Here is a 143,048-nt window from a genome sequence, read left to right on the forward strand (position 1 = left end):
GCGCAAAATTTAGTTTAATGACAACAGCCCAAAGATATCCAGGTCCTATTTTGCTTGCATGGCCTAGCCTGAACAGCAATTCCACAGCCAAAAGAGTATTCACAAAGCAGTGGCCGCCAGGTTCCGAAATGTATCATAAAACATGCTGTTGGTCCACTAATGAGTGTATGTAGAGTAATTAAATGCGATACAAACTACAGTTATAGGTGCATTAGTGCCCCCACATATATTTTCAGAATTAACAATTAGCTGCAGAAGTATGGACATTCTGGTGTAGGGTTGATGCGTTGCGAAAGGGACTGGGAGCCCCCAAACCACCGTGTATCCAAAGTGAATTACTGCAAATAAATTTGGGGACACTGGTGCACCTTTAACTGGATCATGTGGGATCTCTTTGGGATTACTCTGAATCCCCTAATCAAATGTGTAACCCCCACAAGCTTCACTCACCCTTTTAAGAAGCGGAAACCATGAGTGCAGACAAGGACGTTTCCATTGGAGTCAACTTTGAGCAGGGTCCCTCTGCTGCTGTCAAACACCAGGCCTCTGCCAAAGACAAAGAACAAAGTAACACCAACTATAAATAATGTGGTATGTTAATTTACACGGGACATATTGTTATACCGCATGCCCATCAAACACAGCAAGATATATTCAGTGCTATACAAAGAAAAGCATGACATGTATGTAATATAAAACTCCAAGACCTAGAGATCAAAGTGCACACAACATTATAACATGATAGACACACGCAACGTATCAGGGCATGCCACAGCAATTCATCTATTGTATTTAAAATCACTATAGCATTCCTATAACAGGCTCATGGCTGTAATTATGTAATATGTGTCCCACTTTCACCCATACGTTGCATTCATATTCCACGGCGGGAAATCTGATACATTTTATTGGATAAACAAATGATGCATTCTTTTTGGATTGATCACATTCAATATGTGAAACTCTACAGCAATGACTCTCAGAAGAGTTTTTTTCAGTTGCCACAAACGTAGCAGCAACCAAGTTCTGGTGGCCAGCTAAGTGGTCGCATGGCTTTACTGGTAGCTGTGCGTACTCAGCCTGTGAGAGGATACTGAGGTCTTCTCCCGTGACACCACATGGTCCAACAATGAGACTGCACAGGCTGGTGGCCAAACTTGAGAAATGCTGCTCTGTTATAATATTCCAGCATTACTGAACTTTTACATCTTTTGTTACAGCGAGTGAACACTGTTTTTTCATATTTGCCCCAGAAATGATAATAGTCTTAAGACGGTTTCCAACCTGAGACTCATGTGTCTCCACATAGTATAAATGCCGGCCTGCTAAAAACAAACTTATTTACCATAAGTGCTGATTATTTTGTATAGAAAAAAGTCAAGTGCCCTTTTCAGATGGTTTCCTCATCATGATGTAGAACACCCCAGAACTACTATCTCGCACGTGATCTATCAACAATGCATTCCTGATTCCCGGAGGTAACTGCGTGGGCCACATGAGGCACAATCCAACAAAGCCATAACTACTTTTAACTAGCACAGAGACAGAGCGACCTGACAGTAGCTTCTAGAAGTTACTACCCTGCATTCCAGGGTTCTCTTAGAGCCCATATTCCCACACACGATTGTGAAGTTAGTGAATTTTGCACTAATGCCTTATTCTGTCGATAACAGATCCACAACACAAACAAACTGCGTCATGTGCACGTACACAGCACACAAAACGTCATTATCTATACATTGCACACATACCGCTATCATATGCATCCAGGACAAACTAACACACGTCCCATCTGTGCTCACGATAACATGGTAACAACTGTACTCAGGGTTCCATTGATTCCATCTGAAGACCTTTTGTGGTCCCGAAAGCGTGTGTGACTCTATATATTTTTCTATATCTTCTCATTACTGTACTCGGTATAGAATTTTATTTCATTTAATTTGTGCAATTTATAGCAGTCCCCATTATTGTCTCTTACAATGCCATACAATTATCAATCCATAAGACAGAATGCCATAGTGTGATTACTAACCAGCATAGACCAACAATGCACCCAGTACTGATCAGTGCAGTATAATTTATCCATGGGATATAATATAATGAGGTACTCCATTCGCAAGACAAAACATTACTACATGGCATAAAATACCACAATCTACTATCTTTTAATTTGTACACAGTAGAGAAAACCACACTTTTGTCTGTACAAGGAGCTGGATATCGCCGTATAATCCATGGCAATCGCAGAATACTGTTTAATAATTTGAACCCAGACTGGAATGTCACAATGTTACCTGTACGCATGATAAGATGTGACTTATTTAATATTGGTTTCTGGATACAATATCACTGTTTGTCTTACACACAGGACACGATACCATAATACAAACTGTACATCAACCAGCAAAGATAATCAAACCTTAATCACAAGTTAGAATAGAATGATAAAGCATAATCTGTTAATAATATAATGAAATGGGACGAGCTATACGAGCAGAGACCCCAACACAAGAAGATGATTCTAACATCTGCACGCAGGATGGTGCACAGCTTGCTATACAGCAACAGCATCTCGTTCACATATCCATAGTGAGTCAGGAGCAGGTGCAAAACATGCCGCGCAGATCCCTTTCATTCTGTGTAATTAACACTCAGGGAAGTCTGAAGTCTGAATAAACCCACACACACACTCTCTACATGTCTGACATAAAGCATGCCTCATTCTTTACAAAAAGCTTCACTTGATAATAAGGTAAAATAACGGAAACCAACATATGAATTAATGTCTTTATTTGGGGTGATTGATCTCAGTTGTCTCTCTAGTAATTGCATAGGCACGCTCTGACTGTTCATATGACATCGTAAATGTTATGAGATGGTTTGCCTTTTCCCATAGGTAAAGGCATATGTACCCCAGACAGGGATTATTACACACTGCCTTGTGGTATAAGTGAAGGCAGCATTTGTATTATATTGATACACAATGACATAGCGTGTGAGGTTTACTATGGTGAGATAATAACTGATTTCCATGGGGGAAACTTCTATACCTCATTGTAAACTCTTTAACTCATCATGAACACATTGAGCTTTTTCTGCTGCAGATAGAAGAAGAAAGAAACGTTTACATTTAGAGAGACACAAAAAGAGATATACCTGGTAAGGGACGTCACTTTTAGTGATGAGATCAACAAATATAAACATCTCATTGCCGCTTTAGAATTTAATCTGATTTTATGAAACAATTGTGTAACATCATTTCTATTTATTGGCTGTGGATCATCCTAATTAAAGATAATTCCTGACTTCCAATATATGTTAAGCCAAAGATGGATTCCTGTGCATTTTAGACTTGTCATCATCATCCATTTGTGCCATTATCTCTCTTTTACAACTTTTATTTCTCCTTTCATATATGCATTACTAATACAACCATGTTTCCTGCGGTTACTTTCTCCTGTTTTTGGTTTTGAGTCTCGGTTTGTCTGCAAAGGTCTGCTACTTCAAAAAAAAAATGTCAAAATGTGTTCCTTTATTTAATTTAATTTATGCCAGTAGTAAAGGCAGGCTTAACCAGCTTTAGAAGGCATATTGATATTAATCTGTCAGAATCTCATCTCCTGCTGCCTAAACTATTTTTAAATCCCTGATCCTTTATCTGCCTGCTCTGATCTTGTATTAAAAGGTAGCCAGCGATGAGTACTGAACAGGAGCGTACCCAGAGTATTTTGGCACCTGGAACCTGTATGTGGCACCCACAAAAAATAAACTGTATGTCAACTGGAAAAATAGAAATCTGGCGAAATAAATTATTAAATTATAAATAAATTAAATACGTTAAAATAAATAACATTTACTGAAAAGATATGGTACAGCATAACTCCTATCACTATACACTGAGCCAGACATTGATGGTAGTACAGCATAACCCTCATCATTATATACTAAATAAAACAGCATTCAGACATTTGGATCATTATAATAGATGTTTGAATACACAAACCTTGTTGGGAAAGTGGAGTCATATTTATACTCCAAGATCTCATGGGGATACCCGATGGATACCAATCTGTCCAACAGCAACTCGAAGCCAAGTTCTTCATAATCAGGGGACCGGTACACTACAGAGGGCGATGAGGATAACATGGAAAGAAAAAATATGAGTGGCAAGTTGTTTTGAAGTTGATCTGCAACGTACATGACTTCTGACTTGATACCACAAAGGGTAAAAGTAAGTTTGGCAACATCTAATCCATTTTACGAGGTTCTAAGGGTTATACTACACCAACCACCCTTACCAAGTTCCCAGCTGTACCCCAGCTGTCCTCATTTGACATGATGACATGCCAGAGCATGAGTTACCAAAGGCTGAGAGAAGGCATGATGGGGAATATATTGGGAGATTAAATGTTCTCTAAAGCTTTACCAAGTTTAGTGGATCCATTAAGGATCCATAAATATGAAGGGCGTTCTAAACTATGTCTTTTGTTTACAGAAACCAATATTTGAGTGGATTATACATATTTAAGATGTATTATACATAAAGACCCATTCCACTGCCTTTACGGTAATGATGACATTGTATCTGAATAAATTACCGAAAGAATGAACTCACGGCCCAAATTTTATATTAATTTCACAGATTGACAGTGAAGCAATCGCCAGTATTTATAAAAAAAAAAAGCTAAACCATTAAACTAAATTAATCTAATAGTTGGCCTTCTCCTTCTGGACCAAGGGTTCTCTATGTGCATCAATGCTATTACAACACGCTTTCTTAGTACTTATTTTAGTTATTGTAATAGCTCTCCTTAATCTGCTGGCGTTTTATAAGTATATGTAATAAAACACATTTTAAACGCTAGCTCCTGAACATTTGTCAAACTCAAAATGTTAGCCCTCAGCCTCAGGACTTCCAAGGAAGGTCTCTACTCAGAATACCTTCGCAGGTGCACAGGTGACTTCTCCACCGGTATGGCTCCACGATTAGAAAACAGATAAATCATATGGTCTTTTTTGATGCCTTATTGCGTTCACTTCCTCCATATTTCTTACACGCTTTTCATATTGTCCATCATATAATCATTTAACAACTCGCTTTAATATTAGACGATTACTCACTGGCCAGTGTATAATCCATATCAAAACCAAAACATTTTATCTTCTCCAACGCCAAGCTGCGATTCACAAATACCCTGCGTAGGGAAAGGAGGATGATTAGATTTTTCTCAAAGCCGGCATGATTTATTAAACTATGTCATTTTATAGTGCTCCGATAACTAGCTATTGTTCCCAAAAGTGGCTCGACAACTTATCCTATACTCCTTGGCCACGTTCCTTACCACAGCCCAGTAAGGTATAGGATAGAACTCTATGTTCCCCATGTCACCATTTATTACAGGGATGTAAAACCTCATTCTCAAGCACTGCATACATATAAGGTCTTTATGTATTGTGAACAATACCGCTCAGTGAAGACCCATGTCAATAATTTGATAACATTATTTAGAAAAACCCTATAATCCTATAATTATATCCTATCATCATATAACAGGTGTGCAGTCATCCGTCACATATGTATTATGAGTTAACGGCTTTCTGCTGTGGTGAACGAATGTAGGTTAGATTGTCGATGCACGTTCCCTTTATACAGTCTATTAGATCTTTTTCTAGGAAGTACCTATTCACCCATACATGGGTTTCTTTAGTCATTGTCCTCTTGGAGATAGAGGTAGAGTAAGTTGAAGGGATGGACAGACAGCGTTAAAGATGCATTAAAGAATCTTTTGGTCTTCAAGGATACTTCTAATGAAGAATAAGTTGATGTATCATTTGGATTAAAGCCACCATGTTTTGACAAAATGGAAAGCGCAGAACTGTGGGTCTTAACTGTTTCAGGAATGGACAACGTGACTGTTCAGTGTTGAGGACCTCAAGATGTATCAGAATTCTAAATAGGAGAAACTCAATACTTTTCTGGATGGGACATTCTCAAAAAACAAATAAAAAATGAAAGAACCTTAGTTACATGGGATTGTGAAGAATGACGGTATAAAGTATGTCGGCTCACTAATAAGCATTGCAAACTTTTTTTTAAAAAAAGCTCTACTCTTTCTAAGGCCTCATGGAGAAGAGGTCACGGAGGTCGTGAGCGCTAATGTGACTACGCATCTTATTCTAGGAATTTGTTGGCACGCTAAAAGTTTAAAAACGAAAAAACACATATTTACAAAGCGATAGTAACAATGAACTTGTCCACATACAGGGTGAGGAAAAAGTGAGAACAAAAGGTGGGCAAATAAAAGGAATCATTAGTCCACAGTGCAAGTTGACTAAAGATCAAGAGCAGTCACACAGACAGCATAAACCAAATCCTTTTTTTTAGCTGAAAATGGTTTAAATTCACGGATACTCAGTTATTCTGATATGAATGATGATAATTTTGACATCACCGTCTACATGCTGCCAACACTGACAGGCGGTGACACCCAAGATGTGATTTGCTGCAGTGCTTGCAGTTACAGGTAGGGATGGGTTGTGCGATGGGTTGTTTCGTTAAGTAAAGCTGTAGTGTCAGCCCGTGTCACACTCACCTGTGATGGTAGTCCCTCTTCAGGGTCCTGTAGTCAATAACAATGGGTTCTTTGGAGCTGAGGCGGCGTTCCTGAAGCTGGCGGCTATCAGTGGCAACACCGTGCTCTTTGCTGATGCTACCCATAGTCAGAACGCTATCCTGTGCCAGCAGTGTGCACAGTGCTACTCTCTGACTGTTCTGAGTCCCATGTCCCTGAAGCTCACCATTTACAGGTCCAAGGGTCTATGTTATTCTGCAGATTATGTTATCTGAAAGAGACAGCCGCTGCCCCATTCCTCCCTCCCTCCTGCTCCATCAGCCCCCTCCTCTCCGTGTCCTGTTCCTAATTCTTTTCCTGACACTCACTGGGTTCTAAGAACTGGATTTGCGGTTATGCGTGCTTCCTATTTCACTTGCTATCTTTTTTCTATCCCTGTTGTTCTCTATCTATTCCAGATATTGTGTTCCCCATTTCTTTCTGTTTTCTCTTCCCCTCACCCCCTCTTCCTCTTGCATTTCTCTTACCCCCTCATCTATCCTTCTGTTCCGCTGGTACCTTTCTCCTACATTGCCATTTCTTTCCACATCTTCCTTTTTCTGTCTATCTTCTGTCTCTCTTGTACCTAGCTCATATCCCATCTTTCTTTTCTGATTGCCTGATAGCCCCTGTATGTCATATTCATGATAAGGTTTTTAGATTGTAAGCTCAGAAGTCCATCATTCTTGCCAGCCACTTCGTATAAAAGTGCCATAAGGCTAGATTGGAAGCCCAAGCGCAGAGTCCTATATAACCTATATAGATATAGATAACCTATATTTATTATGTATTGGTTATCCATACAATTTTTAAATAATACGGCACTGTGAAATATGTTATAGCTTAATATAAAATAATTAATCAAATATTAATAATAAAAATAATAGAAATAAGGTACTTGGATTTCACATTGTCCCTTGTTTTAGTTTCCTGGCTCTTCTTCATTCAGATGATCATTAACCAATGTAAGAAATGTAACAAGTTTCGCAAGTAGTTCTGAATAACATGAGCTTTAGGGGCTTCTACTGAATAATACCGGGGGCATCGTGGGGAGGGGGTTTTCTTTTTGAATGGAACGTAGCTTGTTGTTGACTTTTTTTTTTTGCTTTTTGGCTTGCGAGATTGTGTATTTTAGAACGCATACATGATCGCTTCCGCAGGCAACGGGAGCCAATTGCACTTCTTGATTTCCACAGATGGTCTGTACAATTGGGACTGCTACACAGAGCGAATTTCAAGGGGTAGCGCTGGAGAGCATGAAGGGGTTAATACAGGGGTAATAAGGGGGTTTGTGATAGAGAATATCGTGGCAGCGTGACTAGGTGCAGTGAAAGTGTTTAAAATCAGTATAGGATAAATCGACTGCCTTATGGTGGGGAGATTATTGTGGCTATCAAGGCAGGAAATTAATCGATATGCTAACTTTGCCATCGTTTGCCGCGTATCGCAGCATTCGTAAGGTCAAATAGTCCTTTATATTTAAATTATATATCCTCATAGCAATTACATTGATTAACAAAAAATAACAACGCAAGCCACAGCTAATTTTATTAAAATATTTTAGTTAAGCCAAGAAGGTGGAAAGCGTATGGAGGGTAGAACAGCAACAATGGCGGCCGGGTAATGTAGTACAACACTACCACTACTTATTGCGGTGCCTGTTGTTGCTCTACTACCCTCTTTACGCTAAAAGGGGAGCTTCTACCGTCTTGGCTTAACTAAATAAACGAATGACGTTAGCTGTGGTTGTGTTGTTACTTCTTGCGAGACGATGGAGTACAGGAATATTGGGCTTGTGTGAGACGGATAAATGCCGAGCTAACCCTGGAGATGGGTGCCAACTGTCTGATGCAAGGCGTTTAGGAATGGGGGTTGACGTAGGGGAAGGATAGCGCTGCGCAATATTTGCTTTGTCAGAAATGCTGATCTGGCGGACGGGCTGCTTATACCAGCGAAAGGTCGCCTTGGATGTCCACCTCTTCTGAGTCACACAGTTAACACCCAGGACACATAAATAGTCATAGGGCATAAGGGCAATAAGACACCGGGGGGGGGGGGCGTACTAGGTATTATCAACCTCTTGGTTTAGCAGTTAAACAGTCGCATGCAAATATACATTGAGTTCTACGTTTGGCTAGCCAATTTGGCCAGCACAGTGTATAGACTAAACAGTTTGCACTTTAAAGTGCACCCATGGGATTATTGCTTGAAGGGTGCCCTTTAACCCTTTAACTCCGTGTCCTCAGCTCCGTTGAGTCTGTTTGCAAACACCTAGAGATAAATAGAAAATGACATTATCAAAATTTTAAGCAACTTGTAAAGATACAAAAAAAAACACTCCTATTTTTTTCTCCTAACTGCAGTAAAGCGACTATAGATAAAGATGTATTCACTGCAGCTGTAGAGATAAGAATTGTAAACTCAGCCACATAGAAATCATTATTCCACGAATGCAGCAGGTAGAAGCAGAGAATCGCAGAGAATCGCACTTCCCGGGACCTCACAACGTAATCCTACACCTAAGTATATGATTAACTAATTGCTTTATGACAATAACATACAGAAAACATTCTTACCAATTTATGAAAATCTCAGGTTAACCTTTTCAGTGCAGTGGAATGTTTATTATCTATTTTCAAAACTAATAGACACTTAAGATTGGATTCTCGTTGGTTTAGCCTTAAAGTAACAGCCATACCCTTTCCACGGACAGTTTATGAAGCCTCTCCATGTTCTATGGCAAGTGTCTATGTGAAACACTCTGCAGAGTCGCCTGGTCCCTTCTCCACCCATGATGTGGCCCTCAAGCCTGTTCAGAAGGCTAATGTTCCAGAGGCACGGACAGATCACAAAGTGGCTCAATTCCAAACCCTGTCATTAGGGAGTCATTAATTGGGGACGGTGTCAATGAAGGTAAAACGCAGCTTTCAGGCACACAATCAGTCCTTGGTCTCCTATTAGAAAGTGCAGAGCATTCCTAGGTATGAACGTGGCACGATGCAATGAATCCCTATATGTGGAAACTGGTTACTATACAACAATACTGTCCACTCCAGTACTGGAAGAATGGGAAGACATGCTCATTTTTGGAAGAGGAGACGCTCTCTCGCATATTATCTCTTGGATGTGTTAAGTTGCTGATTGTTGCAGTTGGCTCCGGTTGGGTTGACGAGAAGAGAGAACACCAGGATGGGGAGTTGTGCCACATTTGGACATAAATCCCCTACTAGTATCTTACTTTTCAACAGAATATTATCAAAACCCTTCAGTGTGGGGGACATCAGGGCAAAGAGGGACTGTCCCTCCTAAAGAGGGGCACTGGGGAGGTATATACTGTATGGCGTTTGTTCCATAATATAACCACAAATAACTGAGTACTGAGTTCAGGGCACAGTAATATATACTCACACTATACTCAAAATACAGACACTTTGATCCTAAACAGGATAGATTTGTGGAGAGGGGTCCCCGGCATTTCATATCATACCAATGCCATGCAGTAGCGTGCCAATACGTAACTCATAAACTCATATTCTAGTACTGATGAATGATCAGGGTGTTTCTACACCATGGTATAGGTAGAACAGAATACAAACTCAGGATCTGGGTTTCTCTAATTCTGTATATTATGCTCTGTTGGTGGTTTATTTACTGGTCGGTGATGGTTGAAAAGAATTCACCAGAACACCCGGTTCCATGGAATAGGCATATGGATACGCTGAATCTATAGACAATAGAAGATCACTTATGCCACACGGCAGCGAAAATGTTTGTCCGCCATAATTTATACTAAAATTGGACACGTTCTGGCCATTCTTTAGATGAATGTGAAATGTTTAATTTCTACCGAAACAGCTTTTGGATTAGGCAAGGTGAATGACTGTTAGAGAATTACAAATACCATGACGTCCCATGAGCTTTCTACTCAAGAAATCAGAATGTAGGTCCAATGTGCTATCTTTGCAGCAGTCCTTTCAAGCTCCCAAAACTCACTAACATTCATCACGGCGCGTGAGGTCGCCCATACTCAGCTGTCGGCCGTGCTTTCCAACATCAGGTGGCACAGGGCATTAAAGTGGGCAGCAGCGTCATTGCCTGTCTGGGTCCTGGCAGGAATACCTGGTATTTTTGTATAAACGGCATCTAGTATTCATTCTGTCTGATTCTATAGATAGGTCAAACACCAGGCTGGTCATAATGAGCTTCCTCCTAAGCCTCTGGTGCAGACCTGGCTGGGCATATTCTCAGCATCATCCAGGGTTGGTTGTAGCTGCGTTTCTACGACTTCCTTGGGCACATACAGCCTCCACGTAAGGTGCATACACAAGGAATATAATGTCAAATTCAAGCCACAAGCTATTGGACATCACTGTGTTACTGGTGAGTGGTGGATCGATGTCCCCCATGGGTGGTACTTACCTGGATCAGAGATAAAATCTCTCCCAATACCCTCAGGAAGTATTCAGGTGTTCTGTTGCCTCTGTATGCTTTGTGTAGGTTCCTGATTCATTTGTTTACGTCTTAATTTTTGGACTTTAATATACCCGGTTTACACTACCAGTCCTTGGTTTACAATGATCTTGGCTTGATCCTGTTTGCCTGTTTGGATCCTAATTTGTTGTGTTTGTCATCTGACCTACTGGTTTCGACCTTGGCTTGTTCATCAAGCTACTGATCCATCTTGGCAGTCATCGGATCTCTTGGTTTGACCTCAGTCTGTTCCTGGCTATTCTCCTGTTGTTCTCCTTTTTAACTAAGTTTCTTAGGTACAAACTTGGTCCCCCGGCTCCCCCCGGTACTATATTCCATATTTTAAACACCCCGATTGCATACACTGTGTGCATTGTGACAAAGGGATGGGTAAATTCAGGGTGCAACAAACCATGTTTTAATTAGGTGAGGCTAAACATTTGGATTTCCCCGCTTGTTTATTATGGGCCCTCAGAAAATTGTAGGTTTCGAAAACTGCCTAATCAAAGCTAGGGTCATGATGGAAGAATCCAGTTTACTTCACTTTATTTTTACCCCAAAGCTGACCACTTTCCAATTATTGGGTTCTGTTTGTGTCTCCTCCTAAGATTCTGCCATCTATTGTCCCATTGTCAACAGTCTTCAAGGTTTCCATGGTCAGCGCCATTTTGTACATTGATGCACACACTGGCAAATCTCGCCATATGTACTCAGCAATCTTTAAATACTTGATGCCATTCAGATTTAACCCCAAACGTCATCCTGTGTAAACAGGCAGTATCAACAAGTTTCACTTACAAAGCAATATTCTGTTGTTTCATACCTGAGCCAACATCGCCACCCAAATGTCTCGGCTATTTTTAATATACACAGAAAATCCCTCTGCATCCCACTTAGTAACAGTCTGAGTCTATTCTGGTCCATGGATTTCAGTTATATGCCCGTGCTTTTATCACAAAGCGGAGCGAGAAGGATCTCAAGAGTTTATATGTAACGACTGACTTGGAAAATCCATCGTATATACACTTTGTGAAGGTCTGCTGATAGATTTTCACATATACCTTGTATACTATTGTGTCTTTATCACTTCCAGAGCACATTCCTTTATATATGAAAAATATATAATGAGTACTGTGGCGTGGATATGTTAAAATAGTAATGAGATTGGGCTGTGTGAAATATTAAGGTAATTTACTCTACAAGGTAATTTGAGCTGAAGTATTTAAAGACAACTCCAAATCACGGAATTCAGGGAAATCAGAAAAATCTAAACAAAACTGACAGTTGCATACAGGATGTTCACATACAGCACATCCTGCTCACAAATATACAATAGGTGTTTATCAGGTGTGAGCATTGGCTAACACACACCACCATCTATACACTCACACTACCACACATATGTCTAGAACCTCATGCTAATACCCTCACACACACCCAGACACTCACACTACCACACATACATCTAGAACCTCATGCTAATACCAGCACACACACCCAGACACTCACACTACCACACATACATCTAGAACCTCATGCTAACACACATACATCTAGAACCTCATGCTAATACCCTCACACACACCCAGACACTCACACTACCACACATACATCTAGAACCTCATGCTAATACCCTCACACACACCCAGACACTCGCACTACCACACATACATCTAGAACCTCATGCTAATACCCTCACACACACCCAGACACTTACACTACCACACATACATCTAGAACCTCATGTTAATACCCTCACACACACCCAGACACTCACACTACCACACATACATCTAGAACCTCATGCTAATACCCTCACACACACCCAGACACTCACACTACCACACATACATCTAGAACCTCATGCTAATACCCTCACACACACCCAGACACTCACACTACCAAACATACATCTAGAACCTCATGCTAATACCCTCACACACACCCAGACACTCACACTACTACACATACATCTAGAACCTCATGCTAATACCCTCACACACACCCAGACACTCACACTAACACACATACATCTAGAACCTCATGCTAATACCCGCACACACACCCAGACACTCACACTACCACACATACATCTAGAACCTCATGCTAACACACATACATCTAGAACCTCATGCTAATACCCTCACACACACCCAGACACTCACACTACCACACATACATCTAGAACCTCATGCTAATACCCTCACACACACCCAGACACTCACACTACCACACATACATCTAGAACCTCATGCTAATACCCGCACACACACCCAGACACTCACACTACCACACATACATCTAGAACCTCTTGCTAATACCCGCACACACACCCAGACACTCGCACTAACACACATACATCTAGAACCTCATGCTAATACCCGCACACACACCCAGACACTCGCACTAACACACATACATCTAGAACCTCATGCTAATACCCGCACACACACCCAGACACTCGCACTACCACACATACATCTAGAACCTCATGCTAATACCCTCACACACACCCAGACACTCGCACTACCACACATACATCTAGAACTTCATGCTAATACCCTCACACACACCCAGACACTCACACTACTACACATACATCTAGAACTTCATGCTAATACCCTCACACACACCCAGACACTCGCACTACCACACATACATCTAGAACCTCATGCTAATAGCCGCACACACACCCAGACACTCGCACTACCACACATACATCTAGAACCTCATGCTAATACCCTCACACACACCCAGACACTCACACTAACACACATACATCTAGAACCTCATGCTAATACCCGCACACACACCCAGACACTCACACTACCACACATACATCTAGAACCTCATGCTAACACACATACATCTAGAACCTCATGCTAATACCCTCACACACACCCAGACACTCACACTACCACACATACATCTAGAACCTCATGCTAATACCCTCACACACACCCAGACACTCACACTACCACACATACATCTAGAACCTCATGCTAATACCCGCACACACACCCAGACACTCACACTACCACACATACATCTAGAACCTCTTGCTAATACCCGCACACACACCCAGACACTCGCACTAACACACATACATCTAGAACCTCATGCTAATACCCGCACACACACCCAGACACTCGCACTAACACACATACATCTAGAACCTCATGCTAATACCCGCACACACACCCAGACACTCGCACTACCACACATACATCTAGAACCTCATGCTAATACCCTCACACACACCCAGACACTCGCACTACCACACATACATCTAGAACTTCATGCTAATACCCTCACACACACCCAGACACTCACACTACTACACATACATCTAGAACTTCATGCTAATACCCTCACACACACCCAGACACTCGCACTACCACACATACATCTAGAACCTCATGCTAATAGCCGCACACACACCCAGACACTCGCACTACCACACATACATCTAGAACCTCATGCTAATACCCACACACACACCCAGACACTCACACTACCACACATACATCTAGAACCTCATGCTAATACCCACACACACCCAGACACTCGCACTACCACACATACATCTAGAACCTCATGCTAATACCCACACACACACCCAGACACTCACACTACCACACATACATCTAGAACCTCATGCTAATACCCGCACACACACCCAGATACTCACACTACCACACATACATCTAGAACCTCATGCTAATACCCTCACACACACCCAGACACTCACACTACCACACATACATCTAGAACCTCATGCTAATACCCACACACACCCAGACACTCACACTACCACACATACATCTAGAACCTCATGCTAATACCCTCACACACACCCAGACACTCGCACTACCACACATACATCTAGAACCTCATGCTAATACCCTCACACACACCCAGACACTCACACTACCACACATACATCTAGAACCTCATGCTAATACCCTCACACACACCCAGACACTCACACTAACACACATACATCTAGAACCTCATGCTAATACCCTCACACACACCCAGACACTCACACTACCACACATACATCTAGAACCTCATGCTAATACCCACACACACACCCAGACACTCACACTACCACACATACATCTAGAACCTCATGCTAATACCCACACACACTCACACTAACATACAACACACCCAGTTACACACAGTTGTACGAACAGGTACACGTTCAGTTACACACTAACGTACCCAGACACACATATACAATAACATCAACATAAACAAACACTTATATTAACAGACACACTCATACCCACACACTAATGCTACTCACCTACCCAGCAAAGCCTCATCCTCACTATTTAGTGCAGCCATGCTACTGATAAACCCTGCCTCCTCCATGAAATTAGGGAAATAAAGCAGTAAATCAAAGGGGAACTCCTAGTATCAGATTAAAATGAGATTTGCAAAATATTGAGCTGTTTCATTTTTTTAAACAGTTTTGTTTTTTGAATAACAATGTTTTCAGGCAGCTCCGTATCAGTCACGCGTTTGTTCTGGTTCTAGCTAATTGCTTCAGCACGGTCTACGAGACAAACGCCCTGACTTCTTATCATACTGCTTGCGGTAAACAATAGAACGGCTCAGTTCTAATCGCCCAGCTGGACACTCTGAGTAATGAAAGCTTATGGAGACAGAGACTTCATTAGTATCCCATTAAAGAATCAGCTCAGAGTGGTGTTTGAGCATAGAAAGTCATCCAAAATACAGTGTCACGTCACTAAAACCAATGCCGCCTCCAGTAAAAGATGTCACGATACATTACACATTATATGTTATATGTTATATATTTTTCTATGTTTGCCAATAACAGGCATCAACTTGTTCCAAAGACTCAGACTCTTAACACTAAGATTAAGAATAGAAGGTACTTTGCTGCCCCCCAGTGTTCAAAGAATACAGCTGCAGCTTTCCACATTTCATTCTACCAAAATGATCAATAATACAATAATATTAACAAAAGACAAAAGTTAAAGTCGAACATTTATATCCTTCAATTACTATCATAACTGAATATATATATACAAATAGATATACACACAGTAACTGAAGAGTATAAATGTTCCACTTTAACTTGTGTCTTTTGTTCATATTATTGATAGGTATATATATATATATATGTATATATATATATAGTGACTTTATCACCTATTTTGTTTCATGCAAGTACCATTTATGTTATTCTGTAGATTGCTGCAGTTAAATTCTATAAACTATATAGATTATACACTTGTTATCGAAACAGATCTAATCTGCCAATTTCATGCTGCTGTAAAAGCTTCACACCTTAGTTTGTCCTTGGTCTTGTCTTATGTTTAGGATACTTTTATGCCTCTCCCACGCGTGTTTAAATTCCTTCACGGTATGAGATTGTTAAAAAGTCAACATCTAATGGTATAACTACAGCGGAGTAATAATGAATACAATACTTTTCAAATGCAAGCGTAGGTAGGAAAAACAATTGTGTGAATATTTCTGGGATCAGTAACCTTTCTTAAAGGAACCCCTTCCCCCCATCATATATTGGGTGGGGTTTTAGAGTAAAGTGGGTGCGATGTGGCTGATATATAGGCAGACGTTTAAAGGTATATCTTGGAAGTCTTGGAGTGTATTTACTATGGGGAGCATTTCGGGAGCTTTTCGTTTCAGCTCTTTCACTTTACCATTGTCGGACCTATATAACGTATGGCTGATGTATAGCTTTCATTTCTGACAGTCCACTAATATGCATAATTGGGAACTCTCTGGGTTTGACTGCCATTGAAAATGTTGGGAGTTATGGCGTTAGCGCCGCTTGCACTGCTGTAATTCCCTGTACGTCAGCAGCATTGTGCACTGTCCACGAGCTGTCAAACCCGTCTTGTAACTCACACCCGGCCCTTCTTCCCATGTTTTCAAAGTTTCATGTCAGTCAGTGTCTGTCTCTCTTGCCAACGCCGCAGCGGCTGGCACCAAGTTCCCACACAGGACACCGAGAAGAGAGCGCTGGCTAGAAGCAGATCCCTGAAGACTGTTCTCTCCTCCTTCCTTTCTAGGATTCCCTTGCCACACTGTATTTGCAGGTAGATTGAATAAATAGCACCCCAGCCCTGCCTGGTATGTTTAGATCAACTGAAAAATCACATGCAAGCTCAGCATTGAAGGTATAGATCAAATAAATAATGCATTGAAACCCTAAATAACAGGCATAGATCAGAGGTCGCGCACCCCACAGGCCAGCCCTGCTACCCAGATTGCACATTTAGGACTTGACTAAAACACAGCTTGCATCCACAAGATTTGCCCCAGCACCCAGATTGCATCCACAGGATTTGCCCCAGCACCCAGATTACACACAGACACGGGATTTGCTCAGATTTAATTAACAAAATTTACCCAGCATCCACTATGCAACCACAGTGTCTCTTCTCAGTCTGGGCCAGGTGAACCCTTTATTCATTCTAACCCTTTAGGCCAGAAGTGGTAACAGTAATGGATACATTGCCAGAACACACACAAAAACCTACACTTACAAATGTCAGCCCACAGACACACATACATACAAACACAACCTCTCTCTCCCCTTTCTTATAATTTCCCGCCCATCTCATTATCACTTCTCTTTTTCATTATTTCTCTTCCTGTCCATCTGCTGGTTACCTCATTTTATCTCCTCTTTTATTTGATCCCTGTCTTATTATTTCTTCCATTTCTCTTCTTTCTCTTTATTTCTCCCTATCTCTCCTTTCTCATTATCTATCCCATCTCTCCCATTTCTCTCTCCCCTTCATTATATCTCCCCCATACTATCTATCCTATATCTATCTATCCTATACTATCTATCTCTCCCCTTTTTCCCAATCTCTTACGTTGTTCCTGTGGTGGGAACCTGACATCTGTTCTCCTCCTGCCTGCCACTAGAGGAGCATGAATCTCCTTCCATCCTACCAAAAAGGGAGTGTGAGATCTGTGCATTCAGATCTCAAGTTTCACTGCTCCCTACACTGTATATGTATTTGGTATTTGAGTAAAATTTGGGTGAAACCTGGGTGAAATATTCCTGCGCAGCCCAAACTGCACATAGAAGCATAGAATGTGAAGGTAGACAAGAACCATTTGGCCCGCCTAGTCTGCCAATTTTCTCCTGCTCTAAAAACCCAAACCTTAATCAGGCCTTGGGATCATCTTACATTCATCATGACCATATGCCTATACCATGCATGTTTGAATTCCCTTACTGTATTAACCTCTACCACTTCTTCTGAGAGGCTGTTCTACCTATCCACCACCCTCACGGCAAAGCATAGGAACCAAACACTTGTAACCAAACACTCATTTTTAAAAAGGGTCATTAGAAGAAAATTGGAAATCAGACTCTGCTGTCCACATTTGCCTTGCCAGTGAATGTTGCCAGACCTTTATAGTGTTTACTCTTAGTAACTAGCATGGTTTTATTAACCTAGAGGTGGATGTTGCCTTTTATTGCAGCAGTTTTAAAAAAAAAATGCTGGGTAAGGTTTATGTATTTGCAATAATAGAAACCTTTCCAAATATTATATAAATGTATTTCAGCCAGAATTTACTGTTATATAATATATTGTCTTTTTTCATATCCCAATATCTGTATTTACATTAAGGCACCCATAGGCAAAAAAACATACACGGTCTTGGGATTTAACAGAGACAGGTACAATCAGAGCCAGACTGGGATCGCAAGGTGGCCCTGGCACGAGCGGTGGGGGGCACCCTCCCTGCTCTCTCACCAAAAAACCATGGATGTTGGTCCCTTCTGCTTGGCCGCAGGGTGAGCTGAAGCGGCCACCGTGAGTGCATGTGTGTGTGTTTGTGTGTCAGTGTATGATGTTGGACTGTAAGGGGTAAACCTAGGGTTAGTGTAGCTGGGAGATGAAGAGAAGGAGGAGAAAGACTGAGTGTATATGCAAGTGTACAGTGTTAGAGTGAGTGGATGTTAGAACAAGTTTGCGTGTTAGTGTGTATGTGTGTTAATTATGGGGGTCACTCATGCTGTGTGCCGGGTGGCCAGTTTGGGCCTTGCCAGCATTGGTAATGCAGGATTGGGCACCATTTGATTGTTTAAAGGGGCAGTAACGCTCATTTTATTTCTTTACTGGGATCACAAACAAATGAAAAGAATATTCTATGATTTACATAGTATAATACCCCAAACTGGTATAATAATAGAATCTGTACGCATGGCTGGTGCAAGGATTTTTGCCACCCTAGGCAAAACATAATTTTGTCGCCCCTGGCTCCACCCCCACAAGCCCCTCCCCTTTTTCCACTTACTGAATGACTGCGGCCAGCGACTCGCGGCTGCAGCCTGCACTGCCTGTGCAGCTGCCTGCCTCCCATCAAGTGACCGCAAGCCGCGGCCGCGCTTCTGATGAATGACCGTGGCTGGGGGTTCGTAGCTGCAGGCTGCAAGGGGCGCCTGCTTTGCCTATAGGTGGCGCTGGCCCTGTCTGTACGGATAGTACTGGGCCCAGGTCCTAGCAATGAAGGACATGACACGTTCGAAGCAAATAACCCTTGGCAAATTTGTCATCTCAATCTTCCTCTCAAAGGTTAATGACATAAAAACAACACAGAAACCTTTAAGAAAAGTTCTTGCATTCCTATGGTAACAGTAACGGTGTATAAGTGACAAGTGCTCTCTGCAGATATAATGAATGTAGCAAATGCTCAGTGTTTAATAATTATATCTGAGAAGTGATTGGGCATTCAGCAGTACTAGGAAAGGTGTTTCGATTTAGCATTTAGTTACAAGAGTTAACGTCTGCGAAATAAGTGGAACAGCAGCATTAAGCATTTCTCTCTTTCCGATCCCTGCATCAGAAGGTCCTTCTTTCTCTTCTGTCAGAGCTGAAGTGGGTGACAGCATATAACCTCCTCCGGTGCTTGCACTAACTTGCCAGTGTGATTAGCAAATTCCAGGATTTAGAACCCTCCGCATCTGACTCTGTGAGACTCCAAATACTCGTAGGCTCTGACGCTGGAATGTTTTAGAATATTTTCTCGACCAATCCCAACACCATAGAAACATAGAATTAAAGGGCAGATAAGAAGCATTCAGCCGTCTAGGCTGCCCATTTTTCCTGATGTAAAGACTCAGACCTTAATCAGTCATAGATTCAGGATAGCTTTCTGAGATTCAATATACGGTACAAATTCTGTACCATCGAAGAACCATTTGTATGATCGCCTAATCAGGGCCATATAGGGGATTAAAACTGATAAATGATGAATGTGCCCCCGCTTGCTGGATACATATGACTGTTACATTGTTATACTCTCGCTGCATGCGGCCACTGGTATCCAGTCAGCGCCAACACACCAAACGATGAATCTGCTGAATCTACTAAAGCAAAGTATGCAGTGCCACTGGGCACTTGCCAGGTATCAACAAGTACCAGCCCGTAGTCCGTGGTTGTGTCTTTATTCTGATTTTGAATGTATCAGTTGTCGTTATCTGTTTCACTGTTAGGGAGCCTATTGGAGAATTGGTATCCAAATTCCTCAGATAATTAAATCTCAAGTAATAGAAGGGTGCCGTGTAAGTGAAGGGTGCAAAGCCCTTGTAAAATAATCTATATAGAGTTGAAGTTCAAGATCCTTAACCTACCTATTACTGAGATGCTCGATGCCCTTCCTTGATCTGCATTAGATACAGCACACACTTGGACCTCACAGTGATCTGAGATATCAGAAATGTTGAAACTGCCTTCATTCAATGTCTTGTTTAGCATTAAAGAGTTTAACACGTTTTCCTGTAGCATGGCTCCCAAGCGGCTACATAGTTCAGGTTCATGGACCATGCCGCCATCTTTGACATCAGTTCATTCAATGATATGCTTACTCATTAAAAGTCAACCCATCTGCAAAGTGCAACGTTCTCTGGAACCAGTGGGGTTGTAAATTACGTCCCCGATTCAAGAGATCCTAATTAGTATCATTAGATGTTATAAAGCCAAGTATAAACGCTGTGAGGTTGTATATGTATATGCTGTAAATAATCAAGTGTATTTTAACTTATTCCCTCTCCCAGGCAGATTTCCAGATATGTGAAGGAGTAACCTCTAAAGGAACGGATACAATTTGTAAATGATGCGTCTAATTATTTTTTTATTGTCAGATTATATGAGTGTAATTTCAGATAGGATGTAATTAACTGTTACTAAACTAAACTTTACTATATACTAAACTAAATATCTACAGCCTGGATAAGCTGCATCATGGATTTGCTTGGGTTTGGGGCATGCTTACAGTTTGCCATGAACTCTTGGCAGTCAGACCTGGTGGCCATCTGATGGAGAACACAGCTGTAGTTCAGAATTATGGTCATTGCGCAATCTATCTCAAATGAGAATGTTTGTTTGCTTGGCATTCGAAGACTACATTAAATCAAATTACGTCAATAAAAAACAGATAAAAGTACACAGGTGAATCTGAGAACGCAGATTGGGTCTCGGGTTTAAGAAAAAAAAGAAAATCAGATGAAAAATTACTATGTGTGACAAGGTTGTCCGTAGGTACTGGTGTTTAGAGACGGTCGGTTGACAAAACATTAAGGGCAAGGGCAGCCACATGAGTATAAGTTGGTAGCCCCTTTCCTTACTTGTAGAAGAAGTAGCTAGGAGAAACTGTAACTCCAACCCCATCAGCCAAATTCTCTTAATCATAATTGAAGTCAATCAAGAGAACAGCTAGAGAGCTAGAGAAAAGATAAGGCATTGATAAAGGCGATATAAGTCCATATTGTTGTAAACCAGACTTTCACTCAAAGCCAAATTGTGATGAACTGGTTCATATGTGCACATATCACAACATCATATGAAGGCGACATTGTTTTTACCTACAACAGCCCCTGTTCCCCATGGGGTTAGCCAATAGCCACGGAATACTTTGTGGCTAATGGAATCTTACTGATTTTTGCATCACATGCCAGAGGAGAATCGGGGACAGCTGAGAGCCAGCCGTCATATACAGCATAGATAATAGAGAAAGAAATATTCAAAATGTAGTCAAGGGTGTGCCAGGGTTTATTAATATTTAGACAGCATGGACCCAACCGTAGCCGAGTTGAACCAAGTATCATTCGGAACCCTGCAGTGCCCCTTGGGTTCTTTACAGTGCGGAAGATACTGTAGCTTGGATTTAAGGATGACTCTACATGTTAAAAGCGGACTGACAATGAGTTCCATACATAATCAATGGCCTGTAGTTCCACTCAGTATAATTACAGGAAGACTCGAGCTTTGGGGACTTTGGGGAATGTTTTTTTTCTGTATGTAGCAGCTACATATTGTGGGAGGCAGGTCCAAGGGGGTGTGCTACTGCTCAATGGGTCATCTACAAGGGCGATCTCTGATCTCCCCAACTAGCCCATTTATACTATGGAGGACTGTGCCAAGCAGGCACGGCTTTCTTAGTATGCAGCAAAATAATTACATCCTGTCCTTAAGACACTCAACGAGCCGAATGGCCCAAGTAAGTGCCTTGTCCTTCAATAAAATATATGGGGCTGGTTGCCAAATATTTCCAGGGCAGCTTTTCATTCCCTGTCCGGCCCTGAATATTTGGTCATATATATTGCCCTCCTTGCTTTAAGAGTTTCTCTTAAAGCAAGTGTCTCACAAACAATGTTTAAAGAGCCAATCCAATCAATTAAATGAATTTAGTTATGCTAAAAGCTGTGAAGATGACAGTTCCTCTTTAAGTGGAATTTACAAACACACGCATAACCATACCTGGGAACTCTGGGTGAAGCACCGCTTCTACTGCCCTCCAAGTCAACACCCGAATCCTATGGGTCACGGGGGTCTTGACACGCCCCTCCTCCTGCCCATCTCCCCTTTAAATGGGGGCATTTCCCGCGATGTGGGAACGCATCCAACGTCACCGGGAATGCCCCCACTGCCATCAGGAACGCCCGCTGAACTCAGCGGGATCACTGATGTCAGCGGGCAGTCCTGGCCACGTCCCACAAGGAAAGGCTCCCGGTAACCGGTGCTCAGAAGTTTCCTGGTATGCGCATATGGAAAGTAAACGGAAGGCTGCCTGTAACTGCTAAGGGAATTTTGACACTGTCATCCATCACTCAATCACAAAGGTATTACATGTGTGTTTGGGCGGTGTAGCAGATCAAAGCATTTCTGCTCTACAACATGTCAGCTCATGTATAATGACAGCGAAAACCACAAAGCATCTACTGTAACAGACGCAGGTCCCCTGCTACAGGAACATGACTGGGACTGCAGTTTTACATTGACTTGCAGAGGTTAAGTTGCGATATTTTGTGTTGTCGCCCTCTCGTTTCCATTTGTATGTATGTCTCATTATCTAGTCTGCATTTGGTTATGTGTTAACTTCATTAATCCATTTACCACTGTTTGTGTATTTAACGTTGTTTGTGCGATGAGAATAGTCTGGCGTCTGTGTTGTCTGTGTAATCCATCTGCTATTGTGTTATGTGTTAACTGTGTTAATATGTTCGTGTTGTATGTCAACTCCCCCTCCAAAGGTAATGATGCCGCTTCCCAAAAAAGTGTGTGTTCTTTAGCATTCTGACTGATGTACTACCAGCGTTGTAGCCATCATTCACTACCTGTCTTCTGCACACTGATCCTATGTAAGAAAGATAGCGCAAACACATTAATGCATAGAGAAATAGTACTTTGTGAATACGACAGACAGAGAAACTTTAGTAAAATGTGAGTCATTTGGAGTAAAAACAAGAAAGAGATCACAAGGTCACTGACTGATTCGTGGAATTTACCCTGTTATTAAATTGATCGCATTATCAACCGCATGGACTATCACGCAGTATCTGCAGATGGGACGTCATATCATGGTCAACAGAGATACTGCACGCTATTCCAAGGACAATGAGGGATAATCTCTTTCTTCTTTGTTTATGCTACAGTCTACATAACAAAAGCAGTGCCATGCATTCTTTTAAATGGATTTGTGTTAAAGTGCAGAGAATTTTCATGCTATGACATGGTAATGGCTTTACACGACTCAGCCTTTAATGACTAAGTAACACTTACAAGGAAAATGTCACCCGATCTTCTCCAAAGGCAGGTCGGGTGCTGCACCTGGATATTCCTGGCCGCATGGTGCATGAGCATTAAAACGTAACATGCGGCTGCTCTTATCCCACCGTCGGACGCACAGAAGTCATCAGGCGGCAGCTGGCCTTAAAGTGCCAGTGCTATCTTGTCACCTCTAGTCTGGCCCTGATGATTTGCCGAAAATACCTTCAAACTTTTCCAAGTAATCAGCCTACGGTATCAAAGCTCACAAGTGTCCATTTTTTTCCAGTACGAACCAGAGCTGGATAAATATAGCATTTAGAAGCCAGACGGAATATTTTAGGAGTCAGCGTAATTTTATCCGGCAACCAGAAAAGAATGCAGGGATCAATATAAAATAGCACACAAAGTAACACATAAACTGCAACATATATGGGATGGAAAAAAAGGTAATATTGTGAATTCTTTTGTTGAACTGCAGCAATAAAAACCTGCCAAATAGCCAATTAAAAAGGGAATGCATTCAGACGGCCATGTAAAATCAACGCATAATCATGACTTTAATTCTCATGTTTTTGGTGTATACATGAGTTGCAGGGATCGGCAAACCGTCCATACACAGATATTGCCACGGAAGCAGCAGGAAAGTGGGGTTAGGGTGTTTTGGAGGAATCCACTTTCTGGGGCCCCTATGCACATGGCTTTTGAGGCTGCCTTGTCACACACTTGCTCACACTTACCCACCAGGCGACTGGCTCCACGTGGTGTTGCCCCTTTGATACTATGAGCCTTCTAACTACAGAACCGTGGATGGCTACTACTGCAATGTGGCTGGATTTCTCTATGGCCTCCTGAGCTCAGGGGGCCTAAAGCATCTGCCCAGCATCCCTTATCATACAATGGCTGAAGAGATTTTGAGAAGAAAGGGATTGAGTTTATTAGAGGGAAGAGACTGGAAATGATGGAGAGGAAAAAATAGAGTAGAAGGTGAGGAGAAATAGGTACTGAGGGTACTAAGCCTGTATCTAGAAGGAATCAGAAATATTGCAAAATCTAAGTGTGTTATTAAATATGAAGCATGTAGATTGTAAGCTTGCGAGCCGGGCTCTCTCCTCCTAATGTATCGGTTTGTCTTAGTCTGTCAATTCTCGTCTTGTCAGACCCCTTGAATATATGTATTGTGTTAAGAGCTGCGTAGATTGTTAGCGCTATATACCGTAAATAAAATATATTAATAATAATAAGTATGTACACCCATATGACAACCTTTAAGATGTTAGCAATAAACAATTTTTCCAAAAAAATAAATGCTGTAAGGTGCTGGACACTGCAGGCACTCATCGAAAGCTCCACCAATACACGACCAACCAATGGGAAGGTCCATCCCTTGTACTATTATTATGATTACTATTAGTATCTGGGAATGAAAATGCTGCAGCGGGATGTGAATGAATGATATGCGTATAGCTCAGCCCAATCCCATCGGGAGTTATTTCTAAAGGGGATTCTGGTGCAGAGTTTGACAAGCAACTGTCTCAACATAGCAGCCGAAGGAATGTTCCTGCTGATTGGACCATTCCATTGGTAGCTATGGTGATAAGACCGCTTTGCGTCACTTTTTTAAATCACGGTTGCATTTTTGCTCTGTGTGACGTTGGGCATGCAATATATCCAGCTACCCAGGATATTTATAGTGGTAACGAAGAAATATTCTGCATAAAAATAGATTTCTTATTCCAAACTTTTTTTAGGGTTGTCGTTGCTTTCTGTTGGGTGCTTCGTTATACAACGCTGTTTGATAATCCCTATCATTTATTTATATCAGTCAGACTATCTCTTCCGTCGCTTCATTTACTATATCCACCTCTTATCTCGTTTTATTGCCCAGAATAACAATTCCACATCATTAATCTAATCCCTCCCTGTAACCCTGCTATTTTTGCCCTATAATCTCTTTTTTATAGCTTCCCTTTTTGCTCTATACAGCCCCTCCCTGTAAAAACCCTAATTTAGATAACAGGCATCAATAAAACTCACTTTTTCTTTATAACGCAGCTTCTATTAATTATTACCCAGTTTCAAGCAAAAACATAACACATATCATGTACGTTGAATACGTACATAGAATAACAATGCGCAACATTATATAGCTATAGGGTTATATATATATATATATATATATATATATATATATATAGTTATGTATATGGGGTGAAGAGAGGGATCCTGTGTCTTTCCTGTAGCATGGACATTAGAATTCTCACATTTCCGGATCTCCTGACCAATAAATTAGCATATCCGCTCCTCCGGTAGTCAATGCTGGTTGCTAGGTGATCAGTGGACATTGGCGTTATTTCAACATTCATTAATTACCGGAAGATCTTCACCATAATACCATCAATGCAGTTCAATGTCACCGAGAGCCGTCCAGAAGCTCGTGACTGTGTAGGTGTGTGGAGGAACCAGTCTAGCCACCCAGAGCTTCGATTACTGTCCCCTAAGGGAAAGTTAGGGCCAATGTTCTACCACGAGGAATGTTTCATGATTGAGTAGTTAAAAGATCCCTTTGGTAACAAGAACACATTTTGCAATTCTTTTTTTCTCATGTTGTCTTCCAAAACAGGAAGTCACAAGTGTTTTCGACATGTATACAAAATAATATTCAGTGCTAAAATAGCCGTAAACATACAGTTTTTCTGCAGAAATTATAGAAGACAAAGTCTTGTTTTTTTTAAAATGGTGACTCGGTGATGTCATTATGGATGTAAGAGTGGCAATAAAGTTACCTTTCGAGTTGCCCTAGGTATGACCCAGGGCAGTTCCCAACGCCACAGCCACCATCCTTATTGATTGAGTGTCAGGATGTGATGTCATACCCTGTAGCTCCACATCTTTAGAAGATGTGGCCCCTAGGAACAGGAGGCTATGCCAGCTACGCCCCTATACAAGAATCGACCCCTAATTATCCCCAATGGCAAGGGGAGTCGCTGCCAGAACACACGTCTGTGTAGAAGGGGAGACAGCGGCTAAAATCCCCTGGGTTCCAATAGTTCTGCCCTTCTTGGGACTCTGTCTCGGGTGGTCTAGCTGGAGGGGGCACAGTTTCATGGTCTGTCCAGGTAAAATGTAGCTCCTGAATAGGCCAGAGATGGAAACTTTCTTCTTGGGATATTCACTAAAGACTAAAGCCTCGCTGGGCTTCCTTGGGATGCCGGTGAATCCCTCAGCACTATTGTGAGATTTTCGACTCTCAGGCTCCCTGGGTTTCGGGGGTCAGCATGGTGGCCGTGCACAGATATTGGTGTCTGTCTCTGCCATTTGTGGTCATCCTGTCGATGGCCTCCAGAGGTGGACTGAACATTCTCTGCCACTGGAGCAGGGCTGGTGTTGGGAGAGCACTAATTTCCTTCTAACTGGCCCAACATGAAGGGAAGGCGAGGCCTGGCCCTACAGACCTCTGCTATAGTGCTCTGTCTGCCAGACGATATGATGTCATATCACGATAATCAGGCTGAAGAGTTTTGAAAACGTCTGTGTGAAGGAGAGTTTGTGTGGTAGGGTAAGTGTGTGTCGCTGTAAGGGCAACTAAGTGAGGCCACAGACTCCATTTTGCCTAAACATATGACTGCATCAGCTCTGTTCTTTATGAATACGGGCCGGAGCGGTAATCCATAGTAGCAACATTTTGTTAGCTTTCCTATCAAAAACTCCATAATTTGTATTTTGCCACATAACTGCTTATGTTTCTTATTATAGATTAACTGCAAATATTCATTATTTGGCCATACTGATACAAGGCAATTCTGGTGCAATCCTCTGGAAGGTTCACTTTGGTTGCCATGGCGATTGCTCCACATTTCGAACTTTTTACAAATACGATTCATTACATTCATAAACCTGCTTCACTGTAACCAGCCCTTCTGCCCTCCTGCTCAATACCCCATCTGCCTGCCACCCTCCCCCACGATTGCTCTATCTTCCGATTCCGGTATGTGATTTGCCCGCACTTTCCCCTTCCCAGCCTATCAGATCACGCTTTGCCATCTTTGTCTGACTTTCCTTCTACACCTCTCCTCTTTACATCATTCATTCTCTTCTTTTCCACTCGTCCCGGAGGCGGGGCTATGCATTGACGTAAGTGCCCTCATGTCCACCAATCAGCGCTCCTACAATACGGGTATCAAAGAGGGGCCGTGGCCTGTCACGCGGCTACAGCCGCGCCCCCACCCAAACTATAGTGGCCCCATTGGCCCTTAATAGACGAGTTCCACGTTTTGTGTGTTGCGGGTGGCAAGGAGCCGCGAGGGAGGGCATCCTTTGGCATATTTTTGCGCGACTAAGCCCTTATCTCAGGCATAATCAACACAAACCGTGTGAGGGGCGGGGTCTGCCAATGAATGGGAGAGGTGGGCGGGGTAGCTCCGCCTCTCTCTAGTGGGGCGCTAGCGGGTCTGATTGCCGGCTGTAGCGACTAGCGAGCAGTCAGCGGTTCGTTCGCGTACAGTCGGCTTATTCTCTTTGCAGCGGGCCCGCACACAGGCGCTAGCGGCACGATACAGGACACGCACACGGTGGTAAGTGAAGGGAGGGGGAAGTGTTTGTTGTACTGAGCGAGGCAGTCTCCTGTCACTCGGTGTGCGCCCCGTTAGGATGGCATTCTCCTCCCTGCTCCTTTGACAGTAAGCTGGGGGGTGACATTGCCTTTCCCTCTCCGGGGCCGGTTATACGGAGGGGTGTTACGGTATCCTTTGTGAATCATGTGGCATGTCCTGCCCTCTTTGTGGCCCACGTTAGTGATGGTGACATGTGGCCCGCTGTGGCCTGTGACTGTGGCCGGCTGCGGTACTGGGTGATGGGACCTGTCACTGGCTGTGGCCCGCGTTGGTGGCTTTTTAGCTCTTTGGTCACGTGAGGGAGTGTGAGCTCCTCTGCGTGTCCACATTGTGGCCCACGTTGGCTTCAAACACCGATCTCTATGGGGGTTTAGTTACACGAACGGGGAGCGCGCTGAGGTACCGGAGTCTGCGCGGTGACAGCCCGTTATTTATTGCCAACACACGGCTTGTGTGTGTTACCTTGACAGCACGCAGGCCCGAGTCGGCCCTGTACTCTGTGTGGAGCCTGCCGGGCCTTTCTGTAGCGGATAGTGTACACTCTTAACAGCTGGGCTCTGTAATCTGAGGCCTGCGCTCCGAACACGTGCTGCCTTCCCTGAGCTGGGATTAATCCCGGGCAGCCACGGTACCCTGTGATACAGAGGGAAGCCGCCGACAGTTTACACAGCGCTTCTTACAATACATACACTGTAAAGGTCTGGCTAAACTAGACGACAGGCTTTTACATTCCGGTAAAGAGTAAAGAGGACCCTGCTGCGGGGAACTGTAAACCCCCCCCCTCCCCCATATGTGTGATTCCTGCATGGCCGCTGTTGATGTGTTTGGTGATGAGCAGGGGAGCCGGGGGTTTACTCCACCATTAAATGGATTGTTGCTAGAACGTTGTCACGGAACGTCCGCACCGTTAAGACCGCATGGAAACGTGTGTGTGTGTGAGTGAGTGAGAAGCACATAACACGCATGTAGATCCCGGTACTGGCGGCGATCCCACGACACGTTGGGAAGTGAGTCATTGTTGCCGCATTTGTGCCACAATACAAAACAGGAATAGCGTGTATCCGGCGCTGCTTGTACAGCACCGTGGGCAGAGCGCCGTCGGCTTGAGCCACAGGCGCTAAAAATTAGTTTCCGCTCTTAATCCAAGAGTGGAATAATAAAGTTTCCCTGTATTAACCCTTTCCATTTGTCTGCCCGTGGAAGGGTAATATTGTAGCCGCTGTAGCGATGTGGTGGCCCGTTCATTGATGCACACAGCGGGGAAGTTACTTTGTAACCTGCGGAGACTGGAATTATTGGTAACGTTGTGAAACGGGTGACGGGCACGTTCACGAGGCTCTGTAACATTTCCTAATCCGAAGTTACTTGCCAGCGATGAATGCCACGGGCCAGGACATTGCGGTCAAAGGTTCTCCGGCTCAGGTACACGGAGTAAGTGAATCTCGCAAAGTCAAGTTCATTCCCAGCGCGCTGTAACTTGTGCAAATACAGTCTTCAAACAGCCGGCTTATCAGGCGCCGGGGGGGCTGTCACTGTCCGCTTATCTGTCGTGGGGGGCCACGGCGACCTATTCAAATGTCATTCTATTCTTCTCAGGGACGCGGCTTCATCTCCGCTCCAGAAGGAATGCGATTTAATTTGGATGGTAACACCCCCCCCCCCATTCCACAGTCATGTGACTCTGTCCTTGGGTTAGGAGCGGCACACCTACTGGGGGGGGGTCTGTGAGTAATGGGGCATCCAGATACAACCGGCTGCCTCTTTGTGTAATGGAGGAGGATTTGGAAATAGGGGAAATGTCGTCACCTTGAATGAGTCAGGCGCCACATGTCCCTTCCAGCCCTTAACCCCTTGTGTGCCGAGCTGCCGACCTTCACATTGAGAGTATTCACAGGGCTGTCCACAGATACTTTCAGGGCTTTTACATAAAAACACACACATGCCCTATTGCTGACCCCCTTTAAATAAGTTGCCTACTTCACTCTGCGCCGGCCCCTCGTCCCGTTGAGACTCTCACTAGGGATCAGACTACTTAAGATTACTTGCAAAGTCAGTTTAGTGAATAAATCCCTCTGCCTCAATGGTGATGTTATCGCCATGGTAACTGCGGTGGTACCGGATTTCTATATGGAGTAGATATGGTTGTGGTGTGTGGGCTGTACCGGGGGGTATGGAGCCCCCGCATTGAGTGTTAAGATAACACGTGACCTTACATATTCCTATCAGGGTTACTGGTCTTCTACGCGGAGTTTATCGTTCAGCGGGTCGCTTCGGGGACACAACCTGTCCCTGGATAATTGGTCTTATAATCGATGTATATTTGAGACATGCCCCGGAGACTGTCCCCGCGGTTTATTCCACCTGTCCTTGTGGTCTACAGTGTCAGATCGGGGTCAGCAGTGACACTTGTGAAACCCCCAGTGTTCTAGAAATAGCCCCCTGTATAGTGAGCGCGCGATATGGCGCTGCCGTGTATGGCGGGATTAGTGATCTTTTCCGTTTTCGGGAAAGGTCACCCCTCGTGGTTCTCCGGTGTGCGCCGTGCGTTCGTGGTAGAGAATGTAGGGAATTGTGGGGTCACAGGTGCGGATCACTACGGAATGTTCTGGACACTGTTGAGAGGTCCCTCTGAATACTGGGACTTGGTGTGTTATATGGATATAAAAGCAGACGGCGTCCTCTGCAACGGCACATGCGCAGACTTACGAGTATTATTATAGCGCCATCATATTCCGCAGCGATGTACAGCGGATACACAGAACGTAATAGCAGTGTGTCATGTAACGAGTTGGAGAGTCCCTGCCCCAGTGAGCTTACAATCTGTTAGGCGGTGGGGTATATTACACAGCTACCTCTGTGCGGTCGCTTAAACAGGAGAGAGAGGATATCGTGGGAGACGGCCTGCATATAAGGGGTCTATTCACTAAAGGGCTTCGCTATTTATTCTAAAGGTCTAGTCCCAGGGGGCTTGGCTGCCCTGCATAATGTATAGCTAAATCTGCGAGTTCTTCAGTCTCCTTGCATGTTGAATTATGCACTATACAGGGTCAGCTCAGCCCATGTTGCTATACAAGAACTGCCATTGTTGGTCCTTCATAGCAAACAGTGAAATGAGTTAAAACCGCAACGCTCCATTTAGTGAATAAACCCCAAGACGATGGCACGTGCTCTGTAGAAACAGCATGTCGTTTGGAAAGTGGATTTTTCACTCACGATTTGTTCTTGTTTTTTTTTTTTATAATTTGGCAAACTTTGGGTTCTTCTGTGAAAGAGGTTTTTGTCAAAGAAAAGTCTGACTCAGAACCTTCCAGAGAATAACGACTTAGTATTCCGCAAATACCGCGGAGGCCGGGAATGTGTATAGAATAATAGGAAAGCATTAAAGGGCGACTGTAAGCTCTTGGGCAGGACCCTTCTCATCCGTTTCTGTAAATCTTATGTTATCTATGTCCTGCCTACTCATTGTACAGCGCTACGGAATATGACGGCGCTATATAAGCTAGTAAATAGATATTTATATGAAATGCCGCTTTTCAGGAAGTGTGGGGTTAATCGCAATGTTAGCCATACACCGCCGCGGATCCCGGAACTAAACCGTCGAAGAAGTCTGGGCTCTCCCTCCCCTCCAGCCGGAGATAAATGGCGCCCGCGCTCTCGGGGCTTTGCAGCGCTTTATATACGGACACGCTTGTGTGTCAGCGGCCTGCACGCTGCCGACGGTTGCGGGCCGTGGCGGACGCTGCCACGCTTGCTGCCGTTGACCTTGGCTTCAATCACGCTCGGCCAGCTCTGTTGCGTGGCTTGGAATGATGGGAGTTGCATTGAGTGGCGGAGCGATGTCCCCGAGCCCGCCAGCTCCTGACAGGGTAACCGCGCTCAGTGCCGTCAGTGTGTTTTAACGATCTGTTCCATAGAAACGAGACTGGACCGGGGGGGGGGGGGTGTTGAGCGATTTCCGGACCCCCTTGCAGCTGAGGGTTAAAGGCTCGGTGATGGTGCACGATGCGGGGCCACGCGGTAGGGTAGGTGCGGGTCGCGCTGCCCCCGGGGCAGTTCCCTCCCTCGGCGGGCGGTGCTCCGTGTCATTTCCTTTCTTTGAACTCGGCTTTGGCGCCTTCTTTGTGCAGAAAGTAGCGGGAAGTGCTGCGGGACCGGACCGCGTTACCACCGAGCGAAGCGTATGGCGCGTGGTAAGGACAGCCGGGCTCTCCGTCACGGGACAATGGGCGCCATTTCTTCACCCGATTTAACCCCCCCCCCGCGCGTTTGACGGGTATTTATCAGCAGGTTCATGATATGGGCTTCCAGCCCCCCCGAGCCGCTGTGGTCCCTGAACATTCTTCCGTTATGTGAGGTGATTGCCCCGTGTATCCCTTGGCTCGGGCACCTGACACGCAGGGGGCTGCCACTGGCTGCTGCGGACACCATTGGGTTAATTCGGAGCTATTCTCTCCCCATTTACCTGACAGCTGGAAAGCCTGAGACCCCCAATAACGTGCGGCCTTGATGTATCCCGATACAAAGTAAACCCAGAGCACCTACAGTTACAATTACAGGTTGTCAGGACCTCACAGGTCTCTTCTTCAGTTTATTTAAATGTTGCACAATAAATGCTTTGATTAAACCCCGTCTGCGTGTTCTGCGCGTGGAGGTCTGCGTGTTTGGCTGCTGTCTCTTGTGATAAGAGGATCCCGTGATCTGTCTCTGGCAGAGTTTTCATAGAGGTTATTTGGAAGGGAATCGGCTGATCCGAGTGGCAGAGCAGTAAGAAAGTCTTTATAGTTTGTGTGTATAGCGCCATCATATTCCGTAGCGCTGCACAGTGGCAGGTAACCGTTTGGGCCGCGAGGCGGGGAGGTCCCGGCGATCTCACGCTCTATTGTAACCGCAGACTTCTATCTTAATCTATAGGTTACACTTTAACGATGTGTGTAATCTACGTTGGTTTGTCCCACCCTTTGGGCACAATGGCGAGAGACACTCGTGATTTCGTTATTCCGCCCCTGCATTGTTCACTTAATCTCTTAATTCCGTTGTATTATACACACCCCAGAGGTGTGCGTTTTGTATGAATAGACTCCATTGTGCACTCGATTCCTCGGCCCTTTGGTCACGTTAGTTGAGATCTGAAGACAAAGCTTATGAGACGGTATCTTAACTCTCCAAACGTACCCGGTGAGAGTTATCAGCGACTTTTTCCGGCCCAATCGCCCCACGCATTCTTCTTTATCCTTTGCAGCGATACATGTGATCTAATATCCCATAAAGACTCTTAGTGAATTTTAGTGCTATATATATATATATATATATATATATATATATATATATATATATATATATATATATATATAAGCATTTACATGTACACACGCGTGGTGTCTGTATACGCAGGCATGTACATACTGGTCCGGATTACAGATCTTTTCTTCTGGAACAATGTAATTGGGGCGAGATCCGTGTGAATGGCTTCTGATGGTGCCGTGTAAATGCTCTTAATCGCCTGGCAACAGTTGGAATTCATTTGGAAAAAAGTATTTATAGGATTAAGAGATTAAGTCACAAGTCCCAAAAGAAAGTGTATTTTTATAGTTTATATCGCGCTCTCATAACCGTAATCTCAGATATTCTGTAACTGACCCCCCCTCCCCCGCATATAATAAAGCTGGGGTGTCGGATGCTGGGCGCAGTTGGGTTAAGGTGGGCCGCGGGGCTGCTTTACGGTGACGTTTCCGAGGATTTAGGAGCCTGGCAGAAGTTTGCTCTTCTTAAAGGGACAGTTTTATTATATTACTTTACGAATACTTGAATAGGCGTTTTTAACGTTAAATCAGCGGGAAACGCTGCAAGTCCACAGCAGAATTGGAAAGCTCCTTCCGATCTGCTTAATTCCTGCCTGTTGTGTGGCCTGAAAAGCAGCCAATCACAGGCAGCAGAGCGCCCCCCGTTAATGTTGATTTAGAGAAAAATTGGTCAACGGCAGCTGAATTTGCGGAACGTGAATCCCTGACTGATGGAAATACTTGGATTTCTGGCTGAATGGGTTCCGTGGAGTGTAAACCCCGAGATGGCTTTTCTTCCGATTGATTGATTTATTAAGGATGATGACGTACGTTGCCGGTTGCTGGATTCGTCTGTCTCTCGGTTAGAAGGTGTTGTGACAATGTTTGGGATTACCTCCCTAACCGACACAATAACCCTAAACTTTTATGGCTTTATTGTTCGTGCGCGGGGGAGAGCCCATGGTGTAAAGTCTTACTGCTTTTTACAACAAGCGATCTTATTGGCTGGTGCTGTTGCGCAATCCCTCCTCTACATATAGCCGCTCGCTCCAGGGAACCTCATCATTAACTCTCTCTCTCTCTCTCTTTCTCTCTCTCTCTGTTCACAGAATGAAGAGTCTGACACTTCGTCGTTTTTGTGCAACATGGAAGTTTTTTCACATCTAATCCTCCAGAGCCAAAGGAACATTAGAAAACAAAGCCTGATACGTAGCAAATAGCAAAGACTTTAGACCGAGACTCTCGGCCCCTCTTCAGTTTACTGCCTATTTAATTTTATAGTAATTTATTGGAATATTTTCATACCTCATATCTTTTCCGTTTACATTTTAATTATTTTATTAGTGGTTTTTTTTGTTTTTTTTTTTTAATCAATTTTTTTTATCTTGAGCCAAAACAAAACATGGAATCCACAACAGCTTTTAGTGCCGTTACCAGTGCCCTTGGCATCCAGGGTGGTCCCATGGTAGAATACCTTTGGATGCTCGTGCTGGGCTTCATCATAGCGTTTGTGTTGGCGTTCTCGGTGGGCGCCAATGATGTCGCCAACTCCTTCGGCACAGCGGTTGGCTCCGGGGTGGTTACCCTGCGGCAGGCGTGCATCCTGGCATCTATCTTTGAGACGGTGGGATCTGTCCTGCTGGGGGCTAAAGTGAGCGAGACTATCCGCAAAGGCCTGATCGACGTCAACATGTACAACTCTTCTCAGCAGCTGCTAATGGCGGGTTCCATCAGCGCTATGTTTGGTAAGTGCTGCCTAAGATTCTATGCCGTTTACGGTTGAAGTATGCAGTAGTGCTTCTTTTCCACATTTATTTCCCGCAAGAAGGATCTTTGTATTGGAAATGTTTTGTGAATGACTGCATTGTAAGCGTTAGGCACGCGAGTTTCATAGTTTCCTTACATTCCCGGTTTGATACTTCAGGTTCCGCTGTATGGCAGCTTGCAGCTTCTTTCCTGAAACTCCCGATCTCCGGAACCCACTGCATCGTAGGGGCCACCATTGGCTTTTCTCTCGTCGCTAAAGGACCGCAGGGGGTCAAGTGGTCTGAACTTCTTCGCATTGGTAAGTTGCTCAGAAAATTCACGGCGTTAGAAGTAGCGACGGGCTTGCGGTATGTTTGACACCGGCTGTCTGTATATAAATGGAATATAAATGGCTGTTGTACAGAATTCTGAACTGCTTTATGAAAACCTGTAACGTTTGGCAGTTTAATGAGACGTTTTCTATAAATAGAGACGTGTGATGGCTTCAGCAGCGCTGTTGAAATACATCAAAGGGAGCTGTAAAATCGCATTAAAATGTGGCTTTTTTTATCTTATTTTATTACCCCTTGCTATACCAAGATTTCCCCGTTAGTGATGTTTTGTTAACAGACAGCGTTTCATTGCTTGTCTTTAAGCGTTGAGTAGTACTGCTGTGTACACTTGCATGTTCCTGAGACATGTTAACCTTCTAGCTAGCAGTAAAGCCAGAAGCGCCCCGGCTGTCACCGCCTGCTCCATTAAACTGTGGCGGCCGGGAGTGAGCGCCTCTGTGCGCCTTTATCAGATGTATAACAGACCTTACTAAATCTTACCAGATTCGTATTTGAAGCGTTACAAAGCTTGGGAAACACTGTGAAGGCAAAATCAAAAATGTGCTTCATGGTAACACTGCCTCCTCTCTCCATCTTCTCCAGTGCTTTCCTGGTTTATCTCACCGCTTCTCTCCGGCATCATGTCTGCTCTCCTGTTTTTCCTCGTCCGAATGTTCATCCTCCGCAAGGTAAGAATGAGTAAAGAACGCTGTAATCGCTCTGCACCGGCTGGACAGACGGACACATCTGTCTGCGTTAGAGAGCGCGTGATATATACTTCTAGTGCTCTAAGAGTTTGAAAAGGATAGCAGCAGAAATATCTTCTGTACTTATACCTTATTTCTGAGCGGAATATGCATTTTCTTATCTGCTTCCCCCCCCCCCCTGTGGTCTGAGGACTCTCTCAGCTGATTGGCTGCTGGAAGCTTAACTTTAAGGGGACCTCTCCGCTATCGAATGCATTAGTATGAGTGCCGTGTCCCTTTAAAGCAAGCCATAGCCCCTAATATGTCAGTGCAAAGCAAGCGAAGATTATAAACCAAAAAAGCAAACGGATAAATGCATTTCTGTTTGAAAGGAGTATTGACATACCCAATGTGGAAAAAATAATGTTAAACTCTGCTGTTTCTTCAACCCATGTGTTTATAAGTTTTAAACGTAGGAAACTCCAGTCGAAAATCATAGAAGGGGCAAAAGGACAGCCCCAGCCTGGTCAATGCAATGAATTAGGGAAAGTGTCAGGTTCCCAACCTTACTAAATCAATCGCTCACAACCAAAATGTCATACACAAGTCGCTTATCTCAGAATGAAATGCCCCAGAGAAGATTTACGGGAACGTTGTTAGCAGTTATTCCGTATTTACCCTTTTTGGTTGCTTAAGGAAGCACTTCTGATATAATCGCTGAAATCGAACCTTAATTCCTTCTAGTTGAAGTAACGAAACCTTTGCGTGGATTTCTTGTGTCTGCTCGTAAAAACATATATGCAGCTTTAGACTGATAATGTGAAATTAATGCTGTGTCATCCCATGTCCTCTCAAGGTCGTTCAAGGACATAAATGGGTGCTGCACGTGCGTTGGGGCTTGCATGCTGCCTGATCGTGTTGTTTCAGGCACGTGAGCGATCGTGGCTCAGATGCATTTATGAATTAAATAGTGCTGGTTAAGCAAAGAGCTGCATCTGAAGTAGAATGGCTTGTAAGGAATACCTGTTCAACGACCAGTAAACGGTTAAAGTAGAATCAGAAGTTTATTAGTTTGTAGGCTTTCACTCTATTCTCTAAACAGAAGAGCAAAAGCTGACCTGCATTTATCATTCCTTGAGCCTTTCAGCGTTGAGCCAGTATCAGAATACGCTCTTTGCTGTGATCTGAACTGTTGTGTTTACAGATCCAATTGTAAACATAGAAAAGATTTAGCAAGGGTATTTTTTGGTGTGCTGCTTTATGTTGGATAGCGCATTAAATGTTTTATTGCTGTTTGGTTGAACCTATAATCTTTCTTATAGGCGGATCCTGTTCCCAACGGCCTGCGAGCTCTTCCGGTCTTCTACGCCTCCACGATCAGCATAAACCTGTTCTCCATTATGTACACCGGTGCCCCCCGTGAGTATTCTGTACAAAGCTATTTTGTTTTAATCTGACCCTTTCCAGCGAGCCTGCCATTAAACCCGCAATTTACCACTTTTTACTTTACAGGATTCATCTCTCCTAGAAGTCTGCTGGCCTGTGCCCGTTACAGAAGGCTGCAGGCTAGTGTATGCTGCCAGTTCTAATTAATTAATTAACCACCCCCAGCTAAATTACTACAGCCCCTTCCTCCCCGCTCCTTCAGGAACGCAATGACGTTTCCACTGCCCTTCTCCCTACACCTCCTCTTCAGAAATATCTGTCGCTGTGAAGATCCTGCAGAAGAAACTTTTTGTTTTTTAAATTTTTAGTTCTATTTACTTTCCCCAATCCTTTCCCCCCAATTTTTACCTTTTTTTTTTTTCCTCCCTTTCTTCTTTTCTTTGTTAATTTAGACTCGCTTAACTCTCCATAAGACTTTCAGCATTAGGTTTCATAACAAGATAAGAATTTTCATTTACAGCAAAGTGGTCCGTTAGGACGGTTATCTAGGAATAGGAACGAAGTCTTCCAGAGTTCTGTAAAGGGAACTTTCCAGCTACTAATATTTTCAGTTCTAGGGAGTAATAGTGCACAGAAAGGGACATTTCTACCTTAAATTCAAAAGGTAGCCAAGTACGTTTAAAAAAAAAAAAAAATGCCTTTTTGAAATTCTGGCCTCCATAGCGGTAAATTACAGTTAGATGGAAAGCAAGGCCGGGCAGAGTTGTTGAGCGTATACCCGTCTGGACGGAACAGACGAGGGACCTGCGCTTATGTAGCTAATAAGCTTCATCTAACATGCAATCGGCGTGTCGGTCAGATGCAGCCCATCGCGCTGCACTTCGAAATCTATTTGGTTTTGTTTATTAAATTTAAGCAGGTGGGTATCTTATGGGAAGCCTGATACAAATATAGAGATTTCAGGGGAGCTCTGTCCTTGCTCGTAACTTCCGATATTTACCTGTCCCCCACCTCCAGTTTAGGCGTGGGGGGTGATGGCAGCCCCACGTCTCTTATCAAAGCTCTCAGTATCCTCAGCCATACAGGAGGTGGTTCCCCCTGTTCTGTGTTTCAGTAATGTGTATGACAGAGCGGTGGTTTCTGCCTCGCTGGGTTATATAGTAAGGCATTTTCTTCGCCCTTTGGCGTGTGGGTGCGATGCACGTGCATTATATTCATGTTTTCGCGGTCCCGTAGTGCGGTTAAACCTCCTTCCCTCGGTGCCTGCGTGGGTGGCCTGTTTATCCTAGTCTGGCAGTAACGAGGTAGAGATTGAGCAGGCGATTAACATCAAACGGGTGATTCGTTTCTAATGACTTTCACACGGTTTGGGGAAGCTAGCAACAGAAACTTATGTTCATTAAAGCTAATGACCGGCCTTTGCCTGAAATAAGTAAAGCAGATCCAGGATATTCCAGTTAACTGTTTTAGACGGGGTTAAACATTGCACTAGGTAGGTCGCATGGCTTGTCTTAGAAACTCAGTACTGCGGACTTGCTGATGACCTTTGAAGTCAATAATACTTTTGAAAAAGTTTTGTACAGCGATACAGAATGTTATAGCTGCTTAAACTCCGGCTGGATTTAGTCTGTCCCGCTATCTCCTTCTACTACAGAATGGACACAAAGTATTCCATGTTTTCTTCTTTAAGACAGTTATTGTGTCGCAGCCGTGTTACTTAATTATCTTTGTCTGTTGTCATACAAGCACTTGCAAGGATTAAAACTGACGGGTTAATGGCCCTGATGGCCCCTTGGTGATCTTGCAAGTAACCAAACATTTACCAGTCAGCTATCGGATATCTCTCAGGGTTCTGTGACCATAAAGCTGGTGTTCTGTGTAGATTTCTGTATAATCTTTTGATGCTGAAGGTCACCAATGCCCTAGACATGGTCTTAATTACTCCTTCGTATCGCTCATTAATATTTATGCCAAATATTTGGCCGCATGGTTCATTCTCCTAATAGTGAAGGGACTATACAAGCGTTCGCTGGCACCGGGTAAACATTTTGCTGTCTACAAAACAGGCGAATTTTGGTCATCAGCCTGTCCGGATTATATAACCTAAGACTAGGACTCGCTTATCTGGCCTGTCGGGTGGCTGGGCGTGCAAGCTCTGCGCAAAGGCGATAATAAAGACTTTCTAGTCCTGGAGGCCGAGTTCCGGCTAGCGTGGAGATAATGTGTGCACGTGGCTGCTGGCACTGTGCATGCCTTTTGCTTGACTTCGTAATACTTTTTGCTACAAAGCATAAACATGAGGTAGGATCTTAAAAGCTTTTTAAAGTTGCCGTCCCTCTCACGAAGGTGTTACACCTCTTCTTCACACCCGTGTCCCGCTTTTCCGTGTACTAACCAAGCCTGAGATGTTGTTAGAACATAGATTGTTTTAATGTTTCAGTGGCTTACCCACATTGTGAGGGATGGGTGTCCTCCATCTGGACTGCTCAAACGAGCCATAAATAGGAAGGACAGGGAATTCGTGGCCAGTTTGTGGTTTCCAGGCGCTTCGCTGGATGGGGTTGTTCACCGGGGTGGGTTTCATGCGTGTTTTTTTCCCCCCCCTTCCTTTTAGTGTTGGGATTTGACAAGATTCCCTTGTGGGGCATCATCCTGATCTCGGTTGGCTGTGCGGTGATCTGCGCTCTGTTTGTCTGGTTCTTCGTCTGCCCCAGGATGAAGAGAAAGATAGAACGTAAGCTCTCTTCCTCAGTGAAAGTATTGTGACGGGATCCTTTTTAGGTAGAATTAGGTCTGAGCGCTTCGTATTTGTCATCACGCGCAGGTGAAATCAAGAGCAGCCCGTCGGTGTCTCCGCTGATGGAGAAGAAGAAGAGCAGGGAGCTCTGTCGTCCCATCCTGAAGCAGGAACCGGAGGAGATCAAGCTGCCTCTTGACAGGGAGATTGCAGCGGAGACCAAAGGACCTCTATTAGACATGGTGTCTGTGCCCATACCATCAAGGGCTGCCGAGGAGAAGGCCGTGTCTTTCAACATGGGTGACTGCGAAGACGTTCCAGAGAGAGAGAAATGTCAGAGCATGGAGACCAACATTGACCAGTCTCTGAACGGTGAGTTTCAGGTTATTTTAACTCATTCCGGTGGTTGTGGTATCTCTGTAGATATATGTATATGTACATGTACCATAACATTGTAGTGTAGACCCATTAAAACTGCCGAGCTCCTTACAGCCACAAGCTTTAATAGCTGAATCTGTTCAATGTTTTGCATATCAGACGCTCATCTACATTTCCCGGGTCGTACTTCACATTTCTGCAGCTATCAAATGTATAAAATAATTTCCCGGCACAAAGTTCACTTCATAGATTGCTTCCTTTTCACGCTTTAAATAGCCTTTCCAGTGCTGCCATTCATCGGGTCTTGTGTGGCTAATATACAGGACACGCTGATGTCGGCCCCTTGCCTCGTGACTAGTACCTGTAAACAGGGCGCGTGACGTACTTTGCAGTAAACACCGGCGGAATAACGTGATTAGAGGAGGGCCGTCTCTCTGCTGCTGCTGCCGCCAGAGTGTTTAACACTTCAAGTGCTGGAGCAGCCGCAAGTGGTCTTTAACGTGAGATATTTGGATGACGGACTAAACCACGCGCGTTACTATTTAATGCAGTCTGCTTTAACTTTGACTGCCAAATGGGCTTTAAGCAGAATTCCCAAATCTAACACACTCAGAATTTTAATTGGTTTATCATTCTTTTTTTTTCTGAGGTATATAAATGAATGAGACTTGGTATTGGGTCTTTAATACGTTTTTGTATTTAGATTTGTTTTGTGTGTGTGTATTTTGTTTCCAAGCGCCACAGCGTGGTTTAAAGCGGATCTGTCCCATTTTCCCCAAAACCCTACATGTTGCATCTCTGTACACAAACTGACTCAATGTTATGGTGTTTATAGATAATGAATATATTACTCAGACAGCCTTTGTGAGGCTATAACGTCCGTACAAGATTATATATATATATATATATATATATATATATATATATAATAGTGTGTGTATGTATGTGCTTCCTTGAGCTATAGGTAGTTTTTAGGTAATTCTTGCCTTTTAAGTCTGAGACTTCACTGTTTTGGTAACTCTGTGATCTGCTTGGTTTTCAGGGGCCGTGCGGCTGCCGAGCGGGAACCACGTGCAATTCAACCAGACGGTCAGCAACCAGATTAATTCCAGCGGGCAGTTTCAGTATCACACCGTACACAAAGATTCCGGCTTGTACAAGGAATTGCTACACAAGCTGCACTTGGCCAAGGTGGGAGACTGCATGGGAGACTCTGGCGAGAGGCCGCTGCGTCGCAATAACAGTTACACCTCCTATACCATGGCGATCTGCGGGATGCCCCTGGATTCCTTCCGGACGCGGGATGCCGAAGCAAGACCAGAAGAGGCAGAAAAACTGACCTGGCAAGGGGCCGATGGGAAAAAGAGGACGCGCATGGACAGTTACACCAGTTACTGCAATGCTGTGGCTGATGTGCATGGGGAGATGGGAGCCGAGGAGCAGGAAGAAGTAAGCCCCGAGGATGGAAATGCCGACCGGAAAAGCAGCAACTCCTCCCTGGGAGAATGGCAGGACCAGGACAAGCCAGAGGTGTCTCTTCTCTTCCAGTTCCTCCAGATCCTTACAGCATGCTTCGGCTCCTTTGCCCACGGCGGAAACGATGTCAGGTGGGTGGCAGTAAAGGTAGCATTTAGGACAAAAAAATGTGACTTATTCCATAAAAGTGACCCTTCAGTCATCATATGTACTTTAATGCATATGAAAGCTGTCGCTTTTTTTCTTTTGGGTAAATGTATATTATTTGGTTGATATAGCGCAGTGCTGTAAAAACATTAGGACGGGACAATTGGTATATAACATAACAAGATGACCTGCAGGAACAGGTAAAGAGGGCCCTGCTCAAAAAGAGGTTTTAATCTAGATATTTTTTTGGGGGGGCACTAGAACTGTCCCTTTAATACGCAAGCGGTGTAAGAGTTAAGTCTTGCAAATTGATAAACTTACACATTTTAGCCTTTTCTGATCTTTTCTCTAATTGGATCTCTTCTTCTTCTTACAGCAATGCAATTGGACCCCTTGTTGCCCTATACCTTGTTTATACGACCCGTGATGTAGCAACCAAGGCTGCCACCCCCATCTGGCTGCTCTTGTACGGCGGCGTCGGTATCTGCATCGGTCTGTGGGTTTGGGGACGCAGAGTTATCCAGACCATGGGCAAGGACCTCACCCCGATCACACCGTCAAGGTACGGAGAGAGTCTCTGCGCGATTCTCAGCTGTTGGCGTACCAGACAATTATAAATGTTTGATCTAAGCTCTGTAGCTTTTATTGGTCTGTAAACTAGTTTGCAAGGAGGCCGCTTAACACAATGAAAAACGCGTCTCAATGGTTTTGTTTCTTCATTTCAGTGGATTCAGTATCGAGTTGGCGTCGGCCCTTACTGTGGTGATTGCATCAAACGTCGGCCTCCCTATCAGCACAACTCATTGCAAGGTGAGCGGAAAGCAGAACAGCGATCCTATAATTCTACGTACGATAAATAGCCTTGAGTAAGAGCGACCCGTAATATATCCTGAAACTAAACAATTTTCCCTGGCTTACTGACAGATTCAGGGTTTGCAGCTTCAGATTGAAGTGGGTGCTTGGTCTGTAGCAGGGCATCTGGCTCTGGGGTAATCAAAGACAACCATGGCAGCCTCTGTAACATTTATCATATTTAAATATATATAGTGTGTGTGGTGCTAATACAATAGGGGGCAGTGAACATTTCACAAATGCATGTTAAAATTGCCAATAACAAAGACATTCATACGAAGTAAAAGACTGCATTAAAACCCCCAGTGTCACTCTTTGTAGTCCTTTCTCCATTACGTGGGGTCCTCACATATTCCCAACAAGCATTTTTTGCTGAACCAACCTACTCAATGTACCGGAAGATGCTCTCTTGTAAGAAGAGAAAAAAAATCTTTCTAATGTAGAATATTTTAGCATTTACATATAAATGCATCAGAGTAACCTGCGTTACGGTAGCTAAAAACACTGATGCTGTTGGGGGGGCAGCAAAACTATTCCTTTTTGTGACTCATTTTAACATATAATCTTTAAGCGCAGAGAAATGTATAAAGTTTATTCTTGGGATGTCTAAAGCCTTTCTCTGCTTCAGGTCGGTTCGGTGGTATCCGTCGGATGGCTGCGATCCAAGAAAGCTGTGGATTGGCGGCTCTTCAGAAACATCTTCCTGGCCTGGTTTGTTACGGTGCCGATCTCTGGCCTCCTCAGCGCTGGCATCATGGCGATCTTCAAATACACCCTCCCCGGTGTGTGACGGAGCGCGCTGCCAGGGAACACCTCTCAGGACCACCAATACAGATCACGCAGCCCATCAGCGCCCGCCGCCTCCCTATACCTCTCCTGTAAGAGGGGCTCAAACCTACAAATTCATATTATGCAATGCCGCCGCTCGCAGGATGAGGTTGAGTGCTTTAAGGGGGGGGCACTAAAATAGATAAAAAGGGGGGGAAACCCATGTGCTGTAAAACTGCTTCAGAAATTGACTCACAAACCCAATCTACCTGTGTAAACATACCAGTCATTCCTCAGTATTAATGTCTTCTGTATATAGAACTGCTCGTGGGTCCGTTTCTTATTTCACTGTAAATGTTTTGCTCACCTTGTTTGAAATCATAATTGTCGAGAGGGCTCTCCCCTCCCTGCTACATATTTTACTTTGTTTTGTCTAATTGGGGATGAGGGTTAATTTCCAGGGACTTGCTCCATACTCTTAATTAGCGAAGCTTTGCATATCATGCGAGAACCGAGATATCATGAAAGGTAAACTTAGTGGGAGATTGTTTTGTAAATACTGCTTAAAAGCATCTGTTCATTATGGGCACAACACAAGGAGCTGCACACAATACATTTGCTGTGTAGTACTTTGTGGGTCCTGCTGCTGTTTGTGGTGAGTTTCCCCCAATCCCCCCCCCCCCCCGTTGAAAATATCATGTGGACGGAGAGCTGGGTGGCTCCGGTGGATGGATGCGCCGTTTTGGTCAGATCGCGATACAAGTTCGAACATCTGTCCTTTTATTGTACCCATATCACTGATTTTGTTCTTGTTGCTGGTGAAGCCAAAATAAAAATAGCACTAATCCAACCCAACCAAGCCTTTCTTACTGTTAGTCACGTTGTATATTATTTCTATACTTCTGCATATGGTATCTGTGATGGGCCTCCGGTTACCCTAGCTGCGTACGCCCGTCTGTTCTTGTTTGCTTCCTCCCTGGATCTCAATGGTTAACTGAGCGCTAGACGATGCTAGCGAGGAAGGGCTCAGGAATTGGTCCTTAGCGTCGTAGCCAAATACAAGTTTTCAAAAATATATGAATTGATGGGGTAAATTGCATTGGGCACCAGGGGGAAGAATTACCAGATTTGGAACAAATAGTTTTGAAAGAGCAAAAAGCTACTTGTACTTAATGCCCCATAACATGCAGAAAATCACTTACATTTAAATTATGACATTTTCCTCCTTTTAAATATACTTCCTTCTTGTATTGAGCACATTTCAGATTAAAACAAAACGAATCGACTACAACTGTAACTTTATTAACAAAGATACAATGTTGAAAATTAGTCACGTGAACAAACAATACAACAGAAGTGCTTATTTACAGAGTGGCTTTTAACCCTCCGGGGGCCAGCGCGGTGTGATAAGCGCATGGTGCGGATGCTGGTAACAGGCCCCTCGTCCCGCGGTTACAGGTATTTGTAAATGATTTTCTCCTCCACGGTCTGCACCTCCATTTTGACCGGACACTTGTACAGGAAGGAAAGCAGGGTCTCCGTGTACCCGATGAGGAAGTAGAACTTCTGCGGCGGCAGCTTGCGGATAAAGATGGCACAGATCACGACAAGGTTTGCTCGGCGCTTGATCACAATCTCGTTGGCCAGACAGCCGTGGAAGGTGCCGTAAAGAAACTTGCGGATGAAGACATCTTCTATGGTGCGTTCCGCGGCCCCTTCCTCGCTGTCCAGGTTACCTGAAAGACAGCACATCCGTTAAAGCAATCGCCGGCCCGTCTCACGTACGCAGCGATAGTGCCGCCACGCTACGGCCAGCTCTCCCTTCTCCGCCCATTCACTTACACTGTGCTTCTATTTAGAAGTAGTTGCTTCTTAAAAGGGACAGCAGTCTAAAGTCTCTGAATAAATGCATATTAAAAGTACTCTGAATACTTTATTCTGAATCTGGTAAATGGGATGGAAATTAGCATTATCTCAAATTCCATGCCAGCGATTGGCTGCTTAAAAGCAGTAAAGTATTCAGGAATGAAGCCAATGGGAGTGTGTTCCTGTCACTGATTGACAGCTTAATGAGCCAATCATTGGCGTGAAAGTGCTCAGGTTGAAGTCAGTGGGAAGACTTTACATATGCGCCGCGGGGGTCTAAACAGAGCACTGTGAGCAGCGTGGGGCCGAGGCTGCGCTGGATCTGAGAGGCGAGTATATCACGTGCGCGAGGAGGCATCCGGCCAAACCCAGCTCCTGACGGACAGTCAGCTGTCGGAGAGGAACGAAGAAAATTCGATTGCAAAACCGACCTAAAGTACATGCGATACGCGGACCGTCTCCGCAAAAACATACGGTAAACACCCTTTGATTTCAATGGGAACTCAAACACATATAGAAAGCGAGCGGATACGAGCTGCTGCGCATGTGAGCGGCGGGAGGAAGCGGAGCGACTTCAAAGAAAAAAAAAAAGTCCCCATTGGTTTAATGCGATCGACTAAAACCAGTAAAAGGCACAGAAAGCATTCAGTAGTCTTCAGACAGTACTTACCAACTGCACCAACATTCAGTCCCTTAACGCACTGATTTGTGATTATATGCACCGAAGGCCGTGCCACGGACAGGTGTACAGGTTACTTAACGTCTGGGCTGCAGGTTCTTTTAAATGTATTTAAGCGCAGCGTCAGACAAAAAAGTGAAGGTGTGCTTTATGGCAGGTGCCTCACTTTACAGCAGGGTGCGAACATCGGCCATGCTTTCCAGGAAACAGCCTTCTCATATGTTGCTGACCAGCAAATGTAAATGGCTGCCTTGCAGTGATTGAGATGTATATGCAGGGAGTCAGTTATACATTCCGCATGGTGCAGGGCAGCGCTGTACACGTGCTCTCACTAACACATCCTAGCCCAGCTGGCTGAAGTGGCCACCCGTCAGCACAGCCCAGATATTCTCCTGGGGACTCAGCATCCGCTAAACTGACTCATCAAGGGACGGCGATATCAGACTTGCAAATCCAGCCAATTAAAAACTGGAAGAATATTGCAGTCAGAACATAAATGCCCTGAACCTGTATTGGCAAGCGACTGCGCGGGTCCTGAGAATTCATTCATTCACAAAAAATGCTTCATTCAACAAAGCCCACAACACTATGTTTCAAAATAGTGAGCTACTCGCCACTGCCCTGTACACTGTTTATATCATTTTGCCCTTTTAACTCGTAGATTACATTCCTCGAGCCGCCCACATCTCTGCTTTATTGTGGCTGTACACATAAACACGCAGAACAATAGCGTGACTAAAGGCCATGATCGCTTTAACCCTCCGAGTGCTGGGTCTGTGGCAGCCACTAGCCGTTAAAGGGCCATATTGCATGCAAACCAGTGCAGATATTCTTCGATTATTTAACCCGTACTGAATGTAGACAGCGCAGCTATTTATTCTTCTACATGCCTAGAAGCGCCCCCATTCTAGGCACTGGGAAGCCAAGCTCCCCTTTATATAAACAGGAGCTGCGGTAGCCAATCAAATGTGTGTTTTCTGGACGCTGATGTTTTGCTAGCATGCAGCATCTCAGAGGTCTCTCCTGCAGATAGAAGAGGAGACCTTTGAAGTCTCTAAAGCTTATGTAACTTTACATCTTCTATGTTGGCATACGAACAATGTATCACGATTAAAGTGACAAAAGTCAATGGTGTAAGCTCTGCATCCAGCTGCGCCACAAACGGCGACAGATCATTTTCACTCTTGGTGTGTGTTCGATACCTGGGCAGATACACAATGCCTCCGAAAACACAACCGTAACAGATGCCGGACCCACACGTTATGAAAGTTATTGAGACTGTAATCACATTAATTCACAGGAGATAAAACTGTAATGCTTTGGAATTTCATCACTTGTTTCTATTTGTATATTAAGAATGACTCGCCGTCTAGTCTTCCCTAATCCCTTCAACTGTGTTGTGTCTTCGCCGCTGTTGACATTGTTACAATGTGTGAGATAAGTCTGGTGCCGTCGTACCATGAAAGGGTGCAACAAGAGATATTTATCTCCCAAGGAGCAGTATTTTCCATAGAGGGATGAGATTACCCACAATAAAAAGCGATAACATTCAATATATAGTATTCCTTCTCCAAGGTTTATAGCTCATGGCCAGATCCATAAACAAAAGCATCAATGCTGGTGAAGGTCCAACGTAAACTCCACGTATAAATGACATGGAATGCACTGGAATTGGTCTTCGCTTGAAGCTATTTCTGGATCAAACTGGATGAAATCACAGCTGATTTCGGCGTTTTTATGAATGTTTGTAAATTATACTCTGTTCAAACACTTTATCCGTTCTTACACCCCCTGTTCTATCCGCATTTAATGTGGCATATCACTTTATATTGGTCTCCTCTACCACTGCCTCTTTATATTCAGGTTATATGTTTTTGAGACACTCCACTTACCATTCCATGTGAAAAAGAGACCTCTGGGTTTCCTAAATTTCATATAATTTTACTATATGAGCCCAATAATAGCTATCAGATTAGACTCCAACCGAATGACTCCTCCAATAGCTCATCCCGTATCCAAGGATTCACCACCAGTGTTTATTCCCATAAAACAGCATTAAAAACGCATTCATTTGTTACATTTTTAAACTCACTCGTGTGTTGGGACAACCAGCCCTTTCTGTGTGCGATGAAGTGAGGAGGATGGGCTTGTTCATAAGTAACGGGCTTGTCTCCTTTCCCTACTCGTACACGTGCGGCACGGTTCTAGACGGGTAAACAAAAACAAAAGTTAGGTTTTAAAACAAAGCTGCTCCTTCCCAATGCACGAAGTGTAAAAGAACGTCAACCGCAAGCAGTATAAACTACAGCATTAGTAGAAACGAAATTCAGCGCTAGATACAGCAATCTTGGTTTTCTAACGGACTGATAGCGTTACTTTATGTTATCGACACAATTTAGAAATAAAACAACTATTATTTTGGCCGTAAACAATGGTGTATAAAGCAAGCCCTAGCATGTAAGAACAATAATGGATCCAAAAAGCTATGAGAATGGAATAGTCCAATAATCCCTTAAAAAAGATTTATTTACATAAAGCGGGAATTTTTTTTTACAATTTTAGTTTAAAAGGTAATAAATCCAAACACGTACAGAGATCCACAGAACATAATCTTTAAGCTGCGCCGTACCTTTAAGCAGGCTGACGTGGTTTGGATACATCGACTTTGTGAATAAACCAGTAAGGAGGCTGGAGTCCTGCTAAATAAACTCTGAAAATATAAAAAACAGATACTTGAATTAGCGTATTGTTATCAACTGAACTAATCACTTAAAGAAAATATTTTTATTCCCACGGCTTTTAGGATAACACATTGTTTAAAATATTTTGACTTTTTTTTTTCTTAGTTATCAGTGTAATGGTTTGCGGAGTTATTTAGTGCAAATGTTAATTCAGGGACGCTATGATGTGAATGCGTCACAACTTCCTCCCTTCACCCTTAAAAAGGCTGCCCGAACCACGTGAACTGCAGTCATCGATGTAACAATAAGGCAGAAACGGGGAGGAATTATCATAGAAGATCCTGAGAACAGGCACGTATGAGAGCTGCCACAGTATACACACAATAGATATTTATATAGCTTATTTTAGTCTTTAAATACACCTGTATAATGGTGTTTACTGTACAGAATTGTAAAATGTAAGACTGGAGAAAGTGACATAATAAATAATATTAAGCTTTGAATAGAATTATTTTTTTATGGGCCTCTGAAGAACGCCCCGTAAACAGAGACTACAGCACGCTATCCAAATCTGTAATACGGCGTTACGGCTTGGAACGCTATAGTTATTATGATTATTTTTGTTGTAAGAAAACAGAACGTCCACAATAAAAATGGTTGGGCTGAAGTCTAGTCCTTGGGACAGACAGATAGAGAAGAGGAAGATTTCCTGAGACCGTCGCTCGTATCTTAATTTATAATCCCAAATAATAATGACTGCAATAAATATCGATAAGGCGCGTTTGTTTCTAGTGTCACCGACATCTATCTTAAACGTCACGCGTGTCTATTTCATTCATGTCATATAAATACCTGGGAACACGTGAACCATCTTACCATGAGACGCGTGTAACCATTAACCCATAAGTGTAACCATTAACCCATAAGTGTAACCATTAACCCATAAGTTTTACATCACGTGGGTTTTTCACGATCTTTATTTCCTCATAAATATTATAAATCTCCCAAATCACCCCTATTCTTCATCCTAACTATAAACGTCAACCTACTCTAAACACACCTATATAGACCGAACACATTTAAAGAGAATGTTGCAAGGAATTTATTTTTAACCTTGAGCATAAAATATGCAGAAATGTAGTTTATCATTGAGGGGGAAAACCTGGTTTTATTTCACTTTGCCCCAATAAACGCAGACCTGGGGGCTGCCATGGTTGTCGGTCATGTGATATTTTGGTGACTATCACCGGTCAAACACAAAACCGAGATGGTTCACTGATTTTCATTGGCCAACTGTCGGGTAGGGTGATTAGGACCGAGCCATTCTATCGTTAACCGAACTGAAAAACATAACTGCTATAACTAAGACAACTTTACAACGCTAAACACTGGAAAATGGCAGTTCCACTTCATAGCATATTTATGGTTTCGGTGTTCGATTTTAAACTGCTTATATTATGTATCTTATATATTATATAAATCTATATTACCCCTGTAATGCACACAATAATATCCTCTTAGGTTGTGTCTTCAGTTCTGTATGATAAAGATGCACAACTTCTCTTTGAATGACTTTGACGCAGACTTTCTGTCTTAACTCTGAAAACCGTAATTATTTGCCCTGTAAAACTAACAACGCACCGGATTTAACCTATTTCCACCGAAGCTCCTGTAAAGTGCGCTACCCCTGAAACAACCCGTTTACCCCGGTTACCTGTAATAGCCCCGGTCGACTACACATGTGCGCCGCCATTTTGGAAACGTACCAGAGCGCTTAAGCCTCGCAGCGCGCCCTCTAATTTCCATTCTGTGGAAAAAGAAAAGGCGACCCCTAGCGGCGAAGTTCACAATGGAACATTCCATTAGCTGCACCTTGCGGAGGATGGTGATATAGAGTTTGGTCAAACCACTGCAGCATAAAATGGGAGTGGATGGATTGCAGCAGTTGTCTTGGAAACGGTGTTATAGCATATGGCAGTTCCACTGGATCCAATACAATAATTATTTCTGATCATTTATTGTTCTGCAGTGTGATTTCTTCCTACATGATTTGCACCCACCTTCACATGAAACAATATCAGTATAATTCTTCTGTATGCGGGGTATATTTAAACATATATTGATGGATTATTTAAATATTGTCATGAAAGATTTTCATTATTACCTTATCAAAATTTCCAGCGCCCTTATAAATTATTTTGACGCAACGCTCGAAAGTTAACAAATATAAAATAGAATTATAAACCGCATAGGAGGGTTACAAATATATAGAGCTGGATAAATGCATCCAGATTGTTAATGTTATTTTATTATCCTCTTTCTCCCCCAAACGTAGTAGAAACTATACAACTACTAATAGTTAATTTTATTGTCATACTAGGACAGCAGCAGAAGATTTTTTTAAATCCAATAACTGTTTATTTTAGTTTTTTTTATATTAAAATTAGAAGCCATTTCTTGAAATACTGTTCCTGAGTTGTGGTTTTTTTCGTACACTTACATTATCACCAAATCCTCATATTTTTGTAGCGCACAAAATAAATAAATGGGAAAATATAATTTACAAATGAGGTCAGGCCAGGACAAGAGATTATGCATGCAGAGTGTGTCATTTCTTGAAATACTCTTTCTGGGATGAGTTTCAGTAACACAATTACACTACCAGCATAAAATAAAAATAAAATATTGCTAATAATAACTATTAATAGTTAGAGAAGCACATGATGGATGTCCAAGTGGTCCTTCAGTTGAACTCTTGTGTCCAGCTAGGGTTGCCATCTGTCCCTGTCTGACCAGGACCACGCCAGTCCCTATTCCCAGACTTGCCTCTTCATGCCCCAGAAACCACTGGGTTGGTGCTGCAGGGGGGTTCAGCGGGGTCATAATGTTGCATCACGAGCAACGTCATGTTAGTGTTTGTATGCTTGTGTAATATTGTAAGTATCGGTGTGTTAGAGTTAGTGTGTGTGTAAGTGTGTGTCTCACTCTTCTCACCTCTCAATTTTCTATATTCTGTCTTTCTTTGTCCTCTTCACTCCTACCACACTATTCTCTTTTTTTCTTCCCCTTTCTGCTTTCCTCTTCCTCTTATTTCTCTTCCTTCTTTCTCATATCTCTCCTTTTTCTCTTGCCCCTTCTTTCTCTCCTCTGCTGTGTCTTTCATCTCATTTCCTTTCTCTTTTCTATCTCTTCTTTTCTCTTGTCTCCCTCTGGTTAGACAATCATTCCCCTAACTACAACGCCCAGTAGCAACCCTCCAAAGATTGTCCAGGAAATGGCTAGGCAAAAGGTGGCAACCCTATGTCCTGCAAAGCCAGCTCCACCATTGCATGCTTCAATGTTCACCAATGGTGCTAATTGTGTACTGTTTCTGGGTTGTGTAAAAGTTATATATTTTAATTTGGCTCATTTCGGACCGACTACAATCTTAATTTGAAAATGTCTGTGAGATGTGTGGACAGAGCTGGGAGGCATGCATGACAAAATAGTCAGATGAACCCTAGTAGACCAGCCCCAAGCAGACAGAGCTCAGAGTCAGACATACTACCAGCCGCATGCAGCACCAGTAATAGCAAACATTCTGGCTCTAGTAGCGGTAAAATCTTGTCCACCCCAATTACCAAAGTAAGACACATTTTTAGTTACTACAAAGGCATCACGGAGGGGTCATGTGCTGGTGCCTGGTGGGATTAGAGAAGATTGCTTGTAAATTATTCCATGATAAAGCACAGAATGAAACTACTACCAGTGCCATCACAAGTGTTACCACTACCGCAAGCACTGCCAGCCCTGTAGTTTTTCTAGCCCCTCAGAACAAAAGTGGACCAACACCTTCAGGTGATAGCAGCAGGTCAATTTTTGGTCCAAAAGAAGAAAGGTTCACCTTACTTACCCTGAAGCATCAGTTTATCAAAATAGTCCAATTCTGGGGAAGTTCAGTACATGCCGCTGGATCTGTCTCTCCACTGGTGCGGTGCTTTCGCTGTATAGTATGTGTGTTCAAGATTTTACACTTACATCAGGGACAGTCTCAGTGCAAGGCAGCACATGGGAAGCCTGGACCAGGAGAAGCCCCACCTGTCATCCCAGAAAACATCCCCAATTTGCGAAAGTAGTTCTGGTTTATGACACGGTTGCAAAGTGACGCCACTGGGAGAGCAGAGAGGCTTGTTGCCTGCGCTCCTGCTATTAGGTACAGGACTAGCCCTGACTTACAGATCAGATGGCGCCAGCAGTCAGACTCGATACCTACCTCAACGCGAGCCCACCGCTGCCTACAGTCTTCCTCCACAGTCCCAGGTCCTCTGTAGTTCAGTGAGGACTTCGGTGAGGTGGGTAATGTGCCCTTGTCGTCCTGGCTCGGTCCCTCATCGACTGCTGACTGCTGCTGGAGATGTGCTGTGAGCCTCTTTGGCATGCATGAATGAGAGTTAGCTGGCCATTTTGGTGGCAGACTTCCAGGTGGCTTTTGGAACACTATATGACAGACTTATCAAATAGACCAAAACAAATCAGACACACTTTTCATTTAATTTTTGGTCACTTTGGTCACCATCTCCCTAGGATCTTAGCCTCTTCCTTGTCCCTGTCTCCTTTTCTGCAGATTGGCTTCTTCTCTTGCCTCTTGTTGTTCTTCTGTCTTCGTCCACTTCTCCCCGGTATCAGCTCTGTTAACCAGGCCTCCCGGAGCACGTCCGCAAAACGGCGGAGCCTCCACGCACACCCTCTCCGTCGATTGAACAAGAAGAGGCAAGAGAAGAAGCAAAGCTGTGGAAAAGGAGAAAGGGACACAAAAGTGGTTGGCAGAGAAGCTGGGGAGAGAGTAAATGAGAGAGTGAGAGTGTGAAAGTGAAAACATAACAATATGCCAAAAAATTGGGAGCTCTCTGCTTCGTTTCCATTGGGGATCACTCTTCATTTTTGGACAATAATGCTAATTGGCAAATGTTGTATAATATGAATGCAAATGCTCAAGTCTACTATATAAGACACTGACATCTTGCTTGGTTGCGCAGTTGTCATTTGTACTTGCCACTGTAACTTGACTGTTGTTACCTCTGCCTCGTGTTCCTAGTTCCCCCTTACCCCTCTTGGCTGTTGATTCAGTTGACTTGGCTACTGTTTTTTGGATTATGTTTTCTGGAATTGCCCCACGGATTTTCCCTGTCTAGTTGCTAACCTCATCCTGCCCTCAAACTCTGCATTTCGTATTGTTACTATTGGGACCATTAACCAGCTGCTGACCACGGCATGGCCTGTTTAGTACCTGTCCACATGCCGCTGCTACATCCTCTACAGTTAGTTGCCTAGCTGGACTATCTACCACCCTGTAGGCATTTACAGGTTAGGGACTACTACTATGTAAAAGGGTTTCCAACAGTCTGACACCCAAAGTTTGATGAAGTTTGAACTAGTGTGTCTCTCTCCAGCATTATCTCCATGAATTCCATCATAGCAGGATGCCATCTATATATTAGAACTGCGTATACGATATCCACAAGAAATGCTGAAAATCAGAAATTAATATCATCTGTCCTCAGAGCTTCAATCTTGCAACCTACTGTGTTGTGCGACTCCCAAAGGCTGACATTTAACATCCTTTCTCTAGAAGGTCTATGACCCATCTCTTAAAAAGGTTGGACGTTATGTCAGATTGTAAAAAATAGAGCAGCTGACACATTTTTTAATTTTTTTATTCTTTAATTTGCAATATTCTGAAACAAATCAAGAGGAAAATCTTATTTTCTGTTCTTTATCCTCTTATTTTTTTTTTTTTTTTTAAACACTTACAAGGCTCGGAAAAAAAAGAGTGAGAGAAAGAGACGAGAAAACAAATATAAAGGAAGACAGCAGCAAAAAACCCCACTGGCATTCATAGAACGAACAAGCTGTCATCTTGGTTTTTTTTTTTTAATATATATATAGATTTATGTATATATATCTATTTATAGGATTTCTGTTTTTAAGGGCATGCAAAAAATTAAACAGCAACAAATGAAAACAAGTCAGGCTGGAAATTAGCCTCTCCTCTCCCTTGGGGTCACTGCTCTCAACCCTGTAAGTCGCTTTAATGTATAACTGTAGAACGTAGCAATATAAAACCACTTCATCGGTCCTAACGAGTTCCGCAGAACATTCTGTCCCACCAAGAACTCTCCAATTCAGGTCAGGCACAAAACCAATATGGAATTTCGAGTTCCCCACAATCCCTGAAGATTTGGTGACCTGTTTCTTCCCGGTCTATTTAGAGAAACCTATGCACTCTCGAAGATCCACTTTATTTAGTATGACGCACGCAGAATTATTCTCGGGCTATGGACTCCCACCCTACAAACACACGAAATCCTATAATCCCATGCCTTCTGCAAAAACGCCATAACCTACAACAAAAAAAAATGAACACTTCCTTAGGATTTTGTTTATCTTTGAAGTATGTTCCTGAAAAGTCTTGCAAGGCTTGAAGGTCTGTAATATAAATACAGGTCTTTTTGGAATAAATAGCGCTCTCCTACCTAGAGAACATTTTGTGTTAAGTGAAACCCAAATAATCATAGGTCTTCGGTGAAGTGCGGGGAGCCTTTTCTTAGAGGTGACGCCACAAAATGTGCCGACCCCACATGTAAGAGGAGAAATGCCCTGGCTGAGGACAGACAGACACTAAGCACACTTCATAAATTGCTCCGGCCATGCGTTAGGACTGGTTCTCCCACTGCAAACAATGGATTTAAACATTATTAACGGACCTCGGGGAGATCGGGGGTGGGTCATTTTTATAGAAATTTTTGTTTTCTTTTTTTTTTTTGAAATATATTTTTTTTGCATTCCTGAAACAAAGTAAAACAACATAAAGGTGTGGTAGCGGGGGTCGGGGAGTCCTGCTTTGCGGTAAATACATTTTTTAAAAAACTTTTCGTTTTTTTTTACACTTTTTTTTTTTTCCTTTTTATTTATGGTTGTTCTGTTTTGACGACTCATTTCACGTTGGACGCGCAAACACATGGGAAGGAACGGCTCCACGGGAAGATCACAGTTCTCTCCCCTCAGCCCCTCGAGATTTCAGACGATCCCTCCACCCCCACTCCCCAAATAAAATCAAAAAGAGAGGGGGAAGGGGTCAACAAATTCTCTGCAACATGTCAATGGATGATTCTACCCCTTTATAACTTAAGGGGTAATACAGGTTTGAGCCATTTTCCTCCACATCTTTGGAGGGGTGAAACGTCAAAGGTAAATCATACACTTGAGACTTATTCCCAAGACCTTATCCTATCTTTTCATGGCACTTCAGTCTCCATGAGTCCAGGCAGCAGATATCTGGGGTTAGGTGGTCTGTTTGGGAACACTTAAGGATGGAAGAATAGAAGTCTGGATTATGGAGGGGTTGAGGGGGAGGAGGGATGGGAGGGAACGGCACAAGCATGCGGTCACGTGCTTTTCCTCGCCGCTGGGACTCTCTGAACGGCGGAGCCAAAAGTCTCTGGCACTTCTTTCATGATGAAGCCAGGAGGGCACTACTGGAGCCTGCGAAGAAAGAAAGTAAGAGGGGGAAGTAAGAGAAAATAAAGTTAGACATAATCAGCTATGAGGTTAGCTGTGTGGAAGTTGGCCTAAAGCAGAGCATGGGGTCCAATAGCCTCCCAAAACATTACAGGTTCTCAGACTAAAGACAAATGTTATCTTGCCTTTAGCTTGATTAAACTACCTTAACCATATGGGTTATCTGCGGTGCTAACCTCTCAAGTGCTGAAGGATTAGGTTATGGACTTTTCCTAGCTAGTCAAGTGTGTTTGCACCACTAAAGTGGAATTGATAATTCACCCCGATGAAGGTTGCCATGAGGCTGAAATGTTGGTATAATGTCTGATATTGGCATTTAATAAATGCTGTACAGAGATATTTGGGGTTTTTTTGGCCACCAAAGGCTCAGGCAGGATATTTCATGCAAATTTTCCTCCACGTGATCGCTCACTGGAGACTGTGTTAGAATCTCCCTATGAAGCTGCGCAGAAAGATGTAACACACTTCATGTCATCGATACATTGTTCTGGCACATTGTTCACATTCAATAAAATTACCATCATGGTATAAAGCAAACATTACCGTCACTGGAGTGGTGCCACTGGGGCTCCTGAGCAGTGGAAGTGGACATTCTGCCACTTGCCATCACGGCGATGCCAGACACGGGTCTCCTCAGACTGGCTAGTACGAGGCCGGCCTTGAGTATCAATGTATTGCGTCAGGCGGATGTAGGCGATGCAGGCGGCATCCTCTCCCACCACATGGACGTGAGGATTCAGGATGGTCGTATGGATTGGTTTATTGTTTTTGGACAACACTAAGAACCACATAGAGAATTTCATGGTTAGAACTTGGCTTACATTGTGCAAGAACCAGAAGAAGCATGCTTTAGAGAAATCTGTCATGGAAGGGGTCACTGCTTCAGTGTTTGTGAGGGTGAATGATAGATACTAGTATCCACCAACACAAACGACATTCTTAATATTCAACACTCATTGAAACATTATAAGCACAGATGACTAACAGGTGAAGACCACGTTACGAGACATGGTTCTTTTGAAAATAAACAAGTTTGTGTGTGGTTTAAGATATAATCAAATTGATGAGGCCTGGTGGACAAAATGAGTAAATAACTGATTGCATTAAGAAGCCTCGGGCATTTTGGTGTGCTAATAATATGAAACGCTCCTGTGGGGTGATGGAAACAGAAAAGGGTTCTATAAGAATTCTGAGAAGAGTCTAATATTGGAATATATTTCAGCTTCTTACAGTTCTCGAAGTAAAAACGGTGGAAATCTATCCCCTCCACCAGGTTACCCAGAGCTTCCGGCTCAAACGTGGTCAGTCCGGGGTCACAGATCTTCCTGTAACAGCAATTTACAAACATCATTTATCTATCATAAGGCAAACTTGTAGGGTGCACTCCCTGCCCACTCACTGAAAAGCAAAATGTACAAGCTACACTATCAACATTTCTCTTCCCGACCCATCCTCATCCAAGCAGTCTTCTCCTACGGTTTCACTTCTCCCTCAACCAACTAGACTAGATTGTAAGCTTGCAAGAGCAGGGACCTCTTTTCCTTTTGTACCAATTTGTTTTTGTTTGTGATCTAAAATGTATCCTGCCAACTGTGATTGTAAAGCGCTACGGAATCTGCTGGCGCTATATAAATAAATGTAATTTCTATTTCATCAGTTGTTTAGATATAACAATATCTACAATTTGATATATATTCTAAAACGTCAGTTTTATTTCTTTCCTTTTGCTTCCTATACATTTGTTTTTGACACTCAAATTAACTTTTATACAAGTGTATAGTTTAGCTGAATGGTCTTAACATATTTATCCTGATTTTTGTATACTTAAATGTAAAAATGCAAGCCCATATACATAGAATTAAGCCATTTTTTTGGAATTAAGAACATTCTGAATTATTTGTATGATTATCATTGTATTGCTATTATGCAAACTCAGTTGCAATGTCTCAAAGTTAATAAATGATGAGTATAAAAAGAACAAAAGAAGTGTGCAATTTATGTGCTAAGGCTGCTTTTTTCCTGCCACTGAATCAAATCAGATCATTTGCCAAATGGCTTTTAGTTTTAAATCAACTCTACCATGACTATTCATCCCCATTTTTACGAGTCCTTGGGCACTCACGCGTATGCCTCGAAGTCCCCATTATTCACGGCCTCGATCAGCTGTTCCGTTATCTTAATTATTTCTTGTTTCCGAGCTACAAAAATAGACAATTAAGTATAATTGGAAAAGCATGAAGAACACTGACCAGACATATTTTCAGGCGCAAAACGACTGACAGCCGAATATAAGGGTCACAGAAAAAGGAGAAGGGGCAGAGCTGGACAAATCAACGTAAATCCAAGTATCCAGAGAGAAAATTGTTTGATTTTTTGAAGCAAGACAATATGCATAAGTATGTGAGCGGGATGCAACCTAAACTGGGTCACTAAAGATGACCAGGCAAGAGATTGTCTTGGTTGAAGGGAGTAAAGGAGTTTGGAAAGAGAGATTGAAAGAGAGAGAGAGGAAAAGGATTCTTCTAGGAGAGCTTTAGATCCATAAGTGACCCATGGAGTATGATGCTTACCAAGAGGGAGCTAAAAAGTGGATAATGACATCATCTGTATATTAATCAATAAAGAAAGATGTAATTGAAATAAGAGATTATATGGAAAGAACAGGACAAACAAGGAAAATGATTGCGGGAGATACTGAGAATGAGTGACGGTGAGAACATGTTATTGGCAAGAGTGGTAAGGATGAAAAAGTGCAGGGATGCTTTGAATGTAAGGCAAATGCCTAGAAAGGTGTGTGTGAGTGAGTGCTCTACTTACGCTGTACAAACGGAGAGTTTAGGTGGGGCTGGGAAAGCCGATGCTGCGTGTTGGAATACTGCACCCCCTCTGCTTCTGAGCCTCGTCTGACTGTGTTAAATATATCTGTAAATCTAGCAGCTGGGAGTGGGGAGACGGAGAAACCAGGAGTAGAGAGACGGGAACAGGAGACAGAAAGAGAGACAGGGAACAGAGACAGGATTGAAGAAACAAGAGACAGAGAAGCAGAGGCAAGGCACAGACACCGATAGACGAGTGCAATAGATTGAAGACAGTGAGGAGGAAAGGCAAGAGAATCAGAAGATTGGAGATAAAGAAAAAAGAACAGGGGAGCAGAAAGAGAGCATTCCAAGGAAGAGCAGGAGATGAGAAAGAAAAGAGTTTAAAGAAAGGAAACAGAAAAGAAAGGGTCCAGGGAAAGTAAAGGGTGGCAGGGTTTTGGAGCAAAAAGGAAACAGATAACAAAATGGAGAAAAAAATGAGATAAACAGATATCAACACAGATAGAGCAGAGACGCAGTAGCAATGCGCATGACACATAACACAACAAACAACGTTTCTTACAAAACAAGCCACACAACAAATAGCAAGAACTGAAGCTTCCAACCCCCCCCAAGACAAAGAAGTGTCGGGGGTCAGTCCCACCCTCCACACAAACAGTGACATCACGGTGACAGAAACACAAGGGACCTCTAGAAACTCTACCCAGCTTTCTCCACAACAGGAGAATCACCGCCGAATTGGAATGGAAACTGCAATAACACTGTGGTCAACGGCATTGCTATACTGTACGTTTTTGGTAAATGCATATTATAGTTATCTTGTAAAGCGAGAAGTCTGTTCTCATCTTAGTATCTAGGAATCCATTTTTAATGGGCAAAAAAAATATTAGATTTTCTATCAAAAACAAATAAAATATCCCCAAATAATATTAAAGGCCTGTGGACAATACTGCATATGACATACTTCATGCATATATATTGCATGCTATATAAGTGTTTGGGGTCTCCCGGTTGACCCATACTCCTACTTACGCTGTGCAAGTGGTGAGTGGGGGAAGGATGGGGAAAGGGGCTGCTGAGCGACCGCTGGTTGTGGTCCCTCAGCTTCCAGAGCCCCCGAGCCCCTTCTCACTGAGCTTAAAATGTCTGAGAACTTCAGCACTAGAGAGAACAGGAAGAGAAAAGGAGGTGAAGAAAGACAGGGAAAGGAACCGATGGGAAACGGTGAGAGAGGTCAAGAGATGCTTGCCAGAGAGACATGGTAAGAGACAAGAATGTGGTACCAGGAGATGAAGCGTGTGAGTGGTGATGGGTAAATGAATGAGGAAGGGTGGTGAAGACCCAAATGTTGAATGAAAACGGGAAATGGGAATGGAAATGTTTATGTCTCAACATAGTAATGCTGTGTATATTCTGTCCTTGGCCGACTGGAGGGGAACACTGCCCTAGGTCAGGTCTGTAGCAGTGCCTAACATAAATATGTCACTGACTGAGTGGAATAAATGCATTATTACTTCAGTAAGATGATTGTGAATATGAGGAATAGGTTTACTGCAGAAATGGAAGAGGTTAATACAGGTACAGAATTTAGAGGCTCATGGGCCTCCGTAGATGTTTTACCGATGGTGGGTACTGGGGATCCATGACCAAGTCTCCCAAGCCACTGTCCCTTTATTTTATCCTTAATTTTATTTTAACCTCATTGCAGACCACCATTATTTTTTAAGACAAAACGATGAATAAAAATATTTGTGAGTTTTACAGCAGATAGACAAAGGATTAAACTATGTTTCCAATTATTTCTTATTTGCTCTCAGATTTTGTGTGATGGCCCTTCACAGTCATGGAGGATGGGATCAGTAGAGGAACATAGTGGCAATTGAGTCCTGTGCTGGGTTATTCTCTGGGTTTTGGGTTGCCACATGCCACCCCATTCTCCTTTGAGCACGCTACTACTGGAGAGGAGGATGGCCAGTGGCCTCAGTTCATGGTGATCCAGTGCTTGAAGTGAATGAAGAAGCTGGGTATGCTATAGTATCTGGTGGCTGCATACACTACTACAGCTAGGCCAGCGATAGACTAAGGGCGAAAGAATGATACTAGACGATACTAGACACCACAAATAGTGACGTAGTCGGTGCTTGCGCTTCATGATCGGTCTCAGCTCCAAACAGAGCTGACGTTCCAGATGAAAAATATACAACAGCTATGCTGATTGACAAAGCACTGTTTACTTTTTGTATTCCATTCCTAATAAATTTATGCTAACAACACAAGTGGATCGTTTGTGTTTCTATATTTAAAGAGCAATACTAGCAATTTGATGTTCGAGGGCAAAGAACTAAAGAAAAATAAGCAAAAATTGTTATTTTCCATTCTACCAAATACATCTGTCCCAGCACTTTGGGCATTATGGAAAAAAAAACTATTTTATTGCATGGTGCTAAATCTACAAACCAGCAGACAAAACCAAATGTTCCAGGACTGCCCTTTACACAAAACATACTTGATGTATTATAGAAATTATAATTTTATGGGGTGGGAGATTTCTTCTGATAGCTCTCCAGCTAGAGATCCATTAGAAAAAGTACAGGTTCAGGTGGAAACACTGTCTTTGACGAGAATACTATGAACATGGTGGTGGGCAGAAAAACTATACATGTGTAATGATGCGAAAACATAGGACAATAATGACATCAGAGGAAGTTAAAATTTCAGAGGTCTGTGGCGAGATGGGATGTATCAGTCTAGTAACTGGGTCAAACGATTCCTACTCCCTTTGTTTCAATCTTCTGTTCCCCTTGTTTATCCTTCTCACCCAGCAACTCAATACAAAGGAGGGGATGGCTTGGGCGATAGATGGAAGCAGATGGTAGAAAGGTTAAGGCAGATCTTATGGACGGAGGTGAGCTGTAAGTGACCGGAGGGAACATCACAGTACCTTTCATTTCTTCATCTTCTGGGTTTGTGTGTGTACTGTCTGAGGACTCCTGCGGAAAAAGAAGACAAGAGAGGCAGGGTTGTAATGGGATCTGGAGAGAAACTTTAAGAAGTGTGATGAATGGATAGGAAAAAAGAGAAGGGAAATACATCCTAGCATGTGGAAAGCCGCCATCCTAGTTCCATGTGCCCAATAAATTACATTAAAGTTCACTCGATTTCTTAAGGTCACACAACTCTTAAAGGATGTCGTAAATATCAAATCTTCAAAGATAGTATTACCGGTGTGGCAGAATACACTACAGGTCCAGGCCGACAGCCGATAACCAAGCAAACAATGTGGCAGCAACAACGCATTAACACCAGTCTTCCATATTATTTGGAGAACTGAGCATTCACAAGGAGGGCTAAAGGTACTATATATTCCAACAATGCCACCGGGAGCCACCATAAATATCCTTTTTTCAGCTTCAGACATTAAAGCTCAAGTCCATCTAATATCCTAGTACTAATACCAAAAAACAAATACATATGTAATATAAATAGATAAACCTACTTTCACAGTAGGAACACAAAACAGTAGAGATTCAATTTAAGATAATAGTAAAAATAAGGTTTGACGTTTCTACAGCAGAAAAAGGAGCACACTATATGGGCTTAATGGTTCTTATCTGATGTCAAATTATCAGGTAGAATGGACTCTACAGCTATATGTTTGGCACCAAGCAAGACTTCATGGAACTATGGGCAGGGTGGACTCTTCCCTGGCCTATGTATCAAGAACCAACATCAGTGAGCTTCTGCTGCAGGAAGAGATTGGCTGACCCCATACAATGTATAGTAAAATGAGATTTGGATATTTCTCCAAATAGGCCAGCTCAGCCCTCCATGCTGGAAGACCTTGTCTATGTTGGATCCCCATACCGCATAGTGATAGTGAGAGAGTTTAAATGCAAACTCTGACTTTGGTAAACCCCCAAGGTCTTTGTTCATATGGTTATAATTCATTTTTACCCGGGTCTGGATATGTACCTGCTCACCATGCAGTGGTTGTTCTTAACTGCATTCTCTAGAGCGAGGTTCAGATGTTTCTGGATCTGTATTTTACTTATGCTTCACTTATTCATTACTCCGTTACCTTCTGTTTTATACAAATGTGTCCATCATTTTTCCTAATTGATATTAAACATGTATGCACAGTTATTGTATTCTCACCCTTGCTTAGTGTTACTGGATCATCAATTTGTTTCCAGTTCACACAATTTTCACATGTTATTGACCAGCGTTCCATCATTAGATTCGCACCTCTATTCATTTCACACCAATTATCTTTTCTGTGAAACAATGCTTATAACGACGCTGTTTGCTCACCACTCACAGCCTGTGTAATCAACTACAATTATAGTATATGAGGGTTAATTATAAAAAGTGATTCAGGTCCAGCATTACAAACAATGGAATGGTCCAATCAGCAGGGCCACACTGTTCACCGCAACGGCCAACAGATCACTAACCAGAATCACTTTTTATATATAACCCCCAAAGAACAGGTAAATATTGTGTTGGCCTTTAAAGCTGCTTTCTGGCATTGCACACTGTTGCCAAAACCTTTTGCTTGCTATTTCTTTCAATGTATTCCCTATCAAGGGTTCACGTAACATAGACCAAATTATTGTCTTCCATGTAAATGGAAGGCAGTGAAGAATTGATTAGAGGTTGTTTTTAACATATGTCAGAGGATTTATGACATAGTTTCATCCCCTGATTTCCCGTAAAATCAAGAGGTTTCATTATTATTATTATTATTATATAGATAAAAAGGGCCCTGTTTCATCTCACCAAGTTAACTATACATTATACAGGGCCAACTTATTGTTCTTTCTGAAATCATGGTTGGCCCTTCATAATACACAGTTAAGTTGATTTTCTGTTTTAACCTCTAACTCATAAAACCAACTCTTAAGGTGCTGTAGGTGGGTTCATAGCTTGGTTGAACTGCGAGCAACCTGGACAGCTAAGGATAAGGAGTGCTCACAAAGTTGGACGTAAGAAAGACTGATTTCCTAAAGTAAAAAGCATGAGGGCACATGATTTTCGGCTGTCACTTAAGGTTGCATACGCTCAAATTCCCCTGGTATGTTACATACTACTTGTTATGTCCTGTCTACCCATTGTACAGCACTACGGAATTTGATGGCGCTATATAAAACAATAAATAATAATTATAATAATCTTGTTGCCAATCTGAAGTGACCTTGCTACACATTTTCAAAAATTAAAGGTGTGTACACTGCCCTCCCTGAAGCCCAAGCAACTAACAGTTATGGCAGGACCTATAATTCCAACACATCCCAGTAACAGTATCCTATCCACACAATATACATTAATCCAGGCTGGGACTGGCCATCTGGCACACTGGGAAAACTCCTCGTGGGGCTCTGGCCACCAGCACCACACACTAATTCAATCCACAACTCCAGCAGATCAGGTGCTGCAGTTTGCGGCCGGCAGCTGGATACGCCTGGGTGTTACGTGATCATAAGAAGTTTAGGTTAAAGAACGCAATGCTGCTCTGGGAGAGACGTGGCTAAGAACCTACGATCATCTAGAGGCCTTCCAAAACTAGTTGGTTAACTTGGAGTTACTAATGGCTATGAGTTCAATTTACTAAAGTGTGAGCATCAGCAACATGAAAAAAATTATCTTACTCCATAAAGTATAACATATACAAGTTGTTTTGTCCGATTTGGTTTCTTTTTGTTTCTATAGACCTGGAGGCTGCCATTGTTATCAGTCATATGACATTCTGGGTGCCTTTCTTACCACACTGTGCACATTTTTTAAGGCAATGCCAATGAAGTCCATTGCTCCATAGACTTTCAATAGTTGGAATGGTCATTTGGGCGATAGAATAAGCCATTCTATTACTTACCACAAGGCAATATATTGAGGAATCTCTGCGTCTGTCTAGATAATGGGGCAAAAACAGCAAACTATTTTTGATACAAGTTCTAAAAAAATAATCCAGCCCAGTGTTTCATTTTGCCATCACCCCACCGATAGAAGCTTCAGTACATTGTCTGGACTCTTTCAAACCCAATTGAAGCCAGAAGCTCATCAAGGACCTAAAATACATTGTGCTACAAAACCATCTACTATCACATTGGTTAATGGCATTGTGCACATATATGGCGGCGGATGATATAGAGGAGAGAGGGTTGTGAAACATGGCATTTGAAGAGAGAGGTAAATGTGGCAAATACCTTTATCCCGTCCACCAGGTTATGAATAACTGTGGTTTGAGGTTCCTACAGAGGAAGAAAGAATGAGAAATGGGAAGAAGGAGAGACCAAGAAAACAGATCAGGGACAGGGGATAAAAGGGAGGGTTAGGAAGACAGAGGGAGGGAAAAGTAAAGGGGTATTGTAGGGGTGAGGTAGGAAGAGCGAATAGAAAGGGTGTTGACATGAGGAAAAGGCCAGGGACAAGGACAGTTTGCGTTAAAAAGGGGGAATAAAAAACTGGGTATTAGGGAAAAGAGAATGGAGGAGCGACAGAGAGATATGCTATACTAACCTCTATCTAACCCACAAAGAAATCACAGGCCAGTCTTAGCCACAGACAGACAACAAACTACTCTCTCCCAGAGACAGACCAAACTTATCTGAACCACGAACACATAATAACAAAGTTCCCTGACACCACAGAGAGATCTTCCTGAGACAGACCACAAACACCTCTAATTCACTAACACAAAACAGGCTGCTCCGGGTCGTGGACAAGAAAAGGGCATCATCCATTCACACCACAAAGTGATAGGTTCTCAGAATGACAGAAAGAGACAAAGATACCAGACTCTTCGGCGTTCCCCAGTGAGCAATCAAGTAGTGTCATAGCTCCCCACCCTCAAAATGCCATAGACACAAACAGGGCTGTGAGCTGACTCAGTCTCCCCATCCAGTTCCTCAATTATCATACCAGTGCTGCTGGAGGAATGGGCCCCTTCGGACTAGTCACACCAGCGCTGTTCTTGGTACTGTTTGTCTGAGGCTGTGAAAGAAAATGAAAGGCATTTAAACAGATAGGACTTGGTTACCTTGTAAGCCAAACTATAAGTCCAACATGGGATGGCAACATTCCAGTTCTGCTGAATGAAAATGCATTTGTTGACCACCCAAAAGACAAACCAATTGAAGTTGTCAATAAGGTTGCTAGAGGGAGAGTTGACAGGAGAGTTTTCCGCTCCTTGGCTCCACTATATGTCACGAAGAGCCAACCCTGGTGACCTTATGATTCAGGTACAGTTTGTCTGTCCACGTATAATGCAGAGCTACAAGGGAAATTTCTCCGGACTCTCTCTTTAGTGAATAGACCCCAAGGTTTACATTCCAAGTGCCCCAAGGAACCAAGACCGGGGCGCTTTGTAGGTAGGGTACGAGCAAAGAAATGGTGTTCTAGACTCATAACTATCCTGTCAATGGAAGATCTAGCACAATTCATACGGAATCATAAAAAGGAATTGCTCTGTGTACTAAGCCTATTCGTGCATGACTGTGTATGTTTGAACAACTGTTTGGATGTGATCGAGACAATGTCTATGTCAGACTTACCTTCCCAACATCTGTCTTCTTATTCAGCAAACTCTTGGCTGCTACATTCAGTCAAATGGAGAGACAGAGAGTCACGTTAGTTTGCGGCATTGTCTAGTTGGTGGGGAAAGCATGTATATGTGCACGCCTGGGTATCATTACATATGAGAGGTGTGTGTAGAAGTGTTTGCCACTGGTTTTCTCCTCCAATATTTCACCACTATGTATATTTTTACAATTGCTCTTGGTCTTACAGTCTCCGATGACCTCTAACAGTGGGGATAATTAGGTAACATATCACTCTAACATTTCATTAATGTCCCTAGTTTAAGAAAAAAAGCTACCACCATCCCCCTATCATGGCCACCCAACCTCCCGCATTGCCACAGTACTACTAACAGAGCAGTGTAGGAGATCAGAGTATAAAAGGAAAATCAAAGAACTACAACTTACCTCTCAAGAAAGAAGAAAGAAGCCGAATAAAAGAAGGAACAAGAAAGAGATTGATACAGAGGAGAAAAAGAGAGGTGCAGACAGAAAGAGCAAGAGGAGAATCAGCAAGAAGAGTGAAAAGGAACAAAGAGGAGATACACAGCGGTAAGATACACATGGTGGGCACTGTCAGATGGCACATTTGTGCATAAACTGCGGGCATCGGCAGGCTGGCAAGACAAAATGCCCATCACATGCCCAAACAGGGATGTACTTTACCTATATTCACAAACCCCACTTCCTGCAATTTACATTATCTGCCTCATCCTGGATATCCCTGACAGTGTATACAGCACTACACCAGTGACCCAATGGGCTTACAATCTATTCCCAGGCAAAGACACAGCAAACTCTTTCTAACGACTGCACGCATTACAGCACAGGCGCACAATGCTCACACTACACACACGCGTACACCTACTGTGCCGATGCATGGAGACACAAACACCTATGCATATACACCCATATACACTGCCGCGCAGACACACAAACTGCTCACAACGCTCTGCGTTTAATCACACACGGACAAATGCTCTCTAGTGTGTACATTCAATGACAGATACCCTTACACATATATGCCGCTGTGTGCAAAAGAATATGCCGACCTATAAACATTTCTATGATATTACAAACAATACAAAAATAAACACTTATGTGCGTAGGTCTTTCTCTCTTTCACGGTAAATAAATATAAACTGTTCTACCTAGACATAAATAGGGCTCCCGTGTGAATTTAAACAACTGCACCCCTCCCCCCAAAAACAAAAAAATCTAATTTTTAAAGGAATCGTAGGTAGGACAAAACTAAAGAAGGATGAGACATATGCAAGAAAGAAAAAATCCAGAATGCTTGACATTGTACAGAGCCGAGGTCGGAGTGAGCAGATATATCGTTAATTAAAGGGACAGTTTAATGTCATTGACACAGTTATAAAGAATCATGCAGATTAAAGTACAAAGTACAAGCCTTTATCTTGCGTAATGGCTAATTTACACACTCTGTATTTTTTTAGTTAAATAAATAAAATTATATTATTGGTTTTTACTCTTTATTAGGAAAGTTATAGCCATTATATATATATTTATATATTATATATATATTTATATATATATATATATATATATATTTGAATTAACATCTAACAATGGTGGGTTTATTTTTGCAAATATAGTCTTCAAGTTACAGGCTATTCCACCCGTACTAAAAATCAACCTTGTGCCTTCTGCGTCCTTTTGGGTAACATGTATAAGAGAAATCCTGCTCTGACTGCATAAAAGTACGACTTTTAGAAGGACTTCTGGGCAGAGACAAGCAGCAAAGGGCACAAGGTATAGAACCGATGCATGCAGTGTATTTTAATGATATTATATATATATATATATATATATATATATATATATATATACACATCATGCATATTTCACATAAGAATTGACTCTGTGCTATTATTTTCTATTTTTCTGTTTAGAATGCACATTATTCACTTGAAACGTGTACGTAAATGCTTCCTTGAACCGCAATGTATTAATTGTAACCAACTGGGCATTGGTTACTAAAAAAAGAAAAATAGATCTGAAATGAGGACACATGAGAAATGTTCACTGAGCTACACATATTCAAAAATGACATTTAACAAATATAGATATGAAAACACGCATTACTCATCCTCCTATATGCATATACACGGTTCTATGAACATATTTATAATTCCAAGACTCTCTCTATACATACGCTCAGATTATACAGTCTGAATCATTCAGGAAGAAAATGAGAGCGTTCAGTGTGCTAGATCGAAGGCACAGCCGACCACAACAGATGTACTACCAGTGCCGTGTACACTGTCAGTTTGTCAGAGGCTGGGGCTGCTTTCTCAGCACATGCCATGCACGTGACATGCCCGGGCGTACCGCATGCACCAGGGAACCCACACGACATGCAGCATCTCCGGGGAGACACCCAGGTTAGACCCCTAAATATCACTTATATAGTCAACCTAGACACCATAAAGAGGTAGAGCCTATGATCTGTATGCCTAGCAGTTCATATTCACACGTTCCCAGTATCTCTGACATTCCATATAAGCATACATAAAGTCTGATACGCCTGACATACAATATAAAACCTTTTACAGTCAATAGCGAAAAGGAGTGCTTGCTTCTGGATCAGGGTTGTCAAACTTGTTCCTCAAGGTAAGTCAACCAGCCAGAGCTACAGCCCTGAGGAATGGAGTTGGGGACCCCTGATGCAGTAAAGAAACTCAAAAAAAGCTTGGGATGTGCATAAAACTATGATAAGGAATACATAAGTACAACAGAATTAAAAAAAGAGTGGAGCGGATGGGACAATTGGTTCTTTTCTGCCTTCGCTACCTATGTACCTGGTCACTGGTTTGTTATTCCACACCCTTAATCAACTGTAAGGGTGATAAGCTATATGACACCTTAATAACCCAAACAGCCAAGCAGCTGGGAGAAAGCAGCCACATGCAGTCACCTCTCAGGGGAGGAAAGGGGCAGACGTGGAGGAGGGGGTTTGTGCCCTGAGGGCACATCTACCTTGTTCCACCAACCCCAGGGCTGTACTAGTGGCCGCAGTGGTGATTGTGGCAGGAGCTGTGGTCTGTCTGCCCACTGTGAGAAGACGAAGAGCAGAGAAAAAGGAGGAGGAAAAGGTACAGGTAAAGATAGATAGGTGGGAGAGAAGTAGAATAAAATTACGGGCAAGAAACAGGGGAAAACAGGAAGGGAATAGAGAAGGACGAAAGGGCACAAGAAAAATAGACAGAAAACAAGGGTGAGCATAAATAACAAAGGATATGCATCAAAATAGAGCATGAGGAGGGAGGCGCAGCAGAGATTGTAAGAATAAACAAGATGGAGAAGAAACAGGAGCGTAGGAGAGTAAAGTAAAGTAGAAGAGAGAGGAGAAATGTAGTAAGTAGCACAAGGCAGATTGAAAATAAAGGAGCAAATAGAAACCCCAGACAAACTGTTCCATACTATTCCCTAATTTTCATGGACCCCCTCCATATGAAGCCTCAAAGGTTGTTTCAGTAGAGCAAGAATATGTTTTCCAGGTGATAGCTCCCATGGAGCACTAAATCATCATCATCATCATCATGAAGGATTGCTTAAGGCAGCTTGTGTGAGGATAACACGAGCTATAGCTCATCTATGTGGAAGAATCACAGGTCATATACCTATGCCTTAGTCATTTCTTTTTAAAAGCATCTTACTGTAGTTCGTTGTGATGATCTCCGCAGAGTATCATGAGCGTGACCCCTACAGCAGGGATAACTATTGAAAAGAGCTGCAAGGAGTACACCAGCAGGATCTGCAGATCACTTCACATGGTACAGCTTCTTAGGAAATAACACCGTACCTACTTTGGGTGAATTGATGACTTACCAGAAAAGTTCCTTGTTGCCAGCATCGTAGTCAGGATGGCCCCCTGTGTAAATAGCACAATATTATATATTAGGTGGGTGACGTCATGAGGGTGTACAGAATGGAACGAGAGGTGGCATTTGCACTTACCTTCAGCTTCCGGCGAGCATTAAATTTCTTGAGACACTCCACTGTTTCCTGTCTGTGCATCATGGAGGCAACGGTGGAACGTTGCTGTGGGAATTAAATAGAGAAGAAGTTGGACCAAATGGCAAATATCCCTCTTGCCAAATTATCCGTCCTACCAAATCTTTTCTCTTCCCATCTTTTCACACATTTGGAAGTTCAGGACCCTATTCCAAATATTACAAGTAGTTTTGTGGCAGCCACTGCTTTTGATTTTGTCCATATTAAATAAGCCTCTAACATTAAATCTAGAATGTTTCTGCCCAACAGAATTTGAGTGTTTTTATCAGGGTAAGGGGAATGCGATTAGCCCTCAACATTAAAGCTTTGATCTGCCTTTGAATCCCAACAGGTTCCACCAGTGCCTACAATCCAAAGACCATTGCCACCAACAGGATCTATAATCTTGAATTTAAACAGGTCCATCACGATAAAAAGACAGCAGTACTCACGCAGACCCATGGATGTTTAAGAGCTTCATGAGCAGTAATACGTTTGGCTGGATTGATGGTCAACATCTGGTTAATGAGGTTTTTGGCTTCAGGGGTCACCGTGTCCCACTCTGGAGATGGAAACTAAAGGAAGATAGAAAAGGTTTATGCGTTCAGCACCCAAGCAGAAATTATCCCGATGACATTAGTCTTGCTTTCGTTCACAAAGTTACCAGGATTCCATAAATAGCGGATTGTGGGCTTGAGAAAAGGTTACTATTCGTGTTCATGAATGGAATACGTATTTTCAAATGAAACCATTGGGTAGTACTACAGGGTAGACGTAATACATTATTAAATGAATTAAGTCTTTTCACATTCCTGCCGTGCTTTTCATGTGGTTACTTGTTAAAGGGGAAGTCCCATTGAGAAATAACATTTTTCTCATTGAGCATAAAACCCAGTGGTGTATACAAGTAATGCAGGTTAGCATTGAGAAAAGCCTGGGTCTATCTTATTTTCTTCCAATAAACCTCCTTTATCTGCGGACCTGGAGGCTGCCATTGTTGTCAATCGTGATATTGTAGGTGACTTTCCCTGCTCAAACACCACGCTGAGCTGATTCTTTATGGCAATGATAATGAAGTCCCCCCCAAGGCTTTCATTAGTCAGAGTGTTTAGCTGGGTGACTAAGACTGAGACATTTCTTTTGTTCACCACAAGGCAGTTAGGGTTTCTCTGGTGGACTCTATGACTTGTCTAGAGGCCTAAAACATTATCTCTGATGGTATATACCAGCATTGTCATTATTAATTTAGAAAGGACACACCATTCACAAGCTGACGGGGGAAGAAGGGGGGAGAAGCTATTCAATTAATGATTAATGATGTAACAGAATGTTGTTTATGATAGCATAGCCTTATTAAAATCTTTGATGATGACATCTAACCCTTAATTATTCAGTTAGGCAACAATAACAGAGACAAAAATCATTTACACTCCATTTGCTTTTTCACTGTATAGTCATATTAATATTGTGGTTGTATTGTATTTACTTACATCATATGCCCCGGCTTTGATCTGCTGGTAAAGTTTGTGCTGATCCTCATCCCAAAAAGGTGGGTAACCGACCAATAGGATGTACAGAATCACACCTAAGAGACGCAGAGGCCACATAATTACAACCTCAAATATAAACATTGTAACCCAGGGCCTGACAAAACCCATGCAATCCCGGCAATCAGGAACTGCACTCTGGACACCTGAACCGGCTCCCTACAGAGCAATGTGTGTCCAGTAGCCATCTCTATAAAGATCCTGGTCATGTGTCCAGCTGGCTAGTCGGCTTTTCCCTCCTATACACCATGGGAGGAAGGAGTTCACGTGTGGGGGGGGTCACTTGCTGCTTTTTTTGGATGGCTTCCCAACATAGAAGTAAATTGCATCTTCTCCTCCTTTTTTCTCTCAATCCATGCGTTATCTCCTCATAATTATATCTCATCCCAACACAGAATATCTGCAACACAACCTACCAAACCATAGGCCATTTCATTATGTAGCATTGTCCCTGTAATGTTCACTCAATCCTCTCACTCCACTTCGACTCATTGTGCACCTGGAATGTTTACACCTCATATAAATTGTGTTTTAACCCAATAGCCTGTGTAGGTCTCCTTACCACATGCCCAGATATCCACTGGTTTTCCATATGCCTCCTTCCGGAGGACCTCAGGAGACAGGTACCCTGGAGTTCCAGCAAAACCTGGTGAACAAGATACTGGATTAATGTTTACTCATAGGAGCGATCATCACTAACTCCTACTATATAAGTGTGTATGTCGGTATGTATTACCTCCCCAGAATCATATACACCTTGCGTGGTACAATGGACGTGGAGATGCTAATCTGTATTTTACAGTGCAAGTTGATTTCCTCCATTACTCCTTTGTTGATCGAGACAATGGCCAACATGAGATATCTAATAAACACACTAATAAATGTTTTACATTTTAAGACTTCTAGGTTATAGTCCTGATGTCCAAAGGCCCAATTATGTGTACTATGTGTTATGTCCAATTTATGTCATGTGTACATCACTGCTGAATATGATGTCTGTACCTGAATCAATAAGTATTGACAATATAAGCTTAAGTCTTTCTTTTATAATCTTGGTTACTGAGGACCTTTGCTGAAATCCCATGTTCTCTGAGTGGCTTTTCCATCTGCCCAGATGCCTGCTAACCTATTTATTTTGCTTTCTGACCCAGACTTACCAAACCAGGCCTGTTGCTCTCCTTGCACCTCTATGGCCAAGCCAAAGTCCGCCAGCTTAACGGCTGCTCCTTTGCATTTGCTGGCGAGTAGAAGGTTTTCTGGCTGTTTGTTAATGGAGATGGCATTAGTTATGATTACACCACTGTCAGGGTTTGCAGCTACTGCGCTAACGTAGGCTAATTTACTCTTTATTAAAGTGACCAGCCAAGCATATGAAGGATGTATAGCTCATTGGTGCACTGGCTCTAATAGATCCAAATAAAGTTTCTGGATACATTCTGCACCAAAGACAGAGTCTGGAACCTTACTTCATTCCAACTATCATACATGCTCTAGAATGCAAATGGCGGCTTTCTGCAGTCCTTTGCAACACTGTCTGCCAGTCTTCACTCGGATGATAACGATCACAGCGTTAGCCTAACTTATGAAGAACTGCAGAATGCCCGGCTTTGCTCTGTCAGGGTTTTACTCGAGACTCTGTGCAACCTGTTGTCTGATCTGGAGAATCATTTTGCTACCACAGGTTCGGAGTCTTCCCCATCTAAAGGAAGTGGCTTTGGCATCCACACAGGACCAAACAGGTTGTGCAACAACATGGTACCAATCGCCACACGACTGCAGAAAAAGAAGCCGACACCAATCTGATATGGCCCTTTTCAAAGGAGACATCAAACACCTACTTTACAAGGGATGAGTAAAATAAGATTGGGTTTGGCGAAAGCTACCAAGTGAGATTGTTGGCTTAATATGGCCATATTATCTAAGTCTACTGCTGAGACACTAATTCAGCCATTTGAAGTTGGAAAAACAAAAAATACACCACGATATCCACAATTAAACACAACATGGGAAGGAGGAACGGTAACTACGACCCACATTTCTACAGATCTCCTTTCCTGATAATTATCCTTATCCCTCTACCTCTGTCACCCATCTCGGTTTTTATTCTGTCATTCGACTCTTTCAGTACCAATGTGATAAGCTAGGCATCGCTTTAATTTTAATGGGTGATGTACACCTCGGGCACTGAAAGCGTTAAGATTCCTGTTTTCCGAGGCCTCCTGCTCTCACAGCTCACACATCGAGCTATCGCTGCCTGCATTTCCCCACTGGTCTGCAGAAAGCAGATGAAGAAATACCCCTGTGACTGGCACAAGGCTGGCGTCTCTGATTACCCACTCTTCTGCTCTTAATGCTACCTGGCACAACAGATGGCACAGGCTAGGTAGCTGGCAGATAAATGCCTAGCACAGTGCTGAGTAAGGGGCATCTAAAACAGAAATACCATAAATACAGATAGAGCAAAGTCCCTTTACCCACTCAATTGGCACACGCACTCAAAAAGTAGAAACATCTGGGCATAATATAACATATTGACACCGAGTACACATAATTATTCTCTCCCACTCCATGCCATGCACCCCCAAAATTAGCGTTCTTTCTGAAACCAAGAATTAACATGCCATGATAACCAACACCGTCCCACTTTCCACAAAGAAAGCCAGATGCAACTTGCCACCCACATGCAGAGGGCACTCCCAGGGTAAGGTGTGCATGGACCGGGGAGATGGGGGAAGGGCATGTACAGCCTGGCATGCAGATGGCGCAGGGAATGGCATGGAGGATACGAAACTCACCTTCAGGTCCCTGTGGACAACCCCCATTTGGTGGCAGTGGAGGACTGCTTCAAGAATCTGCTGGATGCAATGACTGCGTGCAAACAGCAGGGGGGGCGTTAGTAAGGTCTGTGTGCACCCTGCCAGCTGGTGGAGGAGGGTAGGGGGACAAGAGAAGAGGGTAGGGGGAGACTGCCAAACAAAACCAGATGCTGCAATGGGCTCGGGTAACATTCTCTGGTTGAGATAAGGCTCCCTTTTCTGACTTTTCCCTGATTGATTCCCCCAGGACCCCATGCCAGTTACAGAAAGTTGTAGTTTCCATGCGCTGAAAAGGCTACAGGACCATGAATTCAATCCCAGGGAGTCCAACTAGTTCTGTGACACCCCATGCTTTATATACCTGTGCCAAAATTGACAAATCCTTAACTAATAATGTATAGCCCTTAAATGTCACTCCTTATGCCTCACCGACAGTGCCACTTGTCAAGTATTCCCTTGAATGGGTCAGTCTCAGTCATTCAAAAAGTTCAACAATAACTAACTTAATGTTAATTCCAGGGTCCTAAATCGTGCACAACTCAGGATCCAATATATTTGATGTTATCTTATTAGCGTTACACCTGACTAAATGTAGAGAACGCTTTTGTTGGACTGTCCCTATTGAGTATGGATCGAGTTGGACGTCAGGTACCTAACATGCTGGTGAGGCCTGAGGACAGACTTTGCAAACTACTCCTAAAACGTGTTACTAAGAGAAAACCTTTAAGCACTACGTTAAAGTCACCCTCAATACCGGGAGGGATCCCAATAAAAAGTATCAGGCCACTTTTGACTCGGAAACACAGAATAGGCAATGAGACCGTACTCATGAAAAGGGTGTAGGTGTTAAATAGTCAGATAAGGAAGGGTCGCTAACACAGCTATTCGATCGCGTGACCCCCTTCCCAGCATAAAGATACAACACAGGTCTCCGATGACCTCAGATTGACATGTTAGTGGGGTTGAGGGGCAGGAGAAAATAAATAAAAATACAGAAGAACGTTGGGTATGTCATCTCTGCTGTCTTCTGGATCACACGGCTGTAGATTCGGGGGGGGGGCACTAGAACTCCAGGAGAAGTCAGTGGAATGTTCACATTTTACTGTATCCAGGGCATGTTGTTAATCAATTGCCTGATGTTTAGAAGTGAATGTCTAAGGGATGCGAGTGATGAATGAGTATCTGTGCCGTGCATCAATGCAATGGACAGAATGTAGACATTAAGTTATGCCTATATGTAATGCATCATGCCGGTGCGCGTCTATGTAGCAGTGTGAGCGATAAATCACACTATGTTCAGGTGCAGTAAAATGTGTGACACAGACTATTTATAACAGCGACACAGTGTGCAGTCACATCCCGTGTGCAGTGCTAAAAGAACCTAGTCAATTATTTCTCCTGGTAAATAAGTGGAACAGCCTTCCAGAAGAAGTGGTAGAGGTTAATACGGTGAGGGGGTTTAAACGTGCAAGGATAGGCATAAGGCGATCCTGAACGTAAAATGGGTCCAAAAGGCTCAGGATCTCACAATACATAGAAAATAGATGACATGGGCCAAATGACTCTAATCTGCTGATAACCCCCATTGTGATTATCGTATGAAATGCCAAGTGCAAGCTTGTGGTTGTATGTGTGTAACATCACAGTTTGTGACTTTAAAGCCACAACTCGAGTCCCCCTGATCCATCTGGAGTACACGTTATCATAGCAGCTATATGGTGGAGAGTGCTGGTGAATCATTCACTGGGAGTTTATACGTGTGTGTGAAAAGTGCATAACATTAGTGCAAATAAATCACTGAAAAAGCAGTGTTCTATTTCTTAGTTACAAATTCCAATGACCTTTGTCCATTAAAAATCTCCTTGACTGTCTGTGGCATTGTATAAAGAAAAGCCACGATGTTCTCGCATATAAAACCCATACAAACAGCTTTAAACACACAGTACAAACAAAGGGGCAAAACGGGTTAAATAAATATATCATATATGTATATATATATATAATATTACTATTATTTATACATCTTCCCCATTATGTTGTGTAGAAATATAGATTGTGTTATATGGAGAGCTGTGATCATCCAAAATCTCAAGTTAGGACACATAGAAGATAAAACACGTTTGCATGTATTCGTGTTTTGAGAGGTTTCGGTGAGATGGGTCACCGCTGGAGCTTGTGGCCAATAAAGTGAATAGGATCAGGGCAGGGGGCACAGTACTATGTGGTTTTTTTAAGATGTAAGGAGAGAACTTCCAAAGACAGACAAGACTGTATTACAAGTGATCATTTCATGTGAACAAACATCCCCTTATGACATCAAAACAGAGAAATCACGGGGAGGAAAACTGATAGCAAGGGGCTGTGGTAGGGGGTGGAAGAAGAAGACACCAAAGAGTGAGGAAGTAGGTAGGAGGAATAGAAAGACGGTGAGACAGATGGAGAAAGAAACACAGGAGTGAGAGAAGAGTGGGAGAAGGGTTGCTAAGAAGAAATAATAAAAAAAGAGATAATCATCAGAAAGAGAGATAAGTAGATAGACAGATCTAATTAGAGCTCTGTGACCTCTGATCCCCGGCCTAAACTTTAGGGACAAAAAAAGAAGAATGTGCAGCTATGCAATCAGGGGGAGCACAAGAAAAGGAGAGACACATGGAAAAGAGACAAGAGAGAGAGCGCAGGAGGGGGAGGACAGAGAAGAGACAGATGGAGGAGGAGAGAGACTAAAAATAGGTGCCAAAGGGAGCAAAAAACAACCAGAGAGGAAAGGAGGAGAGGGATTCAGGGAGACAGCAACGCTGAGGGAGAGACAGAGAAAGGCATGTGGTAAGAGAGGTGGTAGGCAATAAATGAATGTAAAGTGACACGGTAAGGAAGGGAAAAGGCAGGGATGGAGGGCAGGATTGGGCAAAAGCTGCTATGAAGCTAAAAAGACTCGCTGTGAATGATGAGCGCTGTAATCCAACAGTAGCCAGACGGCTGTTCATGCCCAGACCTGAGATAGATTGATGAACATATATAAATCAGACAGCAAGTCGGGATTTACGGCTTAGAAGGATCTAATAAAGTGATGCTCAATGAGTTAGGAAAATCAGGAAGAGGAATAAGCAGAGGAACATGAAAAAGAGTAATGCCAGAAAGAGACGGCTGTAGAGAGAGAGAGGGGAAAGGCGGGAGGGGGAAAAAGAGCAGAAAAGAGGGGCATTCGTGAGTCCGAGGAACACATTGTGTCAACCACGTCACTTATTATTCACAGAGTGCTGCACGTCAGCTTGCGCAATGCTCTGCACACCTTGCCTGCAGTGCTAGTCCCGGGGATATCACTAGCTCGGAGACCCCATGAGCAGATGCATGGAGCAGTGCATGCTGGTACTTGCAGTCCTGCTGACAGGTGCATGGGAAGCAGGCACTGAGCTCGCTAGTCCTCTCTGTTTATTGGAAGATATATAATAAATATATATACACACATATACGGTATATATATATCTATATATGTGCACGGGAAGAGAAAAACACTGCTCACAGAAAACAGATGTGGGGAACAGACGAAGAATAGACAGGCTGATACAATAAACAGAGAGCTATGTAGCTGCCAGGGCAGTATATGTATAGTGTAAAGTTCTGTATCAGGGGAGGTATAAGCACACTTCACTTTCTGTATAGGGGGAAATATACATATAGCTACAAAGCCCCTCGAACCATTAAACCATTTTCATGCCCAGGCCTTGATGCACCATCCACTAACTGCCGCCCCATTTGAGCTGCACCGTCCCAGTACCCCATGCATGCATTTTCTGGAGTGGAATGGTATAGGGAGGTGACGGGTGCAGTGCCCACGTGCGCTAGTCTTCACCTGGGTTCCCCCCATGCCATGTCACCCCCAAACCCTTGGATACTAACCTTCAGGTCCCTGTGCACAATGTCACAGGAATGTGTGAAACAAACACTTTCTAATATCTGATGAAGACAGTGACTGTAAAACAAAACCGGCAGACCAGGGACACAAAGGGGCAATGAGGAGGCACATATGAATAAAAGGGGCATAAATAGGGATTCAATGATCGTACAGAATACCGCAAACATAAAAACAGAGCAGTAGGCAATACAAGAGGAATTTGTTGTACAGACGCAATGGTGGGCACAAGTATTTTGAAGATATTTGATCAAATATATAAATAAGAATTAAAAGACAACACAGGTGGCAATAGGGATGGGGATGGCAGGAATTGAGACATGGAAGTCCCGGTTGGCAGGATAGGACAGAAAAGGCAGGTTCTCATAAGAACAGAGAATGGGGGAAATCATTTATCCAGCCCGGGGAAAGGGAATAGGAAAGGACATCATATTAACACACATGAAAAACAAACAGGGAGAAAACACATTGAGAAAAAGGGTAAAGGGGACAAGAGGAGAGAAACACAATGTCTTAACATCACATAACATTACATTGGAGAAGAGGCAACATGCAGGACTGTACAACGACAAAGAATTACTAGCTGTAGACAATTGCACTGCGTGTGTTACTGTGATCAGAATCTGTCCATATGTCAGACGGTGGGCGAATATTCTTCTATCATTCAGGTTCATTGTTAAGCATGGCAGAGATCTGATTACCCGTTGGAGTGGCTGCACCGAAATTGGAATTCCCTAATCAGTTCTTCTAAACCTCCTACAAGCTGTCCATCTCTGCGTGCATGTGTAAAGTGTAGCCCCATGTGCTCCGTATGTATATTAAATATACTGATTGCAATATTATATGACATAGAAGTTACCACAATTCTTTAATTTCCCACTCTGTGTTTTTAACCCTTATTTATCATTTGTAACGTTTATAAACCAATGTCTGGTATATAGCAGAGGTTACCATGATCTGGTGGGGATGTGGATTGAAGGGGGGGGGTAAGTACTAGAATAGACTGTGGTACCCACCTGGCATCTGCTTCACTGTAATATTCTCTGGCCACAATATCTTCAAACAGCTCCCCACCTGTGACCCTAAGAAAACAAAGGTCAAAAATAAGGCACGGGATGTCATTCACACAAAATGATTCGGTGCAATCAATACTAAAGCTGAATGTGTTACAGCAATACCAAACCCATCTGCAGGGGTCTAATCACCAGAGTAACATGGTGATAAATCTGCCATTGAGTCTTAGTTGGCACTCATTTTGCATAAAGCCTGACTTTCCCATTGTTTTCATCATACAGAGTACCGGCCATTCACAAGTCATCACAATTATGTATAAAAATGTGATCCTGGTGCAAAGCGGACCTATCGTCATAGCAACACATGCTCCCATAAGTCTTTTTCATACACAACCACCATTATTCTTGCTGTTCCGAATATTCTCTCCTTACTGCTAAATATGTTTTTTTCATATATGCATTCTATTACAATATGTTACAATGTTCCACTTTGGGACATCCATGCATGTGTTACACCACGTTACATGTGTTACACCACATTGCATGTGTTACAACACGTTACATCATGTGCCCACAAAATGTCCCATGAAACTACCACTTTCCTTCCCTTTTAAAGTATAACAGTGAATAATTTGAGAACTGTACATGCCAAGCAGACGACATTCTGAATAAACAGAACGTTTGCTGGGGCAGCAGACGGCCAGGACATAAGACTGGGACTGTTGGCAGCTATTATTCTTAATAAATCCTTCCATTGCTGTAGAGGACATAACATATATCCAAAAAATGACAAGCAGAACATGTTAAATGACGCAAAAGAGAAGGTAAAGTGGTGGAACAGAGAAGTTCATAGAAGATGCCTGATGCAGGCATTCAGAGGAAAGAATACATCGATTCGAGGTGTAGGGGTTAATGTAGAGGAATGCAGGGAACCTGTTTAATTGAGCAAGGCTTGGAAGCTACACACTGTGTTATATATAGAATGATGAGTACTAAAATGTGTCACCGCAGCACCTGCCTTCATCAGAACAGCGAAGGGAGGGAGCAGAGTGTGCACAGAGACACCAGGAGGGACAGAAGTGGGTACAGGGCAGAGTCGGGTGTATTGACATGTGTGTGGGGGACTGGTACAGGAATAACACAGGCCGGGGGGGCAGGATGGTTAAGGAATGACAAACTTGTGTGTGTGCGTTCGACACACAGGACAAGGTGCAAGATCATAGAAAAGGGGGGCTGTACCCAGGGCAAAAACGCAAGGGTAGTTTATGGAGTCAACTTATGAATAGCACAAGGGGCTGCGGGTTCTGGGGCATCCATGGGCCACGTTGCTCACCATCTCTCCTCCCATGAAGAAGCATTCTGGCATTACTGACGATGAATCTGATTACACTACAATTTATAATGATACAAAGTATGTTGCGCTAATGAATATTTTTTGGGGGGCTAAGTTCAGATTTTGTCACATGGCCCCAGTTATGAAGATGCTGTTTTTGGGTTATGAACGGCATGGGACACTAATGCAGGAAAGGACAGGCTACTGATGGGTTGTTAACGGGTGAGAGGTACCACTGTCTAGAACAGAAGCAGAGATGGATTAGCAGAGGTGGCTGCAGAGGAGGATGCAGCGAGTAGAAGCTACACTCATGTCTTGTCTCCATCTAACGCCCACAGAGCTGTAACACCAAACAGCCTGCCGTATTTATAGGATGAGTACCCCCTCCCCGGTGCCTGCACCAAAATCCTCTGCAGAAAGAGCTCTATTCCTACCATCAGTCGGGTGTAACTGTCCTGTACTGTCCCCACAATACATCGCCCTGACAGATATTCCTAAAGGTAGCCTGGCTTCTCCCACAAACCAACACAAACCAGTCAGCTGGAAATATCATCCTACCAAGGATTTTAGTATTTATCTGATTACAACATTATGTCCAATTAACTATGTCTCGCTAAATAACATTCTAGCTCTGGAATTGTTTTTGTTTCCAAAATTAACTGCTCTAAATATAAAGCCCCCCATTGCCACTTTGAACAACCAGGGGATCACGTTTTCTGGAGTATAATCCACTTACAGGTCAAAGATGAGATAGTGAAAGCCTTCCTCTGATATACTGTCATGGAGCCGAACTGCAGGGACAAAGAACAAAAGCGGTTAATGGTGAAGCTGTATATATATATATATATATATATATATATATGGTAGATCTACTCAATTACACTTTTTTCATATAGTGAAATATACCGGTCATAGTATATATTTTACACATCCAATTTACATACATCTTTATATATACATGGCGAAGCCCTAATATGTATAACCCACAGTTACTGCATGTGCACTGCTATGAAACATGTTTACCACAATATCTTCTGAAGAACTCAGCACTTATCTGTGTCTTATGGGTATCTAATTAACTTTAATTTGTTGTCTTGTCTCAACCCCTTATCTTCATACAACGGGTTGGTTAGAGGACTTGTGTCCTTGGAGCTATTGAAATGGAGGAGAGAAATGTGTCATCAACACATGTTTCTTCTGACTCTGGTTCCATGCATTTCTAGGGATTCAAGTACTGGTTATGACATCATAACTTGGTACCATAAGCCTTTATGGACACGTACTTTCCATCAGGGAACAGGAGAAGAGTGACTGGAACCAATAAAACCACAGAATTTCTTGCTCCCCTACTAGGTATTGGGATTACTGGAGGTTGGACCTTCCTGAGCCTAGATGACAGCTGTACCCCCTTGAACCCTATTGTTTTGCCATTGGATGTGAAGACCCAACATACATAACAAGTACACATAAGGAAACCATGCAATCTATAATGCTAGGTAAAAGACGCAGAGGTTACCATATCTCTATAACCCTTATGCCTACTTGTTTATTATTATTATTATTGTATTGTGCAGCTAAATCCATTAGTAGCATATAACAAAAAAGAAAAATGTACAGAATTTCACGCACTTACCAATATTTGGGTGCTTAAGTAGACGGCAGATTCGAGCCTCTCTCTCAAGTTTCTGATGATCTGTAAAACGGAGAAATTACAATTTTTAGCTGTCTAACTCTGATACAATTAAACATTAGCCAACACCTGCCTAACATTCACACAGTCTGCATGTTTAATGAATAACATGAGATGATGTATACATTTTTATCCACAACCCCATTCTTTCCAGGATGTAACTTTATTTAAATGTACTGTAGATGTTGTAAATATGAAGTACGGGGCCCTGGAGCATGTATGCGTCTGCCATCCCTTACTACAAGTAGTAATGAAATATGCTCACTTATATCACATGTCAACTTTATCCATCCATAATAAAGTAAGTCTTACCACTACTCTTAGTTACGAACTGGTAATTGTATACATTAATAATTTTATAGAGGTAAGGCTAAGCATTAATTTGCATTTTGTAATGAGAATGTAGAAATATTCAACAAAAAAGAAAAAAATGAAAATTGTTCTTATCCATTGTTTCTCATTAAGCAAGAATCTGCATTAAAGGGAATGTTCAGAACTTTGAGAGCTCCGTAAGAAACACAGAAATCCAAAACATGACTTTTATCCCATCTTTATGTAGCAATGACTTCATGTATTGCGTCGTTAATACTTAATAATAATACTTAGTATATTAAATAGCTCCAGATTCTGCTTTCTTGGTGACTCTCATCTTTCTTGCTCCACTGATCTGTTCTTTCTGGTCTTGATGTTTCTCATTTCTAGTACGGTTTCTCAGCCTGTTATATATATGAACCTCTCTGGGTTCTCTCACCCATTTTTTGCAACAGTCTTTTTCTCAAGCAATAAAGCTAATTGATAGGAAATATTTATTAGGTGTATTTATTGGGTCTTGGTCAATACTGGGGGTAGATGGCCAACAATATTTTACTAGTGGAACTCAGCTGAGGAATGCTGATTGAGCTACATAATAAAAACTTGGTTAGAGGAAGACTGTTGAGGTAGAATAAGGTTCTAATTGATATGTCTACAAGAAAGACGGAGAGCATCCCATTAAGTAGTAATGCATAGATAGGATTGTGTGTGCAGTTATCATGTAAAAGATACGACTTCATTTACTAAGTACATCTCTTTTTGAGGTAATGCATAAAGAGAAGATGACATCCAGTCAGGGACATTCACATTGGGCACTGTCCTTCACCAAACGTTTTTGGCTCAAGATATAAAATTGTAGCAGTTGGAAGACATTCTAAACCAGAATTCCACGGTTTGTTTAAAATTGTAACTATTATTTTTAGTAGTACTACTACCATACACACAATAACCCCAGGCACAAAAGGTTTGAAGCCCACTGCTCCGAATGAAAACTATAGAAGGAAAGATCATTTAGAGGTGAGACAAAGAGATCCTGGGGATTTTGTCATAAAGGAGAACGAGAGAGAGCTAAATGACCTAGAACGTCACACAATGTGTCATTAGACTATATCTAGAGGCCATTCTAAAGACAAACCGGGAAAAAATAACCACAGGCTCATTCACATGTTCACACAGAAGCAAGCTCATAGAGAAAGCCTGTCAGGCACTTGCTATGTAAAATAAACCTTCACCATAGCAGCGAACACCCCGAGGGACTCAAAATGAGGTAACGGCTCAAATGAGTACACTGTATGTAGGGCAACACCTGAGACAGACTGCTCCTGCACCTGTGTGCGTATGTAGATATATATAATATGTAGGAGATAGCAGACAGCCTAGATGGATACTCTCGCAATAGACGAGGCAAGGCCATGCTCAACATCACCTACATTCAAGCCGCCAACGAGGGATTCATGACAAAACTTCACTTGGGGAAAATGATTGAATATGAACCGCAAGCTTGTGTTAGGCAGCACATCATAACCCTTCTATGTTTGCCTCCTAGAGCTGCTCAGTATTTAGTAATGGGCAGTCCATACCCGGTTCAACTCTGAAAACTAGAGGAAAGACCTCTTTAAGGACCATAGGCCATGTTCTGAAAGCAGCTGCTGTCTCAGCCTGTCATTTTGCTTCCGTATGAGGTGGAACGAGGAAGCCTGGGGGTAAGATTGCAGTTATGGGACATTAGGTGAGATACGGGTGAGATGTTATAAGAAAAACTAGGTCACACCTCTAGCCGTGGTTGCATGGAGGTATAGGATAGTATTGTGTTAGGTGTGGAAAGAAAAGAGCAAACTGAATTGCATTGGATGTGAAGCTTTTTTTAACTACAAATGCCTCTTCTTCAGGCATTTTACAGACCTCAGACCTTTAAACAGTCCCGAATTTTCAGGGACAGACCCGTTTTTTGGGGTCCTGTGCGGTCAGAATACTGCATATGTCCAGGGCATTACACTGTGCACAGGCTGCATTGCGTTTTAACTGTGTATGTCTAAGATACATCTAAACGCTTGTCAATAAACTCCAAATTACCCAGTATCTGTGCTGGGTAGCCTAGAGCTCAGTGCTGCAGGGTCATGAAGAGTGTTTCCAGAAAGGAAATGATGGACAGTGTGCATTTATACAGTAATATGGAGACAGTAACTGCAAAATACAGAGATCGGGAATACATTTTACATGGGGGCTGGTATAGTCTCTAGAGCTTGCATTTTAACTCAGCTTCCCATTTACGTATGGCATATGCTTCAAATTCATACCCACAGCATATACAAGCATGTTGTTTCAGGTAAAAGCATTATTAATCAGTTTTCTTCCATTATAACTCGTAAAAAACATTGCACCCCAGGTGTGCCAGCTGCCACGATCCTGGCTGCATTAGACTTCTGGCGGACGGAGAACCATGTGGCTTGCCATACGTAACAGTTTGATTGTCTGGTGTTTCACCCCCCTGTGCTTTTTGCTGTCCTCTGTATCAGAGCAGCAGTACCACGCCAAGCAGCCTTAAATGTACGGCAGAAAGCCTACAGACAGACAGACCAGGTGTTTTGGTGAAGGCGTCATCTGGCATAAGTTCTGCGTAATGAGATGACGTATAGACCCAGTGGCCACAGCTGGAAGTTACGGAAGTGCAGGAAAGACTTGAGTCATCTTTATGCCATGGTTTCATCATTAACACACTTCGCAAGACTGTGTATAGTCCTATAGCCCAACGTAATTGTTACTGTGAATAATTTACGTCATAAAACAGCAACCGCAATTTGTCCTTAGCGCCATACTTTATCCTGACATCTAGTCTCATGGTCCATTTACAAGATGTGATTTTATGTGATGGTTTAGCACCCAGCTGCCATTTGGTTGGCTGAGAATAATGGGAACTGTAGTTCAGACATTTAACTTAAAAAGTTCCAGAAAATATCTAGCTAACCTTACTCCTGCTATACTTCTGTGTGATCGATATATTGAAATGGAGATTAACCTAAATTAATTTTACTATTATGTTGACCAATTAATACATCCTCAAAATATTATACATATCTACCCTCTACTGCTTTTCATTGCACTCTTCTCACCTTTTTTCCCCTATCCCTCTTGGTAACGTTACACTTTTTTTTCACCACCTGTCACCACAAAACCTGGTGGTTCAACAGCAATATGTAAAGCGGTCAATATACAGGCCCCCAAATTCTACTCATGTTCCCGAACATTAATTACTGGTTAGCAATGCAAAAATCGTAGCTCAACTGCCTATGGTCAACAATTGGTCAACAAAGTAGATTACAGTCCACAAAGAGTTCCACCACGATCATCCTGGGTTCCCATTTTCCTGTGATTCTGTTCCGAACTGTCATTTAACTTATTCCTGAGAACTCCCCACCTTGATGGTCCCTTAATGGTCTACTTTCCGGCATCTTTGTGGTTTATACATGCTAGATATTCAAAGCACAAATGCTAGCTGATGGGGGTCTTAGCCCGGGAAGGACGATTAAAGCCAAATATGTCACATTGCTGAGTTGTCTCTGCCAGCTTGTTCGGAAGGTTGTATGTAATTAGAAAAGTTGTGAACACTTAGCATGCCAAAAGAGTGTGACTGGTTGCAACAGCCAGAAATGTCACACAAGAGTAAGTAGTAATTATTCTAACTGGAAGTCTGGAAGTAATATAAAACTCCATCAGTCCTATAAGACATTCTACTTTGGCACATTCTAATGTGGAGGATAATGAGAACAAAGTGGGTATAATACCCAAAACTGTATATTATTTTTGCAATGTATGTTGGGGTCCGTGTCATAGGTATATGATAAATGGGCTCCAGTATGCATTTAACATGAAAGTAGGGCCGGGGGTAATTTAACTCCAGAGGAATATCAAAACTGTCTCTTAACAACATCAGGGGTCACATATAAAATCAGTTCTTTGCAACCTTTTCATACATGACCCCGTTTGTTGGCCTACATGCCAAGAAGGTCATACCACAAACTTGACTGGATTAATCCTCATCAATTTAACAATCCTTTCATATTCTTTGACTCCTCGCAGCATATAGTGGAATAACTAACCCCACATTAATCTCTCACCACAAGGTGACAGGTAAGGTTCTAATGATAAGGTTCTCCTGGTCAACAACAGCCAACAAAAGTGAGATCTCCGTACCTTCCGGCGCCGGAGGCATATTTAGGGATAGGACCATGGAGGAATTTTGAGGGAGGGGGTCACTTGTAGGTGGGTAGAGATCTCCTCCAGCACAGATCTCCACCATTTACTATACTGCCCAGCCAGTGGCGTAAAACAAAATCCTGGGCACCTCCTGCAAGTTGTGTTGAGGAGCCCCTCAAATAAATATTAATGAGCAGATACATGCAATTGTGCTTAAAATATGATCCAGCTGTATGTTTGTCATTCCTCCCAGCATTTCAAATGGTCAAAGAGGGCCACCTTTACCTTATGGGGAGTAGTTAGAGGGGTGGCTGGGGAAAGGGGCTTTACCAAGACTTTCTGTGTGACATTATGACCTGTTAATAGGCTTTTCTGTAACATTTAGAAAAAGAAAAATGCATTTTTTTACACAGCTAAATGTATAGTTTCTGCTTATTCCTTACACATTATTGTAGCATTTAGTGCTGTACAACAATGTGATACATTCAGACCTAGCAAACATTTTGAGATAATAGAAAAGAGGGACATCAGGGGAATTCAAAAGGGATGAGGCCCAATGAGTGACTGTGCCTTCTACAGATGTACACTTGGGATGTATGTCTTCTAAAGATGTACACCTGGGAAGTATGTGTTACCAAACACCCTGGGTATTCTTAGTAATAAAAAAATAAAAAGAAAATAACAAAAGTCATTAAATGACCCACTTCTGCGCAGGAGCCTGTGTTACCCCCCCCCTCTGCACCTTATAGACAGTAAATAGCAAAAGAGAAAGTCTGGACCACCATTTAGGACCATAAGTGTGAGGGTCATTTTGTAATTACATTTAGAGGGTGAGGTGCGGATGGGTGTTGAGGAAGGGCAGGCCAAGGGCAAACAGATCTTTGCAGAGATACACGCATAGATACACGTCGCCCTAAGAGTGCACCGCTCCATGCAGGCAGTAAGCAATGAAAGCTCACTGCCAAGACAGATCATAATACAGATTTTGGGCAAATCTGGGCAAATCTGGACCTTCAGGCAATGTAAATAGCATGGCTTAAATATGCAACTTTACTTGTGCTAAGAAATGGTGGAATTTGTCATCAATGGGGCGTTTGCCATTCCTTTGCTGCTTGGAAGTATTAGTAACTACTTCCTTCCCAATCAAGAATGAACAGGAGCCTTCTGCAACCCCCATCCCTGCAATTTAAAGGCCGAGAATTCTGCTTAGTTTAAATGGTTTGTTATTGTTTGTTTTTTTTCAACTGGTGCCAAGTATAGGTTCCTGAATCGATAACCTGCTTGAATAATAACACCCCAGAGAAACAGAGAAATAACTAGTAAATCCTCTTAGATAACATTGGCAACAAACCAATATTTCATGATCACTGCAGCCGGATCCTAACACTTTAAGGGGGGGGGCAGTAATTAGTTCAGTAATTATACATGGCTGTAATGAAATGATTAGTGAATAAGTTCCCCCCAGTGGCTGTGAACAGGCCCTCCCCATTAGCCCCGCCTCTAGCGCAGCTTTTTATAACCCAGGATTGAGGTCAGTCGTTCAGAGAAGGAGCTCAGGGGCTAGAAAGATGTTATTCAATGTGAGTGTAGAATGTGAGTATGTTTTAAAAAAAAAGTGTATTAAGAAATATTTATTTACATACAATCTTTCTGAAATGAGCTAACAACTAAACTCAAAATATTAACCCTTTCAGAGTAAGGGGCACCAACCATCACATTACTTTCATAGGGTAATTAGTTGAGTTTCATAAAATACCCTACCTAGAGGCCATCACAGTTATTCTACCTATTGATTAACCAGTGATAGTAAACCTAAAATGAAAACATAGTCCAAGAAGATAGTCCAAACATGTCTGTGATAACAATTAGTGGATGAACACTGATGGAGTCAAATGTGGACATAAGTTTTCCAGACCTCCAAGTTTCTTCTTGAAAGCTTAAGAGACTCTACATCTTACTTTGTGACCAACAGTCCACTAAAATGCAACACTGACTGCTTTGGACAATGATGGCAACCAAATGGTTGTAAGACACGTTTCTCCAAAAACTGCAGCATCTCAGGGTTAGAAATAAGGATAATTAGTCTACCAGAGTGAAGAAGCGCTGTCACTCATGTTTTAGCATTATGATCCGTGTCTGTTAGGATATCCTGGACTCATATTTATCATAGACAGAATATGATGGAGTTGTCTGCAGACTACCCACGCAGTACTCTACTTTCCCAAACCCATTCTAGAAGAAGCTAGACTCAATAAATCCTAATGGTTTGAATGTGCGACACCTTCACTATTCACCAAGCAAGTTAGCCCATCAAAAAAAAATTCACAAATAGCAAAAAACACACAAGAAGATGTTCTTACTTTGAAGAGAGGGTGGTAGATAAGTAAAGAGGTAGAGGTTAATATAGTGAAGACATTTAAACATGCATGGGACAGGGATAAAGCTATCCAGAAGACTTGACCAAGTACAGTGGCGCTTGTTCATAAACAAAAAGTTAACACTCGGGGCTATTCCTGGACACAACTCACCCCCTTGTCACAAGTGCATTTGAACAGACATTGTGTTATTTTGAGGGTGTATACACTTATACAGGCGCAGACAGATAAGTGTTTTCAATTGCGTGTCTAGCCTGTTGCTGTATGTACACTGCAGTGTTAGTCATGTGTAGAAGGTTTGTCTGTGGGTTCCGTGTAATAAAATGTTTTGGATGCTTGCGTGGGGTTGTAGGGATGCTTGTCTGGAGATACTGAGAGTTTTTATACATGTAAAATGTCTGTCAGCGCAGAGGATGTTAATCTGTTATGCTGTTGTGTTAGTGGCATTGAAATGATCAGAATGTATTTACTAAGGAACTAAACTGAATTTTAAGTCTCCTGTTCTACTGACTCAAGATGTCACCAAACTCTAGGACTCCCAACAAAGCACACGGTGATAAAACTTTCCAATATAGCTCATGGTATTGGAGACAATCCCAATTTAACGTGTGTTGGAAACCCAAGGAGGGGCAGAACCAGACCAGACTAAAAGACAGGAAAGACAATGGATGAAAACACTGTATTGCTATAAATAACGCTTGTGGTGAGAGAACAGAATTCTCTTCGTTTTGTTAAGTTATTTTTTGATGGGGAAAATTTACCATAAAGAAACCCTAAGTCAAATTGTAAACCACTGACCAGGTAAGTTGTCTTTAAGTGTCTGGACACAGGTTGCCAAACAAGAGAACATTTGAAGAACACCATTCCAGTAACACCAATCTTACACCGTGCTTTGATTATGTTGTATTAGGTGAATCACAGAGATTATGGAAAAATGGTGGAAGATGCAGCCACCCTGAGGTCATTACATTTTCTTTGAGATTACGGGACTAATCAACCTGAAGCTTCATGGGACCAGCAGGTCTTCCTGGCCCCCCATTTAAACCGCTGCCTAAGTGAGACAGTGAGAAACGCAACACAATGCCACACAATGCCACAATGGGGTCTTGCTATTGAAATGGTGGTACCCAACATCAAAAAACTCCCATTTCATAAGTCTTATAGAAAAGAAAATTATTGGGTTTTAACCAATCGGAATCATAAGCTTCTGAATAAGAATTTTTAAGAATTGTGCTCAATTATTCCTAAAAACAAAATGAATGCAACTTGGCCAAATCTTATGGCAAAAAATTTAAAAAAAAATTGAAAGGACCATAAAACTGAAAAGTAAAACCGGGGTGATACAGATATTTTTACGAGCTTTAAACCGATGATCCTGCTCCTCAGTAAATACAGTTTTACATCGGTCAGGAGGTGTTGTCTGTCTGTCTGTGGGTGTGCTTGTGTGTGCTTTTCTTACGGTTGGATGGTGAATGCTAACTGTACATTTGTCACCGAGTGCCGTCTGTCTGTCAGGGTGCCACGCTGCTGGCAGTGTGTGTGGATCTGTCTGGATTAGTTATGCACAGAATGTTCTGTCTGATGCACTGAGGCTGCTCCACATACTACCTGCAATGCAGAGCCTGGCATCTCCCCTGTAACTCGTTCTCTGCCACGGAGAGGACAAACATCTTCCCCGTAACCCGGCCACGGACAATTACAGAATTTCCCCATATAAATGACACAGATCCCAGCATCTCTGATGTAACACATCCCACGTACAAGAGAAAATCTTTTCCCGTCAGGGACAATAAATCTGGTCTCTCTCTAATAACCCTTTGTTTATGTAGAGGGGCAGAAATGTCCATTTCCAATGAGAATCATCCCCCTTGCCTTCTCCAAGAAGACACCATCGAAAATAAGGCATTCGTTTTGTGTAAATTCATGTGAGGAACATGTCTGGATTAAGTCAAATGCAACATAACCTACTGTCTATGGTAGGTTGGTCAGATGCCTCCTTCATTATGAATATCCCTACTCCTCTTGTATACATTTAACATAAATGTCCCCGGGTAAGCAAAATTTCTATTCAGCCTAGCCAAGGCTGAATAGAATTTTCACCATGGACAACACGGCATGCATTTTAATAACGGTAAACACACGTATGGTTAGTTGTGGCGTATCAGAACATTCTGATTCTGAAAGTTCTACATTCCATCCAATGAAATGGTTCAAAGATGCTGCTGTAGAAAGCCAAAATGTACTTAGATTAATTTCAATAGTTACAGAAAAGCAGTTTTTAAAGACCATGGGTCAGTCGCATCCATATGAGTTGATCCCGAAAGCCTGGTTTGGAACTCCATACCCCATCCCTGTTGGAACGGACGACCATAAGGTAGAAGAAGCAATTGCCTAGAGGAGCCCATTTTTAGGAATGGCGCATGAGTCTGGCTACCGTATCTAAGTACTTGGTCTTTCCTGATGAAGTCCTCAGTTGATACATTTTATTGGGTCATAGCGAATACAAACAATTGTATATATGATTAGGACATGTCAACGGTATACATGCTGAGGTTGATTTACCAAATGTTGATTTGTCAGTTGCTGCCAGACGTAAAATTGAATGCCCCATATTAACTATGCATTATGGCCAACTCAGCTTTTCTTGTAGACGTGGTAATATTTTTCATCTCTCCACTTAATAATTGCTGCACTAACCTTTCCCTGCGGGACATTGCGTTCTTTACCTTTTTACCCGCAGGGCTACAAAATCAACCCTCTCATTACACGAAATTGTTGGCTTAAACCCTTTCTACCATGTATTTCTGCCATATTACTGTGAGCCCTGCAATCCCATGAAGACCATTGGCATGGAAGGGGTTAACTCCAGTACACATCCGGCTGATTTCCCGTATCAGCGAGGTGGAGGGGGGGGTGCAGGGAGGAGGGGGCGCCGTGGGAATCGGCTAGGGTGGGGAGGGAGGAAGGGAACGGATGCGACAGAGTAGTCTCTATGGTGATGAGCATCACGCAGTCAGCAGAGCACGCGCCAGCAGGAGAAATATTTATAACCAGAGATTCAATCTAACATTCGCCCAGCATCCCAGAGCAAGCCTCTGCTATTCCTGTACTGACCTTAAATACACAGCTCTGTCACTGCACTAAAATGCTGGCTCCCTGGCCAGTGCCTACCAGAGGCGGATTAGGAAGAGACGGTGCTTCGGGGCAAGGCAGTCAACCTTATGAACGTATTCCCATACACCGTCACAACAATCTGACACTGTTACGTAGAACTCACAGTTATACACTAATCCATAAATCTTATGCCCTGGGACATCCCCGCTAGGACTGGCCGCTTCTGTTTGCGAACCATAGAAGAGCGGATGGCCTCTGGTCTTGTGGTACGCAGTAGTGGTGAACCTTGCACTAAGGTGCCCTGGGATAAGCGCCTCTTTTCCCCAACCATTATACAACCCTTGTGCCTGCCCACACAAATCAAGATCTATTACATAAAACAGGAGCCGTCGGATGTATGTGGCTATTTCACTGTAATTCCTTACATGCTTAATGTGTTCTGGATTAACTGCCCCCCCCCCAACACAGACACGGCTGAGTCACTCCATTCTGCTCTTATGACCTTGTAAAGATCTCCAGTAACCAACTGCCCTCCTGTGTACCTCGCGGTAACAATCAGAATGTTCCCAGCCTCCCCTCCTCATTTGGATGTGGTGCCAGCTCTTTTCCCAGCGCCCCTGCGAGTGGGAAGCTGCCCGTACATTCCACCATCTGTGCCTCGCGCCATCTGTAGAATACAGGTGGAGTATGCAATACCGGGATGTTCACAGACAAGCCTTGGGTATGTCACTCTATAATATTACATAACGCACAATGATTTCCTGCCATCCTTTGGGGTTAACTGTGAGACTCTGGCTTACGGCTTCAAGGCTGATAACTGCAGACAATATTCTCGGGCTATGAGGAATGTATTATACAGATCAAGAATTCAGCGCATGCCCAGCGGATACCATTCAAAAACGCCTATCTAAGGCATAAATATTGGAGATTCCGTCACAGTATATCAACATATATTGCTTAGCTGGCTACTACGTCAAAGCACCCCAAGTTTGGCGAGTCCTATCTCATGTTTTATGGCTATATTGCTTACCAAGGAGCTGAATCAGTGGTACTCATTTGGGTTAATATGAGAAATGCATTTGTTTAATGTTTACTCTAGAAAACTGCTAATATTATACTCAGCTACTTCTTAATAGCGAGAATATCCAGCTGAAGATGTTGTCTTCAGAGTCGATACGCACCGATCTGCTGCTGCTGTGGCAGATTAGGTGCTGTAGTGTGCGGCTTCTGGCTGGATATGCCCGGCCGCGTGCTACATGGGCATAGAAACGTAATGTGTGTTATATCCAGCTATCAGCTGTGCTATCGTCATTAGGAGGCCTCCGGCCTTAAAGTGCCAGGGCACCTCGTTATCCTCAGTCCAGCTCTGGTATACAGGTTCAGTGGATTTCTACAAGTGTGTTTATTGTAATTGTTTAATGCACGATTTGGGGGGAACATGCGGACGCTCGTTCCAAAATCATAGGCATCAATATGGAGTTGACTGTTGTAACAGTGATTTGCTTGCATTCGTCCAAGGGAGCAGCAGGGCTTTGGAAGGGGACCTTGCTTTGAGCACTGGGGCATTTTTAAGCTGAGCCAAGGTCCTTCTCAAAACTTCTTGAAAAGTTGGAAGCACGGAATCAGCTAGACCGTCACTGCCTAATGCCGTAGCATTAACTGGAACCAAAGGGCCCAGCCTGAACCAAGAACACAAAATCAGACCACTGCTTCTCCTCCAGCAAAGTTTGGCATCTCCCGAAGTCGTTCTCTGTTACTTCTAGCACAGGCAGCTCAGCAGTTTAGAAATCTCGAGAAACGGACTCTTTGAAATAAAAGTATCTTACGATGATTCTATGTTGAAAGTTCCTGAGCTCTGCAGTACAGAACATTCTACTCCCAATGTTGGTCTAAGGAGACTGCATGGCTGTGCGCTTGGTGTTATACGTCAGTCAGCAATGGGCGTGAAATAGCTGAATTCATTAATTATTGTGTCTATATCATTTTCACCATGTAGTGTATAACACATTTCTGCACAGTAGGCATTCTGGAGATGTGTGACATGCCCCACCGTGGATAGGTGACATCCCATCTCCCACGCTTAAACATAGGATTCAGGAACATCGTTAATGCAGGAGGTAGTGGGCAGCTGCCCCAGACTGGGTTTTAGGGGAGCTCGTTGATTTCCTTGCTAACTGCCCCCACAGCATATTAGGAAGAAAAGATAACATGCAGCAACGTTGAGCGTTAATATTACATCAAAATTGAGGCCCGGATCGCGCAAACACAATGGTCACAATGGTGCACAGCTTCAGAGGTGATTTCCCCTAGCTGGGCAACAAGAGGACACCTTAAATTTGCATACGAAAACCTTTTCCACTGACGCAATTTCTACAGAAATGGCGGAGAACAGGTTTTTTCTATTGTTATTATTCCTTCCAGTTCCATGGGCTGCGGAATGTACAAATGAAGTGGCACATTTTGCAGCTGAAATGTCATCATTTTTTACTGCAACAGAACTGCTTATCAAGAGATATTCACTGAAATACCTTTCAAAGCTTCTACACATTGCAGATTGCATTCAACAAAATCAAGCTTGTGGTTCAATGCCGAGCTGGCTTCTTCCATAAATTCCATTTATTTAGAGGCACAGCGGTATATAAAAAAATATAAAAAACTGTGTCTTGATGGAACAGCCTCCCAGCAGAAGTGTTAGAAGCTTATACATTAAAGGAACTTAAAAATGCATAGGAATGACATGTGACCGTTCCATTGAGTAATACGGACAATCAATACATTAAACCGGCAGCAAATTTCACTTGGTTGTCAAATTAAAATTATCCGTCAAAAGAAATTGTTGAATGGTTGATTGACAGAGTAGACAGGTACTATCTCTTCCAAGAGTATATGATCACATGACATATCGTGAACTATCGGCTACAGCAACATCAGGGGTATTATTGAAGTAATCTTTGTTCGTTTTGAATTTTGCTCCCCTTTAAAGATATAAAAGGGCAAAAAAATGATTTAACCCAACGTTAACGCAAGAAGACATGGCTATGTTCACCATGTTGTTTATCTTAATTTTGTCCTTTTTCTTTTGTCAAGTATAACATCACCAGTAAAGTAGTACTTTTTCGAAGCAACAAAAAATGTGGGATGGGTTGTGGGCGGGGCTTGGAAAGAGATGGGGCGTGGCCAGATACTTGCGCTCCGGACAGAAAAAGAAGAAGCTGACCAAGAGACCCAGGGAAGCCGGACTTTACTCAGAGACTCCGGGTCAAGCCTGGAGAAATCCCACATATGCTTTTTTGGTTATGGACTCTGTTTTATGTTTAGGATATTTATACCTATCCGTCACTGTATTAACTTCAAGCCTTTCTACTGTTTGGCTATGCCACTTATCCACCATCCTCTCAGGAAAAGAACACTTCCGCATAGACGCAGGCCAACAGGGATCTGTCTGTTTAGTTAATTCACACCTAAGGCTTTAGACATGTATGAAACAGGTTTGAACTGCACAGGGATTCTGAACCTTAATCTCCAATATTTTTTCTTTTTTTCTTTAGGGTATATTGGCTCAGGCTCTGCAATATCTGTAGAGCTGTAAAAAAAATGCACGTATAAGCAACACCGTACACAATAATAAAAAAAAAGTTTGAGCAATTATCTCCATACTCCAACTGATGAATCCACAGAAGTCCGGTTGGTATAAAAATATGAATTTTATTGAAAAAAGTAGTGTAATAACGAAGCCAATTGAGAGGAGACTTTTTCGCTACACTTCATATTTGTATAGCAACCTGACTTCTGTGGATTAATCAGTCAGAGTATGGAGATGCATTAATTGCTCACACTTTTCTCTTTATTATAGTGTTTTGTGGTTTTTTTGCACCCTGCATCCACTGCTCAAGCCACCGTTACGGAATTTTGCTCAGGTGATATGACCAACCGCACTGTGTTTTTCTATCACCACTGTACAGAGCTGCATAATATGATACGGGTAAATATATATATACTGTGCTGTGAAAAAGTATTTGTCCATTTCTGGTTATTTGTCACATTTAAATGTTTATGATTTTTTCATTTTATTTTTGAAGGTAAAGAGTTAATCAAAACCTATATCATATCAACTGCAATCAAACATTTGCTATAACTGGCAAAGAGTCTTTTACATTACTGTGGAGGAATTTTGGCCACTCTTCTTTGCAGAACTGTTCTAATTCAGCCACATTGGAGGGTTTCTGAGCATGAACTCTTGCTACAGCATCTCAATCAGATTCAAGTCGGGACTTTGACTAGGCCACTCCAAAATCTTCATTCTGTTTCTTTTGAACCATTCAGAGGTGGACCTGCTTGTGTGCTTCGGATCATTGTCCTGCTGCGTAACTTTTCTGGTAGAGAGCTGGATTTATGGTTCAATCAATTATGGCCAGGTCCTGAAGCAGCACAGGGCCCCAGACCATCACACTACCACCGTGTTTGATATGATGTTCATATTGTGGAACGATGTGTTAGCGGGACCCACGTCTTCCGAGAAGTTCCATGTTTGACTCATCAGTCCACAGAATGTTATCTCAAAAGTCTTGTGGGTCATGAAGATGTTTTTGGCAAGTGTGAGAAAAGCTTTTGTGTTCTTTCTGGTGAGCAGTGGTTTTCGCCCTGCAACTCTCCCATGGATGGCATTTTTCCACAGTCTCTTTCTTATTGTGGAATTGTGAATACTGACCTCAACTGAGGGAAGCGAGGCCAGTACTTCTTTACATGTTAGTCTGGGTTCTGTTGTGACCTCCCGGATAAGTCATTGATACGCCACCCCTGGGAAGGTTCACCGCTGTTCTAAGTTTTCTCCATTTGTAGATAATGGCTCTCACCGTGGTTCACTGGAGTCCCAGAGCTTTAGGAATGGCTTTGTAACCCTTTGCAGAATGATCAATGTCAATGATTTAGTTTCTTATATGTTCTTGAATTTCTTTGCAGCATCATGTACTGATTTTTGAGACCTTTTAGCCTACTTCACTTTGCAGGACAGGTTCTATTTGGTTGATGTTTAGATTCAACAGGGGCAATTACTTTTTCACATAGGGAAGTGTAGGATTCTATACATGGAATCATCATTTAAAAACTGCATTTTGTGTTTACTCGATTTACGTTTGTCTATTATTAAAATCTTTGGATCATATAAAACATTTAAGTGTGATAAATATGAAGAAATAGAATAAATCAGAAAGGAGGCAAATACCGTATTTGCTCGATTATAAGACGAGGTTTTTTCCAGAGCAAATGCTCTGAAAAATACCCCTCGTCTTATAATCAGGGTCGTCTTATAATCAGACCTCAAATAGGTCTGATTATGAGACTAAGATCCAGATCCCCCGCAGCGATGCAGAGGACCTGGATCCTCCTGTGTTAACCCCCTCCCCCCCACTTACCGGTGCTTCTGAGTCCCCGGTGCTTAGTCCGGGCTCCGTGTAGAGCTCTACGCGATACAATCGCGTAGAGCTCTACACGCTTCCCGGACTAAGCACTGGGGACCCAGATGCAGGGGACCTGGATCCTCCTGTGTTAACCCCCGACCCAACTCAGAAGCACCGGTAAGTTGGAGGGGGCATAACACAGGAGGATGCAGATCCCCTGCATCCTCCTGTGTTATGCCCCCTCCAACTTACCGGTGCTTCTGAGTCCCCGGTGCTTAGTCCGGGCAGTGTGTAGAGCTCTACGCGATTCGCGTGGAGCTCTACATGCTGCCCGGACTAAGCACCTGGGGCTCAGATGCAGGGGACCTGGACCCTCCTGTGTTATGCGGCCCCCCCAACTCAGAAGCACCGGTAAGTTTGGAGGAGGGAGGGGGAGTGTTAAATGGGGGGTGTAAGGCATTTCTGGAGGCAGAGTGCTCTTTGAAATGCCTTTTAACCCCTTAAATGCAACTCTGCCTCCTGAAATGCCTTAAACCTCCCTATATGCCACTCTTCCCCATAATATGCCTTTTAACCCTCTAAGTGCCAGATAGGGTTAAAAGGCATATAGGGTTAAAAGGCATATCATGGGGCACAGTGGCATATAGGGTTAAAAGGCATATCATGGGGCACTGTGGCATTTAGAGGGTTAAAAGGCATATCATGGGGCACAGTGGCATATAGGGGGTATAAGGCACTTCTGGGGCAGATGTGCATAACTGGGGGGCAGGTTGGAAAATAGAAGGAAATAAAACCAAAATATTTTTCTCAAGCATACCTTTTATTAAAAAAAGTGTTTAAATGAATTAACATTTACTGGTAAAACTTTTTTCCTATAGGGTCGTCTTATATTCAGGCTTTTTCTTTTTTTCCTAAATTAATATTAAGATTTGGGGGGTCGTCTTATAATCAGGGTCGTCTTATAATCGAGCAAATACGGTACTTTTACACAGCTGTATATATATATATATATAGATATAGCAATAATCTAACATAAAACAAGAAAGACTCTACATATTTGTTCGAACTATGCGCCAATGTTAGTATTATTATAGTGAATAAAAAAGGTTTTCATAACAACCATTTTGTTGTTATCATTAGTGGAAACTGCCAGAGTAACTTTGTGATGGAGTGTTAAGGGGTTAATATTTGAAGCGCCTCAGGGTCAGTTAATTCAGTCCAATTGAGCTATGTAATAACATGGAGCTTGGTAATGCAGCTGTACACACAATGTCCTTAATACATACTTAATACTGCAATAAACTGTTGTATAATGTAAGCTTGTATTGCTTATTTTTATTGCCACTTGCAGCAGTATAATGTAAGTTTTTATTACTACATGCAGTAATATATTATGAGGTTTCATTGCTCCTTGCAGGGGTATAACATGAGGATTTATTGCCACTTGCAGTGGTGTAATATGAGGTTTTATCGCCACTTGCAGAGGTATAATATAAGGTTGCCACTTGCTGTGGAATAATATAAGGGTTTTATTGCCAGCTGCAGTGTGGTATAATATGAGGTTTTATTGACCATTGCTAGGGTATTATATAAGGCTTTATTGCCTCTTGCAGGGGTATAATATAAGGTTTTATTGTCAGTTGTAGTAACATAATGGGAGGTTTTATGGCCTCTTTCAGTGGTATAATATAAGGTTTTGTTTCCACTGCTGGGTTATAATATGAGGTTTTATTGTTGCATACAGTGGTATAATAACACATTACAATTGCCACATACTGTGGTATAATTCAGAATATAGTAGGGTAATACCACAGAGTTACAATACCCTACCTGGTGATCTAAGAACATAGCAAACAAAAACAGGCTGAAAACATGCTCCAAATCCTTCTTATAGTTGACTTACTAGTCAACAACGAAAAAAGGTAAATATATAACAAAAGTAGCACAAAATAAGTTGCTACTAGTTTTACTCTTAAAATATGTTTTTGGTACATTCCTATCTACCCCAAACCTGCTGCCTTAAATAATATTGTCCATTTCCAGCCTTATTTTCGTCCAATGTATTTATATCATGGGATTCACATAGTTGCTGTCGGTGTAAAGAGTAAACATATAGAATATATAGAATTATTTAACCCAATTATTGAGTTCCATGTCCTAAAGGGGATGCCTGGAAATGTAGGACCCCTGAGCTACCCTGGCTTGAAGGGCCATGGGGTCTAAAGAAGAATAGGTATAAAAGTATTATGTGGGTACTTTAATATGTACTCTTCAAAATGTAAAAATAAAACAGGATAAAGGACTTACCTTAGGTAGAAGCTGCAGCCCTGCAGCTGTCCTACTAATCTGTGGTCTGACGAGTCCTATCACTGATTGGCTGAGTAAAGCAGCCAATGAGTGTCAGGAAAGTGCTCTATTGAATTGAATAGGAGAGCTTTCTGCACATGCACATAAGCCCTTTCCTCTTTTGTGTCTTACTTATAACTCAATATATAGCCACTGAGTATGTAATGTAAAAGGGCACTGGTAGACTGGTCTACATCTTGATTGTGTCCTTCTAGCACGATATTTATTTCAATGCAATTCTTTTTTGGTAAATGCATCTTGGAGATGACTGGATAGTGTGTGCCAAGGTGTTTGTATTTTGGGATGCTAAAATATTATGCCACGACTACATTTCCCCCTGAGGTGGAACTACCATGCCTCCCCTGCTGTCCATACTGTCATGAGAAACACTCTGAGGAACCTTGAAGCCATAGCTGCCAACACTTCCAACAACTTTGCTTATGATCCAGCTGTAAATTTTAACAGCCACTCTTCCAATTATTGGGTCTGTTGGCAGAAATGAGCCCTGGGCATCCGGAGGAGATAGAGTCTTACACCATGCACAGAATGTGAAAAGTATGATGTCACAATACCATATATAGTAGGCAGATCCATCCCAATCTCTAGGGTGCTTAGTGAAGCAGGGGACATTCAATATTTATTTTATAATGAAAACATCATATTGCTATTTGTGTCATTATTCGCATAACAACCACAATACATTATGAGACACATCATTTACATCACTTATATCCATTATAGTCAATGAAACATTACAGTATTCTATAATGTTTCCATGGAGGAACACAAAATGACTATTTCTACTTACATTCAAACACAGTATATCGTTACATAATGGGTAACAACTGCATTCATTACATGTGATTTCAGATCTATCTAGCTATCAATCATGAGTAAGATACATACAATATGCAGTATGTATGAACTGGCTCAGCTAGGACTATAATTTTTAATGACATTGCTGTTTTTTGTACTTTTTTAAGACTTGGGTTTGAATCGTGTATGTTACTCAGAGTGCACTTGATTTATTTTTTAACAAATGCTAATTTAAAACGACTAGTAAAGAGAGGGATAATTTGGGATACGGAGCAAGAGGATATCATTAGGGCTCTTATATTTAATCCTTTACTGGGGCTAGTTCTAGTAGATGTACTCCATGTGACGGCATACCCTCTTAGAGCAAATATCAGTGTTGGCCCCGGTGCCCACCAGGCTCAAGGTGCATGGGCAACACAGCCTCCAGCTGACTCCTTCATGTTTGATTTCATTTAATGATATTGCAGCATCCCAATTGATGCTGAGCTCCCCTGACCAGTCCAAGGAGCTGTTAAATCGAGGGAGGTCTGTGCTGTTGCAGGTCCCACGTGGCCACCTCACGACACTCTGAACCAGAGCTTTGCGAGGTGGCTCTTGGGTAAGGTTAAGTGGGCTGTCCAGAACCCTCTCCTTTACTCCAGCCTCACCCCCCACTGAATCAGGCCACACGCCCATACAAAGGAGACCTAAGTTGGACATCTAAAATGTTGCTGATTGTTGTTGGTTGGCTAAGGCAGCCTTTCAGAGCGTTGGTAAGAAGAAGAAGAGATAACATAAGGGCAATCAACTGACATGCTAATCCTGCCATATTTTGCCACTAATGTCACTTTCCATAACGTAAAACAGGCACCTTAATTCAAAACAAACAGACATCATAAACTATAAGTCGATTTAATAAATAAATGTAATTATGCTAAAAGCCGCTACGGTAACAGCTACTCTTTAAACAGAAATATTCCGAGAAGGCCTTTTGGTGTTCATATTTATGTTTATTTAAAGGTCCAAAAACTGATGTTCACTTATGATTAAAATGTAACTACTGGCATTAAATTCAAAAAGCAGCTTGCCACTGACTTCACTACTATTTAAAGAGATTTAAGTGGAAGGCTTTATCTGACCTAAAACATTATTCATGTCCATTATACTAGAGAATGTTAAGTAGATCGTGATTGACGTGTACAGCATCTGATCAAGCAAAGATCTGCAAAGAGCCAAGTGGGATATTTTAGATACTTTAGAGTTTATTTATTTACATTTTGGTACTTTTATTTATGATACTACTGGCCTACCTAAAACTGTAATGCATATATGTGTTGAACGCACTCAGCTGTACTTCCAACAGGCACATGCATCATTAGCAGGTAGCTGACTGGCTCTCAATGCACTACAACCTTCATGGCTTGTGGCCAAAGCAGAAGGCAGACACATTCTGGATGAGAGTTTTGGGAGTCATAGTTTAACAGCTTACGAATACCTGCCCTCAGTCCTATCAGCCTGTAACAAGATTTGACTGTTATATGTGGCTTACTGCTCTTACCAAATAATTCCCATGGTATCCGTAATGGTTCCATGACCTGGATATTTCCTTATATCTGCAGCTATGCTTTTGCTGCCTCTAAATAGTTCCTAAGTAGGGGCTTTTATATCCTTGGTATTATTGTATGTTAAATAAAGATATACTGTGAGGGAAGGTAATGTGAATATTTGCAATAAATCAGGGGACCCGCGGTATCCTGTACCCAGCATTGTGATTTTTTTTAAATTAAATTATTGAATCCTCCCTAACATTTTCTACAGCAAAGCACAGTAATTCTATGAGAAACACTATACTTTATGCTTTGGCACCAGCTTCATGGCAAGTGTGCCAGTGGCACGGACTGGGCGTTAAAGGGTCATCACAAAGCCAGCCACAAGAAGAGAAGACCTGGCATCTGAACGCATGAAGATGCCCTGCGCTCCTGACTTTCTGACATACACTGGGTAAGCAATAAGGCAACATCTGAAATCCCGCTTAGATTACAAGATATCGGTGAAATGGGCAATGAAGAAAACTTGCCCCTGTACAAAAAAAAATCTGAGCATGAAGGTCTCTATAAGGATATGTTTGTCATGTGCCAATGACACATGGCAAAGGACGGGCAAACAACTCAATGTTGCATTGGTACACACGGGGAATGTATAATGTTAATAAACTAATGCAATGTGCAGCACAAGAGGAACGCTGTGTAGCATGTGCAGGAACATTGTCACGTAATTAGATGTTATAAAACTGTACGTGATTATCTCATTTAGGCTGTCAGATTAACACATAATGTTCTAAATTATTATATAAAATCGATGTGAATAGTAGCACCTCTGACGCATGTATAACAAAGCACTTTGCACATTATTAGCCAAACTGCTTGTTTACTGGATTAATAAATGGCCGAACGAGACTGCCATTAGAGATGTTTCCTCCGTCACTCCATATCATATTCACAACTCCTATCATGTATAACCGGAGTTAAGCAAATGCGGATGATCACATAATGCAGAACAGTAGAAGATTTTTTTCATACCGATGCAAACTGGCGTTAGTGACAAATGAAACCATAACTGGCAATAACACAATGATGTAACAAGATTCAAGCATAGACGGCAGGGTGTAGGAGCTGGTGTAGTCTTTCCACGGATTGGGGTACTGACTGCCAGGAAGTATATCACGTGCAGGGAGATGTGTTCAACCAAACACATTTCCAACACTGAAAATTGCTGGGGGGAAATACAATGAGGGGATTCTGCAGAACCCTTTATGTATTTACAAAAGAGACGGCACATACATTTAAAGGGACCCCTCCTCTGTGCATTAATGTGCATACAATGGATGGCGTGTCCCTTTAAGCCCAGCCATCATTTGAACAGTAGTCCAACTCTCAGTAGGTTAACTCTCAATAGATATAAATAATTATGGGTTGTTTTGTGAACAATTAAATGATTAATAATAGCCAAGCTCTGGAGACGGTTTCCAGTACTGCTAGAGCTGATTTGTAAAGTGTGAATGCATCATGGACCCTAGTTACTGACAGATCGTTCTGGCTTACCACTCAGAGCTATGAAATGCAAAGTACGTATTGGTGGGCTTTGAAGTTCCCGGGGGCTCTAAGATGAAGCTAAACTCTCTCCCAGGGGCAGTTTGAAAGTGAAAAGGATGGGATAGCCTTGGTTGATAGTCTCTGGCATCCCTATAATCAGAGTCCTAACTTGGGCTCATGGAGTCTGGGGCAGGTTAGGTGGTCACCCCACACACTGACATCTCGTCCAAAGGGCAATAGGGGCATTCCCCCTGGGCAGCTCATGTGTCCCCTCACCTTGTTGAGCCTGGGGCCACTACACCTCTTGCCTTGATGAAGTAACAGCCCTGCCTCTGATGTTGGGGCCCCTGCAATCGGTGTTAAGGGGGCTTTCTCTTCAGATTTTTAATATAAATGGCTGTGTCTTAGAACATGTCACCGTGCCCTTCTGTAAATAAAAATGAATGCATGGTGCCAAATTTGCAGAAACATAAGTAATTGATTTCATAAACACCACGTGGACAGATGCCTGATGATAAATAATTACATAAACCATAAGTAATACATCATGATTACACACAAAGGACTCCTTGGGGACCCTCCAAGACCGAGGTTTCCATCTAAGCTGCACCCCTGACTACAGTATTGTACAAAATGGATAAAGGTAAATTACTTCTGCATTCTAAAACTTTTACCTATTCAATACCAGGGGAACTGTCAGTTAAACATTTCAAATTATTATGTTATATACTACTTGTTATATCCTGTCTACCCATTGTACAGCACTATGGAATATGATGGCGCTATATAAAACAATAAATAATAATAATAAGAATATGGAACTCATTTTATACAATGCTATGTGCTTTAAATGAAGATAACATGTGTTTTCTATTACTATACCGACAGGTTGGCTGATGGCCCTACATTATTGAATGCAACTTTTACAGGATAAGTCATTATTGTTGCTGCTACCTCCAAAATGGGTTTTATATATAAAGAGGTGACAGGTGCAAAAAAAGGGAAAATATTGAGATAGTGGCACAAAAAAGTTGACTGTGAATGAAAAGCCGGACAATCACACCGTAAATAATGGCACACTCAGAACCGATGATTTCATGTATACAGAAAATTATGGCCCAAGTGCTTTTTTAGAATTCACACCAGTCGTGTTCTTACAGCACTGTTCTGAGTAATAATACCTGTATAAGTGAGAAAACGGCCCGTACTGACACTAATAAAAGTGCTACGCATTAACATCACTATTGCACACACCATCATACACTATAAGAGATGATTATATGCTTTATACAGTTGGTACAGCAACAGCTTACAATTACTTTACATTCAGACCATAATGAAACATTCATCTTCACTGGAGTTCCGCATCGTCCCATTTACATGCAGATAAATGACAATTTCAATTACATATAAAAAGAGGCTGCTTGAATGCGATTTTATCACCATAGCAACCAGTACAATTCTCCTGCAGATTGGATCATTCCATTGGTTGCTCTGGTGATAAGACTGCTATGGTTCACATCTAGACAATACGTTGTTGGTCCTATTGGTCCATCAAGCAGGTGCTATAAGAACCCATAAACGGTCAATGGTTATAAAGACAAAACAGATAAGCCAGAGATTAAGTATACAATGTTACTGGTTCCAAGTCTGTTGTCTTATCTGAAGAAGCTCGTTTGAGCAGGTCCCTCCTTACCTTTCGTTTCTGTAAATCCAAATTGTTATGTTATGCACTACTCGTTATGTCCTGTTTACCCATTGTACAGGGCTGCAATATATGAAGGTGCTATAAATCAATAAATAATAAGGGATCTCTGAGGTAATGAAAACGTGGTTATTTTTCCTATGTTGGCCCAATAAAAGGTATCACCTACAACTAAAGACTCCATCTCCTCTGGTACCAATACAGCAATATCTACGATCCTGGTCTGAAATGTGGTCTTATTACCATAGCAACCAATGGAATGGTCTTCCTGAGTGGGCTGTTCCATTGGTTGCCATGGTAATGAGATCGGTTTTTCATAAACTGAACCAGAATCACTTTTTTTTTCCTACAAACCTCAGTGCATCATGTGCTATTATTTTACCCTATATCATCCTGCGCTGACAGTTAAATGATGAGTAGAGGTTGAGGGGCCCAAAATGTTGGAGGGCACCTAGAACCCAGGCACCTGGATACACCACTGGTTTATGGAGCACATACTGAGTTCCGTAATGTTTTCCCTTGGAACTTTAAGATCCACAATCACTTAATAGAACCCATTCCTTTACGGTTATTAAATTTCCACAAAAAAATGTGTTCAGAATATAATTCTGATAAGATATAAAAAAGATTAGAAAACAAACAAAAACTGCTCGTATAACCTCTCTACATTGTGCCTTCTTGTAATGCCTGAATAACTAAAAAATGCCCCATGCAATGAACTTAATGAAGCCCTGTACTATACATGTCTTCATCTTAAAGAGCAAATCTAGCATCTCCCTATAAATCCCCATATTTTCAGTAGTATATTCTTGGCCAACTATGCCTAGGACAGTAGATCTGGGGGGAGAAATAATTAGGTTCCCTGGAGTGCCACTTACTGAATGGGCCTGTTATGGATATAAAAGAACCGTCGTATTTGCATTACAGAGGTTTGTGCCTCCTTAGCCCTTACTTGGCCCTCCATGACACGCATGCTTCAGAGACTTGAGGTGAGACATGGGGGTGAGGGTCGTCCGGGCCTAGGGCAGCCACCTCTTCAATGCACCACTGCATATAATCTCTCCTATTGCTGGTTTTTGCAAGCGGTCAGGGAAAGGGGAGCAAAAATGCACTGAACCAGGCATGGAGAAGGCAATGCTAAACACAAACACCCCCACCCAGGGGTCAAAAGGACTGAGACATTGGATGTGGAAACGCTGAGACTTTCCATACTACTTCAATACTTGGGTACTCTCTAGTAAGCAGGTCAGTGTCCTGTCTGTCTCACATATAAAAGTGTGTCCATCTCGCATCCGTGACTCACCTCGTGCCGACAACTTCTTGGTGTTTATGATCTTGGCTGCATATTCGTGGCCTGTGCAGAGCTTCACGCAGCGCCTGACCACGGAAAACGCTCCCCTGGAAGATATAAACAAGACCCCATCAAACCAAAGGCTGTGTGCAGCTGGACCTGTTACTATCATCATATATATCATCATCATAAAAGAAGACAACATAGGCTGTACTGCAGTAGAAAGCAGTGAACTATAATTACAATAGGCTGTCAGTGGATTTTAGTGAGCCCTCGTCCAATGTGCTTCTTCAGTGGAAATGGTTAAGGAGATTTGGTGCAGCATTACAGTTTATATCTCATATCTATCTTGCCACCTTCAAAAAATAACACATAGCCTGCCTTATCGCCATTCTAATGCATGCTATTTGAAGGCTGGTAGATAAGTGGAACATGCTCCTAGCAGGTGAGGGAATTTAAACATGCATAGGACATGCATAAAGCTATCCAGAATCTAAAACGAGACCAGGGACTGATTATGGGCTGAGTCCATCATCAGGAGAAATGGGCAGACTAGATGAGCCGAATGGTTCTTATCTGCCGTCAAATTCTATGTTTCTATGTTTCACTTCTGGATTTGGTGTCTGATTGCCAGGCACGCGTCTGAAAAGCCTGTTGATGTTATCTCTGCCGCTACAAGGCTGAATTGGATTTTAATGCAGTGAATGAGTCTGCAGGGCATGAATGAGGTGCGGCCACAGATCTATATGTAGGCCTGGGTGAGAGGCGGATGGGGTTTCTGCACCAGTCCAGACAGCCTGTCTGCGTTTAATCCTGCAGAGTAAGAGCGGAGAGCTTCTACACAGACAGCTACACTTACTGCTCTCTCTGCAATGAAGTCCCGGGGCATACAGACATATTATCGGATACAGTGATAACAGAAGCCTAAGCATTAACAGCCAGCTCTGGATGAAAGTCATCAGTCTATTTATCCCTTCAGCAAAGCCAACCAGCGTAGGCTGAGTAAAGTGTGTGATACCTACCTGATCAAGATGAGTAATCACAAGTGGCTTGGAACCAGGACTAATCAACAGGCAGATCTCCATCTATTATACAAATGCCATGACACTCAGATAGCCCCCCAGAAAGAAGGATGTCTACGGCTTGTATGGGAGCATCATGGGAGTAGCACTTCCACAACAGCTGGAGATCTACCTGTTGAGTGATCCCGTCTTAATTCAAAAAAGCTTCTTTGGGCTAGGAATGAAAGATGTTATAGATATATATATATATATGTATATATATATATATATATATATAATACAGTGATACAGGGATGGAAAGGTATCATGCTTTCCTCACGTTGTTGGTGACCTACCATTGTCTGCCAGGCCTAGAGTTCTCATAAGTGAAGAACCTTTTGGTTGGAACCTATGTAATCAACTATGCGTTGGCAGGCCACAGGGTACAAGGGGCAAATTGCAGGTAAGTAACTGCGTTGCTACTAGTGCATGATGTCAAACATGTATACATTGTCATGTAACCATTTAAATGTCTAAATAGTTTGGTACAAAACTCTATTTTAGCAGTTGCCTATGTGTGCTCCAGGTAGGCTTCAAAACATATATAACATATTAATAACATGACAACAGCAGATTCATTGGGTCCTGCTTCAGGTAAGACATACCACCACCAGCCTCAGAATTCCTAATACCGGCCTGGAACATGGACTAGGTAAAACTTGCTGCCTGTAGGTGTGGATTACCGGATTATCGGAGACTACTAGACAGCATAATTGGACATACAGTGTTTGTGTACATAATGGTATGACGGTCATTATTGGAATAGTAGTGAAGTCTTCAGAGTAAAGGAAGACTTCACCACTGACATTCCCATGAGATGTATTTAACAAGTTCCAAATGAGCTGGGATGACATAAAGAATATACATTAGGCTGGGGGGAGCAGGGGGAGGTGTCTGTATAAAACACCACTACCAAGATGGTAAAAACGAACTGGTCAGTGTTAATCATATACCGGCAAAAGCTGTGCCAGCATTACTCTGGAACGTTTTAATTTTTAGATAAAACCCTATGGTTACAGGCCCTCTCCCGAATCCAAGTCTGCTAAGAAATCTTCAAACATTTTTTGTAAACCCCGTAAACCAGATCATATACTAAACCCTTGTCCTTGATAATTTTAGAAGTCAGTATGACGATTATAGAGTAGTCTAAATGATAGAGTGCAAGTGAAGGGGTTCAATTGTATGTAGAAGCATGAAAAGGGAGCCATGGCGTTAAGCGGCTGGAGAACCAGAAGCCAGACCTCCATATACACATAATGGTAAAAGACAGTGTTTGAATACAGAAGAAGATCCAGTTTTTTGGGGGCCAGTATAAGAATAGCTGAGTGACTTTTCAGGATGAAATGATTGTGTAATGACAGCTGTGGGTATAGAGAGCTCAAACATGGCTTGGAACCAGAATGATCCATAGTAAAACTCTCATACACATCCATCATGTATCTAAATATAGGTGTGTGTGTATTGACCCCAATGTGAAGTCACACTCTATCTGCTCTCTGGCAGGATATATTAATATCAGTGACTGTGTGTGTGAGCAAACACCTATCATTGTCAAGACAAAGAGTCACCGCCTGGGCACTCCACTCCCCGGCTACCCGGAGGCTGCCAATTCCCATGTACTGCAAGGCATGCATTTCTCAGGTTTTACTGAAAAGAGCAATGATCGGGATTCCTGCGGTAATTACTGGGCACATGCTGTCCGGGTACAGCTGAGTACCGAGCCACTACTCCACTCCTGCAGAGAACACACCGGCTTTGCTATTGCTAGTTATACATTTCTTTAGTAATAATGGGCATACCTTGGGTACTGACAGATATATACACAGCCAATTGATTCTAAGACCACGCTGTCTTATTACACATTCCCAGAGACAACATAGTGTATGACCATACTTTCCAAATAACGCTGCACATACTTTGTCGTGGTATCGTTAGGTACATGCAGATAATACTCAAATATTATTAGGTTCCAATATTGCCTAATGTACCCATTACACGCTATTAAATACAGACCAACAGGTGCCTTGTATTAATGTGCCCACTACCCACACCTAGCACGATGGGAGCGATGCATGTACGCTGCTGTATAGATGCGTGTTACGTGTTGTGCATGTACATGATGTATAGGTAGCTTTTTGGCAATCCCTCGCTAGCACCTGTTGATGCCAAAAGCACTGCTGCTTATTCACAGATTGTTTTATTGCTAAATCCCCTTTATAGGCACATCTATACACACAAATATTCAACAGATGTATACCTACATAGATGGGCACAACAGGCAAAAGAGAGATCTCAATAATTAATTGATATCATGTTGAGTGCAATGCGTTTAGGGGCACATTAGGCCAGATGAGCCACTTAGCCACGGTACTGGCCCGGTAACACTGTGACCCCTGCTTCACAGCAGGCCTTGTCCTGAAATCCTCAATCCATGCCAGAGCCAAGCGTGACATCACCTGGGGGGGAAGGTGATTTGGAAGAGGGGGGGACATCCAGGGGACAGAAATCCCAGTACACCTGCCAATCAAATCATCAGTCTCCAGGCACGGTAACACCAATCACACACCAAACACCCCAACCAATAAAAAAATAACTCCAATCACTGTCCATATATGGTCATTTACACACCAATATTACCAAAGTACCCAAAAATAGCCTTGATGGCTCATTAATATGCTCCGGTCACTTGACAACACTTGTTTGTTGGCTATTAAGAACACTGAATAACCGCTGCTGTTTGTCTTGCTATTTATAGGATATACGATCAATTCTCCTTATCAAATCGTACAGTGTAACCGTATGTTCATTACTTCTTCCACTGGAGAAACACCTGCATTAGCCCAATCTTTGCACCTCCACCCCAGTGTTATCAATCACCCCCCCCCCAGCATAAGGGACATCTTAATTATTATCCCCCACCATTCCATTTGGAATCTGGCACCATCTCCGTTAACGGAGAATGCAAAGAAAAAGAATGTCCTTTGCAAATTGCCAATCAATATATCCTGAATCATCAATAATGGTCTATTTTATCCAAAGACATTTGCCAACTCATCTCTCTCACCCACGCAGAGAAAATAACCATCACCCCACGTCGTGTTTGCCAGGCAATGGGTGCCAGTCACCTGTGATAATGCCCCTGCAATCCATGAATAGTATTTATCATTTATAAGCCACCATCACCCCAAACCTCCCCCTCCATCTGAATATCTCCCAGAAGGAATGTACGCAATCAGCACAGTCTTCCAGGCACAGTGTATACATACATCTACTAATATGTGTATATATACGGTATATATATATATATATATATATATATATATATATATATATATATATATATATATATATATATATATATATACATATATACATGCGCACATGTACCCATCCATTCATGTATATCCATCTATAGATACAGATGTGATTACCCACCCACTGAGTGACATATTATGCCAGGTATTAAGCATTAAGTGAATGTATTCTGCACACACAAGCATTATTTATCAGTTACACTCATATAGGCAGATAATATACATTTATTACATAAACATCTGTTCAAAGTTTACATGATATGCAATGAGACAGACAGACATCCACAGTCACATCATGAGCAGGGCACCCTTATTTTCTGCCCCTCACACACACACACACACCCTATCTGCCCCCTGGGGGGAGATGCTAAGAAGCATTAACCCTTTCACTGTTGGGGGAGGGGTGAGCTGCACCATTCCCAGCACTGGAAAGGGTTAAGCAGGGTATCAATGCTATAAGGCACTGTTTTAGTAGGTTTGGGGGAGGAGGTGGGGACCATGTATAACCCTTCCCCCTGAGTGCCTTATTGCTCCAGCTGCAGGTGAGATGTCAGATGGTGCCTTACTTGCCAATCTCTTCATAAAGCTGATATTCATCTGTAAAACGTGTGCAGGTTACAGCCATGTCTGCATGGGATCTGGGCTCTGCAGTGCTTCTTGGCTTCAGGAAGGAACTGAGCTCTTCTTCTGCCTTGATTTAAGGATGGTTGGTGGGAGGCTGGAGTCTCAGGAGAGATCTGTTCTACTTGCCCCTTCTGGTCCTATTATCTGCTTCTTCCTCTCTGCCCCTCCTGGAGGGTTCTCTGCGTCTTTTCTACCACAAAAAAAAAAAATCCAGAAAAAAAAAAGAATGAAGAATGATAGATACACAGACTGGGAGGGATGGAAAAAAAGAGAGAGAGAGCGAGAGAGACAGGAGGAGTGGGTGAGATTTCAGGAGTAAGGGGGAGAGAGAGAGGAGAGGCAGGCAGGAGCAGCTTTGAATGTGCCTTGCCTGTATTAATTTCAGATCGACCAGAACAAGAGGGAGGGAATGATGGAGGGTGGGAATGAAAGAGAGAGAGAATGAGAGAGGGAGGGCAGAGATAGAGTAGAGATACCTATGAAGAGAATAGGAGAGGGCTGGAGAGAAAGTGCCAGGACTGTTTACTAGGGGTATTTACCCCATACCTTTGGGGGAGTGGACCTCATTACAGACCCCATCATGTAAAGAAGATATAAGCTCTCAGCTACACAAGACATATCCCCTGCAATGTATATTACAGCTAATGGCTGCAAAGCCTAAAGCTAACGGGTAGATCAGAAATACCTAATAATACAATTGTCTAAATATGAATAAATCTACAAATGCACCAGCCGACGTTGTATTTAATATGCTGATTATTGTACCCCGGGAAGTTACAGTAGGCATTAGTGTACTTGGCCCTGTTGTTCTGGAGTCCCTATAAATAGAAACATAGAATTTGACGGCAGAACCAATCGGCCCGTTTAGTCTGCCCATTTATCTTGAAGTAAAGACTCAGAATCAGTCCTTTGTCTCGTTTAAGGATAGCTGTGTGCCTACTCCATGCATATTTATATTTTCTTACTGCGTTAACCTCTACCACTTCTGCTGGGAGGCTGTTCTACTTATCTACCACCCTCTCAGTAAAATAAAAACACTCAGATCACATTGATGTTTCTGGACGGCCCTCTCCTGCCTCCCCGCAGTGATGTTGGGCCTGTTTACATTGAATTTAGCAATACACACACAAGTAGCCAGTGGAAGCGTGACCCAGGGACATTTAACGAGCACAGCAACTTCATGATGATAATATTTAAGGTGGAAGAAGTAACAGGGCTACAGAATTTGATGGTGCTATATAAAACAATAAATAATAATAATAATGTTCATTTTGCAACATGGTGACAATCAAACATTTTCCATCAGACCGTGGGCCGTGAACTAAAGTTGGACCGTGGGCTCTGGCAATGAACAGGTTACCTTTGACCGTTTACCCCAACCCCCCCATGTTACTCCTAATTAGTAAGCAGGGAAAAGAGAAAGGATAGGTCTGGCTAGTTGCATTTGGCCTGAGCCAAGCATGGGGATGTAGCCTATGTCATGTTGCCATGGTAACAGCTACATGAACAATTACAAGGCAATATTCCACCCCCATCTCACACACCGAAGCGGGGGCGGTGGGGGTAGAGTCCCTTAATAGGGAAAGTGTCAGGGGAGAGAAATAAAGATTTTATTCTTAAACTCGCTGTGTCTAAAAATATCCAGCTGCAACGTGGGGCATATCAGGGCTGCTAGGAGATGTACGCAAACCGTGGGATTCTTAGAGCAAGTGTTCTGACCACAGCTAGAGGTATACTGCGCATGAATTGCTCACATAATGAAGGTGTTCCTGTGGCACACGCTTTAAAAACAGGAACTTTTACGTTATATGTCCTTCCTATAGTAGGCAAGACAGTTTAAAATATATTTGGGCCCTCCTGGCATAATGGTTGCCACCAAGCTAGCATTTTACTAGCAGGCCAGTATAAAATAGGTTTATTGCCACTTATAACTCCATAGCAGCAACATCATACCTTCCCAGAACAGAATTTTAGTGATTCTTGCCCCGTGTCTGGATGGCATAATTTACCAGATTACCCCCCAAACAATTGCTATACAAGTGGTTATGGCATAGGTCTTCCATAACCCTTTACTGGGCAACAGGCCGGTTTGAGTACCAGGTGAGTCGGGTCGCTACCTTGGGTGCCTGGGCAAGGAGGGCATGAGCCCAATTTGTGTAAGTCAGTATGTACCAGTCAGGAGTGCCCCAGAAGCCTCCACAATGTGTGGAGAATGTGTGCACAAGAGATCTGTGCCTATATTGGCGTACTAAATGTATAAAAAAAAGAGTCACGTGTTTTCACATGGGGGCAACAAAGAGTTTGTTGTCTAAGGTGCTCTTCAGACCTGCTGATCCAGAATCATGGGAGGTGCAGGATGAAAGACAACTGCCGATTCCCTTTTGTTAGCATCATACAAGCCTTTCCTCTACATCCTTGGGAACTGAGATGGACAAGGTCATTAGGGACAATAAGGTAACCTCATTGTTCAGAGCCACCATACAAATGTACAGCGTCTTCACCTGTCACAATCTCTGTATCGGGTCTCCAATATCTTTTCTCTCCAATCAAACCAACCTGATTCATCCACCTCTTTACCCCTCTGTCTACCATTATTTCTTATCTGGTTGTTCAAGTCCTCTCCCATCTTTCACATGTCCAATATCTCCATCTTCTCATACCACTTTTTATCATCATATCTCAGTCCCACATGCACCCACCACCTATAATTTTACTTGCATGTCGATTAATCATTGAGCGCAAGGATTGCAAGGAAGTTGAAATTCCAAGAAAGCCGCAGTAAGTCACTTGGTAGGCATCTTGGAGCTTCCTCGTGTTAAATCCCAATTGATCTGAATGGTGATTAATTTAGGATCTCAACTCAGAGGATAAGTGAAACGATGATGGGCCCCCAAGAGAAATACTTGGGACCTTCCCTAGGTTGATACATAATAACCTTACTGTATACAAAATGTTTACTAACAAAGTTGCGGAATTCTAACACTGTTACCATAGTAACTAGTATCTTAATTTTCAGTGCACGAAGTCAGATGGAGTGCACATTGTACATTTATATGCATCATCTTATGAGAAATCCCAGAGAGGGCAGTATGGAGTGATACCAAACTAGAACACCGCAAGCAAAGGCCAAGGGTGGACAATTAATTAATGCATTTTTCTGATTTGTTAATTAGAGAGCACATACTATTTATTTCACTCTGGCCTTGTCATGTATCAATAAAACACAAAAACAAAGCTCCAAGAATACATTTTTAGGTTGGAATAGGAGAAAGTGTCACATAGTCCCCTGTAGGCCATGAGATACGGGGGGGGCCAGAAGGTCTTAAGAGGGCCCCCAAGACAATGTCTCGTCCATGGAAGCTGGAACTTCTCGTACTTATTTATTATCAAAACACGCACAAGGTTAACAAAGGTTATTTTTCAGCAAAATTGGTACCTTGAACTCTTTTGCCTAATAATATAACTGCAAATAGGTAAGAACCGTTTCTTTTGAATGTATTGTTCCGACATGCAACCAGTTAGATCCTAGACGATAGGAAGACCCCTCACATTCTTTATTATGCATCTGGCTTACGAAGAGCTACTTACTGGCCCTCAACCTGCCAGAACTATGACTCTTATGATCCTCAGTCATTATGAAATATTCAGTCAACGATGTTTGTGACTGTCCCTGTGCATGATAGTACACAGTCACTGTATAGTTAAATCCACTGATGGAAAACGTGACTACATATTTCTGAATGAAGATGCAGAGCCCATTTTTAATGACAATTGGACCATTGATCAAAACCAATTAGCTCTCTGAGCCATAAAGGACATAGTAATCTGTCACATAAAAGCATACCAGGAAAATGTAGCATAGAAATGTGCTGTAATAACAAGTAAACATATTATACAAAGATGTGGAAAATAAATGCAAAAAATTTACCAAAAATATATTATATATATATATATATAGAGAGAGAGAGAGAGAGAGAGAGAGAGAGAGATATTAAAATTAAGGCTTGGTCCCTGTCTGCATTTTACCTACCATATTTTAATAAATTATAAAATTATTTTCATCCAATCTGCATTTTACAGGATAAATATGTGAATTGGGGGGGATGGGTGGTGTTAAGAGACATTCACATACAAGACGCTCCATTGGTGCTATAAGATAAGGAAGCATCAGTTTATTTATTTATTTATTATGTGATGTCATTAATTTGTTATAAAAGTGACTACATTTCAGTGACCGCACAAATTTATAATATGCCACAGCAGAAAATCAATAATATTAATGGGGAAAAGTCACAACCACCTAGCTTACTGATTCTGATAAACCATATTTTCACCATATAAGTGCATTCTCTGATGTTTCTATACACAGTATTGTGTTTTTTAGGGCTTTAGAACATTGAAGGGAAAAGGAACACCAGGAAAGGGCAGAGAGACAGAAGGATTTGGATTCCAAAAAGGGACTGTCCCTCCTAAAAAAAAGCACATGGGAGATATGGGCCTCCACACACACAGTAGAATGGAAGCCTACCTTTCCCTTCCATGCACAATCTCTGTCTGCTAAAACTAGTTCTTACTACCCCAGCACGCACCTGAAAACAAAATATCTCCGTGTACTTTACGGACCCCTGCACTTCTTAATTACTGCACCCTCACAGATCTGGCAGATAAAGGGGAAACAAACGGACACTTGTCCCTCTAATACCTCAATTGGAAATATGCCAGAATTATAGACTATAAGTGTTAAAATTGGTGTAAAACATAGAAATATAAGTTAAATATATCATACTTTTTAAGTTATATAGAAAACATCAGTAAAATAATTGTGCAGCATCGATGTCCCGGGCGAAAAGAACTGCGCATCCCTGCGCTAAACCCCGATTATAGGCCGCACCCCCACTTTAAAGGCTTAAAGTGGGGGGGGTGCGGCCTATATTCAGGCTAATATGGTATATATATATATATATATATCTATATAAATAGGTCTTTTTTTAAGAAAAGGTTGATATACAGTACTGTGGGAAAGTTTAAGGCGAGTATGAAAAAATGCTGTAATGTAAGAATGCTTTCAAAAATAGACATGTTAGTTATTTTATCAAATTCAATATAAAAAAAATTTCAAAATGAGTGAGGAAGAGAAATCTAGTTTAAGTAAATATTTGCTGCGACCACCCTTTGCCTTCAAAACAACAACAATTCGTCTAGGTACACTTCAATTTCATATGTAGGTAGACACCGTGGTCTGCCAAGGAAACTTAGTGTAGCAGATGAAAGACCCGTCATACTTACTAAGCAATCGGAAGATGTCCAGCAGTGCCATTAGCTCAGCATTAGCAGGACCCTGATACATTCATCTACTGTCCAGAGAAGCCTGGTCACAAGTGCAGCCAAACAGCCAGACCTCTGACGTAGAAACAAGGCCAAGCGACTCACTATGTGCTCTGGACTGAGTCACAATTTAAAATATGTCTCTGTAGCAGAAGCCAGTTTGTTTGCTGAAGGGCTGGAGAGCGCAGTAAGATTGAGTGTTTGCAGGCAACAGTGAAGTGGTTGAGGTTCCTTGCAAGTTTGGGGCTGCATTTCTGCAAATGGAGTTGGGGATTTGGTTAGAATTTATGGTCTCCTCAATCATGAGAGGTACCAGCAGATACTTATTCATCATGCAATACCTTCAGGGTATTCAATAGGTGGGGAGTGGGGCGTGCCAGGACCCCGCTCCCATGACCTAGAGGTTTCGGGTGTTGACCCGAGAGTTCTCCGGGCCAAACCAGGAGAGTTCCCAGGTATGCATGAAGGTCATTGGTCCTCTTATTCATGGGAGATTAGTGAGTTAGCAAGGAATCTGGGTCTATTCAATGCTGAATGACATCATAAGGATGTGACATGATATCTCCTGTATCAGAATAGATCATGTCAGCCCTACCTGTGATATTACTGGGGATTTGAACTATGTTTTGTAAACCAAAATTATCATCACAGTCAGGCCGGTCCTGGTCGCTGCCTCACGTTGCTCCATATGCACCTGATCTGCTGCTTCCAAACGGGGAACTGCAGTGTGCGGATATATCTGACCACGCGCTACGTAAAAACATAAAGTGCCGTCATATCCAGCCGGCAGCCGCACTTACATAATTTGGCAGCCGTCAGTCTTAAAGTGCCAGGGCTGCCTCATCATCCAAACCCTGGCCCGGATCTCCGTTTAGACAAACCAACTGCAAAAAGTTGAATCGACAGAGACCCAATTGAAGTGATTTATTGTACTTCCCAAGCAATGTTCTCACATAAGTTGACAAGCCCTGATGACGTATGGATCCTCTGTGCACGATGTTAATGCCGAAGTGCTCCCAGGTCCAGTGTGCACGCGATCACCAACAGTGCGATGCTTCACATAATGCGCAGATCACAATTCTGCTCTAGATAACGTAACTGAGTCACTTTTAAACTACGTCTGCCTTTCTCTTTTCACCTGAAAGGGGATTACATGTTATTTTTACAATCTTGACTGAACCAGTCACAACGTATAGAGGAATCTCTGACTTATTAATACAACCAACCTACAGAAGCATCACAGCACTTAGAGATTACCAATAACGCCATCCTAGCTGACAGATAAATGGATCGCAATTAGGGACACAAGCATAATAAATTCTAAAGCTGCATTTTTATTATCTGCATCCATCCTAGATCATGTCGCACTTTAATACATAATCACCAAGAGGATATAGATAGGAGAGGGATGACATAAAATACGGGCACAACTGAAGAAAGGAACAAAATACAGGAGCAGAGCACTCTGATATATATACAGAGTATATATACACTCAGTATTTACGTATATATACTTATACACAGATGCGTGTATATAATATAGTACCACAGATAAGGAATACATATACAATATAATATTCATTTAAACAATGAAATGGGTACACTAAGCCGGCGTAAATAGCGCAAAAAGGTCCGTTGGGGAGATCAAAAGCTCCCTTGTAGCCAGCCCATTGTTCGGCGGGACACTGGAGGCTTGATCATGCGAGTGGGCGATCTGCCCCCTGTTTTGTACCAGGAGGTCTGCCATCCCCTGAAATCGCCCCCCCCCGACCCCCTGGACCTGCTAGTCCCCTGGATCTGCCGCCCTAGGCTTAGTCCAGGATACATCAAGTAGACGGAGAGCATCAGTAGCCTTTGATGAATAGCCTCTGGTGTTTGTTGGTTTCAATCGTATCTATGAAATTACACAGGACAGGAGTGATTGTTACACGGCTTAAATTCCAAATAGTCAAAGAAATAGATTGCTATTAAAAGTCATAAATGTCATAAATGAGTTTCTTGGATCATTTTGGTTTATAGTTCAATTTCCCAGCTTCCGCATTCAATGGTTTCCTTTTACATGCATTGTATGGTTGCCTCACCTGTTGAGCTGTTGTTGGTAAATATTATCTGACTCTTTTCAGACATTCTTTCGGAAGGAGATTGTTATCTCCCAGTTTGATGGCCCTCCAGTAGTGCCGTCTCCTTTCTTTCATATAATCCATTCTAGCCACAAATATGATTATTATTGGTTTATTTAGCACCGTCATACGTTACAGCGTCATGCAATGGCTGGGGAGTACATAACAAGTGCATAATTAATAATAATTTGGATTTACACAAACAAAAGGTGAGAAGGGCCGTGCATAAACAAGATCAAAATTAGGTAAGCGTTATTATCCAACCTTTTTTTTTTAAATGTTCCAGACAATCTCACCCAAAGAGGAATGCATATACAGGTTGTTTGTGAGCATTTTAATATGCATTCTTGAAATTAATGGATGCGCTTACTGTACATTCGTACGGCAACGTTCACCGAGCAGGACCTGCTGCCCTAGACCAAGTCAGCCTAGACCAGAATGCCCCACAGCACTTAGGGTTCTTACAATTTTGTGTATAAAATGCTGACCGACACAGTCAGCAGGTAAAATAAGTTTATATACAGCTAGAATCCAAGAGAGAGCGTAATGAAGAATCTGTTGTTATCTGTGATGGCAATTTACTTAAATACAAAGTCTGCTGAATAATCTGATTAGAATATAATGTAGCAGCCGTAGATTTATAGGCACTGAGTGCCATTGGGCGTAAGAATGATTGTCAGCCTGTGCCGTGGAAAAGAAGGCTTGGCTAGACCGTGGGATCCTGTCTTTTGTTGCGTTGTAACTCTCACCACCATAGCCTGCAAGAAGGTGCCACAGGCTGTCTTCCAGGAGCTCGTGGACTACAGGATGACCAAGCCTGGAGCAGAATAACCCAGCTGTGCCATAAACTGCTGATACATCAGAATTGACATGAATAAAGACCTGGGAGGCATTGCCACCTGTCCGCCCTACTTGAAGGGACACCTTGCAGAGCTTCAGAGCATCGCAAGGTGAACATGTGGGAGCTAAAATGGAGGTCTGAGCTGCAACAGGCCTCCATTGGTGGTACAGCCAGGGGCCAAAAAAACAAGACAGTGGGACAGGTACCCGGGAAAGTGTCTGAAAAAATGGGCTATCCTGTAAAAACTGGGATTTATGTATGTATTATAGATGAAAGCGCTGCTCGAATACAGATTATATAATCAAGGGAGGAGATTTCAGCTTTTTATATATTAGTCTGTGAACGATTCTGCACAAATTCAGTTAAGTATATTCTTAATGGGGGACTGCCACTGTTACAGCTTTTAGCATAACTAGATTAATTTATTAAAACGTTCTATTTATTTATAGAGCGCCAGCAGATTCCAATATACAATCTGACAATAACAGATGTTAACACATACTGGTACAAAAAAGAGGGCCCTGTTCTAGCAAGCTTACAATCTTTGAGGAGGAATGACAGAGAAGGAGAGGGACTGCTTGGGTGAGGATGATTTGCTTGTAGAGATGTAGCCAGTGGCATGGAGAGCTCAAGGGTAGGAGGAATGAATGTTTTATACAGAATGCAGGTTGAAGGTACCGGGGGGGTGAATTCCACAGAACAGGTAGAACTCTAGTAAAGTCCTAGAGACAATGGGAGAAGAGAGATGTAAGTCATTGAAAGAGCCATGCGGTCAGTTAGGAGCATAATTGCAGATAAGAGTATAGTTACAAGGGGGCAGTTAGATTAAGGAATATGTAGCTAATGGTCGGGTGGTTAAATTTTATTATAGAAGGTATGATGAGCCAATGGAAAGGGTGGGCATAGTGAAAACGTAGATAAGGAGTGATGGTATAAGAACATTGGCCTGGCGTTTAGGATGGATTGGAGTGGCGAAAAGCAGGAGGGGTGGCCGATTACAAAGAAGTAGCAATAAACTAGATAAGATATGACAAGGGAATGGATTAGTAATTCTGTAGTCTCGAGTGAGACAAAAGGACGAACTCGAGAGATATTTCACAGGTGACATAACTATTATATGTCAGACTGACCTGCAACGTGTAAAACTCGTGTACACAAGGATCAGTCACAGACCAATTTAGTTATCAGAGTTAGTTGTTGATCAAGTCGATATTTCAAGGGTCTTGGGCGACTCATTAGATGTTTACGTATTTAAAACATAGTCATCAGGGTATAAAGATTATTGCAAATGTTCTTCATTTATAGCCCATTCTGCATTAACACAAGCTTATCCCATGGCGTGATTGTTTTCATGTACCAAAGAAAAACCCTTGGCTTTCTATACTTTTTATTTAATCCCACTGGTATCATTATACATAACATTCAGCAAAAGAGGCAAGAAGCAGACTAAGGGTCTGATGCTTAATAATGTATACACCTCCCCCACTGGGTGTACCACGCATGTGAAGCTATGTGCACCGTAGGGTGAGAAGCAGGCAGTGTGCGTTGCACATGGGACTGTTTTATTCCGGCACAGATAATGGTGTCTCGATTCCTCTCCTGTCTCTTTTTCTTTCGTTGTGTCTTGCTTCTATTACTATGTTTGTCTGTCCGTCTCCCTCTTGGAGCGCGGCACAGCGAGCAGGCATGTGAAGCTATTATTGGGTGTTTCCATGGACACCGCTATGAAGCAGGTGGGGAGCTCTATTATTATTCAGGGCAGGGAGAAAAATGAACAGAAGCAACAGAAACCACAAGGAACAAGTGTAAGCTCTTCAGACAAGGATTTGAATATCTGAATGCCCAGTTTCCACAAAAATAATAAAAACCTTTTAACCAAAGATCAGAAGCTAGGTTATGATGGAAGATACAATGTATTTATTATTTAATGATTTTTAACTGGTGTCTGGAAATAAAATGTGTCTCAACATAATGAAGTATTAAAAACATTCTAATTTGGATACTTAATAACAAAATGCAGAAAGATGCATAAAAGATGTGTAAGTAAGAAGTCTAAGCACATTCACACAGCCAGAACCACACGTGAACCAAGACACACGGATTCACATACAGAGCCAGATAATCAAACACATACACACGCAAAGCCAAACGTCCGTTCACAAAGGGGTGTATTCACTAAACTAAGAGTCTGCAGGTGAGTTGGAACGTTTAATCTTACTGACTCTCTACGTATCATGGAAGAACTCATTTAGCTTCTCCTTAAGGAAAGGCTAAGCGGACCCTGCATAATGCATATTTTTATAATTGGTGAGATGACTTGAGAAATCTTCACATGTAAAGTATGGATTATACAGGTCCAGCTCAGGATTTCTTTCACAAAGGCTCACTGGGGTCAGCCCTTGGGGACTTCAAATGTTCAACTCTCCTGCAAACCACTGTTTTATATAAATATACAGTATATTCACAGAGAAACATGCCCACAACTGTATATATAACGTTAAAAAAGCCCTAAAGCATTGATGCACACAGAGCCAAATACATGAACATGTCTAATAATAATAATGTATACATAAAATATAATAATGTTACGGCTCATATTTACACACTGAATTTTATTGACTCATCCCAATTGCTTGTCCCAAACAAGAAGGGCTGAGCTGGTTGTATCTACTACTAAGTAAACTACTAAGGAGAAGGATTTGGGAATAATTATAGACAAAAGACTTAGCAACAGTGCACAATGCCAGTCAGCTGCGGTAAAGGCCAGTAAGATATTGCCATATATAAAATGGGGTATTAATTCACAGGAGGATATGGCCTCTTTACAAGTCCATTGCATCTTGAAAATTATGAGTTTGGAATATCTTAGTTCTGAAGAGAGACTAAAAAAAAGTTGCATTTATATATGCTAAACAGTGTCTTTTGAGACTGAGAAGGAATGGATTCTTTAAAGTATAGACATGGAATTCACTGCCAGGAGAGGTGGTTCAGATATAATGGATGCTTTCAAAAAGGGTCTGGATATTGCTTTTTATTTTGAAAAGCAACATCAATGCAGGTTTCAAATGCTTGATTGAGCACCATGATTTAGTATTGACCCTTTGGTGCTGTTTTAAAAGTGAACCTACTCAAAAAGGTCCGTCCATCAGGACTTCTAAGCTGGGGCATCATTGGCAAGCCATCCATGCAACCGTGAAAGCTGAGTCTGTGTTATCAGGATTCCATGGGAGGGGAAGCATGAGAAACAGATAAATAACTTGTAATAGTACCTTGTTCTCATCTATGTGACATGTTTATACAAGTGGTAACGTGTGTAGACTTAGGAATATAATATATCTATCATATATGATACAGTCTGTGTCCCTGTAGCTGTGTATGCATGCTGTATACTGCGAAGGCAAGAGAACATTATTTTTAGTGTAATACACATAAACACAATCACAAGTGGTGAACAGTGGCCCGTTGCCATGGCAACCACAAGACGGCAGATCGTACACCTCCCTCAAAACACAAACGTCGTGCACCCCCCACCAGACTACTGTGCATTGCTAGCACCAAACCTGTAAACTTCTATCCATCGTATGATTGCCACATACATTATATACAGTTAACGATGAGCAGACCGCAGTGTACAGTGCAGAGTATCTGTATAAACAAATAAGAAGCTTGCCACAGTGTACAGTACAGAGAGTTAGAATTGTTAACGAGCATGCTGCATTGCAGAGCTACGAGTATTCATCTAAACTAGTAACAGGCACAACATTCATCACGGAATCTTTATATGAAACAGCACAGAGTATCTGTAGAAACAAGAATTTTACAGTGCTCTAAAAGCGCATTATACAGTATCTGTATATAAAATGTTCTGTTGGAGGTTGGACTTTTCTATGGCAAACACTGGCCATCATCAAAAATTACATGGTGTCACTTAATAGGATACCTACATTTCACCTATATATGGTGCTACAAAACTATAGATATGGATGAAAATATATATATATATATATATATATATATATATATATATATAAGCTTAAAGCGAGCCGACTACTCTTTAACACTTGTAAGGTCCCACTGGAGAAGTCCCACGTGAGAAGGAAGCTCCGGTGCCACTTTAGCGTGTGCTCTACCAGCTCAGCGTGTGCTCTCGAATTCATGAAAAATGTACACAATAAAATACATGTGTCACTGGAACAATGTTTCACAAATTTCACCACCAAATTTGGAACAATTTATTTATTTAATAATGATATACTGCTTTCAAGTCATTCAAAAATTAAATGAGTAAATCTTCATTCATACTGTTTCTTAAAATTTTCCAGCAGAAATGATCTAGATTCATTTGGAAGAGATGTCAACTTACACCTCACATTTTCCTTAAAATTTCAGTTTTTGTCTCGAGCCAAGATTGCTCAATGAACTGGTTGTGAGCTCCTGTCCTTGGGTCTACAATGTTTTCCTGGTGATTGATGGTGAATTGACAGAGACCTCTTACAATTAAGTCGCTGTATGATGACCGTTTATCAGTGTTTATTACGGAGGTTATTACACACTCCCCTTCAATAATGGGAACCAGCGACACTCTAGGTAGAACACTCTAGGTAGAAGTAGCAGCAGTTTGATCCCTGTTTGAAACCAAACACCCATGGTCTATTAATTCTACGTTACTGCACCTTTTTCTTCTGACGAAGGAGGATTATCACCTTTTAAAGTCATCCCATGATTGTATTTCCATCGGCCGGCAAACCTGGCTTCATCTATTTACATGGCAAGTTCTTCATTTTCTACCAACTGACCCCTTGCTTCAACAGAAACTATAGCCGTACAAACTTCCCTGCTCGTGTTAAACCAGTATGTCATGTTAGCAGAATTATATAGTGATGGGAACTATGCTATACTACTATCAATGTCTGGCTCCATATATAGTGATGGAAGTTATGCTGTACCACTGTCAATGTATGGCTCAGTATATAGTGATGGGAGTTATGCTGTAACGCCTTCTGTTACACCTTATGCTATACTACTGTCTGTGTCTGGCTCAGTAAACTGTGATAAGAGTTATGCTGTCCCACTATATGTGTCTGGCTAAGAATATAGTAATGGGATTTATGTTGTACGCTGTCAATATCTTGCTCAGCATATAGTTATGAGTATAATGATGTACACAGTCTGTGGCTGTCTCAGTATAAAGCGACGGGAGCTTCTCCTTCCTCCCTGTAGTTCAGGTATAGATCAAATAAACAACACATGTAAACAGCATTTGCATGTATAGATCAACTGAATAAGACAAACCCTATATTTGCAGATATACATAACTAATGTATGGAAACATAGCATTGCAGGTAAAGATCAACAGAACAACACACAAACCCAGCTTTGCAGGTATAGATCTGGAAATCACATGTTAACTCAGCACTGAAGGTATAGATCAAATAAACAACACATGGAAACAGCACTGCAGGTATAGATCAACTGAATAAGACATACAGTACAAACACTGTATTTGCAGGTGTACATAAATAATGTGTGGAAATATAGCATAGCAGATAGGACGGCCGCCTCATAACAAATCCTGCTGCCATGGCGTCCGCACAGCTCGCACACCCCAAATGACAGCCCTGCCATCTATCTTTGCAGAATAAAAATGAGTGGTCACTTTGGAACTGCTTATTATCTTCTGAGTAAATGTTATTTATTTAAACTTATTTTTCATATTTCTAGTTTATTTCTAGTTTAGAAATGTGTGCAATAAATATTCTTGCAAACACTAAAATTTTTGAATGTGTTTTACATTTTAAAGTGGGAGGGGGGCCACATATATGATCTGCTCCGGGTGCTAAATACGCCCCTGAAGACCACACTGCATGACGGCTGCATGATGTGTGACACGCAGGGATATGTTACGTAATAATGTAGATAATTATGCTTTTCACTTGTCTAGGACCGGTTACGTTGGATTGAGGGACTTTAGTATGTCTTGTTTTAGAATTCGCTGGTGGGAAGTGAGAGTAGGTGGTTAAGAAATTATTTTTGCGTGTTTTAAAGTAGTACCATCACTTTGAAAAAATATTAGGCATCAGGCTTCTCTAATGGTTCCATCTGTGTGAGGCCTAGGAAAAGTATATACAGAACACAGCGATAGATGAGGAACTTCCAGAGTGGGATAGATCTCAACTGCCCCATGAAGCGGCGATCATCCCCCCTCACTGACACTGCACTTTGGGAAAAGATATCACTTCTCGGCACAGAGCATCGGTGACGGACAATGATTGCCACACTTTGCGGGACCTGATCAGATCCGCCACTCATTGAATGAGCAACAGGCCACATGGAACATACAGGAGGGAAGTGGTGGATGCAGTTGTAGGTATATTTATATGTGTATGTTTATATATTTGTGTATATATATACACTTACATATCCACACATATGTACATATATATATATATATATATATATATATATATACACATATATAGGTATGTATGTGTATATATAGATGTATATATATGTGTGTGTGGGCTGGTATGAGGATGAACAATGTAAAAGGCAGACTAGATGGAAGAAGAAAGGGAAGTATGTCAAAAGTTAAGTGCAAAAGAAGTTGCTAAAAAGGGAGGAACAATTATATCATAAGGAAAAAGACCACAAGGCAGGAAGCAGAGAAAAAAAAGGGAAATTAGAGCTTGCTTTAGGCAGGGAATCCTGAGAAGGGGCCCTTCATGTAAAATTACTCCAGGGCAAAAACCTCCTTGATCTGGCTTTGGAAACGTCTTCTCCACAGAGCCTGTGAGTTTGATTCCCTGGAATATGCAGCATATAGAGGGCGCTAGAAATGCAACCCTTCCCCAAAACATCAGCTCTTACCACAAAGTCACCAAGAAGCAGTTACCTCTGCAAAACACAGACAGAGGGACTCACGAGGTCCACTGACATTTGTGGGTGGTAGGAGCTCTGGTGACTGCTGCTCTGGGTCAGGATAAGTGACCGAGGATTAAAGATCCATTTCACATAAAGCAAAGATCACTGAATCTATACGAAAGCGAGATCAGAAATTACGCCCCTCCATCCCACGTAACACGTCTTCATTAACATACACACACATTACTACACTGCACATATGTTGCACTGCAGCATTTACTTTTCTTCCGATCTATCGTTATTAACAGGATTGTCAGCCCAGCTTGCGCCGGGCATCAAAAAATTGGTTGAAACTCATGGTTGTTCCTCTCCACGGAAATCTTTAGTAAAAGGCGAAAGATTTATTCGATCTGAAGAGAAACCAGCGTATACCAAATAGTGCAGCCGGGGAGGAACCCGACTACACACAATATTCATTTATATTAAGGCGGGCTAAATAACTGCAGCGGCATCGGCAGCTTAGTTAATATATAAAAATCAAAACTGCAAACTCAATATAAATTAACAGAAATCTGTACGTATTTAACGGGTTTTACATAAAATAGAATTCAATACGCGCCTACCGTAACGCGGTGCACTGTGGGTATTTAAATGAGGCAGACAACTGGATGTCTAAAAAGGCGTCAAAACACTAGGTGGCGCTGTTGCTCATTGACCATTGCAGTCCTCATAGAAGCCCGTGGTGGGGATTTTATTATCTCTGTAAATGCGTTAACTATTCATGCGCTGGCCAAGTGAGCGAGGCATTACAAACAAAGTGATGCTTAACTCTTTGATGCCAAAACCAAATGCATAATTATTACTAGTCTTCATTATTCTGAACTTTGACAAAAGTGTAAAAGTGACCGTGTGGGAACTTTGTATTCCCGGACAAACCTTATACTAGTTTAAAAAAATGTGACTAGAAACCACCTTTCAGTAGAATAATGTTTTTGGACTGTTGCTTTACTGCTATTGAATTATGAAGGGGCATTTCCTGCTTTTTATTGTCTGGATGCGGGACCCGATAGCAAACTCAACCTGAAAATGTCAATTTACATTCAATTAACTTGTAATGAATAACCCAAATACCATTAAACATCAGAAGATTAATTGCCTTAATTCAGAGATATGATGCAAGTGTAAAACTATTTCTCTTAGTTCCCTGGGTATGTAAGAATAACGGTTAGTGTCCCCTGCTCAATAATCAATGACCCATGTTCCAAATCAGAAGCCAGGCAAGGATGGAATTCCATGACTTTTAATTAACCAAAAGTGTAAATTTTCTATAAGAAAAATTTCTCCTAAATGCACAAATCGTGCTTTGATCAGCTGACCAGGCATTCTTTCCTCGGAAGTGCTCACAATCTATCGTTCTGTGTTCCAGGTCAGGATATCTTCCTTTGCGGGTTTGTAGGGGCGCTGAACGGAGCTGTGGTCTGCGCCTCTGAAATCCTGGGCAGAAATATTTATTTAGATCTGCTCAGTTTGAGAAAGAAGATTATACACAACCAAGACAGAAAATCGGAGTGATTAGAGATCTGATCACAAAGACGAGTGGCGTGATATGGAGAACGGGATTTGGATGTGGCATAAGGATAGTAATTTGCCAATAAAATCCCCCTTACTCATATTCTTCATCAGCTATTCACATTATTTGCCATACCTTTGAACGGTTACTGTTTAAAGAGACCAAGCCCTGTATCCCATTCCAGATGTAACACATTATTCCATTACCTTACATGTTTATACATCTTTGGCATTCTTATGCAAAAGCTCAAATTATATCACCATACCAAATAGAATACTGTCATAAAGTGCCTTGGAAATCCACATGTGATAAATTGCATATTCTTAATACTGAAATTCTTTAAACCCGGTGCTATTCTCTTAGCATGTGAGTTTTTCTTAAACAATAAGAGTAGATCAAATTATGACCGTGGGTCGGTTATATAGAGGGAGACTTTGTTAAAAGTTCTCAAAGGAGTATTTTTGTAGTGATTCATGTGACATTTACTAGAATGTGAAAGCCTTGTTACTCGATACGTCTGATATTCTGTACATACGCTACAGACTAACACAGTAGGTTTCACTCTCATTAAATATTTTGTCCATCCTTTCACAGTACGGTATGTTTTCTGTTCGCTGCCTAAATGCCATTTTAGTACAAATTATTTAATTAAGAACTATTTTAAACATTTGTACAGCTCTTTCTGAATAAATGACGGTGTCTACATGCTGTGTGTCATTCGCTTACTACAGTCCTTAGTTCATGTAACTGTTGCCAGGGGTTTACAGAAATATGGCATTTCGTATCGGTTATGGCTCCCGGTAGATATACCCAAAGAATCTCACCCGGATCCCTGGAGAAAAAAAGAATTGCATGGCTGCATAATGAGAGTAGGGATTTGTCATGAAAGAAAACACAATTACTTTAATACACATGGAAATCACTATTTCCATATTTTGTTTTATTTACTTTTTTATATGTGAAAATTTGTAAGAAATACCAATAACAAAAGTTGTGGCGGGTAATGGTGATGGAAAACCCTTTATAAGTACAGCATTGTACCGTACAGTACCATTGTACTTCGTAGTCCTTCCCTGCAAGGAGAATGTTTAAGTTCTCTCACTGTATTAGCCCTTGCCACCTCTGCTGGGATGCTGTTCCACTTGTCTACCTCCTTGCATGATTCCAGACGATGATGTAGTCGTTAAGCATGTCCTATCAGGTGGTTCCTAGAAAAAAACATGTTCTGGGAATAGTCCATATAGAATACAGCGATGGACGAGGAACGTCTGGCAGCATACAGAGGGCGCCAGATATGCAATCCTTCCCCAAAACATCAGCTCTTACCACAAAGTCACCATGAAGCAGTTACCTCTGCAAAACACAGACAGAGGGACTCATGAGGTCCACTGACATTTGTGGGTGGTAGGAGCTCTGGTGATTGCTGCTCTGGGTTAAGATCAACAGCTCTGCGTTTTAAAAATCAATTTACCATAAAGCAGCGACCACTGAATCTATATGGTAGCAAGATCAGAAACTACACCCCCTCCATCACACATAACAAGCCTTCACTACCATACACAAACACGGCTATTCCGTACACAGACTTCAATACATTGCTTTGTTCGTTCAATCTATTTTTATAGACAGGACTGTCAGCCCAGCTTGCGCCAGGCATCAAAAAATTGGTCAAAACTCATGGTCGTTCCTCTCCACGGAAATCTTTAGTAAAAGGCGAAAGATTTATTCGATCTGAAGAGAAACCAGAGTATACCGAACAACACAGCCGGGGAGGAACCCGACTACACACAATAATCATTTATATTAAGGCGGGCTAAATAACTGAAGCGGCATCGGTACTTTAGTTAACATAAAAACATCAAAACTGCAAACTCAATACATAGTAACAGAAATCTGTACGTATTTAACGGGTTTTACATAAAATAGAATTGAACATGAGCATAATGTGACGCGGTGCACTGTGGGTATTTAAATAAGGCAGACAAGTAGAAGGCGTCAAAACACTAGGTGGCGCTACTGCTCATTGAGCATCGCAGTCCTCATAGAAGCCCGTGGTGGGGATTTTATCTCTGTAAAGAGCTCTGCAGCCCGCCTATAATGCATTAACTATTCATGCTCTGGCCAATTGAGCGAGGGATTACAAACACAGGGATGCTTAACCTTTTGTGTGCCAAAACCAAATGCATAATTACCCCTAAATCATCAATCACCAAAACACAAAGGCTCAATATTGACCTATTTAACCCCTATAAAAGGCAGTTGGGGTGGGACGTATGCATGGCCGGTAGGGGGTTGTAAGTAAAGTGTAAAGGAAACAAAGCCAGTTTACGGAAACCCCTTATCTCGGGGCTTGGTTATGGTCAAATTTCATTTCCTGATTAGTGATAAACTAAGTATGGAAACCCAGAGGAGCCAAGGTAAGTGAATGTGGGTGAGAGGGGTAAAAGGTGCGCTGGTCTCATTGACTACACATACACATACACATACACATACACATACACATACACATACACATACACATACACATACACATACACATACACATACACATACACATACACATACACATACACATACACATACACATACACACACACACACACACACACACACACACACACACACACACACACACATACATAAACAGTTTATACGCTTTATCTATGCTGTTGGTGATTGTGTTCTGCATTGTACTGTGTCGCATACTGTATGATATAGAATAAACCCACATGATAACAACTGTAACAATCAGATATGAACTATAGCAGGTTATTGTGATGGAGATAATAGACTGTTGTGCCCAGGCGTTGCATCCAATCACATGATATGAATATAAAAAAGTAATACAAGCTAAATAAGTTTCTAAATAAAGATCTAGATTTCAATTTAAGTGAGTCTCTTCACTGGCTGTGCATCATGGGAGATGTAGTCGAGATGTAGTGTCCCCCGCCCATTTTTTTCCCAGGACACATCTAACATTTACATCTACAAAGTGCATCCCTGCATTATGGGGAATGTATAATCGTGATTAGGGGATTGACGTCTTTCATTCAGTTCTTACATAGAGTAGCGCAGCACTATAGGTGGTGGCAGGCCCAGACTAGCACAGCGGGAAAATGCATTATTTCTTATACAGACCAAAAATCCTGTAGATTGCAAGCTTGCGAACAAGGCCTGCTGAAACTGTTGGCACTATATAAATTAAAGATAAAATATAGTAATAGTAATAACAATGCTAATAGATCAGTGCTGTAAGTGGGAAGGTGCATGGTGGGAAATTATGTTCTAAATGGTCAAGGAACATTTTTAAATGACCTGCCTTATAAGCTTTGAACACCAAAAATGCATTAACACCACCAACCAAACAAAACAAAGATACAAACTAGCATGGTTTGGCTTAGCTAGAAGAATGGGAACAAATGAAAGGGGTTAAAATGAGCCATTTTCTCTGGTATCGAGCATGATGTATAAGTCCAGCATTGGTATAGCATTAACACAGAATGGGGGGATAATTTCCACAGGACTTCATTAATTAAACAAAAAAAAACACTATAAAAGGGATAAAAATTGTATGCTTTAAAGTCGATGGTGTTTTAATTAAAAAAAAAGAACAAAAAAAAACACACACAAACACAAATTTAATACATAAAAAAAACAATAGTAATAAAATACTTTAAATTGTCAATAGTACACTTATCTTTATTCCTGTATTATTGGGAACACAATCTGTAAACCATTTAAACCCAAGATAAAGGTTGATCCAGTGGGTTTCCCACCTGCTCGGGAAGCGACAGCGCAATTTTATTAGAAAAGTAGAGCAGTCCGAGGTCTGTCAGCTGTTATTGAACTACAAGAACTGGAGGGTTCCCAGCTACTTATAAATGATATGTATGTATGTATATATAAGTCATAAGGAGCACAAACATAACATGGAGAGTAAAAGAGGTAAACAGAAAAAACAACCAAACAGATTTCCTGGGGGGAAAAACCCTCAATGAATTAGCACATATTGATACTGGAAAAGCCCAATATCTGAAAGAGTTTGCAAGCTACCACATCACCCTCCCTGTCCTAATCGGATCTATTTTGGGCAACTCAAAGACTGTGGGGGCTGTTTTTCCTGTGCAAATTTCTGATATCATAAAGTGATTCCTTCCAAATCACAAGCTGGAATCTCTTCCAATGGATTTTTAAACAGGTTAAAATAAACTGGTGTTTTTGTAACAAAACAAACGTGAACCCTGTAAACTTTGTCCAAAAGAAGGACCCATGAGCTCCAGTACTTGATCCCATTTAGGTGCAACGTCTTAGAACTGCACCGCTCCTGGGGATATATTGAACATGGAGGGGTCAAACGTTTGCCCTCTGAATGGCGACCCTTCTGCATCCCATCCCTTCTTCAGCATGTCATGGACTTTCTGTTAAGAAAACAAACAAGACATTCAAGATTATATATATATGTGTGTGTGTGTGTGTGTGTGCGTGCGTGCGTGTTGTGTATTTGTGTCATAGCAACATGGGGGTCTGGATGTAGGCGAGAGAGACGGCTGTTGTGTAAGGTCAATGTATGAAATGTACAGGAACCGCCATTAACAAAACTGTCTGCGTTATAGAACATAAAAGCATACCATTTCGTGGCTCTGGGGCTTCCCTTGTAGCTTCTGGTGGTAATCAAACGTGAGCCGATCCAAAACGGCGTGCTCCTCGTCGTCCACGGTTGCCATGCTCCGTTCCTTATTGATCTTGTCGATGTCTATTTTCTCCTCCCCCTCCAAGACGGCGTTCCACCAGTACTCCCCGCACTTGCTCAGGCTAATCTGTAGGAGATGCACACCTATGACTCCCTGTGCTATATAAAAAGTTGAGGTTTCTGTGCAGACTTTTTTTAAACCAAGCGAAATAGCCAAAAAAGGGAAGGCGGTTATTCCATGCAAGAAATACACACTTAGGATCCTCAGACTTTAAGATAGAAAATAGGAAGGTACATTGGGATCATTGCTTGGATCAATGCATAACACCCAGTAGAAAAAAAAGTTTACAAAGGATCCAGAAAACCAGACATTAATCAAGAAATGGCAGCATTTTCTTATGCGTCTCTTGTGGCCTAATTTGGAGCTTCGGACGGAGAAAAAAAATTGCCGTAAGTGAGAGCAGTGAGATGCAGAAACACTGATCTCAATTCTGTACAGAACGGATAGAAGTATCTACCTAGGGCAAAAGAGTGTAAGTATGTTTACACCACTGCTTTTAAGCTGGGCTGTGAAAAAGCTACACAGAGACCTCTGACAAGGAATATCCGACATCCCAGGCCAGCTGGCAGCTTCGCAAAATCAGTGGCACCGAGCAAGAAAATCCATGGGGGCATCCAAAACAGTAATGCAATGTGTGCACAGGGCAAAGGGTGAGCGTTAAAGACATTGTAAACAATATGTGATAACTGCAATATTGCTGAGGATTTGTGTATGGCAACCCCTACATTGGGTTTATTTCTTTCTAGCTATTGTCTCAAGTTTTTATCGAGGGCCCAGCACAAGAGGGGCTCAGATGGCCCTGTATACCAAATGGTTAAATCAGTAACATCGATCTCACTGATTTAACTATGCATTGCGCAGGGTCCACTGAACCCTACCTGCAGGACATACTTGCTGGGTTTATCATACATGCTTATATCAATGATACGGAATGTTTACATTTACCGGATTAATTGATCTCAGTGTCATTAAACAATTCATAATATTAGAAACCCTCCCTCATAGACCCTCATATTACCAGTATACAGTTCAGACCCTTATATTACCAGTATACAGTTTAGAACCTTATATTACCAGTATACAGTTCAGACCCTTATATTACCAGTATACAGTTCAGACCCTTATATTACCAGTATACAGTTCAGACCCTTATATTACCAGTATACAGTTCAGACCCTTATATTACCAGTATACAGTTCAGACCCTTATATTACCAGTATACAGTTCAGACCCTTATATTACCAGTATACAGTTCAGACCCTTATATTACCAGTATACAGTTCCCGGGCTCCAGGCTCCAAAGGGAGGTCTCTGCGTTTATTTTGTGGGTGAAGTTTCCATCCATCAGAGTGTGTTCCCCATCCTTATCCCTCACCTTCACACAGATAGACGTACTGCGGAGGTCCACGGACACCTAACGGTGACGACAGAAAGCAGGGGGCGATATGATATCACGATATGACAATTTCAGAGGTTTTCTGTACCTAGATATTTCTATTTCCTCTTCAGCCTTTTTCTGTTTCAGATTTTCTGAATGCGATGGCAATCATTTTTGAAGAGTATATACATTGCTATACAATTTATTTGTGGAAATAGTTTTTCTGGGCACTGTCTATTTAAAAAAATGGTGATTAAGACAGAGCCATTCTATTGTTTACCACAAGGCAGTATGATAGTCAGGGTGTTTGGACCAAATACCAAACACATACAAATAGCTAATATGAAGCTGCTTTGAAGAAAAAAAAAAACCCCAAAATATTTTTTCAAATGTATTTGGTGGATGTACCCCTTTAATGGTGACATGACCCCAGAACACTATTTATTGTGAGTATATACGGGCAATTACGGTCTTTATTTGGTCTTTTTTATTCATTTTATTTATCTTTTGTATGCAAAGGAAACTGCTAACCTTTTTGGAGTGTCTTTCACAATAGGGTGCCCATGGAATTCTCCATGAGGTTTGCCAAAAAAAACTAATTCTAAAACATTCTAAAAACAGAATGATGAGCAGAATATTCCACAACACTTGATTTCTATAAATATGACCCAATATTGACTGCATGTATATTCCACCAGGAAGGCTACCGGCAGTGGTCTACCTGACCTTTGAGTCAGAACACTGTCCTTTTCAGAAAAAGATGCATACAAACTTCATAAATGTATTTTAAAAAAACCTATTATTTTGGATAAGGTACAGCACACCATTTAGCTTGACTGGGACATAAGGTAGGAAGGATTAACTGTTCAGTGTGTGGGGGTTCAGTGTGGCGGTGTACGCAGTAACAATCCTCGGGGATGTTCATATAAAATTCTCCAAGTGATAGAAACAGAAATGTAGGAGGATGATTGGTAAAACATTCTGTAGCAGAACAGGCTTTGAACGAGTGCATCAGGCATCAATATGTTACGAAGATCCTGCAGGGAAATTATATTTATACTAATCATTTAACTGAACACAGCTGCTGTTCTAACAATACACAGGCCCTTAACACTGACGCAGTCTGCTTCCATATTTTCATTAGTCTCTACCACCCTCTGCTGAAAGTCCAGGCTCTGCATCCCACACATCTATGCATATATTTTACAGAATCGGGCTTCAGCTCCAGAAAGTAATCTTATATATATATATATACACATATACACACACACACTTTTTTTTTTTGTTTTTTACAAAATGTTGCTGCCAGTTAGATTGAGTGTCAGATGAGGTCACATCTTAGAAAAACTATACAATGCCCTGGGTAAGTAAATCTATAAGTCATAGCATTCTGTATAGGGTATTTTTACAAGCTGAAACATGGTCTCACCTGTCTTCCTTTAATCACATCTTTAGGCACTGGGACTTTTATTTCTATGTCTGTATAATCCTGAGACCACAAGTAATTCTTTCTCACAGCTCCATTATAACTGTCTGGGTTTGTCTGAAAATCCTCATGGACACTAATATTTAAAATAAAAACAAAAAATATAGACCTTATTAGATTAGATTCGGTTCGCACATACACATTGCATTGCATTTATAAAGCACCAACAGATTCTGCGGTGGTATTACAATCGCATTCATTGACGATATACAATTTGACAATAAGATTAAGGTATGCTAAGACATACGGACACAGAAGCAGAAGGAGGCCTGCTCCTGCTACCTTGCAATCTATTAAATTGTAATGGATCAAATAGACTGATCACCATGGCAATAATCAGAATCACCCAACTACATCAGATAACCAGTGTTTAAGAATTAAGTTACACCACCGTGTAAAAAAGAAATGTTTTCAAGAATACTTTGGATGGATGGTGGAATGCCTAATGTCATTCTCAAATATAAAGAGTTATTACACAAATTACCCCTCCAAGTTACTAAATAATATAATGTAATATATAACGGGCAGAAAGCAATATATGGTGACGTTCTACTGCAAGAAGGGTTAATGTGACCATGTAGAATACATAAATCAATGACATAAGAAAGTATTATAGGGATGGCCCTACCGATGAACAATGCGTATTAAAGTACTTTGTAAGTATTTAACTAAGCATTCTTCATCAGTAAGGGGAAAAAGCCACACACTTTCCCGTGCTGCAGAGGACTGAGCACCGCATTTTGTGCCAGTTTTGGCCAATCAACGGCAAGGAGCGCTCATACGTCCTGCTCATGATGATCTTGTTAGACCCCACCACACCCCAGGACTGGCTGGCAATAAATATACTGTCCACCCATGCATGTCTGGCCGATCGCCTGCAAGCCAAGCAACAGAGGGAGCGGGAACACGTTCTTAATGCATAGAAGAAGATTCTCACGAAACCCTTCATGCACTTACACTGGGAAAATAAAACAGTAGAAAGATTACCCTGACTTGAAGCGCATACAGAAAGAAAGAAGGTAAAAGATGCTTCCATAATATTAGCTATAGTTTACTTGTCAGTTGAAGCTGCTGCCTCTGTGCTGTTCACATTAGCGTCTGTTCCCTCTGCTTTCCCTTCAGTTTTCTCTAGTGCTGCTTCAGCAGTTGTCTTCTCCTGCTCCATCGTTCCTTCTTCCTGTGGTGCCTCAACAGTGACTTCTTCCACTGGTGCTGGCGCCTGCTCAATCTCTGCCTCTGCCTCCTCTTTCTTCTTCAGTCTGTCCTGCAACTCACGCACTCTCTGCTCATGGTCTTGTATGGCCAGTCGCTCAAATGTTTTGAAGGTCTGGGAAAGGAAAAACGTTATTGACTCGGGGGCTCCAAACCCTGGAACTGCCCATCCTAAAAACCAATTACTCACCTTCAGCACCATATTCTGTGCAACACCTGGTGGGAATCCCAGGCGATCCTGTGGACTCAAAAGCAGTCTGTAGAAGTCTGTCTTGCGGTACAAAAAGCCAAAGTAAACATTTAAAAAGTCTTGGATGTTTCCGACATGTTGCAGAATTCCCAGCAGAGCGTGGTCGTAACGGTCTGTTAGCTCTGGTTCCATCTCAGCTCTCTGCAAATACACGCAACTGTGGTTATGCACCTGTATATGCATCTATATGGATATTATATTTTGTTATGTACATTAAAGCTATACATTTCCTCCACCCTTCTGTATTCTGCATGGACTTCTGCCCATAAATCAATGTTTCTTTAATAGGTTACAGTAGCTATCCAGTTTTTTTTACTGTTGATCACTACGGATGACTTCCTTACTAATTAAGATAATAATGCGGTCTCCTAAAGGACTCAAAACTTAACCCAGTAGATCGAAAGACCACAAGAACACTCTTCTCTGTCTGTTAACGCACATTAATGTCAATTTAAAAGTACCTTTGCTAAATATTTTTATTCTTCCCCATTGTAACAGCGCTACGGAATCTGCTGGCGCTATATAAATGAATATAATGTGACGTACTGCAGAATACATTGCTGCTTTGAAAAAAAGGGGGTAATAAATCAATATTTATTACAGCTAGAGAAGCTTCATTGCGCTAAAACTGTATGAACATGGCTGCTCTTTAAAGGGGGAGAGAGTTTACCTACACACAATGCTAACCGCTAGCAAACATGTATGTAAAAGGTCATATCACTAGAGGGGCTGCGCGCACACGCCAATCACATACATATACATTTGCTCACAGTTTACATTAGCACAATGTAAAGGGAAAACGTATGGTAGGTCAACGGCTGTCATGCTAGCTTTGATTTCGTGAGTAATAGAAGAAGAAGCTACTATTAAAACAAAATAACACAGTGGTGTCTTGGCCATGACTACCAACGACTGGAACAAGCTCTACTAACACTATGTAACCTTCATCAACGACTGCGCCCACTCCCATCACAGGAATCCCTATTCCTACTGAGGGTTACACACCTTTAGCCTTTATATCGCGATACCACCCTACTGTCAATATTCCGATGTACATGCAAATTGTGCCACTCACTGTGTTCACCCCGGTCTCTCCACCTGGAGAACCACTTCCTGTGTTATCGGTTGACAGATCACATCCGCTTCCGGGTATTGATTATGCTACAAGTGTCTTTTGATCCTAATAAAACATGGCCGCTGGCGCATCACGCCCACAGTTTTCGTAACAGTTCTGCGCCGTCATAAGCTGCTCGTGTAGAAACAATGCCAGACTTCTAGTGTTCCGAAGCAAAACGGTAATGGCCGAGGAGAAACTCCTTAGCGCATAGTCAATTAGTTATTTATATTTCTAACCCTAAAACTACTAAAAAATCAATAATTTGTATACCTTATTGAAAATGCAATATTTGAAAGACCAAAACCGTATAGCTCCCAACTATCCCTTTATAGCAGGGTAGTCACTCTTTGGGTTTGTCTTTTTTTCCGGCAGCATAAGATGTGTATAGAAACAGCAGGGTAAATGCTTACAGGATTATTCTCCAGGTCGGTATCAATAGGTCACAAAGATAAGCCGAACCCCTCATTCGGGACTCGTAACTACATCTGTAGGACATCTGTCCTTCTTCGGCCCTTCGGCCCTTCGTAATACTGGTAGGCGTGATACATCATTAACGTATAGTTGGAACCAACATTAAAGACGACGCCTCGTTTCTTTGTGGAATTGTATATTGCTCAAATTTGATAATAATATATTAATAAACATTAACGTGTTTTTATATTTATTTTACCACATTCGGATACAGAGACAAGCCGTGTAAAGACGTTCTATATGCCTACATGAAACAGTAACGATTTAACGTCCGCACTCGCAGATCCCCCACGCAGCATGTTTTTTAAACTCGATTTGGGAATCAATTATTTTGTTATATAAACACAGAATGTGATGGCAGGTGAGACCCATTCGGCCCATCTAGTCAGTAAAACTTCCTTACATTACATATAAGTCTTTGACCATCTAGTTTTACAATGCCCTCAATTAATATTGGTACCCATGGTAAATATTAGCAAAGACGTCTGTGAAATAATGTCTTTATTGTTTAACCTTTTGATTTTTTCTTCAGAAAATACACAAGAAATACTCTGCTTTCATGGATATCAAACAATCGCAAGCACACCACTGGTTTATCCAAAAAAACAAAACATGTTAAATATATTTGTGGTACAATTAAGAACCCTTTTAGTCAATACTTTGTGCTACCTTCCTTTGCCAAGCTCTGCGTCTTCTCCTATGATGCCTGATGAGGATAGAGAACACACGGCATGGGATCTGAGACCATTCCTCCAGAATCTCTCCAGATCCTTCAGATTCTGAGGTCACTGCGGGTGGAATCTCCTCTTCAGTGTGGATGCAACATTAACTTGTTACATCTCTACCCACCAACGACATCCTCTTTCCTGCTTTCTCTAGGTTTGGCACATCTGGTATAACTTAGTGGCCTCTTATAGCCTTTTTGTTGACACATGAAATACAATAATCTCATCTCAGAAACCTCTGAAATAAAGGGGATCTGTCTCAGTTGGAAAGCCAGAGTTCATCTGTCTTCATGCGACGTTGCTTACAGCAGAGAGAAATCAGTTGAGTAGGCCCAGGACTACCTATAGGTACCTATAGCCTACGTCTGATATATAATATATGACACATGAAACCACCGTACAAAATAGTTCATTTTTATTTTTGACACACGTAGCCATGAAGCAATTTCCAGAAAGCAATGTCACTGCTCAGTGGGCTCAGAACTCGCCCTATGTGAGACTCCAAAACAAAACAACACACGTACAACAGCCAAAACACGGAAGTAGTATAATAGTCCGTACGGTGCACTCAAAGACGATTCAATAGGCTCATTCAGAGTCAGCAGCCGAGTATATGACAAGTGCAAAGTATTGAAAACAATCTTCATTTTCTGTATCCCTTCAAAAGTGACAGCAGCATATAAAAAAAGACAGTACAGACAATACTATTGAGACAATCTCACAAACCAGGCTGATTTTGTCCAAAACACTTTACCCGACGCATTTTATATGCAGTGCTTTGTTACGGTAGGCAGACTGCTGTGGACAAATGATGCAGGTTTGGGAATATCCGTGCCTTGTTCGTGCTATGTGTGGCCTGTTCACCACCATTGCCCTCGAAATGATAGAGCAATTATCTATTACCTTATTATTTTAGCAGCTACCTGGGAATCTGAATGTGTATACGTTGTGCGCTCCTCTTTCTGTATATTATTTTGTTGTGCATATTTATCTGACCAAACCTTAGATGAATTGCAGCCCATCCTGCCACACAAGAGTCTCATTAATGGGGTCCAGAGAAGGCTTAATCATTATAGATTATAGCAGTATAGCAGTATAGATGTAAAATTAGATAGGACTGGACAAAATTGGGGCTGTTGTGCTTTTATTACTTTGAAATGGCCCATTTTTTGTAGTATATGCTGTGTGATAAGGCATACCCTGTTAGAAAAATAGGACATTCATGCAGTTTCGGTACCCTGGTCAGATTCTTACAAA

General features: G+C 42.1%; 5 protein-coding genes and 2 non-coding genes across 25 annotated transcripts in view; 1 reads left to right on the top strand and 6 right to left on the bottom strand.

Moving 5' to 3' along the window:
- LOC128490764 (cytosolic purine 5'-nucleotidase-like) overlaps positions 1–6,869 on the bottom strand; it is a 19,699-nt gene extending 12,830 nt beyond the window's left edge. The window contains exons 1-4 of the mRNA XM_053462819.1: positions 6,597–6,869; positions 5,125–5,198; positions 4,007–4,124; positions 451–546 (exon numbers count right to left, since the gene is read on the bottom strand). Coding sequence (XP_053318794.1) covers positions 451–546; positions 4,007–4,124; positions 5,125–5,198; positions 6,597–6,721 — 413 coding nt within the window. The 5' untranslated portion in view covers positions 6,722–6,869. The remainder of the gene's footprint in view (positions 1–450; positions 547–4,006; positions 4,125–5,124; positions 5,199–6,596) is intronic.
- A 21,710-nt stretch (positions 6,870–28,579) lies between these two features.
- SLC20A1 (solute carrier family 20 member 1) lies at positions 28,580–45,415 on the top strand. Of its 2 annotated transcripts, none has more exons than XM_053462796.1 (11): positions 28,580–28,734; positions 35,162–35,797; positions 35,977–36,117; positions 36,734–36,819; positions 38,139–38,235; positions 40,817–40,936; positions 41,027–41,311; positions 42,360–42,924; positions 43,317–43,502; positions 43,666–43,750; positions 44,421–45,415. In XM_053462796.1, the coding sequence occupies exons 2-11, from the start codon at positions 35,455–35,457 to the stop codon at positions 44,580–44,582; spliced, it is 2,070 nt and encodes a 689-aa protein (XP_053318771.1). In that variant the 5' UTR covers positions 28,580–28,734; positions 35,162–35,454; the 3' UTR covers positions 44,583–45,415. The 2 variants fall into 2 exon arrangements, with proteins under 2 accessions (XP_053318771.1, XP_053318772.1); XM_053462797.1 differs by lacking the exon at positions 28,580–28,734 and adding an exon at positions 32,870–32,963.
- Positions 45,416–45,841: 426 nt separating this feature from the next.
- On the bottom strand, positions 45,842–51,548 carry MRPS24 (mitochondrial ribosomal protein S24). The gene is made up of 4 exons (XM_053462845.1): positions 51,501–51,548; positions 49,735–49,815; positions 49,198–49,309; positions 45,842–46,296 (listed from the first exon to the last, which is right to left on the bottom strand). Exons 1-4 carry the CDS (start codon positions 51,537–51,539, stop codon positions 46,013–46,015), a joined length of 516 nt encoding a protein of 171 aa, XP_053318820.1. The 5' UTR covers positions 51,540–51,548; the 3' UTR covers positions 45,842–46,012.
- A 3,917-nt stretch (positions 51,549–55,465) lies between these two features.
- CAMK2B (calcium/calmodulin dependent protein kinase II beta) lies at positions 55,466–113,974 on the bottom strand. 16 transcript variants are annotated; one of them, XM_053462799.1, is made up of 23 exons: positions 113,627–113,968; positions 108,698–108,792; positions 84,009–84,068; positions 83,112–83,166; positions 81,046–81,111; positions 80,017–80,089; positions 74,461–74,563; positions 73,866–73,949; positions 73,247–73,341; positions 72,209–72,331; positions 71,721–71,804; positions 71,592–71,634; positions 70,740–70,814; positions 67,713–67,750; positions 67,081–67,152; positions 66,366–66,410; positions 63,104–63,152; positions 61,195–61,323; positions 60,161–60,280; positions 59,466–59,541; positions 58,574–58,668; positions 57,887–58,121; positions 55,466–57,307 (listed from the first exon to the last, which is right to left on the bottom strand). In XM_053462799.1, exons 1-22 carry the CDS (start codon positions 113,683–113,685, stop codon positions 57,889–57,891), a joined length of 1,872 nt encoding a protein of 623 aa, XP_053318774.1. In that variant the 5' UTR covers positions 113,686–113,968; the 3' UTR covers positions 55,466–57,307; positions 57,887–57,888. The 16 variants fall into 16 exon arrangements, with proteins under 16 accessions (XP_053318774.1, XP_053318773.1, XP_053318776.1 ...); XM_053462798.1 differs by lacking the exon at positions 80,017–80,089 and adding an exon at positions 76,099–76,171 and having other exon boundaries at positions 113,627–113,967; XM_053462801.1 differs by lacking the exon at positions 66,366–66,410 and having other exon boundaries at positions 113,627–113,974.
- A 15,172-nt stretch (positions 113,975–129,146) lies between these two features.
- On the bottom strand, positions 129,147–129,261 carry LOC128492945 (U5 spliceosomal RNA). The gene has a single exon (XR_008354155.1). It is a non-coding gene; the product is annotated as a U5 spliceosomal RNA (small nuclear RNA).
- A 2,776-nt stretch (positions 129,262–132,037) lies between these two features.
- Positions 132,038–132,152, bottom strand: LOC128492944 (U5 spliceosomal RNA). Its single transcript, XR_008354154.1, has one exon. It is a non-coding gene; the product is annotated as a U5 spliceosomal RNA (small nuclear RNA).
- A 1,927-nt stretch (positions 132,153–134,079) lies between these two features.
- On the bottom strand, positions 134,080–140,615 carry NUDCD3 (NudC domain containing 3). 3 transcript variants are annotated; one of them, XM_053462833.1, is made up of 7 exons: positions 140,554–140,615; positions 139,419–139,619; positions 139,072–139,343; positions 137,960–138,092; positions 136,423–136,566; positions 135,030–135,218; positions 134,080–134,819 (listed from the first exon to the last, which is right to left on the bottom strand). In XM_053462833.1, the coding sequence occupies exons 2-7, from the start codon at positions 139,608–139,610 to the stop codon at positions 134,709–134,711; spliced, it is 1,041 nt and encodes a 346-aa protein (XP_053318808.1). In that variant the 5' UTR covers positions 139,611–139,619; positions 140,554–140,615; the 3' UTR covers positions 134,080–134,708. The 3 variants fall into 3 exon arrangements, with proteins under 3 accessions (XP_053318808.1, XP_053318809.1, XP_053318810.1); XM_053462834.1 differs by having other exon boundaries at positions 140,484–140,587; XM_053462835.1 differs by having other exon boundaries at positions 140,534–140,582.
- Between the last annotated feature and the right edge of the window lie 2,433 nt (positions 140,616–143,048).

This window comes from Spea bombifrons, chromosome 4 (genome assembly GCF_027358695.1).
Source record: "Spea bombifrons isolate aSpeBom1 chromosome 4, aSpeBom1.2.pri, whole genome shotgun sequence".
NCBI lineage: Eukaryota > Metazoa > Chordata > Amphibia > Anura > Pelobatidae > Spea > Spea bombifrons.

Coding starts and splice junctions, on each gene's coding strand:
- SLC20A1 (XM_053462796.1), top strand. CDS start 35,455: ATGGAATCCACAACAGCTTTTAGTGCCGTTACCAGTGCCCTTGGCATC. Junction 41,312..42,359: donor CATTGACCAGTCTCTGAACG/GTGAGTTTCAGG, acceptor CTTGGTTTTCAG/GGGCCGTGCGGCTGCCGAGC. Junction 43,503..43,665: donor ACCCCGATCACACCGTCAAG/GTACGGAGAGAG, acceptor TCTTCATTTCAG/TGGATTCAGTATCGAGTTGG.
- MRPS24 (XM_053462845.1), bottom strand. CDS start 51,539: ATGGCGGCGCACATGTGTAGTCGACCGGGGCTATTACAG. Junction 49,816..51,500: donor GTCGACCGGGGCTATTACAG/GTAACCGGGGTA, acceptor TTATATTTTCAG/AGTTTATTTAGCAGGACTCC. Junction 46,297..49,197: donor CTGGTTGTCCCAACACACGA/GTGAGTTTAAAA, acceptor GCTGTCTTTCAG/GTAACCTGGACAGCGAGGAA.
- CAMK2B (XM_053462799.1), bottom strand. CDS start 113,685: ATGGCTGTAACCTGCACACGTTTTACAGATGAATATCAGCTTTATGAA. Junction 80,090..81,045: donor TACAGTGAAGCAGATGCCAG/GTGGGTACCACA, acceptor TTTGTTTTACAG/TCACTGTCTTCATCAGATAT. Junction 61,324..63,103: donor AGAAGATGAAGAAATGAAAG/GTACTGTGATGT, acceptor TGTTCTCTCTAG/TGCTGAAGTTCTCAGACATT.
- NUDCD3 (XM_053462833.1), bottom strand. CDS start 139,610: ATGGAACCAGAGCTAACAGACCGTTACGACCACGCTCTGCTGGGAATT. Junction 135,219..136,422: donor AGCCCGGGAACTGTATACTG/GTAATATAAGGG, acceptor CATCTCCTACAG/ATTAGCCTGAGCAAGTGCGG. Junction 134,820..135,029: donor AGCCCCAGAGCCACGAAATG/GTATGCTTTTAT, acceptor TTTTCTTAACAG/AAAGTCCATGACATGCTGAA.